The sequence below is a fragment of the Carcharhinus amblyrhynchos genome, chromosome 22, assembly GCF_965287045.1.
Source record: "Carcharhinus amblyrhynchos chromosome 22, sCarAmb.v2.hapA, whole genome shotgun sequence".
NCBI classification, from domain to species: Eukaryota; Metazoa; Chordata; class Chondrichthyes; order Carcharhiniformes; family Carcharhinidae; genus Carcharhinus; species Carcharhinus amblyrhynchos.
Window position 1 is genome coordinate 13,170,539 of NC_137345.1, and position 123,550 is coordinate 13,294,088.

Sequence of the window (123,550 nt, forward strand, 5' to 3'; positions counted from 1 at the left end):
GAGGGACAGTAAGTTGCTGTCCAGGTGGAACCACAAGATGAACATTTATGATTTTTCAGAGGACAACATAAGATCGCAGAATAGTTCCAGTCACTTAAGTTGTCAGTGCAAGCTCTATAAGAGCCATTTAGCTAGTCCCACTCTCCTGCCTTTTCCTCATAGGTCTGCAAATATTATTCTCTTCCAATAATTATCCAATTCTCTTTTGAAAGCCTCAATTAAATCTGCTTTCAACCACACTCACAGGCAGTGGATTGCAGATCATAACCGCTCGCTGTGTAAAAATAATTTTTGCTCATGTCACTGGGCCTTTTGTCGAGCCCCTTAAATTCGTGTCCTTTGATTCATGACTGCTCTGTCAACGGGAACAGTTTAATCTACCCTGTCTAGACCCCCTCTCGATTTCAAACACCAAGATGGTGGTGATGTACTCCTTGAACCGTTGATAGTAATTTAATACAACTCCCTATTGCTTCGAATTTATCTTCTTGTGCACTTTCTATTTCGCAGATGCTGGGAATCTAATAATAGCTGGGAGTCCACCATCATCACTGCTATGCTGTAACTTTCTATACTACAATCAAAACCACTGCACCGTAGTTGTATGCCAGCTGTGTCTTACAGAAACAGAAAGCGAATTGATGTACAGAATTAACTGGCTTAATCATAAATTACTTATGTGTATAAATGTTCAGAGTCTAATAAAATAAATTTATAACACATTCCTGCACTTTCAGTTATGTTGTCTTTCCTGCTTCCACAAATAGCTTCAAACTTAATGAAGAAAACATCATAATTGATTTAAACCAACTTGTGTTGAAAATTTAAACTATATAAATCTATGGCCTGCTGACACCTGTAATTCTTTAAAGATGTGCTAATACACCGGTATGTGCTGTGTTGGAAAACAAAGAAATGTCTTCAAAATTAGCTTTCCTGATGTTTTAGATCACCCAGTGAAAAACATTGGTTTTATGCATGTTTCCCAAACAGGCAAGGATAGAATCTCTTCAATGCAGGAGGCTGTTCGACTCATCGAGTCTGCACCGACAACAACCCCACCTAGGCCCTATTCCTGCAACCCCACATATTTACCCTGCTAATCCCTCTAACCAAGGCATCCCGGGACACTAATGGCAATTTAGCATGGCAAACACACCAAACTAGCACATCTTGGACTGGGAGGAAACCGGAGCACCTGGAAGAAACCCGCGCAGACAAGGGGAGAACATGCAAATCCACTCAGACAGTGACCCAAGCCAGGAATCAAACTCAGCTCTCTCAAGCTGTGAGGCATCAGTGCTAACCACTGTGCTGCCCAAAAAAAAGGAAGATTAGGTTTGCTCATCCTATGGGAGGAATAAAGTGCAATCCAGTGAAGAACAGTCCAGTCATGTGAACAATTAATATTTATTAATAAAACAAAAACACAGACTTTATTACAATACTTGAGTATATTGATGATTATACACAGTTTTACATGAAACTAACCCATAATCCTGAAACTATCTACATTAATTGAACCCAATCAATAACCAGTCTTAAATGATCCAGCAAAATCACTAGCACACACTGGTTTAAGGTGGCCACATCTGGGAAATGGTCTTCTGGCTCAGCAAAGGTGGAAAATGGCTACTTCTTTCAGGAGATCATGGACGAGATTCTCTGGCCTTGCAGCCATATGTTCCTCGACTGCGAGAGGCAGTGTGTCGCTGGTGGTTGGATTCTCTGGTCCCGCTGCTGTCAATGAGATCTCTCATTGATGGCACCCTATACCTTTGGAAAACCTGCGGCTAAGGGTGCACTAGGATGGCACAGTGGTTAGCACTGCTGCCTTACAGCTCCAGGGACCCGGGTTTAATCCCCGACCTGGGTCACTGTGCGAAGTTTGTATGTTTTCCCTGTCTCTACGTGGGTTTTCTCTGGGTGCTCCGGTTTCCTCCCACAATTTGAAAGACGTGCTAGTTAGGTATGTTGACCATGCTAAATTCTCTGTCAGTATACCCAAACAAACAGGCATCAGAGTGTAGTGACTAGGGGATTTTCATGTAACTTCATTGCACTGTTATTGTAAGCCTACTTGTGACACTAATAAATAAACTTTAAACTAAGAATCCTCCCAATGTGAACGGCCAGAGAATCCTGCCTTATATCTGCAATTGCCAAAGTTCTGACGTTAGTTGTGTCTCCCCATTTTTCCCTTAGTGTTCTACAGTTATACTTCGATGTTATCCATCCTGTGGTGTCAGCTTTTGACAAGTATGTGTAAATTTCTTTATCTTTGTGCTTTGAAGTTACCCCTTCTCTAGCTCCAGTCACATATGTAAACACGTGTTTTTCTACTGAATGGTTCATTCATCTCATCATTTCTCCAGATGTCTGTCTCTAATCAACTCCCTTTGTTTCTTTATCCATTGTTTCATTGTTTTTATTCCCCAATTCTTAACAAAGTATATCCATCTTTAAATAAGGTGACGCAAACTGAACACAGGTGCAGTCTCTCCAATGCTCAGTACAGTTGTAGCAAGCATGTGATCCTTTGATGTTCTATCCCCCCTTAAAATATAGACCAATATTCCATTGGTCATCCTCATGACTTTCTGCTAATTTTGTGTTTCATTAGGACACCCAAATCTCTTTGCACTACATTCTGTAGTCTTTCCGTTTCTGTTCTTTCTACCAAGTTTATTAGTGTCACAAGTAGGTGTACATTAACACTGCAACCAAGTGGATAACCACACATTTTTCATGTTGTACTTCATCTACTAAGTTTTCGCATGTTTACTTAATCTACCTTTCACCTTGCGCAGATTCCTACTTCTCGCAACTTACTTTCCTACCAATCTTTATATGGTCATAAAATTTGGCAACAATAAACTTGGCCCCTTCAGCCAAGTCGTTAAGGTGGGCGGAATCTAACGATAAACTGTCAGAATGTAGGCTTCAGCACAAAAACCAGCATGTAGCTCTCCAGCTGAGTTTTGTCTCCAGGTTCACAGCACAGAGAACCTGGGGGCATGGTGTAGACTGTCACTCAAGCAGGGCCTGTTACAGCTGGCAAAATACTGGCTCCATATACTTAAAGGGTGCCTTGATCTGAGCTGAAAAGAAATCCCTCACCCCACACAAGCATTGGGGCAATTCCTTAGCCCTGCATCCAGGTAGCCCTGCCCCACACATTTAAGGGGAACCCCCCCAAAGGGGCGCCCCAGTGGACCCACCCCCCTGGCACAGCCCACTCACAGTGCCCTCTTGAAAATACCACCCTGGCATTGTCTTAGAAGAGGCTACAATTTCCTTTGTGTCCTTAGTGGGGTTCCCTCGACTGCTTCCCAGTGTTAAATTCCTGTTGTAAACTCACCAAAGTGCCGTTTAGTGAAAGGGGTGGGTGGGGGAGGCAAAGATGTGGTGGGAAGCCCCTTATATGTAAATATATTACACTGTATTGAAATTATGTTCCTGCCCTCATGTTGTTGGAAAGGGACTTGGAAGATTCAAAAATGAAACCTACTGTTGAGATTTTGGTCCAGGGCTGCTACTTAGGCTGATGGTGGGCTTAAAATCACCCCCCATAGACGCCAATCCCTGGGGTACCTTCTAGTTAGTTTGCCAACTTGAAAACCACTGTTTTCTGTTTTGTGCTTACCAATTCACTACCCATGATAACACAATTTTTCTTTGTATATAGTCACTGGCACCCAGTGAGATTATTGCCCGTGTCAACTTCCATCCTTACTAGCTGTCCATCCACTAGTGGAGTGGTCCAGTATCTATAACACCAGCAATGGCTAGCACATTCAGTGATAACTTGTCCTCTGACTGTCACTTTGTTTCTCATAACCCTTTTCCGTACCATGGACACTTCTTTCATCGTTTTCATGCTGCTTTAGTTTGTTTTGGCTTATTATTTTTACTCACAGCAAGTTTTTTTCTTCCAGCAGGCACACTCTACGTGCCCTTTTATTCGAGTGCCATGTCCTTACACCAGCATTCCACAGGCAAACGTCCTTGCTTTGCACATCTGTGACCTGTACAAATCTCCAAGGTATCGATTCAGCTGACATTTTGTCTACTTGAGCACACAAACTCAGTTGCTGAGCTTCTTTTGCAGCCAACTCCATCGAGACAACAATTTCCAAGGCCTTTTTCAGAGTAAAGATTATTTCAGTTAGGAAATATTTCTGTATTCCTTCACTCCACAGACAAATCTGTCCCTAATTGTGTCATTCAGCACAGCATCAAAGTCTCAACATTCTGCAAGTCCTTAGAGCACAGCCATAAATTGCACAATTGACTCCCCTGCTTCTTGATTTCTTTTGTGAGATTTGAAGTGCTCTGCAATCATAGAATCATTGAAACCTATGGTGTAGGAGGCGGCCATTAGGCCCATCAAATTTGCACCAGCCAGGCCCTACCCCCATCCATTTACCCTAGCTAGTCTCCCTGATGCTAAGGGGCAATATAGCATAACAACTCACCTAACCTGCACATCTTCTGGACTGTGGGAGGAAACAGGAGCACCTGGTGAAAACCCACGCAGACACAGGGAGAATGTGCAAACTCATGACCCAAGCCTGGAATTGAACCTGCATCCCTGGCACTGTGAGGCAGCAGTGTTAACCACTGTGCCACCATACTATCCCAAAGGTTTCAGGGGAAAATGTGCTTGCAAAATGTCCACGATTTGTTCATAGGTTTTAGTGCCCGGTTACACTAAATCTCAGAGGGATTAAATGTCCCCCTTACATAAATATATTAACACACAGTGCTTAGTGCAGCTACCAAGAATCAATTTTAATACATAACTATTATATTTGCAGCTTTCCAATCTCCTGGGACCTTTACAAAGCCTAAGACATCTTGGCACATCACATCCAATGTATCCAACATCTCTGCAGCCACTTCTTTTCAGACCTGGAGAGGCAGGCCATCAGATCCAAAGGACTGGTCAACCTGTGGCCCCATTACTTTGCCTAATATTTAATTATTCAAAGTGCTCCCTGGTTTTCTTTTATTGGGGTACTTTTAATGCCTTACATAAGAACTAGGAGCAGGAGTAAGGAATTCAGCCTCTCAAGCCTGCTTTGCCACTCAACATGATCATGTCTTATCTCATCTCAGCCCACCCTGCCCGCCATCCCTCTATTAATTAAAAACCTACCTAACTCCTTAAATTTATTTAGTGTCTACTGCACTCTGAGGTAGAGAGTTCCACAGATTCATGAACCCTTTGAGTAGAGCAATGGGGGGGTGGGGGGGGCACAGTGGTTAGCACTGCTGCCTCACAGCACCAGGGACTGGGTTCAATTCCCATCTTGAGTCTCTGTCTAGGTGGAGTCCGCAAGTTCTCCCCATGTCTGCGTGGATTTTGTCCGTTTTGCTCTAATTTCCTCCCATAGTCTGAAAGACGTGCTGGTTAGGTGCATTGACCTAAATAGGCACCACAATGTGGCGACTAGGAGAATTTTACAGTAACTTCATTGCACTGTTAATGTAAGCCTTACTTGTGACTAATAAATAAACTTTAATTCCTCCTCATTTCTGTTTTAAATCTGTCATCCCTTAGCCTAAAATTATGGTTTCTCAATTTAGAATGTCCAAAGGGAAATATTTGTTCATCTACCCTGTCAATCCCCTTTAGCATCTTATATAGCTCAATTAGAGTTTCTCATTCTTCAAAACTCCAGCGAGTATAGGCCTAAACCATAAGTCCCTCATTCCTGGAATCATTTAATGGTTACTGAACCACCTCTAATGTGTTTACATCCTTACTCAAGTAAGGGGAACAAACTGATCTGGAGAACCGTGCACAGTCTTACCAATGCCCTGTACGGTTTTACACTCTATTCTATTAGCAACGAATGCCAAAATTCCATTTGCCTTCTACCAATGTAGGAAGCGAGATTCAACATGGTGCTTGTGTTCTGCCTGGTGATGGTTGCACAAAGAATGTATATCTACAGAAGCCAAGATGACAGGATGAGAGTATTCCGTTTTCCTCCTGTCCTCACTTGTCCAAATCAACATGGACACAGTAAGAAGTCTCACCACACCAGGTTAAAGTCCAACAGGTTTATTTGGTATCACGAGCTTTTGGAGGGCTGCTCCTTCATCAAGTAAGTGAAGGAGCACCGATAAAGGAGCAGCGCTCCAAAAGCTTGTGACACCAAATAAACCTGTTGGACTTGAACCTGGTACTGTGAGAATTCTTACTGTGCCCACCTAAGTCCAACGCTGGCATCTCCACATCATAAATCAACATGAGGGAAGAGAAGCATTCAATTTCTAATCTAGCGGGTTGGAGCATCAAATCTCTTGAAAGTAGGCTTCAATTTTAAATTTATTTGAGCTCTGGCTGTTTCCATAGTGAGGGCCACCAACTCTGCTGCTTTGTTTCAAACTGAACCATTATATTGGTTATTATGTCAAAGCTTATCTATTTCTTTTTCTGCATGATTATTTATTCCATGCAATAAAGAGAAAGATCCCAAGTCTAATTCCTAAATGACAATTGTGCATTAAATGAAGGCTAACGTATGAAGCTAGAAATAGGCTTTCACTAACATTTCATAAGAATTTAGGTAATGCAGCAGAAAGCTAGTGACATGTTGTGAAACCATAACCCCATTGTGGAGACAAGAGGAGACAATTGGAAAAGAATAAATTACTTAAAGAGAGTCACTGGATTACTGTTAAATTCTAAAGTTGTACTCTTTATTTTTCTTTATTAGGAACTTTTAACTTACAAAACAATAGATGTAGAAAGACAAAAGCTTAGAAAAATCATTTCTATTTTAAAAAAAATCAAATCACAGGATATGAAATCCAGATTGGTTGACATAGCAAGACAGTACAGGAATGGACCCTGATTCAATGTGCCATACTCTTTAATACCAAACCACATTAGCTAACACATGAACAAAGTGTCCTAATCTAACATTTAAAACCTGCTACTGAACATCCAACATAACAATACAATTCGCGAGCGGCTCCAGCCACACTCCTTGCTACCACATGCCTTCAATGAATTCATGGCACTAGCTATAAAAATTTAAAACAAAAACAAAAATAAAGGAAACATGCATGTGCTTCAAACAAAAAAAACACAATGGACCATTCTCGAGCCCCATTTACACAGGCAGTTTATAGCATATTGTACCTTTGTCAGCTAAATGAGGATTGAAACAGAACAATTTTTAAAACGTTAAAGCATTATTTTGTGATGTCACCCGAACCTTTTAACCCTGTCCTAACTTTATGCATACTTTAGAACTCTACTGCAATTTAATATTGCAGGGTAGGTTTTTGGTAATATATATTTATGGATTTTTTTAAAAAAAAGCACTTCTTCTGTGCAGTCCTGCACAAGTTTTAGAATTTACTGCACAACTTCACAGTGGTAACTTATTGTCTACAAAAGTCAGAGGGTCTCAAATTTCAGGAAAACGCTGGTAACCTACACTCTTCAACTCTTAGGAATGAAACTGGCCAGAGAATCCTTTTGGGAATGTGGGGAGAATCAATATCTCTAAGCTTTACATATGTATAATAGGGTGGGGTGGGGAAAACAATAGCCCGAGCTTTTATTTAACCATTATTGCATCCAGAGGAACAGATAGAGGGGCCATGTAAAGGATTTTTTAAGAAGTTATAATGGACAGCACTTTCATTATAGATGCACTTATTTGTTTTTGTTTCACTGAATAATAAAATTGTTTGCAGCTTTCAATGTGACAAGCAAACCTTGACAACAGGCTCTCAAACGGTTCCTTACAGTACTCGTCCAATTTCCATCTCCGAAGTCTAGATACAAGCCACTGCCTTCAACCTTGAACTACTACATTCAACAAGGCTACACTGCATTCTCTCCATCATACATACTTAGTTAAGGGTGACTATTGTGGAAAGGCAGATTGCTACTCCGCTGTCTTAAGAGCAAATTGAATTGAAAATCATTTATTTTAGCCGGTGAGATTTTCATTTAATACTCAAGGGGTAACTTTGCAATTGCATTACCCCAGTTCCCTCATCTCGGCACACTTGCCTGTGTAACTGGGGCTCTCCACATGCAGGGCAGTAAACCTTAGGAGGCAATTGAACAACTGCCTCCTTTCGGACCTGGTAACAATAGGCCTGAGTAAATTTTGTTTTTATAAAAACAAAAACATAAAAAAGAAACCGGACTTTTTTTTTTAAAAAAAACAATCTTCATCAATATATTACATTATGAAGTTCACAAAAATGTACACTAGTATATATGTGTTTTTATTTTCTTAAAATCTGCTGGTAAGAACAGTTTGTATTCACAGACACAACGAGCAGTCAGCACCACCACAGTATTGTGTTGTTTGAATCCAGAAGATGACAGTTCTTGTAATCAAGTATTAAGGTGACACTAGGGTTTTCACTATAAAGACTGTACCTTTTCCAGTCTAGTACCTGCTCACCTCAGCTGCCATACTTAAGAGTGCAAGTGCATGCGAGTAATGTACAGTCCTAGAAGAGAAATCACAACATATGACAACATAACATATATAAAAAAAACTTTTGTTACAGTTTCCTTTGTACCAATTATTTTAGTGTTCATGACAATTGAGACATTTAAATAAAACATTCAAAAAATATGAAACCATCTACAAGCAGGCTGCAATATACCGGGGGAAATAAAAAGACACATTCAGATCAATAAGCACAAGGGGCATAGCTAGCTTCTCCTACAGGCCAAGCTGAACAGCAAATAAATGGAACTGAAGATTTATTTGATATAAAATGGGCAATGTGAAACTGAAGTGTGTGTTTTGTAGACGTGTCAATTTTTACTGTCTAACTGTTATGAAGGTAGAACACGTCACCACTGCAAAGGGATTTGTAATCCGAGTGGATTTAATTGGTGAGCATCAGTGTACGACATTGGTTATACAGGCTTAGCAAAACACTGCGCAAAGGACCAGAGCTGCTGGGTCTTTTTAAACAACAGTCAGGGCCAAGGTAGAGGTTATATTCACAAGATTTTGTTTCCAATGGGAGAGAAGCAAACTTCCAATGCAAGTACTTGGAGATTGAATTGAAGGTGCAGCCATCAAGAACCGCATTCAGATAGACAAACCCCAAGTGGAAGAATTCTATATTCCTCAAGAGAGTCACGATAGAAGATCATTTCCTGAATAGGGAGTAATGCCAACTCGTTATCTGTAAACACTTATGGAATAACACTGGAGCAACATCGGAGAGGGCCCATATGTGTGTGTGTTCTTAATCAGAGGTAGGTGCGTGTCATTAGAAACATTATACAGTAACTTTAATTGAGAACAGAGGAAGAGGAAATGTTTTAGTTAAAGGAAAAAGCCCTAAACTTCCCCAGTCACCAGTTATACTTCTAAATTTATGTCAATTTGTATGCTTTGTAAATGAATAAGAATTTATAAAGCACACTGCTGACATCTTGTGACAGAAATTATAAATTACTCCTTGTGTCAATAAAGTGGACGGCTTCTCCAGCTTGCTATTTTGGATACAGTATTCCTGTTTATTGGAGCTTCACTATTTTTGCGAGGTTTCAACATTTTCCCCAAAAAGGTATTCTAAAATCTTATGCCTCAGAGCCAAGGAGCACAACAGTCTGGCTATTTCCTTGTACGCTGCCCTGTCATATAGGCAGCACTAGAGGAGTCAGGAATGAGAAAAGGTGGTTTAGTTCATCAAACTAATTTCTTTGGTACGTTAACTTGGCTCTCATGAATCCAATTGCATTTTGAAAAATATACTTTTTTTTGTTTCCGTTTCTTTGACAAATGATTCCCAAAATGTAATTATGCTTCTGTATGTGTTCTAGATTATTCCTGATTTCTCCTGACATTTCAAAGACATTTTTATCCTTCAAAAGTTTACCAATGATTTGAATTAAACCTACATAACGCAACTCGAGATTCAGAGTTAACGATTTTGGGATAATTCGGAATTTGAAACAGCAACATCTCATTCAAACCAGACTCTATATTTTTCAAAATTTCCTGATTTTAACCCTCCCCTCCAAGTCACGGGCTAAGATGGCAGGTGAGCACTGTTTGCACTATCTTCCTCCTTTATTCTGAAGTAGAAAGGTCTTCAAGAGAGTGGAGGCCTAATTTAAGTGGCAAACTTCCATCCCAATCTGGCACGCAGCATCTTGGCCAGGGGAAGGCAAGGTAAGCTATTTTCCCTATTCAAGAAGATTATGCTTCTGCCAACAGATGAAGGAATGCATCTCGAGGCTCCACCAGGGGGCCAGAGATACAGTAAGTAGTGCATATGGGAAGAAGGTGTTGCAAAGCATCATAGACAGATTAGAGGAATGGGCATCCTTAGCAGATGGAGTTCAACTTGAACAGCCAAGATTACCTGGGGACATTTTCTAGATGACTGTAGAAGCGCAAAGCGTTGTGCACTTTCAATTCCAAAATCATTTAAAAAACTAGTTCTAAAAATTAATCAGAACTTTAATGGAAGTTACAATTATTGTAGAGCCTTAGACTCCAGTTGAAGCACTGTATTTAATTTTGGGCATTTCACCTCATGATATATTGGATTTGGTGCAGGTTTACCAGAAAGATAACAGGGCTAAAAGATTACAATTATGAGGACAGGTTGCATAAACCTGGCTTGTGTTCACCTGAGTATAAAGTTTGATCTGCTTGAGTTAACACGCGAGAAAGATTTGAGATTTTAGACGTGGAGAAACCTTTTTCTCTGGAAATCAGGAGCAGCTTGCATTTGTATAGCACCTTTAAAGCAAAACGTCTTGGGATGCTTCACAGGAACATAGTCGAGCAAAGTTTGACTTCAAAGCAACATGGGGAAATATTAGGCCAGGTGACCAAAAGTTTAAGGAAAGCATTACAAAGGGTGACGCCCTGAGAGGTTTAGGAGAGGGAATTCCAGAGTTTAAGAATCTCACATGCTCAAGGCACAGCTGGCAATGGTGGGGCAAAGGAAAGCAGGGATACAGAAAGGATCATAACTGGAGGATTTGTTGTCATGCTAAGGAAAGTTAAAGAGGCAAGGCCAAGGAGGAATTTAAGGGGATATAATCTTAAAATTTGAATTAAGCCATTCAGGAAGCACTTACTCCATTCATATGGTAGAGAAAAACTGGAACTCTCCCTCCCTTAAGACTGTGGATGCTGGAAGCTTTCAATTCTTGAGATAGATTTTGTGTTGGGTAAGGTGTTGAGGGATTATGGACCAAAGGATGATAAAATAAGCTAAGTACAGATGAACCAGGTTTGAATTGAATGATATACCTCGAATCATAGAATCCTACAGTGCAGAAGAGGGCCATTTGGTCCATCGAGTCTGCACCAACCACAATCCCACCCAGGCCCCATTCCCACAAGCTCTCATAGTTACCCTACTAATCTCCCTGGCACTGGATTAATGTAGCATGGCCAAACAACCTAAACTGCACATCTTTGGACTGTGGGAGGAAACCAGAGCATTCAGAGGAAACCCACGCAGGCACAGGGAGAATGTGAAAACTCCACACAGTGACCTGAAGCTGGAATTGAACCCAGATCCCTGGCACTGTGAGACAGCAGTGCTAACCACCCCACAGGGCTGAATGGCCTACATCTGCTTCTAAGTTCCCCACAGCTGGGCTCAGCTTCGAATACTGACTCCTGTACCCCTAAAATTGCAAACTTTAACTTTTTCTTTTCTAGGTTTACCTTACGGGAAACTACTGCTGTGCGCATCAAATTAGAATCCGGGACATAAATTTCACCATTATATTTTCTGGACTCAAGTTTCCCCAAATCCTTTTGAAATAATGATCTGTATTTAATTCTACAATTTGGCTTTTAAGGATATTAAAACCAAATCTTGATTTACTTGTTAAAATGGAAATTCTTATCAATTTAGGTAAATCCTACAATAATACAGCGCTTGGTGGACAAGACCTGTAATCACTATTTAGACAATCGTTGGACAGGCTCAAATGAAATAAATGTCACTGTTATTCTGAAATCATGCACCTTAATTTGGCAGTAACATATTGAATCCACCCAGCCAGCTTTGAGCAGTTTTACTGGGAGACTTAATTGATGCAATATCTACACATTTCGCCCATCCAGAATTATTTGCTGAGTTAACGCAGCAACAACTGACTGAACCAAAACAGAAAACGCTGGAGAAACTCTGCAGGTCTGACAGCATGTGGAGCGAGAACAGAGCCAACGTTTCAAATCTGGATGGCCCTTGGTCAGAGCTGAATGCTGAGTTTCTTCAGCATTTTTGTTTTTGTTCCAGATTCCTGCATCTGCAGTATTTTACCTTTAACAGTTGAGTGAGGTAGTTACACTAGCCTAGGGAGGAGTTGGAGCATAAACCTGCTGGCAGGTTATACTGGTTAGTGTCCGAGTTATTTGTAACATGTAACCACTGCTGGATCTAGTTTACACCATTGCCAACTCTCCATAATCCTAACAGACCTGCAATAGTTACACATCACTATCTATTCAGGCTGGTGCTCACTTGGTTATCCCTCAAGAGTTGCTTCTATCGTGCTGAAGGCTGGCTTATGGCCAGGTATGGTGATGGGGAAATGGCTGCCCTGGAGTCAGTCATTCAGCCAACTGATGGATTATCCATCCTTTCTGAACTGTCACTATCTGCCAGGAAATAGTAGTCATGGAGTCACAGAATCCCTACAGTGCAGAAGGCAGCCATTTAGCCCATTGCTTCTGCACTAACCACAATCCCATCCAAGGCCCTATTCCCGTAACTCCACACATTTAGCCTGTTAATCCCCCTGACATTGGGGTCAATTTAGCATGGCCAATAACCTGCACCTCTTTGGAGTGTGGGAGGAAACTGAAGCACCTGGAGGAAACCCACGCAGACATGGGGAAAACGTGCAAACTCAGCACAGTGGCCTGAGGCCAGAATTGAACGCAGGTCCTTGGTGCTGTGAGTCAGCAGTGCTAACCACTGTGCCACCCCAAGATTGCTAAAGGAAACATTGTTCTGGGAATTAAGCTGATTCATGGCAGGACAGTATCAATTTCTCCCATGATTGAGATGCTTAGTTCTGGCTTACTTCAATCTGATCGTTATACTAAGATTTATAGGAGGAATCAGTGCCAATAGCTATTCTGTAAGCATTAGCAAATTGTGAGCACAATAAAATTGTCATTTTAACAGATCGTTCCTTTTCTACCCCATTACAGAATACAAAAGCAAGGCTATATCTCATCCAAGATTATCAAGTAATGATGGATTGACCTGTGAACCAAGAATTAATTTGACTGCTGGTTTTATAGCTTAAAGAAAAAGAGCCAATCCAGTTTTATATACTCGCTCTCATTCAAAAAGTTAATAAAACTGAAAACTATTCAACATTAGTGAACATTGCAAATAATCTCGGTCAACAGGAGTCAAACTTGTTCTTTTTTGAATGGAAACCCCTTTACTGAATCCCAGGTCTCTTTTTTTTATAAACACAGCTTCTAAAACTTCAAGAAAATTCGGACAATTTGAAACATGTCTAAAAAATGACAACGTGATATTTTCTTTTTTGCAAAAACTAGTTTGATAGCACAAGTCAAGCAAATATTTGTGCTTCAAACATAGAATATTTTCAAAAGATTTCTCAATACATCCCTGCCCTTTCCAGTTTGTTCTAAAGGAACTTGACTCACATCACTGTTGTCTTTCAACAAAAGGAAACATACAGCCATTTCTCTTTCCAGAGCATTACTGAATACATTAATACGTTTTAAAGGCAAACAAAGTGAAAAGATTTCAGTGTTGCTGCTGGGAATCAGAATTGGCAACTCAGTTTTAAATAAACAAAATTTATGACTTGGCTACAGGTTTTTCTTCCCTATCGCTCCCATGTGGAAAACCAGTACTTCATTTGCCTGCCTCCAAAATTATTCTACCATGAGGGTGGCTATTTTGTTACTCCATAGTTTGAATTTTAAAAAAAGTTTCAGCACCTTGACCGAGCAGTCACTGCTCACATGTTTACCTCAACAGTGAGTGCCAGCAGATTATTTGGCCACGGGAAATAATCAACCCATCCTCATTTGATAGGTACGCTTCCAGCCTGTGTAATTGGATGGTAATCAAGGGAGCCCTAGTTGATTAGCCCACTCCCAACTCAGGAGGTCAATTCCAGTGCCAACTGGGATCAGTTAACCTACTGATGGGCCAAACCTGGATTCTGAGAAAAGGTAATCAACCTGAAACGTAAACTTGTTTCCCTCTCAATAGAAGCTGCCTGAACTACTATGTTTTCTAGAACTTTTTATTTTTATATCAAACTTCTAGCATTCACAGTATTTTAAAGTTTATTTATTAATCACAAGTAGGCTTACATTAATGCTGCAATGAAGTTACTGTGAAAATCCCCTAGTTGCCACACTCCGGCGCCTGTTCGGGTAGACCCAGGGAGGATTTAACATGGCCAATCCACCTAATTAGCATGTCTTTTAGGTTGTGGGAGGAAACCCACGCAGACATGAGGAGAACGTGCAAACTCTGCACAGACAGTGACCCAAGCCGGGAATTGAACCTGGATCCCTGGTGCTGTGAGGCACCAGCGTTTTCCACCATGCCACCAATTTTGAAATGAAAATAGAAAAAAGATGCAGGAAATACCTCAGGTCAATGACCTTGCATCATAATAGGGAAGTATTTTGCTTTTGTTAATCTTGTTAATATGGCCAAAGGAATCTAAAATTTAACAGTTGCGATGGCAAGCCACAAATGGCAAAAATTTGAAGCCCTTGTTAAAATTGTAAAGAAACAAAATGGTATCCAAATAAATCAGCATGAAGCCAGACACAAACAACAGATTGTCTTGCTAATAAAATTGAGAGGAATTTTAAAATGGGTTAATTAAACCAGCACTGCATTGGAGAGGGAAGCACAAGCAAGACTTTTAGGTCAGAATTACACGGCAGAGGAAGATCTGGCAATTTATTTAGGTCAGCTTTGTGCTGGCGGAAGAATCATTGGTAGGTGAGTTGAGGATAGCTGGAGGGAATCCTATGGATGGATGTTTAGCACAGCACACTTAAAGAATGGCTGAAAACCGGTACCGTCCTAATACACCCTCCACTTCACTAGCAAAATAACTGGTAATTTAACACAACACAGTGATGTTATGCGCTTGCTAAAGATGTTTGTTTTGTATATTCATTTTTATTTCGTATGTGGCAAATATAAACTTTTGTTTGACCCTCTCTCCAATTTGTACTCTCTCTGTTGCATAAAAGTTTTTGCCCAAAATATATTAAAAAGATCATCAGACTGAAGCACCATTCTCAAGCTCAGCGTCACTGAACAAAATAAAACCTGATTTAAGTTATTTGAGCTGGTGTTTGAATATAAGTTGCCTTCTGGAGCTCTGTTTCAGGATTGCTTTTTCTCTCCAAAACAACTGGAGAGCAGACTGGACTCAAATAACACAACTGTCTGGTCGTGCAGTTTCTGAAAGCCTGGTGGGATAAAAGGAAACAACAACCTTCAACTAAACACGAGCTGTACCTGTAATATAATACGGATCAGGACTCGTTTACAGAAACCCATATAGCTCATATGCATCCAAATGAATTTTAGACACATGTTACAAAGATATGGACAGGCTAGCAAGCAGTACAACCAATATAAAAGTGGGGACCCAGCTCTCTTCCCGCTAACTTCACATCAATACATGTAAACTGGCTTTCTGCATAAACTCAAATGAGATGAGTCGGCAGCTGCTGAGTGCAATTTGTTACACAGAGTTCAAAACCAAAACTTCAGAAGACTGCAGAAGCATTTTCTGCACTGTATTTTATGGAGTTTATGCAAAGAATGTCATTAGTAAAGGCTTACTGCTCCGATATGGTTTAAATTGTGCTTTTTGATATTTCCAAGAGGGTGTTGAAAGGTCCTTGCGGTTTGCAAACTGCTAATAAATTGGCAGTTCATTATTAAATAGTATGCATAGAGGATCTGCAGTCGTCGTATCAGTGCACAGCTGTGGAAATTGCACAGTGCCTTGATGCTGTAACAAGCTGATGCGCACTGCTCCTCGCTGCTGTAGCAGTTAACCACCACACTAAGTATGAAATATCTTATTAAGTTTTTGAGTACCATTGTTTGTGTCAACTTATAATCAATACAAAAAAGGGACTGGGGGAGTGGAGTGATGTTGCAATAGCACCCTGAATTTTAAACCATAGGCAGAAAAGGTAGGAAATGAATTTAAACCTGTTTTTACAAACGTTACACTTTCCCCTTCCTACTCGAGGACATTTGCCAGTTCACAGTTCCACGTTGCTGGATGGAGAATGGCAAAAGTCAACAGAGTGGTCTGTTCCCGGAGGAAAGGGGAAAGTCAGCCAAAAGAGCGCTGTTCCACAGGGATAAGGTAGTCCACAGCCAAGTGATTCATGGGCATCAGACTGGCAGCTGAGTACTGAAAATAGGCTGAAATAAGAACAACAGTTTGAGAGCTGGATTTTGAACCTTACACAACATCTCACTTAGCGATGACAAATACAAAAAGATATTAAAAACACAATAACATCATACTTCAACTAGCTGTAGTCATCACCTGTAAGATGTATAGAACCAAACCGTAAAACCAAGACAAAACTATCAAACTAGTCCACAAGTGTTAAAGTCTGTGTGTAGCAGCAATTTGATAGCGGTTTGAAATCTCTAGCTGGCTTATTACTCCAGACTTGACAAAACCACAAAGGTTGATTTCCTCTTTCTCTCTCCTCCTTCTGAAGGATGTGAATTATGCTGCAGCATGGTTATCCAAGCACTGAGCATCCTGAGTTACCAGAACCTGCCTAAGGCGCGTGAGCACAATTTCCAGCAAGAGGGCAGCGATTGGGGCCATCACTAGCTGATTTACCCCCCTCCGCCCATCTAATCCAGGGGCACCATCACTACTACCACACTGGCGAAGGTTAGTTAACCCAGTGCAGTGCCAGGAACAGACACAGGAATTGCCTGATCCTTGCTACTTGATCCACTGTGGGCAACAGCCCTCGGGGCAGCCTTACTCCGAAGACTTGGTGAGCATTCAAATCCTTTAGCTGCAAGAAGGTCGAGCAGCAGAATGCTGTGTTTATTGCTTTGTTCTGAATGATCTTCTCTGAATTACTACAAAATTCTCAAAAGTAAAGCAAAACATATTGAACACGGAGGTCTCACAATTTGCAGAAACAAAAATCATACATTCTACGTACTCACACAAGATCATATTGAATAAAATTATTTTTATCCCACATTTATTTGAAATTGTTGCAAAAGTCGTAATTTACATTTCCAAAGCTGTCATTGTCATTGTTGCATGATCAGCTTACATATACACTGCCTACAGACAAGAAATTTTCTGAAAACACTAACAACTTCTACCCTTGTACAAAATCCAGCAGACAAAACTCCAGTAAGGAACAAGTTTGCAGCAAAAAGTGCATGAAGTCACTGTGGCTGCGTCATCTCCCAACACTCTTGTGTTCTGAATCTATCAGATACACAATGGAAGGATTTATCGGAAATTATCGTGAAAGGAACACCCTGTTGGGTTTATACAGTATCCGTAAATATTCACAGTGATGAGACTGGGTGGTGTGACAGTAATTCTTCACAGCACGAGTCCTTTCACTTAAAGAAAGCACAAAATCATAAAATGGGAGCAAAGGGATAAGGATTTCTCTTATGGGTTCCTTCATTCTTCCACAGCATTGGTGGCGAATCATAACTGGCACTGTGGAGCCTGGACTAATTGGTGTAGGTTCAGTGTGAGTGTGAAACAGCCCTGGGTCATCATGTGAAAATGCAGAATTAGTGAATCAGTTCAAGCATAGCTTGGTATAGCACCACGGGGAGTAAACATAACTGCACCCAGTACACAATGAAAACAGGTCAAATGTGTGTACCTATGTCAGTCATTGAATCGAGTGGCAAACAAAGGCACCTTCTGGGAGTTAAATGATGAAAATAACTGGCAGAAATCTCAAGATCAGCCGGCAACAAGAATGAGGACATAAACAGAATGGGTTTGCAATGGATATATTACCTGGGGGGAAAAAAACTTTTGCAACGATAGCGTCGAAACTGCACACCTCTACATCATCTGACCTGGGACAGTGGACACTTTGAAAACAACCATTTTAATTGACAAGTACGGAATTAAACCCTACCATACTATGCATAGGAAGGCTATATATGCTTCAGTAAACGAGCCCCAGGACATGTTTAGCCCACACGAGAACACAACAGTGTATATAATCAGCCCAAACGTGGCTCCCACTGGCTGACGCTGGGTAGTTTCAGCTGAATTCCAACAATGGTTTTTGCGTCCCATCTTAAGGGAAGGTCAGTCTCCTGTTTTTCTCTGTATTTCTGGTTGGCACCTGAGGTTCAGAATGCATTTCTGTGACAAACCCCACTCTGTTCTGCACCGTTCTTTGAGTGTAAAAGAGAATGTAGGCTTGGGTCTTGCACACTTCCTCCACACTGCACACATTTAGCTTAGAGTCATTACAGTGGACCCAAAATTCTGAAGAGGAAAAAGAAAGAATACAGCAGATTGTAAAATATGGTATTACTTATTTTTCAGTATATTTACCAATTAAATACCAATTAAATTATGTACATAAGTTGCACACCCCCCATTCTTTTTTCTCTGCTCCTCAGCTGAACGTGCTGTTTCTCCTTTGAATAACAGCAGTTTTGTGTTATTTCATTTAAGGAGCCAATCTTCAACTGCACACCTAAGGCAGGGTCAGTAGGCTATTGAGGGGCGGGCTGTTTTGGCCAAGTTCCCCACTAATTGGTGTGCTAAACAAGGTTCAATTACACTGCAATGTATGTCTGAGAAATTGACCAGAACCAGTGTGCCACCCTGGAATACTTTAAAATAGGAGGAGAGACAGGAAAGTGACACAAATTGCAGTTTCAGATTGTCTTGCATATTTCACAGTCATTTAAAACTTTTACTGCTCTCCTGGTTGAATCATTTTAAGTAAACACTCTTCACAAATGAGTCATACATTGCCAATTATTCTTCTTAAAATACAAAGGGCAACAAACAGGACAAACCTGATGTACAAAATTGCAATAATCAGGTTTTTTCCATTCTGAACCAGGAAACGAGCAAACTTGCTCGAATACGTGGCACGGCAAGTTAGCATTATTTGCAATTAAGAGGCAAAAAGCAACTCAGTTAGCAACACCCACAACTTCACTGCACACATGGGCAATCATTGTAATAATTAACAAAACACTGATAAGTTCTAATGTCCTTTTGTGCAGAGAAGGACTGTGTTCAATCTATAGCTTGAAAGACTACTGCCTATTCTGCAAGACAGCTAACAGTCATGGGAGGCAGTACTAAAGGTTTTTGATGATGGCCACCAACCCTCTGGTCACTCAAAGACTCAAAAGCGGTCATTCTTGTGTGAGCCAGGGCAATGAAGGGTTGTCAGGCTATTTGTTCTCAGAGGGCATCAAAGCCAAACAAGGTTCCATCGTCTTCTTTTACAAGTAGCGGATATGTCATCACTATGTGGAGTGAGATGCTTGGCTTAGTTTTATCACCTCTCGCCTGGGGACATTGACACCCACTATGATGTGGGGATGCCGGCATTGGACTGGGGCAAACACAGTAAGAAGTCTCACAACACCAGGTTAAAGTGCAACAGGTTTATTTGGTAGTAAACGCCACTAGCTTTTGGGGTTTGCTCGCCTGACAAAGGGGCAAACCCCAAAAGTTAGTGGCGTTTAAGAACATAAGAACATAAGAACATAAGAAATAGGAGCAGGAGTAGGCCATCTAGCCCTTCGAGCCTGCCCCGCCATTCAATAAGATCATGGCTGATCTGTCGTGGCTCAGTTCCACTTTCCCGCCCTCTCCCCATAACCCTTAATCCCCTCTCTTATCAAGAACCCATCAACCTGCTTCTTAAAAATATTTAGCGAGGCAGCCTCCACCACTTCAACGGGCAGAGAATTCCAGAGATTCACCACCCTTTGAGTGAAGAAGTTCCTCCTCAACTCCGTTCTAAACCGCCTCCCCTTTATCTTGAGGCTGTGCCCCCTAGTCCTACTGTCTTTTTTGAGCGGGAAGAGTCTCTCCACCTCTATCCTATCCATCCCATTCATCATCTTATACGTCTCAATGAGATCTCCCCTCATTCTTCTAAACTCTAACGAGTACAAGCCTAGTTTATTCAGCCTCTCCTCATAGCTCAATCCCCTCAACTCCGGTATCAGCCTAGTAAACCTCCTTTGCACTCCCTCCAGGGCCAAAATATCCTTGCGTAAGTACGGCGCCCAAAACTGCACACAGTACTCCAGCTGCGGCCTCACCAATGCCCTATACAGCTGCAGCAAGACCTCCCTACTTTTATATTCAATCCCCCTCGCTATGAAGGCCAGCATCCCATTCGCCTTCCTGACCACCTGCTGCACCTGCAAGCTGGGTTTTTGCGACTCATGCACAAGGACCCCGAGGTCCCTCTGCACCGTCGCCTGCTGCAGTTTTTCGCCACGTAAGTAATAGTCCTTCCTACCATTCTTCCTACCAAAGTGGACCACCTCACACTTGCCAACATTAAATTCCATTTGCCATTTCCTGGCCCATTCGCCCAGCCTATCTAGATCCTTCTGCAGACTCTCCACACCCTCCACACAATTTGCCTTTCCCCCAATCTTGGTGTCATCAGCAAATTTCGACACCCTGCACTCGGTTCCCTCCTCCAGATCATCTATATAAATGGTAAATAGCTGAGGCCCCAGCACCGACCCCTGGGGCACCCCACTAGTCACCAACCGCCAATCCGAATAGCACCCATTGACCCCCACTCTCTGCCTCCTATTTGACAACCAATCCTCTATCCACGCTAACACCCTACCCCCAACTCCATGTCCCCTGACCTTCTGCAATAACCTCTTGTGAGGTACCTTGTCAAACGCCTTCTGAAAATCCAGAAAGACCACATCCACCGGCTCTCCTCTATCCACTGCCCTAGACACATCCTCATAGAACTCCAGTAAATTTGTCAGACACGACTTCCCTTTAATGAAACCGTGTTGCGTCTGCCCTATCAAGCAATTCCCTTCAAGATGCCTCGCAATTTCCTCCTTAATGACGGATTCCAACATTTTACCTACCACAGACGTTAAACTAACCGGCCTATAATTCCCTGCCTTTTGCCTGGCACCCTTCTTAAACAACGGCGTAACATTAGCCGTTTTCCAATCTTCCGGCACTTCCCCGGAATCCAGCGACGTCTGGAAAATAACCACCAAGGCATCCACTATAACCTCCGCCATTTCTTTCAGAACCCTCGGATGCATTCCATCCGGTCCTGGGGACTTGTCCACAATCAGCCCCTCCAGTCTGTCGAGCACCACCTCTCTAGTAACAGTAATGTCATTAAGACCCTCCAGTCCTACCACCTTTCCATCGCTAACACCCGGCAAATTATTCACGTCCTCCTCCGTGAAGACAGAAACAAAAAAGTTATTCAATACCTTAGCCATATCCCCATCCCCTACCACTAGGTCCCCTTTCTCATCCTCTAAAGGACCAACGTTCACCCTAGCCAGCCTCTTCCTTTTTATATATTTATAAAAACTCTTGCTATCCTTTTTTATATTAAGCGCTAGCCCAGCTTCATAGCTTCTCCTACCCTCCTTTATCAACTTCTTTGTCAATCTTTGTTGACATTTAAACCTTTCCCAATCCTCTTCTCGCCCACTGCTCTTAGCTACTCTAAATTCCTCCGCTTTTAATTTAACACTTTCCTTCACCTCCTTTGTTATCCACGGCTTATTACCTCTCCTCCTACTGTCCTTTTTGACCATCGGAATAAATTTCTGCTGAGCACCAAGAAAGATCTCCTTAAAGATCCTCCACTGCTCCTCAGCAGACCTACCTTCCAACGTGCTCCCCCAGTCCACATTCGCCAATTCTTCTCTCATCCTACCATACTCCCCTCTATTCAAACAAAGGACGCGTGTCCGGGAACCCACTTTCTCCTCCTCCATCTGCAACAGAAACTCCACCATGCAATGATCACTCTCTCCAAGAGGATCCTTCACTACCAAGTAAACCTGTTGGACTTTAACCTGGTGTCGTGAGACTTCTTACTGTGTGTACCCACCATAGTAATCAATCCTGCTGACATCAGCTAACTCAGTACAAATTGAGAAACTTATATAGAAGCTTTCAGTTAGGAGGGAGGGAAGAGCATTTGCTCACTGTGACTCCAAACACCTAGAGATGGGAGTCTTTATGACCCTTTCTTACTTTTGCTTAGAGTAAAACTGACCTCCTTCTGTGTTGTAGCAGTATGCGGTATAGTGTCCTGAGCCAAATCCTTTTCCATGATGCATCACCACAGCTGAGAGGTCATAAATGAAGCTTTCCTTGCCAAGAGTGGAGGAAGAGTCCCTGCAGCAGTAAGGCTCCATGTTTAATACCTGGTCAAAGTTCACATGCACCCCTATCTTCTCACGATGGTTGCGGCCAGACCACCTAAAAACACAGTAGCTGCATCAAGAGGGAAATAAGGAACACGAGTACAGTACATCAATTCCCTGTAAAAAATGCTTACAATCTATACAAGATAACTAGATAAAAGTCAGCATTTTATTAGCTTAAATAAAACAGTTCATTATAATAACAAGGCAAAAGTTTCAACCTATATGGTGTGTGCTGGGCATGTTATTGCAGCCACAGTAGGGTTACAGACAGTACAACTGAACTCATCAGCCTGCAGTAGGAAAAGCTGCAACAAATACTAGAAAAAAAAAATCAAATCAGCCAAGATAATATTGCCTGATTGTGGTTCTGCGGTCCTGGTAGAAAGCGTGCATGTACAGTGAGGAAGAATAAGCCTGGACTGTGATGCATTCTATAGATGAATAGCTTGGTGATGCCCAGTGTTCAGCACCACGCTCACTGTCAAAGGGACACACACAAATAATGGATATTTGAACAAGGGACTGCAGAGTCGCCAACGCTCACGAAACATTCCCTCTAATTTTGTTCCGCTGTGCGGTTGTTCGCAGATTGCTGTGGAACTGTGCATACATACACACAACTTACAGGTTGGCCTGTTCATCCATGTGTTTCACACACTCAGTTGCTGCCCGACCACACTTCTTTGCAGCTAATGCAAACATACATTCTACACCCTCTCTTGCACACACTATCACTCTCTTGCTTTGAGGTCTACTCCACTGTCTACCTTCTCTGTGGCTCACTCTGGACACACACTCCACTCCCTCCCCTCACAGCCAGTACCCACTCGAAGTTTTGTTTGGAGATTATCTCTTGCCAGCACTCCGCTGTCGTTGCTTGTTTTGCCATGGATCCCCCACACAGGCTCCAGCAGACCCCCAGTTTGGGAACACCTGTTCTAGATATTTTTCCTATTTATATAGCACACATGATATAGGAAGGCATGTGAAGGTGCTAAACAAGGGCACTATCAATATATATTTGACACTGAGCCACTGAAGGAAATTCACAAGCAGATAACTGAAGTTTGATTAAAAGAGATGGGTTTTTACTAGTATCTTATAAGGAGAGAGAGGTGAAGAGGCTTAGTGAGGGAATTCCCGAGTTTGGGACAAAAGTACCTAAAAACACAGCTGGCAATGGAAGAGCAATTAAAAACAGCACTGCAAAAGGCCAGTATTGGATAGGTTTAAAGATCTAGAAAAAACATTGTAAAGGTGGAAAAGGCTAGGGCAGGGTTGTCCAACATTTGGCCTACAGGTCACAATTTAGCCCATCGTGCCTCCCTGTTCCCCTACAGAGTTCAAATTATAGGGCTTCTCCAATAAGGGGCCATTTCTCTCCCGTGTATGCTGCTGATCAATGCAGGAAAGAAATTCTGTGATTGGAAGACCAGTGACCACTGTGAAGGTGAGTGGCTTCAGTCAGCATGAGGCCTGAGCGCCTGCAGTAGTGGGGAATTTTCTGAGGTGGAAGACAGGGAATGCGAGTGGAGGAAGAGAACTCCACAGACTAACAACCATCTAAGCGAAAATAAATTCTTGTCTCTATCCTGAAAGGGAGACCTCCTATTTTTAAAAACTGCACCCCCTTGTACTAGCCTCCCTTCACGAGAGGAAAAATATTCCCAGTATCCACCTTTCAAATCCCCTCAGGATCTTGCACGTTTCAGTGGGATCACGTCCTATTCTCCTAAACGTCAATGGGCTAAGACCATTCTTTTGGATCATCAAATCAAAGTGAAGTCCCTTTTGTGGAAAATACAATGAAGAAAGACAAACCTGCATTTATTTAGAGTCTTTCACTACCTCAGCCAATGGAGTGTAGTTCACTGTTCTAAAAGAGAAAACATGGCATACAGCAACTCCCATAAGGTGATAGTGACAGATAACGATCAAGGAATAAGCAATGGCCACAGCACCAGAGATAACTTCCTGTTCTTCTCTGAAGTACTGCCAAGGCATTGCTTACTTCCACCCAAAATAGCAAACATTGGCACAGTGGTTAGCACTCTTGCCTCACAGCTCCAAGGACCCAGGTTTGATTCCCAGCTTGGATCACTGCCTGTGCAGAGTCTGCACACTCTCTCTGTGGTTTACTCCGGGTGCTCCGGTTTCCTCCCACAGTCCAAAAGACATGCTGGTTAGGTGCACTGCCCATGCTAAATTCTCCCTCGGTGTACCCAAACAGCCGCTGGAGCATGGCGACTTGGGAATTTTCACAGTAATTTCATTGCAGCATTAATGTAAACCTAGTTGTGGCATTAATTAGTAAATAAACAAACTTTAAACACTGTTTATCAAATCCAAAAAACAGCACTTTCGAAAGGACAATGCTACTTCCAGGTGATAATGGAGAACCAGGCTAAAATTCTGAGCTTATGTTTCTGGGCTGGTGACTGAATACACAACCTTCTGACTCAGAGATGAGTATGTTGTTCCTTAGTCACAGCTAACTCATGAATTAAGATTAAAAAGAACAACTAACAAAAATTGGCATCTGCCATAACTGTCAATGGACATTAAAACAATTCCTTGAAGCTGCAGCAAATTCATCCTACCTGAATCTTTTAAGGTGCAGACGGAGGACCTGAGGTAGTCTGTATATCATTAGCTGTTTTTGAGCTTCTGTCAGGACGAGGGGCTTTGGTGAGGATTTTCGTCGCTTACCTGAGAAATAATTAAGCAGGATTACATAGAACCCACAGCACAGAAACAGGCTATTTGGTCCAACCACCGTATGCTGGTGTTTATGCATCACACAAGCTTATCTCTATTTAATATCGCATTAATCAGACTTTCAGTTAAAAAAGATCAACAATTAGCCCTTTTAACGTGAGAAGCACAAGGACTACCAGAACAGCATGCAGGGCAAATGCAGATTTCCTCCAATCTACACCACTGTTCGATTTATGACAATGCTTTAGAAGTTTGCTCTAGGGTGGCACGGTCACACAGCGGTTAGCACTGCTGCTTCAAAGTTTTCATTTAGTGATCATGGTTGCTTTTCCAACAGGGTTGGGTGCAGACTGTCTGTCCACACACTGTGGAGGCACAGACAAGAGTAGAACCATTACACAGGTGCCATATCTCGCTAGAAATTCACCAGGGATGGAAGCAAAGATAGTGAGCGTCAACAAGGTGTTCAACTGAGAGGAAAGCTCATTTAATAGATCATTACTTACTGTTGCACTGGTCGCAAGCATAAATCCTCCCTTCCAAAGCCTCTGTTTCTGTAAACTTTGCCAGCATTTCCGTCAGCGTGCATTCTTTAAGCTGAGTAGCACCCTTCTGAAGACAATGATAACGCTCTGGAAACTCCAGCGAAAGATCCCAAAATGGTTCAATGGTGTTGGACTTGTAGTTGCACGTCAGACATGTGACCTGTAGAAAGGAATAATAAATGCAACAGAAAACCCACAATACCAAAAGGTAACTGATCCAACGAAATGTCTTGACATTTGAGTGAACAAGGCCATTCAGCCCACTTGTGCCAATTTTTTGCAACAGTAAATTTAATCCAACTATATCCCACTGCTTCAAATATTCATTCATTTCTTCCTAAAATAATGCAGTGGTCCACCTAGCAAAGACTTTTAATGTTCTTTCTAGACCTGAATGGCCAAAAAAACAACTAATTATGACCTAACCATTGCTTGGAACAATTTTGAACTATGGGCAGCATGGTGGCACAGTGGTTAGCAGTGCTACCTCTCAGCGCCAGGGAGCTGGGTTCGATTCCCGGCTTAGGTCACTGTCTGTGTGGAGTTTGCACATTCTCCCCGTGTCTGCATGGGTTTCCTCCAGGCGCCCCTGAATTCCCCCCACAGTTCAAAAGATTGCTGGTTAGCTGCACTAGCCGTGCTAAATTCTCCCTCAGTGTACCCGAACAGGTGTCGGTGTGGCGACTAGGGGATTTTCACAGTAACTTCATTGCCACTTAATGTAAGCTTACTTATGACTAATAATAAATAAACTCAAAAAAAAACTTATTTTAGCAATACTTCTTGCCTCAGTTTTAAAACTCAAAAATCTGTGCCATTTCTTTATAGCTTTATCTACTTGCATTCAGATGGTCAGGGAGTTATGTCCAACACACTTCACAAGGGAACAGAGAAAGGCAACTAGACAGCCCAGAAGGTATTAAGATAAGAGATAGAGCAGGTGATTGAAGGCGATCAGAGGTGGCGAGGCTTCAGGGTTTAGCAGTTTAGAAATCATTCCAGTTCTAAGCTAAGCTCTGTTACTGCCAATATGGTGGAAGAAAGAGGGAAGATGCACACAGGGCTTCCAGCAAATCAGAGGGTGCAAGCTGGTGGGTGGGACTGAAGAAGCTGGAGAGGCAAATGCAGCGAGACCATAACAACGTTTATAAACAAGAGGTGGTAATCCGAATTCAATGTAGTTGAGGGTTAGGAATCTAGTGCCAGACTTTGTATGAAACAGGATGCAGGTGGCAACGTTTACTGGAATAAGTCTAACTTGTCACTTGACAAAATAAATGTGCCCAAGGTCATCCATATACACATGGCTGTTAATCCCAATGTAAGAAGTTCCTCATTGGATTTTGGCTGTGGGCACTTATTCAAAATGCATATTTCAAAGATTTCATGACTGCTTGCAATAATACTATGGAAACATTTACTTTGTGTAAGTATGTCAGAGAAATGCAAAAACCTGGCCAAATTTATTCCAGCCCTTTGTATTTTTCATTGCCACAATATGAACTAGCTATACTGACTACATTTACAATACAAATAGCGTTCATAGAATCCCAACAGTGCAGAAGAAGCCATTTGGCCCATCAGATCTGCACCAACTCTCTGACAGGGTATCTTACCCAGGCTCTCTCCTTGCCCTATCTACATAACCCCATGCATTTACCATGGCTAATCTATCTAACCCACACACTTTGGGACACTAAGGGACAAGTTAGCAGAACTGAACCTGGATTACTGGAGCTGTGAGGCAATAATGATAGCCACTGTCCACCATACTGTCTCAACGTTGCCATGAAGGAAGCTTGTGCCACTTTGAGTTACAGGCAACTCAGGCCCCAAGTTGAGATTTAACCAACAATAGTAAGTGATGTAGTGGTTATGTCACTGGGTTAGTAAGAGAGCTAGCACTGTCAGAACACTGATTCAAATCCCATCAGGGCAGCTGATGAAATTTAAATTCAACTAATAAACTGGAATGTAAAGCTAGTCCCAGTAATGGTAAACGTGGAACTATTAGGTTGTTGTAAAATCCATCAGGTTCACTATTGCAATCTGTTGTCCTTACCTGGCTTACGTGTGACTCCAGACCCACAGTACTGTAGCTGACTCTTAACTGTCCTCTGAAATGGCTTAACAAGCCACCTCAGGATGGGCAACAAATGCTGTCCTTGCCAGTGACACCCAGATCCCAAGAATTAAAATAGTGCTAATGAAACTGATGATGTTGCAGTTTATTGTGCAAATGCAGAGTAAGAAATGAACACTGGGTAATCCGACGATAAGGTAATTCCACCCCCGCCTTTTTTGGTATCTTTTGGTACTTAAGACAATTCAAATTAAATCCAATCACTGTCCCCACATGAGGGGCAAACCAGATTTAAGCTGACAAAATAAGGCATTACATTCCATCTTCAAGCTGACAGGGTGAGGCATTGCAGTCCCTCCCAGGCTTGATCTAACGCTTCATCTGAGCCAAAAAGGCCAAGATGGCTTTAAAAATTGCATCGGGTAAAGCCTCGATTTAACCCTTCTTGATCTTTTACTTTATCCTAGCTTAGGGAAAGCAGAATCACAGGTGTCAACACAACAAATGCAAAAGGCTTAGCCTTGTCCTCTGACTGATCGCCGTTTTACCCCTGCCAGGAAAGTTGGGGACGTTACTTAAATTGAGACAATTGTCCATTATTTACCAATGTAACTTTATAATTAATTCCTCACCTTGGGACAGCTCAACTTGTCTGTTCAAAGCCCCTTCTAAGGTGCAAGATATCCAGATGGTTAATGGACTTCACGTGACATTTAAATGCAATCTTCCAATAAATGGCCAGATCTTTCCACGTCTAGAGCTGAATTCACTCCCCCCACCCCTTTCCACCATTAGGGAAACGTGTAAACTTGGGAGTCCTGTTCCAGGATGTGCAATAATAGCCTCAAGTGACTTGCCCTCCAGTTAAACTCTTCCTCCCCCGCCCACCACCATTGAGATTAGCAAAACATAATGAGTTCACGTTATGCTACTGAGGAGCAAGGTACAGGATAAGCACACACAAAATGATTTACAACCAAAAACTGTGCATATTAACAAATACATTCTGCAACATTTGTAAACGTCCAAATTAGTATACCCGCTTCTTCAGATTAACGACTACGAACCTACAAATTCAGGCAACTCAGTGGTATAAATGCTGTCACTGAAGATCTCCCTCGTACACAGATGGTTAACTCAAGTATCCATTAGCTTAGAATATGAATGTTATCAGGCCACCCATCTCTGTAACGTCCTCAAGCCATACAATGCTCTGAGATCTCCGCACTGCTCCAGCTCTGGCCTCTTGCACATTCCTGGTTTTAATCACTACTTTGGGGGCTGTGCCTTCAGTCGCTGGGGTCATAAGCTCTGGATTCCCATCCTAAACTTCTGAATTTTTTTAAGTCACACTTCAAAACCCTAGCTTTGAGCTAAATTTTGACTGCCTACTCCCAACATTTCATGTGGGCTCACTGTCAACTTCTGTTTGGTAATGGTCCTATGACAACTATAAGTATAGTGTTACAACACCCATAGTTAAGAAAGCCCACCAACGCCTCTACTTTCTCAGAAGATTAAAGAATTCAGCATGTCCACTACAACACTCACCAACTTTTAGAGACGCACCATTAACAGCATTCTTTCAGATTGTATCACGGCTTAGTAAGGCTCCTGCTCGGCCCAAGATGGAAAGTAACTACAAAGAGTTGTGAATGTAGCCCAATCCATCATGCAAACCAGCCTCCCATCCATTGACTGTCTACACTTCTCGCTGCTTTGGAAAAGCAGCCAGCATAATTAAGGACTCTGCGCACGCCAGATATACTCTCTTCCACCTTCTTCCATCAGGAAAAAGATACGTAAGTCTGAGGTCATATACCAACTGACTTAAGAATAGCTTCTTCCCTGCTGCCATCAGACTTTTGAATGGACCTACCTTGCACTGAGTTGATCTTTCTCTACACCTCCACAATGATTGTAACACTACATTCTGCACTCTCTTCTTTCCTTCTCTATGAATGGTATGTCTAGTCTGTATAGCATGAAAGAAACAATACTTTTCACTATATACGAATACAGTGCTACAGGTACTTGATGGTTTGAGCTATAAGGAGAGGCTGGATAGATTGGGACTTCTTTCTCTGGTGCGTAGAAGGCTGAGGGGTGATCTTGTAGAAGCCTATAAAATAATGAGGGGCTAGATCAGCTAGACAATCAATATCTTTTCTCAAAGGTAGAGGAGTCTAAAAGTAGAAGGCAAAGGTTTACGGTGAGAGGTATAAAAATGTCCAGAGAGGCAATTTTTTCACAAAGAACGGTGAGTGTCTGGAACAAGCTGTCAGAGGTAATAGAAGAGGTGGCTACAATTTTGTGTTTTAAAAAGCAATTAGACAGTTATATGGGTAAAATGGGTATAGAGGGATAGGGACCAAATGCGGGCAATTGGGACTACCTTAGGGGTTTAAAAAGAGGGTGACATGGATAAGTTGGGCCGAAGGGCCTGTTTCCATGCTGTAAACCTTATGACTCTATGTGACAATAATAAATCAAATCAAAGTGAAGAACTTTGGGAATTTTTAAACAATGTTAAAGGTGCTACATAAATACACGTGTTGTTATACCACAGCAGTAAAAAGACGACCTCGAGTCCAACCTCAATGTCTACAACTATGCAAATCCCCAAAATGGCACTGAATAATGATAGCAGAGGTAGAAAATCTGTTTTGTTTCCCTCAGGAGTGCTGTGGCCAGTTGTACCACTGTGCTCCACTGGCTGGGATCAACTAACTCTGGAAACAAGGAAGCAATGTGGCTCAGCTGTACATCCGCACTCGGTCACCAATGTAATGAAGCTGTGCTTTACATTAGTGTAAAATAGCTCTAAGCATCACTACAACTGAGACTGCCCTAACATCAAATTCTGCACTGATCTACCAGAACGCTGGCTTTCTGGACTAAACTACTTCATCAGTTAAAAAACAACACCTGTTTATGCCTGGCTGATTTGTGTGCTTGACTGCAAGTGCATGAAGCCCAGGTTTGATTAAGCAGCTTAACTGCACTCTCCCACCACCAGTGCCAGCAATGTATCAACAAGTGCAACATAATGACTGCGTCCACAGGAGCGGCCAGGCAGGTTCACACATTAATCTTTCCCTTTGATTGGGAAATATGTCACCATCCTTTATTTAAAGTAAAGCCTCTGGATTTTCTCGCCACACCTGACAGTTCTACAGTTGCTGGTTATCTTCCAGTACCGCGAATCCAACTTCAGCCATTCCTCACAGAAGATATTAACTGTTGGAAGTTGGAGGGTGACTCTGAAACAGCAATGTCAACTTTTATTTGATATTGATCCAGCAAAGCACCTTGGGACTTTTTACAATGTTACAGGTGCTATGTTAATGCACATTTCCATTGTTGTTACACTAGAAACATAGATAGGAGGCTGCTATTTGGCCTTCAGGCCTGCTCCACCATTCACTGTGATCATGGCAGATCGTCCAACTCAATAGCCTAATCCTGCTTTCTCCCAATAACTTTTGTTCCCATTCTCCCACAAATTCTATATCTAGCCATCTCTTGAACACATTCAATGTTTTGGCATCAACTACTTCCCGTGGAAATGAATTCCGCAGAAGGAGGAAAAACAATTCCAACCCCTCTATAGGCGCCCAATTCTCAAAAGTGGCACTGAATACAGCCAAGAGGTGGCAATCTGGGGAGTTTTTTCTTGGGAGCACTGTGGCGTACTGTACCACTTAATTCTGTCACCTTGCAAACAATGATCACTGGACAGTGATTATAATTATGAGCAGAGACCATAATTAATTTTCCCCTTCATCAAGTACAAAGAGAGAAAAAAAAACCAAGGACAACTGCATCCTCTATAAGTCAATCTAAACTACTAGCTAATTCAGCACAGACTAGGAACGTCTATGACTCAGTAACATGCTACCTTTATCAACTCAACCACCGAGGAAGCTACATTTCACTGCCTGGATGAGATGGGGGGGGAAAAAAAAAACACTCTGCTACTATGCAATACTGCATATAATTTAAATGACACACCGCAGCCCCAGATCATCTTGCCTGGGGATCGTGGCAGGGTGGAGCGAGGGATTTAATCCAACCTCTTCAAGCTTGACTCAACATGCACAAAATTTTCCCAGATCACCACCACATGTTTGAAAGTGAGGAGGAAAGCAGAGAAGAAACATTTCTCAAAAAGCTGTTTACAGGAGAAATGTGACAGTTAAAGAGAAACCGAAAACCGAAGAGCAGTGTGTGCTGTTACTATCATACAAGGAACAATAAGGCTGCGTAGAGCAATGACAGAATTAGTTGTTACATGTTTGAAAAGGAGCAGGATTCACAAATCTTCAAAAGTGGGAGAATAAGGTGATTAGGCTTTGAAAATCTTATTCGTAGGATCGCGAAATGGGAAAATAAAGGGTCACACAGAAGTCTATACAAATAATTTATATATTTAGAGTTGGAATATTGTGTGCAGTTTTGGGATTTTACATTAGCAGGAATGCAGAAAGAAAGTCATTAAGATATAAGGGATGAGAAGAAACTAGAAAAATTGGGACACTTTTTGCCATAAGAAAAAAGCTGGAGATAAAATTATGTGGGGCTTTAAGAAGGTAAACTGGGGAAGAGTATTTCCCTTACTTGATAAGCTAATAACTAGATGGCATTAATTTAAGATCACCGAGAAAAAGCAAAAAGCAAGGTAGAAGACTTTTTTTAAAATTCAGAGGATTGATGGGTTGGAGAACTAAAAAAAAGTCAACCAAACCTATTTTGTTAAATCAAAAATTCACATTCTTATTTGAACTTTTCTATAGCTATGCAATATCCAGGCTAGTGAAAGTGTTCCTTTCATTCCCCAAGTTTGTCTACTTCTCCAGGCATGCTGATCAATATTCCCTCAAGTTTCCCCACGCTTTGCATGACTTATTTCTTGCATTGCACGGCCCCTTTAAGATTGTTGTGAAAGCACCTATCTTAAAGGGACCGCAGCACATGTACAGCGTATTTTTTCACTGCACAGCACATCCCCGATTTGCTGAGCAGCGATGGAGAACACTGGTGATGATACGGTGAACATTTGCAAATGGTAAACTTTTGAGCTGTCATTTCAGTCCCAAGACTGCCAGCTCCCTCCAACAGCAATTCAACCAGTTGCATTGCCTCACCCATTCCCTGTAGCTCAGCAAACACTCTCTTTTCGGCTGCTTATCCAGTTCCAATTTGAAGGCCACATTTGAATCTGCCTCCACCACATTTCCAGGCACTGCATTTCAGATGCTAATCACTCACAGCATAAAAATATCGGATTTTTTTTTGCTAATCATCTTCAATTTGTGCCCTCTGGTTCTTGACACTTCTGCCAATGGGAAGAGTTTCTCTCTGTCAACTCTGTCCTGATCCCTCTAATCTCTAATTTACCCTAGTAAATTAAGTCCCTCGTCCCTGGAAGCACTTCTAAAGTCTTGTCATTCTTCCCAAAGTGCAGCGTCCAGAATTAGGCACAACAATCCAACGCAGACGAACCAGTAGTTCATCACAACTTTGAAGGCTCTTGCGAAAGGTCAGAGACATGAAACATTAACTATTTCTCTCTCCACAGATGATGCCAGACCTGCTGAATATTTTTGATTTGATTTGTCACATTTATTAGCACACAATGAAAAGTATTGTTTCTTCCAGTATATTTCCAGTATTTTCTGCTTTTGTTTCATAATAACCTCCTTTCTTTTCTATTTATAAAGCACAGAATCCCATTTAACAAGTTTCTCACACTGGCAAGTCCCCTTTCAGTGATTTATGCATACGCAACCGCTACTCATGCGCTTCTTTTAGTATGGTAACATTTATTTCATATTGCCTCGCCTCACTCTTCCTACCAAAATGCTTTACTTTACACTTCTTTGCACTAAATTTCATTAGGAATTCTTCACGTAAATATTCATTTGATACGAGTAGAAGGGAGTTACATGGTAGAACTCCAATGAACTTAAAGGTACAATAAAGATGTGTGGGTTAGGTGGATTGACTGCGCTACATTGCCCCTTAATGTTAGGACTAGCTGGGGTTGTGGTGATGGGGTCTGGGTGGGACTGTGGTTAGTGTAGACTCAATGGGCTGAATAGTCTCCTTCTCCACTGTGGGATTCAATGATTCTTGCAATGTTTGCCAGTTGATGGCTTGCTTAATGTAGCTACTAAAACCCTGAAGATATAAAGGTTTTCAAGTTACAACCGTGATAGATTGGAGATGAAAAGCTTTTATTTGCAAAGCTAACTTTTATAATTTGATGCAGAGTAAGAGATGTTGGCCCACTTTAAAATTTTAGATGTAAAGAAATGTGATGGAATCTGAGAGAGACTGAGACCTGTAGAGGATTTAACTGGAAAACCACAGATGAAACACTGGGCATTGTAACAGACAACACAACTTTCAATATTGCACAAGTTTTAGGGGAAAGGTTTTGGATGTTAATTGTTAAATCCGAAAAAGGTTTCGTATGTTAATTGTTAATTCCAATGTTAATTCGGAAATTAATTGGGTTGTGACTGGAGCATAGATAAAGAGACTCAGAAAGCAAAACAAAGAGACTTTTATTGATGAAGGAAGGGTGATGGTTGAACTCGGACTTATAGTTCCAGAATACAGAGATAATTTTCAAAAGGAAACGGGATTGCAACGAGAAAAAGGGAAAATACAATTGCAGGGCTATGGGGAAAGAGCAAAGGAGTGGAACTAATTGGATACCTCTATTAAACTAGAAAGAATGCAGAAAAGATATACTAGGATGCGACCAGGACTTGACGGTTTGAATTATAAGGAGAGGCTGGATACATTAGGAGTTTTCTCCCTGGAATGTAGGAGGCTTAGGGGTGATCTTATAAAGGTCTATAAAATAATGAGAAGGTAGACAGTCAACATCTTTCCCCAAAGGTAGGAGAGTCTAAAACTAGTTTAAGGTGAGCGGGGAGAGATACAAAAGGATCCAGAGGGGTATTTTTTTCACACAGAGGTTGGTAAATGTCTGAAATGAGCTGCCAGAGGTAGCAGTAGAGGCGGGTACAATTTGGTCTTTAAAAAAGCATTTAGACAGTTACATGGATAAGTTGGGTATAGAGGGACGTGGGCCAAATGCAGGCAATTGGGACTAGCTTAATGGTTAAAAAAAAAACTAGCCCAAGGGCCTGTTTCCATGCTTTACACCTCTATAACTATATGCTTATAATGTTTCACTCCATGAATAAACATAAGCTGAGTGAAGATGAGCTCAGATTTGATCCTTCACTAACTGGTTATCAGGAGTTTAATATTGGATAGGAAGAAATCGTGGAAGTGTCCATAAGATCATAAGATATAGGAGCAGTTTCAGCCCTTTGAGTCTGCTCCACCATTCAAATCATGGCTGATAAGTTTCTCAACCCCTTTCTCCTGTCTTTTCCCCGTAACCTTTGATCCCTTTACCAATCATGAACCTATCTATCCCTGTCTTAAATACGGTCAAGGACCTGGCCTGCACAGCCTTCTATGGCAATGAATTCCACAAATTCACACCCTCTGGCAGAAGAAATTCTTCCTCATCTCGGTTCTAAAGGATTGTCCTTTTATTCTGAGGCTGTGCACTCGGATTCTAGTCTCGCTTACTAATGAAAACATCTTCCCCATGTCCACTCTACGCAGGCCTTATAGTATTCTGCAAGATTTAATGAGATTCCCCCCTCATCCTTCTAAACCCCATCAAGTATGGACCGAGAATCTTCAAACACTCCTCATACATCAAGCTTTTCACTCCTGAGACCATTCTCATGAACCTCCTTGGGATGATCTCCAAGGCCAGCACATCCTTCCTTAGATATGGAGTCCAAAATTGTTCACAATACTTCAAATGTGGTCTGACCAGAGCCTTATAAAGCCTCAGCAGTACATCCCTGCACTTGTATTCTAGTCCTCTTGAAATGAGTGCTAACTTTGCAGTTGCCTTCCTAACTACCAACTCAACCTGCAAGTTAACCTTAAGAGAATCCTGAATTAGGGCTCCCAAATCCCTTTGCGCTTCCAATTTCTGAATTTTCTCCACATTTAGAAGACAGTCTACACCTCTATTCTTCCTACCAATGTGCATAACTTCACACTTTCCAACATTGTATTCCATCTGCCACTTCTTTTCCCACTGTCCTAACCTCTCCAAGTCCTTCTGCAGTCTCCCCATCTCCTCAATATTACCTGTCCCTCCATCTATCTTTGCATCATCTGCAAACTTAGCCACAATGCCCTTAGTTCCTTCATCTAGATCACTGATGTAAAAAGTGAAAAATTGTGGTCCCAACACTGATCCCTGCGGAACTACACTAGTCACTGGCTGCCATCATGAAAAAGATCCTTTTATCTCTAGTGTCTATCCATGCTAGTAGATTGCCTCTAACACCTTGCTCAGCAGCCTCCTGTGCAGCACCTTGTCAAAGGCCTTCTGGAAATCCAAGCAGTTAACATCCATCCACTGGCTCTCCCTGCTTGTTACTTCCTCAAAGAATTCTAACAGATTTGTCAGATATAACCTCCCCTTGATGAAACCATGCTGACTTCATCCTATTTTACCATGCATTTCCAAGTATTCCAAAATCTCATGCTTAATAATGGATTCTAAAATCTTACCAACAATCAAAGTTAGGCTAATCAGCCTGTAACTTACCACCTTTTGCCTTCCTCCCTCCATAAACAGAGATGTTACATTAGCAATTTTCCAGTCCTCTGGGACTCTCCCTGACTCCAGTGCTTAGTGAAAGTTCACCACTAATGCCCCCACTATCTCTTCAGCTATCTCCTTCAGAACTCTGGATCTAGTCCATCCGGTCCAGGTGATTTATCCACCTTCAGATCTTTCCGTTTCCCTAGCATCTTCTTCTTAGTAATGACCACCATACTCACCTTTGCCCCTTGATTCTCCTGAATTACTGAAATGTTACTGGTGTCTTCCACTGTGAACTACCAGTTCAGCTCCTCTGCCATTCCTTCATTTCTCATTGCTACTTCTCAGCATCATCATTTTCCAGCAGTCGAATGTCCACTCTTGTCTAAAAAACTCTTGCAATTTTTTTTAATATTACTCGCTAGCTTAGAATCATAGAATTCATATAGTGCAGGAGGAGGCCAATTGGTCCAACGAATCTTCACCGACCACAATACCACCCAGCCCCTATCCCCATGTATTTACCCTGCTAGTCCCCCTGACATTAAGGAGCAATTTACTTCGTCCAATCAGTCTAACCCACACATCTTTGGAGTGTGGGAGGAAACCGGAGCACCCCAAGGAAACCCACGCAGACTCAGGGAGAATGTGCAAACTCCACACAGACAGTGACCCAAGCTGGGAATTGAACCAGGGTCACCACCGTGCTTACCTTCATATTTCATCTTCTTCCCCCTATTTCTTTTGAGTTGTCTTTAAAGGCTTCCCACTAATCTTCACCAGATGAGACAGACAGTACAAATGAAGTAGTAAGACTTTTAGCCATTTTGAGCCTGTTCACCCTTCAGTTATTTCATGTCAATCTGTATTTTAACTCAATCAACTCACTTTGGTTCCATGACTCTTAATACCCTTGCTTAATAAAAATCTACCAATCTCAGTTTTGAACTTTTCAATTGAATCCCCAGCATCAATAGAATTCTAAACTTCTGCTGTAATTCATCCTCTAGAATTCTGGACTTGCACAGTAATGTGTGTGAAGTACTTCCTGAAGCTGCCTCATAACGGCAAGCACAAATGTTAAAGTTCTGGACTGTGCACAAGAGGTAGTAGGTTCTCACTATCAATTCCTTTAACCATCATTAAATACCTCAATTAGATTAGCCCTTGTTATCCTATACTCAGGAGAATACGATCTAGTCTATGCCACCCATCCTTGTAATGTAACCTGCTCAAGTCCCGAAGGAAGTCTGTGTGGAGCTTCTGAGCAGCGATCTAATGGGGCACAGGTGCAGTCTGGATGAAGAGAATCTGCTGAAGGGTTGAAAGTTTCAGGATAGTTTTGGGTGCTGAACCTTCAAAAACCAGATTTAAAATTTTCTAAATATGAACAAAAATCTTATATGCTTAATATGGTTGCAGTTTCAACTATATGATCCCATATATTGGCAAAATAATTCACTTTATTTGGGGGGGCGTCTGTTTCGCTGTTGAAATTAATTACAGAAAACGTTTTGCAGAAAGGCAACATGGTTCGGCCATACTTTCTGCAGAGTACTGACATGAAGCTTCAATCAGAATATTGTTACTCTGCCCTTCATATTTTGTTACACCCTACCCAACTAAGTCCAATCTGCAAGGCTGTAATTAAATTGGTTGCAAATCTAAAATCCTGGTTCCACCACTAACTGTCCCCCTATATTGTAATCTAATTTGCCACCAAGAATAGCTATACTGGGTTTATGAAAAGGACAGGCGATAAGTCCAAGCAGACGTCAAGTTCCCCTTGTGTCTGCATGGGTTTCCTCCGTATGCTCTGGTTTCCTCCCGCACTCCAAAGATGTGGAAGATAGGTTGATTGGCCATGTTAAATTGCCCCCAGGGGATTAGCAGGGTAAATACATGGGGTTACGGGGAGAGTCTGGGTTGGACTGCCATCGGTGCAGGCTAGATGGGCTGAGTGGCCTCCTCCTGCACTGTAGGGATGCTACGATTTTATGATTCAAAGAGCTGGCACATATAGTGCGATTGGCTGAACAGCCTTCTCCTGGGCTGCAATAATTCATAATTCAGACATTGCCCAGCTTCCTTTAGTTTTTTAACATCCATTTGATTTTAATTTCCCAATAAATTCACCATTTTGATGGTGTTAATGGGAAGCAAGGTATTCAATGATACACTGCCACTCGTTGTTCTTGAGGTGGCCACTAGGAGGAACATGAGAGTTGCTTAGGACAACATGCTCAATAAATCAGCTCAGTTTTTCTCGGAGGATTTAAGTTCAAAACGTGGTTTACAAGGTCATTACATTTCTGACTGCCCAGTGTGGACATAATGTGGCACGAACACAGTATCTTAAAAATGTGGCATTCCCTTCTCCCTGTACCTATGGGATATGTTGTTTGTTGATGTTATTTCTATTGCTTTGTACAAATAAAGAATGCTTTCTACAATGACCACACCAATTTCCTCTGGTTATATGACACTGAACTTAGAACAGAAGGTCCTTGGGAGTGTGTCAATATTTAATGGAGGAGCCAACACAGGAAAATTTGAAAAAAATACCATGAGAGGAAAGTTTTGTGCAATGGGGGAGCCATTTGCACCCTGCTGAATTTTCAAATCCAATACTGCTCACATTTTCACATAACTTATACTGACAAATTTCAAAGCAAATTAAGCGTATACAATTCTCCACTCCGCTATCCTTGCTTGGGTGCTTTACGACAGGCAGCATCTGCAGCCCAGATGGAACGTGGTCCCGGGTCTCCACCAATGCTACTGACTCAGCTTTTAGGAAGTGCAAAGGGAGCCTAAGGAAGGGGGCCATGATCCAAGTTTCCCTATCTGGGGAGAGTGTCTGGCTTTCTTTTCTCAACTGCTGTTGTGACCTTCTGTTGCAAATGCGGCTATGTAAGGATTGGACCGGGCTCAGCTCTGCTGCTCCGCAGACACCCATGAGAGGCCACTCCCTTGGCTGGCACACAAAAAGAGGGGTTCCTAACCAGCATCTAACCCACCTTGCGGCATACACTCTTGCACCCTGAGCAGTAGCACAGCAACAAAATCAAACAACCTGGAGCTGCATAAATGGCCCTCGGTGTCACTTTTTATTCAATTACGTGCTTTGTTCTTTTTAAGTCTCAATGAAATTCCAAATTAAGATGCAGCTATTAGGAGGGGCGACAGCCTAGTCGTATTATCGCTAGGCCATTAATGCAGCAGCTCAGCTAACGTTTTGGGGATCTGGATTTGAATCCCACCACGGCAGATGGTGGGATTTAAATTCAATGTAAAAAAATCTGGAATTAAGAATCTACTGATGACCATGAAACCATTGTCGATTGTCGGAAAAACCCATCTGGTTCACTAATATCCTTCAGGAAAGGAAATCTGCCATCCTTACCTGGTCGGGTCTAGCCTACATGTGACTCCAGACTCACAGTAATATGGTTGACTCTCAAATGCCCTCTGAAATGGAGTGCAGTTAGGAATGGGCAATAAATGTGGCCCAGCCAGCGATGCCCACATCCCATACAAAAAAAAGGAATTTTAAAAAATCTGGATCTTGATTCAATGAAATTCATATTTGATTATTTCTCACAATTCAATTGATTTACTGCCTGTCACTTAAGCTGATATTTTCTTGGAAATTTATCGACTAAAGGAAAAATTTGCTCATCTTTATCCACTAGGATGGGCAATCTTGATTTGATTTGATTTATTATTATCACATATTAACATACAGTGAAAAGTAATGTTTCTTGCGCACAATGCAGACAAAAAAGGAAATGAGAGTGCAGAATGTAGTATTACAGTCGTAGCTAGGGTATAGAAAAAGATCTATTGATGGGTAGGATTTTACTGTTCTCATCACAGGTCCAAATAAACAACAAGTAAGTTAGCCAGCAACTACACCCAAATATCTTTTAAACCTTTATAACTCCAGTAACTTAGGTTTCTCCCGACTGGTGGGTGCTGTAACATTATACCTTTGATGTAAATATGGAAACCCAGTTAAACAACAGGAAACCTCATTATATTGCAGAACTTATTCCAGCGGAAGCAATTTCAAAATCTGAAGGGCTCCCTCTGTTCCAGATTCATGCTGCTTATAGATAGTAGCAACACTGATGACACTGGCAGCAACATCAGAACTGTGCCACTGCAGGAACGGTGTGGGGTACAGCTGTTCAACAGTCAGGAATGTAATTGTTGCAACTCCTGATTGGTCCACCCTTGTTCCCATACCTTGCCCCTGGGGGTGGTGGTGACAGGGGAGGGACGAGGGGGACAGGAATGAAACCACCTGCTGAGGCGGAGCTGTGTCTCTTTGGAGTCATAGGTGCCATCTTATTCACAGGACAGGGCTGCTTCTGGAAGCTGTTAACATAAATAAGGTATGAAAAGCCCGAAGTGTACAATGGCTTGACCTGAATCATCATACTTACACATGTTCAGATTTAATACTACTGGGATTTCACTTTGCTCGCTGCCCTACTGTCTGCTGACCTAAAGGTATTCTAGCTGATACCATGGGAATTTAGAAGAGCAGCTGGATGGAGCTATTATAAAAGTAAGCACAACAAGGCAAACAAAATGCAGAAAAGCAATTTGACCGCAAGCAAGCCTGCCTGCCTGCCCGGAAGGGTGGGTGGGTGGGTGGGTGGGGGGAATATATTTCAACAACATGGGTGCATACCCCCCATAGAATGTTCTGTAAATACCTCAACAGCCTATTCAAGAACCACTTTCAGTGGAAGCAGTCTACATTATAACATGGCTGCTCCAAGATTATAAATTTACCCCCTCTGAAGTAAAGGGGAGCTTGGGTGGTGGTGTGAGCAAGAGTAGAACTATGCACAGTTACTCAAAAACTGGGAACTTGATGTGGATCCTCCTGGCGTTCTACAAATAAAACATGCTGGAACACAAGCCGTGTAAAACTTGCAAGGCTTTCACTGAACTCATAACATATCATTAGTTCAACCAATTTCTGAGCTATATATCATATCCGACAGATCATTATTCAGCCTCCACTTGTGTGAAAAGGGCTCTCCCCCTTCAGTGGTGTGCTTGACTACAGTGACAACATAAACAGGAGGAGGGGGAGGAGGAGGAGGAGATAACATAGAACGTAACCCAAATGGAATCGCAAAGAAAAAACCACCAGGAACTCCACTCCAGATTTTTACCCAGTCTGCAGTGCCAGTAAGCGTGTGGGTGCATGGTGGGAGGGAAAAAAACAAGGTTGGGCTCTGATGCTTTCCAGAGTCAAATAGCTTGCCAAGGCTCATTATCAAGACACATATGTTAGGAATGGTCACTTGGGCACAGTAAACAGATGGTTACGGGCATCCAGGGAATTGTACTGCAGTCACAAACAGCACCTTCAGGACAGCAGCAAGATTATAATTAAAAAGTTAAAACCCAAGGTTAGAACTTAGATGTAGTCTCGATAGTATTGCTGAAAAGCTAATCACTAACAAATGCTAGCATGTTGGAAACGGAAAGGGGATCAAGTTCTCAGTTACAAAGCACCCTTTTCAGCTTTCATTAAAAATAAAATGAAAAATGGCAATGGCAAAAGGACACAGCTTTAACTTTTGCATTAAGCACAGCCAACTTTACTGCTACGTCTCACGCATTTGATAACTGATAGAAAACTGCTGTCACTGGCTACGAAGTGGAAAGTATTCCATTCAGCAGCATTGTCATCTTTCATCTTGACAAGATCAGATCAAGAATAAAGAATTAAATTAAAATAAGACTGCACACACTATCGTTTTCCTTTACCTGACTGAGCAGCTGCCCGTGAAAGATGGTATTCACCACCTTGAGAACCTGCTTGGTGAGCTTCCTTTGAGAAAAAGGAATAAGGATCCTGTGCTTCGTGCCTTCCGATTCCAGCTCCTGCTGCACTTTGTCCAGTAATTCACACAGAAATTCCTGAGCATCTTGCTGACCATATCCCCTGAACGCCGGGATCAAGCTCCATACAGAGTGCAACATAGCAAACGGGGATACCAAAGCCCACTTCCCAGACCACATTACTCGAAAGAGTGTGTGAAGTTCATGGCAAAGAGAGATGTGCTTTGAGCTAGGCTCCTTGGGTTGAATAAGTTCCAGGTTCCTGGCCATAGAAGCACCTCCATTCAAACCAGCTGGCATACTGTATCTCCCTGAAGTTCCCACATGATCATTTCTTCCCGCTAAGCAAGATGCAGGACCAATCCCCAGCGTGACCTTGTTAGACAATCTCGTTTTCCCGTTTGTGGTCCTTGCCAACAGTTCTTCAGTCTCACAGAGATCAAGGGTTAAGAAACACTCTCTGAACTTTTGCAAGTGACTGAGTACTTGCAGGATGGAGTTCATGTAGCAGGTATTACCAAGGTTTCTCAGGCCTGTAACACCAGGTGTTACCACTGGTTTGCGCTTGGCAGCATAATACCGCTTCATTTTGTTCCTTTGTCGTTTTGAGGTAGGGGCAGTTTGTAGCACCTTTTTTCCAGTTGGTTTTCTGCACTTTCTCGAGATATGGTCCTCCTTTCGAATTTGAAATAAAATCCTTGCACTTTTCCTTGGTGGAGTGTTGGCAAGTTCTTCCATGAACTTGCGCTTTAGCTCCTGCCGGCGCTTCCTCGCTTCCTCTTTTCGTCTATCCATTTCCTCCTGTAGTCGCTTCTCTTCCAATCTACGCTTACCGCTGGTTGTTTGTTCAAACCAAATGCGCATTGCCTTTGTAAGCAAAGACTGGCGTCTGTGCCAAAGAGCAGTGAACATCTGCTCTGTGCTGTGAGTCTGCCCTTTTTTGTTCTTCTGAAACGAACAAGGAGATTCCCCGCAAGCCATTGACCGCAATGCCCTGCCATTGCGTGCCATCGGACTGTACTTTTGGTTCTTTATTGCACTTAAAGTGCTTCTCAACAGTTTTAAATCCCCCGTAGCATTGTCATTCAACACATAGTCATCACAAAGATAACAAAAGACATAAAGTTCATTGACCTCCATCGCCAAAGGATGCCTAGTTTCCTCAAAGTGTTTGAGTGCATGCTCCTCAATGTAGCGGCCACAAGCCACATGGGAGCATTTAAGACAGGCCCAAACAGACTCGGTGGTGTTACAGTCCATGCAATGCCACTTCTGGGGATTCAATATAGAGTGATTTTGGGCGAGTCGCAGGCGCCCTACATGCTTACACCTATCCATGGCTTTAAAAGCTCTCAGAAATATTCTGGTTGTAGTATCCTTGACCTGCTGTAATGCTTTAACCTGCAGGAGAAAGACAAAAAAAACTTCAGCCACTGAAACTTTTATAACAAGCTGTAAGAACATCAAATGGGAAAATCTTCACTGAAGCACTGTAAATGCCCCAAATCTAATGCATCACCTTTACCAAACACACTACTGTTCATTAAAGTGAACAGCTGACAAATAATTTCTTTAGCAGGTTCGAGCCACCAAATCACGAGTGGCGCTACAAGAGGCCTACACTGCCCTCGCGTCTAGTTAATAAAGGGTTACAAGCTTTTAACAAAGGATCGCAACATTCTCAGAGGACAACTGCATTAATTCTGAATCAAGACATTAAGTTTGACGTTGGTTAACCCGTAAAGATACAGGACATGAAAATAAGGTATGCAAAAGATAAATAAGCATTTAATTTTTTTTATAGTAATGGGGAGGAGATGGGGTAAATATGATGAACTGCTACATTACTCAAATAAATTCAACTGAGCGAGGCCAATTTTCTGGCCTTCCCCCACACCACAGCTAGGGAAAGAAATCATGGCAAATATTGTGAAAGAGTCATTACCATACATAGTTACGTGCAGTGAAAGAAGACAAATGAAAAGACTTGAAGGCAAGGCTTCTTTGCTGGAAAAATAGTGAGATTTAAAAGGGACACTGTCTAGTTTAAATGGAAGGATATATAGGCAAATAGAACTATACACCATAAGTAGAAAACATTTAAACAATGGAAGGAATAGGTTAAAATCAAGCTTATTCCAGTAAGGGAAAATGGAAATTCATCAAAGGGTGGGGTATTACAGACAACCAGGGAAATCAGAGATACTTTGAAATCAGAGAAACATTTATCTTACAGGGTAAGTTGAAAAAAAGAAAAACTAGGAAGAAATAAAAAATAGCAACAAAGAATTATGAAGATACATTCCTAATGAGAGGATAGTCATGATTTTGTATAGTAGTGAAAAGGAATAGAGATTAAGGGAAGAACAGATATACAAAATGTGTACTTAGCCTCATTTTTACAAATGAGGTGGATATTAGGATTATAGAAACACCATAGAAGGAAGAAAGTTCATAGCACAAAAGGCAGCCAGTAGGCATACCGTCTGTGCTGGATCATTACTAGTTAAATCAATAATCAATTCCACTTCCTCTACAATTACCCTGGAATCTTGCATTTTTATCTATTTCAAATATTTATCCACTTTACCCTCAAACAATGGTCTCTGACTCAACCACTCCATGTGGAAAAGCATTCCATGCTCACGCAACCCTTTTAGTAAAGAAATTTCTCATTCACTCTCCTCGATTGTTTAATGACTGTTTTCTATTCAGCATACTAAAACCCTTCATAACTTTAAAAATCAGTTGTAAACACTCTCTTTACGTTCTCCAGTAAAGATTAGTCCCGATACTTCATGTGTCCCCTCCCCCACCGCCCCCGACCTCCCATCCCACAAGTATGAGGCTCTCTCATCCCTGCATCCCCTGCCAAATCCACACTATACAGCCTCTCGGATTTCAATGTCCTTTCTATAATGAGGCACCCAAAGCCACGCACAATAATCTAACAATGGCCTCATCAATGCTTTGCACTAGAGGCGGCTGCGGAGCCATTAAGAAAGGTTATTGTTTAACCAAAAGGGAAGTCATTATTCAAGGAACTGGTACAAAAGATGTTACTCAAACTTAAGTTAGATAAATCACTGGGACGTGTTTGTTTACAATCGAAGATCCTGATGAAATGCAGAGACGCTGATAATGATTTCCCGCAATCTTGCGCTAGAGGTTTGGCCAATGGAAAACATGACATTGTTTAAAAAATGGAAACATGGTAAAACAGAAAATTAAAAAAAAACAGACAAGGGTTTCCAATGTAGACTGAAATTACTAAACACCTGAAGAAACCCAGATTAATACGGATTTCCAAAGACAATGAAGCTCAACTATCATCACAAGATTTTTCATAAAATAACAAGGGGAGAAAGGAAACTCAAGCGCATTAGTTTACGTGGTACTGGGACATGAAATTACAGCAGAGAGCTTAAAAACCCTGACTGGCACTAAGATTGCAATTGCACTTTATAGGCCTGAAAGAACGGCTAACATGGGAAATGTTACGCTGAATGATTCAGTAAGGGGATGCACCAGATAATAGGGAGCTCCATACCCATGAAGAGATAGAGGAGCATATTAATGGCAAATTTAAAACATACGCAACAATAATAGCGTGATAATGTTAGGAGACTTTATCCTAATATAGGCTGGAAAAAATAGTGTTAAAGGAATGGAACAGTGTGATACGCATACTGAAGTTAATTCAGTTCAGCAAGGGAGGAAGCAGTGCTGGATCAAGTTCTGGAAAATGGATTAAGGAAAATGGATTGTGTTATACAAGGAGATCAGCAAACTAATAAGTGATCGTAACAACACTTGGTTTCTTGCAGTTATAGAAAGAGGCAAGATAACATCAATAATAAAAATACTCAGCTAGAGAGGGTTAATTTTTAGGAAGTGATTCATTCATGGAATGTGGACATCATTGGCTAGACCAGCATTTATTAACATTCTTAGTTGTCCTCGAGAAGGTGCTGGTACACTGCTTTCGTGAACTGCTGCAGTCCATGAAGCGTGGGCAGATCCACAGTGTTGTTAGCAAGGGAGTGTCTGGATTTTTCACCCAGCAACAGTGAAGGAACAGCCATATGTTTCCAAATCAGGATAGTGAATGACTTGGAGGGAACTTCCATGTGGTGGTGTCCATATCTGCTGCCCTTGCCTTTCTAGATAGTAGTGGCCATTGCTTTGAAAGGAGACGTCTAAGGAGCCTTGGTGAGTTCTTGCATCTTGTAGATGGCACACACTGCTGGCAGTGTGTGTCAGTGGCTGAAGGGAGTGAATGCTTGTGGACAAAGCTGTCTGCTTTGCACTAGTGTTGAACTTCTTGAGGGTTTTTGGAGCTACACTCACTCAGACAAGGGGAGAGTATTCCATCATATTGCTGATTTGTGCTTTGTAAATGGTGGTCAGGCTTTGGGTAGTCAGGAATAAGTTACTCACTTCAGCAGTCCTAGCCTCTGATAGCTACAGTGAATGTCAGGTGAATGACGAAGGAGCAGCGCTTCAAAAGCTAGTGGTGTTTGCTACCAAATAAACCTGTTGGACTTTAATCTGGTGTTGTGAGACTTCTTACCGTGTTCCCACCATCACATATGCTGATCTTCAGCCAATTCTAGAACATAAATATTTAGATTATATATTCTAGAATATAGATAATATTTTAGTATATAAATTCACAGTAGTATTGCCGCAATATTGTCAGGGCCCATAGCCTTTGCAGTATCCAAGTGCCTTCAGCCATTTCTTGATATCACGTGGAGTGAATTGAATTGGCTGAAGATTAGCATCTATGATGCTGGGAACATCCAGGAGGAGGCCACAATGGATCATCCACTTGGCACTTCTGGCTGACAACTGTAACAAATGCTTCAGCCTTATCTTTTGCACTAATGTACTGGGTTCCTCCATCACTGAGAATGGGATATTTGTGGAGCCTCCTCCTCCTCAGTGAGTTGTTTATAGTCCAACACCATTCATAGCTGGATGTAGCAGGATTGCAAAGCTTAGATCTCATCAGTTGGTTGTGGAATTGTTTAACTCTATCACTTGCTGCTTATGTTGTCTGGCAAGCAAGTAATCCTGTGTTGTAGCTTAAAGTTGACACTTCATTTTTAAGTATGCCTGATGCTTCTCTTGGCATGCCCTCCTGCAGTTGTCATTGATCCCCTAGCTTGGTGGTAATGGTAGGGTGGGGATATACCAGGCCATGAGGTTACAGATTGTGGTTGCATACAGATCTGCTGCTGATGGCCCACAGTGCTTCATGGTCATCCAGTTGCTAGATCTGTTTGAAAACGATATCATTTAGCACAGCGGTGATGCGACATAACACACTGGATGGTATCCTCAATGTGAAGACAGGACTTTGTCTCCACAAGGATTATGCTGTGGTTACTCCAACTAATACTGTCACAGACAGATGGATCTGTAGCAGGCAGGTTAATGAGGATGAGGTCAAGGATGTTTTTCCCTGTTGTTGGTTCCCAAACCACCTTCCAGTCTAGCAATTATGTCCTTTAGGACTTGACCAGCTCGCGCAGTGGCTTGCCATTCTTGGCGATGGACATTGAAGTTCCCCCAAAGTACATTCTATGCCCTTGCCAACTTCAGTGCTTCCTCTACATAGTGTTCAACATGGAGAAATGCTGATTCATCAGCTGCAAGAGGACAGTATATGGTAATCATCAGCAGGAGCTTTCCTTGCCCATGCCTGACCTGATGACTTAATGGGGTTCGGAATTGATTCTGAGGGCTCCCAGAGCAATGGCCCACTGTACATCACTATGCTGCCATGTCTGCTGGGTCTGGCCTGCCTGCCTGTGGGACAGGACGTATTTAGGAATGGTGATGTCTGAGACATTGTCTGTAAGGTATGATTCCATGAGTATAACTGCATCTGGCTGTTGCTTGAGGCCTTAGCCCACAGATCTTAATAAGGAGGATCTTGAGGGTCAACAATGCTGAGTTTGCCATTGTTGTCTCCAGTACCTAGATGGATGCCGGCTAGGTTGTCCGCTTTCATTCCTTTGAGGCATTTAGAAATTTGATACAACCGAGACCATGTTAGAGGGCATTTAAAAGTTAGCCATATTGCTGTGGGTCTTGAATCACATATAGGCTACACAAGGTAAGCTCTATAGATTTTCCTTCTCTCATGAACCAGATGGAGATTTTTTTTTTTAAACAACAATCGACAACGGTTTCATGGTTATCATTAGACTTTTAATTCTAGATTTTTATTCAATTCAAATTCTGCCTGCTGTGGTGAGATTCAGACTCTCATCTCCAAAGCATTTCTCTGGGTCTATGGATTATTAGTCCAGCAACAATACCATGACAGATTTAAGAAAGGATTCAGCACAAGTAGATTGGATAAAGCAGCAAAGTTTATTTATTAGTCACAAGCAGGCTTACATTAACACTACAGTGAAGTTACTGTAAAAATCCCACACTCTGGTGCTTGTTCAGATACACTGAGGGACAATTTAGCATAGCCTATCCACCTAACCAGCACATCTTTGGACTGTGGGGGGGAAACTGGAGCACCCAGAGAAAACCAACACAGACACTGGGAGAATGTGCAAACTCCACACAGTGACCCAAGGCAGGAATCAAACCTGAATCCTTGGCACTGTGAGGCAGCAGTACTAATCACTGTGCCACCATGCTGAGCAATGGAAGGCATTCAGGGAAGAAAAGATTTTGGACACAAAGTGAACATATTTGCTGAAATTGTCTGGCCTCCGAGCTGTGGGAGATGGCGCTTTGTTTGTTAGCAGCAGGATTCTCTGGTCTCGCCACCGTCATTGGAAAGTGCCATTGACGTCAGCACATGCTGGTAGAAAACCCATGGGTGGGGATGCACTGCCAGCAGGACCGGAGAATCCCACTAGAGCGAACAACCGGTAATGGTAATCCTGCCATTATTTTCAAGGAAAAGGATAGAATACCAAAAACTAATGGATCCTGGGTGAGAAGAGAAGTAGAAGTTAAAACAGAAAAAAGTTTGAGATAAATGTCAGCAGGAAGACTCAGTTAATAGGCAGGAAGCTAATGGAAAGTACAGAAAATAGAAAAGTTATACGCAGACAACAATAAATTGAAGCCCAAAACTTTAAAGGTTAAAACTGTATAAACACAGAAAGCATATCCGATTAGCTGTTAACGTTTCAGGTCAGTGACCTTCCAGCAAAATAGTCCTGATGAAAAGTTGTTGACTTAAAACATGAATAGTTTCCCTCCATACATGCTGTCTGGCCTTAGTATTTTCAGTGTTTTCTGTTTTTATTTCTGATTTCCAACATTGGCAATATTTTGCTTTTAGCTACAATGAAGGGTAACAATGCTGTCTCACGGTGCCAGGGACCCAAGTCACTTGTCTGTGTGGAGCTTGCACATGCTCCCTGTGTCTGCGTGGGTTTCCTCTGTGCACTCCAAAGATATGTGGGTTAGGCTGATCGAACATGCAAAGTTGACCATTAGTGTCAGGTGGATTAGCAGGGTAAATACGTGGGCTTACAGGAATAGGACCTGGTGGGATTGTTAGCAGTGAAGGTTTGATGGTTCAAAGGGCCTCCTTCTGCACTATAGGGATTCTATGAATCTTCTATGAATTTGGGCCTATTAAAGACAAAAAGAAAAATCTTCATGTACAGACAGAGGACATGGCTAACGTGATAAGTGAGGACTTTATGTCTGTCTTCACAAAGGAAGAGAACGATGTGGAAGTTACACTAAAAGTAGCCAGGGACATTCTGGATAGGGTAGTAATGGAAAGAGAAGATGCACAAAAACAGATTAGAATTACTCAAAAAGGGTGGCAAGTTATCTGATTTGGATGGAATGCATCTCAGTCATTGAAAGAAGCAAAGGTGAAAATGGCAGAGCAGTGGTCACAATTTTTCCATCCTCAATGGATGCAAGAGTAATCACAGTAAGAAGTCTCACAACACTAGGTTTAAGTCCAACCAGTTTATTTGATAGTAATCCCACAAGCTTTCAGAAGCGGTGTTCCTTCCTTTCGGAAACACCATTTCCGAAAGCTTGTGGGATTACTATCAAATAAACTGGTTGGACTTAAGCCTGGTGTTGTGAGACTTCTTACTGTGATTATCCCAGTCCAACGCCAGCACCTCTACATCACTGCAGGAGTAATGCCAGAGGACTGGAGGGCTGGTGATACTACTCACCTTCCAAAAAAAGGGGAGAGGGGTAAACCAGAAATTTACAGGCCTGGTAGCAGGGAAGGTATTAGAAATCACTATCAGAAATAAAATAAACTTTAATTTGAAAAGCTAACAGTTAATCAAAGAGAGCTAACATGGATCTTGTATTTGACTAATTTGATTCAATTCGTCAATGAGCTAATAGAGAAGGTTGAATAAGGTATACAGCCAGCTGCTGTATATATGGACTATTAGAAACCGTTTGACAAAGTGCCACACTGATGACTTATTAAGGGAAAGTGACAACATGAATACAAAATTGCTTCAGTGACAGAAAGCAAAAAGATTGATAAGATGGTTGAAAAGTCAAATAGATTAGTTGGGTTTATAAACAGAGGAACAGAATAAAACAGAGATAACACATTAGAACTTTATAAGTCAGCTGCAGCATTGCGGAGACTCTGGGCACCGGACTTCAGGGAAGATGTACAGGCCTCAGAAAGGACACGGGGAAGGTTTATGGGTGAGGGCCTTCAGTTATATGGAATGATTGAAAAGCAGTGGCACTGCTGCCTCACAACACCAGGGACCCAAGTTCGATTCCCACTTGGGTCACTGTCTATGTGGAGTTTGCACATTCTCCTCTGTCTGTGTGGGTTTCCTCTGGGTGCTCTGGTTTTCCCCCACAGTCTGAAAGCTATGTCGGTTAGGCGCATTCGCCATGCTAAATTCTCCCTCGGTGTACCAGAACAGGTGCCAGAGTATGGCAACCAGGGGATTTTCACAGTAACTTCATTTGCAGTGTTAAAGTAAGCCTACTTGTGACAATAATAAATAAACTTTAAACTGTCCTCCTTGAAACAAGGGTTATTGAATAAAGATGGAGAGGTTTTGATAGACAGGTAGACAAGGCATTATTCCCACCAGCAAGTGGGTCAATAAGTAAGAGTCAAAGATTCTAAACTGGCAAAGATCTTGGAGGGAGAGAAGGAAAAATCATTTCATCCCATTGTTGTGATCTGGAACATTGTATGTGAAAAGGTGGTGGAAGCTGATTCAATAAATAATTTTGGAAGGGAGTGGGACAGCTGCTTGAGGATAAGGAAGTTACATGGTTATGAACAAAAGATGGGGACATGGCACTCGGCACAATTGCTCATTCAAAAACCTAGTACAGGTTTGATGGGCTAAATAGTCTATTTCCTTAGCTTTACGATATGATGAGGAGATGCTGGCATTGGACTGGGGTAGAGATAGTAAGAAGTCTCACAACACCAGGTTAAAGTCCAACAGATTTATTTGGTAGCACAAGCTTTCGGAGCGCTGCCCTTTCATCAGGTGAATGAAGGGGCAGAGCTCCAAAAGTTTGTGGTAACAAATAAACCTGTTGGACTTTAACCTGGTGTGTGAGACTTCTTACCGAGCTTTATGATACTCAGCACCTAACCATGGTATATCTCACTTAAAGAATACTCAATCTCAATACAGACCACCTCTGATGAATTGTGTGAGGAAGCTTTAGTTGTGGAGACAAGAGGGGCCTAATTTTATTCCTGAGACAAGAGGGTCCCAGATTTGATTCCTGGAATCATCTAGCCAACTGCAATTGGAAACAGTCTCCGCAAACAGGTTACAGAATGGAAAACTCAACCAGGACGCAAACTGATGGTTCCCACACAGAGACCACTGCTGGAAAGCACACAACTGGAAAGAAATATACTGGGCAGGCTAGTCAATTAAATTCCCTTCAACTATGCCAACATCTACTGCCTAGGTTCACGAAAGACCGATTACTTGACAGAGATATTAAGGGATGGCTAGCAGTGTCAAACAAGAGTCAGTGACTTCTGGAGGAGGATGGTGAGAAAATTTGAAAACAAAAGTAGAACGATTAAGCAACGGGACAAGACAAACACCGAAAATCTCCATCCTCACTCGGCTGGGATTCTCAGGTGCCACTGGAAGTGAATAGAGTTTTGGCTGGAACACTAAATTCTCCATTCTCACTTGCAGCGGGATGGGCACGGATGAGATCAGAGAATTCTGCCCTTAAATACTTTTTTCCACTGGATACATTACAATTGGCACAAGCATTTTTTTTTAAAAGAACAATTAATGGGTATTAACTGCAAATAGCATTTCTGATCTTTGGAAGGATTATCCCAGATAATATTCCTGAACATGGGAAAGGGGAAAATAATTAATGCTCAGGTTCCTGACTGAACACATTATCATGCAGAAAGTATCTTTACTTACTTAGACATTCTTAAATCTTCTTCCAACAACAGAGTGGTCACAGTATGAAGAAATACCATCTCAGCAAGCAATAGTCACAGCACTGTACCTCTACGATACGTTGCTCGGAACTGTCAGGATACCATATTACAGGCAGTCAACCTTACAGCTCTGAAACATTAGAAAAAAATACCTTTTAATGCCAGTACAATTAAGATCATGTCCCTTAACACTTACCATATTCAAGGATTTTATTTAGTGAATGAATCTGGCAATATATTGAGATATTTTAAGAGAGCAAAGCCTTCTGCAGCAAAACAGAATATTAATATTTAGACAATGCTATTTCTGTAAGCATCACTAACTGGTATCATCTGCATTCTATTTGTTACTTCCCTTTCTATCCCAAGAGGTATATGCACAGCTGTGGAGGATTGCCTTTTTATCATTTTAATATGCAGATACCCCAAGACTACCCACGAAAATGGCTGTCAAAATTCATTTGATTGAATTTTGATGTAAAACTCTCGTGTGAAAATGGTCACAGGAACTGCAAAAACTGTAAGTATCCAAATAAAAAAAATATCAAATTTTCTAATGATATGCCAGCCTGAGGGCCTAATTGTACCAAGTGGTCAGCTACTATAACCAGCAGATTTCACCAACACCCAATGATATGTAGTGATTTACAACATCTGTGTCTACATGCTGGAATTACAGAACAAGGTTTTTGATGCAACTTCATGGCATTTAAAATGTCACAATATCATATGAGCCAGAGAACACAAAACCTAAGCAGGATGTTCATATTAATGCATGGGTTAACATCCTCATTTATTTATTCACTCCGCTGTATAATGTACACTGCATCTGCCATACCTTGTCTTTCTTGAATACATGTTAAGTGTACAGTTAACCCTTGCAACATGCAGTGGAAGGGAGCCTGAGGAGGGCAGAGCAAGCAAGCCATGCATTACAGTGAGGGGCACACGAGATTGACATTCCCTTTCATCCCAGCGAACAGCATGGTGGAAACAGTAGGGGAATATTTCTAAACACATTGGGGCAGCAGGAAAAGAATGAAGACAGTGGCCAGAGGAAGCTTTTCAAGTCACAACAAGGGAGAAGGGACTCAGCAGGTTAACTTACGGGGGGAGGGGGGTGGCTGCAGGAGAGGAGCAGAGGACAGGAACGAGAAGCAGTTTCAAGCTGTCTCACAGTTGGGCAGAGACAGAAAATCTCCCAACATTCTTTTTACTTAAAAGATGTATAAACGGTGAAATAATTTCACAATTAAAGTATTTCTCCTCCACCCTGTCAAGAGACTGCAGAGGCTAGGGATGGACTGTTGTTCAAAATCATGCATTCAGACTTAGGCCTCTGCCATTGATCAATGACAGACAGAGATGAATGGAAGTTCCAATTGGCTGATTTGATCAACATGCACAAAGGACGCACATTGAGAAAGTGTGAGGGAGCTTTAACAGAATTAACATGAATCACAGACACGTCATTTGTTGCAGGATTTTTTTCCCCCGAAGCGTTTCAACCACAATTATAAGCATGCTACAAAAAGAATTAGATTGAAGTCGCTTAAAAATAGAAGAAAAACAACTCCACAAATTGCTGCAGGAATCATTAAATACAGAGAATCGGGGCATGAATGTAATGTGTGTTCTGGCAGTTGCGGGGGGGGGGGGGGTGCGGTGGCGCGGGGGATCCCTGCATCATGACAGCTCTACTGCTCCAAAACCTAACACTAATTCTCTGGAATAATTGGTTTCAAAAACTGCACTCCATATTCATCAATGCTCTCAAGTTGTAGTGGTGCAGTCTTCAAGTGCCAATAGATTTTAACATTTTTGTTAAAGCAAAAACCAATGCAAGAGGGATATCTCAAAACCCTGATCTGGAAAGACTGGCATTTTCCCTTTCCACTAACACACAAGCTTACCGCAGTTCAATTATATCTTTACATTGGCAGAGGTCTGGCACTTAGGTTAAGTCAACCCATCTCAAAGTACTCTGTTCCAAAAGGAAAAAGGAGTTAGATTTGTCACAAATGCTAACTGAATGTACATAAGCAGATTCTGATCCAAGCTAAAACTCCAAAAGAGCATTTTCACTTTTTCTCATTAGGGACAGCAAAATACCTATCTTTCTTCATTCACCAACAAACATCATTCATATGATCCTTATTCTCAGCATGCAAACCTTACTAACTTGAGTTACACAAGTCCAGGCTACCTCTTTAACCACTGGGTTGAGAACTCTCAATACCTTTTTTAAAAAAACAATTAAATTTTAATTAGAACTCTGTGGCTAACTGGTCACAAATCACAAATGGAACACGTTTACAGAATTTCCTTTGCACGCACACTAGTCTCCCTTTCCCTTTGCAAGGCACTAGCTCTTCCTGTATGCTTCCATAAGAACCAGCAGTCTTCTGGTGCATTGCCCAAATACAGGTTTAAGCAGCAAGTGTTGATATGCTGTTTGTGGACGAAAGCTAAGCTCTGGCTGTATCTCTTCCAAGTTCAGAGACAGGGAGTTACGTTGCAACATGCCGTATAGCCCGCTAATAAAGAATACTGTGATACTGGGTACACAGACCATACAGTTCCAAGTCTGATTGCCACCTACATGGTGCATTTACTCACTTTCACCCTTCATTGAAATCACCATCTCTTCCTCAGGCTACTACAGGCAACTAGTCTCCTCCAGTACCACATTCACTATTTTCTGAATGTTGCAAGCATCACCAGGCCATTAGTTCATTAAATGGAGAGCGAAAGAGAGGGCTCACCCTGTCCTGTTGGACAAGAACACAAACATTTTCAACAGGGTCGTGCGGGAACTCTGCTAAATTTTCTTTGATTGAATCAAGGGCTCTAAAGCCAATGTAAGCACCTCTCATCAGCACAGAATAGGGACTGAACATGAAATTTTTTGGGTTGGATGGTTCCTAGGCAGATGTTAAGATTAGACAGGTCTTCTGCCGATCCCCAGCTTTGCAAAGAAAGAGATGATTTGCATTTGTGAAGTACTATTCAGAACCTCAGGCTGTCCGAGAAGAATTTTTGAAGTCAGTGGCAGGAAGTACTTTACATAATCTCAGCTAGATTACATAAAATGAGATATATATAGTTCCAGTAATCAGGTTTCAGTGATGTTAGCTGAGGGACAAATCCTGACCAGGAGAAAACTCTGGTCGATTTTTAATAGTGCCACGTGATCTTTTACAACCAAATGAGGGCAGTTGAGACATTGGCAACATCTGAAAAACTGCACATTTGACAGTGCAGCACCCTTGCAGTACTCAAGCATCAGCCTAGATTATATGCTCAAATCCCAGAGTGAAGCTTGAACTCACAACCTTCTAACACCAGGAGAAAGTGCTATAAGCGAGCAAAGCTGTCACGTTGTAGTCTAGGACTGCTAGTATTTTAACTGGGGTTGGTACTGGCAGCTCTATACAGCTGCTTTAAATATTTTACCTCAGATTCCAGAAGGCTACCATCAATGAGACAATCCCGAGTGTTTATTAAACCCAGCTGCCTCATGCTGGCAGCCTTCATAAACTAACGTAGAACTGAGCTACAAACGCTCAGGAAGAACAATTTTGACATTGGAATAACGGGGACATGTTTTTTCTGGACACCAGAAGCTGGATCGTGGATGCCAGATTTCTGGAATCAAAAATCAAACAGCACGAAAACAGCTCAAGAATACAAAGCAGAATTAGGCAGTTCCATGCACATTCTCATGAACGGAAGATTTCAGACAGTATTTAGTGGGTTAAAGATTTGGATGAAAAGATTTCCTTTTAAAGCAACTTTAATATTGAAGAAAATGTTGCCCGCTTTTCAAGCAATAACCTATTTACCACATTTCACCATAACAGGCCAACTTTCCACTGCTAATGTCACCCTCTAAAAGGTTGCTGGTAATTGGCATGCAAGCGAAGTCAGAAAACTCAATGGAAGAGACTATAAGCTATGCCACCACATTTTACACTTCCACTGTATCCTTAATGCATTCCAACCAACTCCCTTTAAAATGGGATATGGGTAAATGAAAGACAGATTGGGATAGAAGATCAAAAGCGTGATCAAATAAGACAAGTGTTATAAACGGTCTTCTTACATTTGCAGAGAAATTCAAGGAGGGAATTCCAAAGTGCCTTTTGGATGGTTTCTAAGACAGGAGGGGTTTATAGAAATAGTGAGGAGCAACAAACAACTTAAACACAAAAAGGTAAGAACTTTAAATACAGAACACTGAGCAACCAGGACGACATGTAGGTGAGCTAGGACTGGAATAAATGGGTGAGGATAGGATACAGGCAGCAGAATTTTAGAAGGAGAAAACTAGGAGGCGGACTAAGCAGGCATTCCAAAGTATTGCAAGTATTTACAGTACAGAAACAAGCTTTTTGGCCATGCCCGTGCTTATGTTCCACACAAGACTCCTCTCCATTCCCAGGGGATCTTTTGTGTGAAAATGAAGGCAGATGAGGATTTGGAACAGTCAGATTTGAAGATGACAAGGGTTTCAGCAGCAGATGGGCTGAGATAGAGGCATAGTTAGCTACCAATATGGAGATGGGAGTAAGCAGTTTTTGTGATGGAGAGGATAGCGGTTACAAGCTCAAATTGGAGTAAAATAGAAACTAAGGCTAGGAATAGAAAACCCCATTACTCATTGCCCACCTTCTGCAATTTTTAATAAGCTTACAATCAGCAGGAAAAGGTGAAAAACTGAACCTTTTGCAATATGCAAATGCATCATGTGGTACAACACAGCACCAGACATGAATGGTCCCAGGCCAAGACCTCTCTATGCTCAGTTAGTCGATCACAGCTAGACAGACAACACAGCACTATCAGCCTCAATTCTGATGGACACAACAAAGGACGATTCCTGATTTCTATGCAAGGACTCCTATTGGAAAATACTCATGTGCTGAACATGCACAGACATAAATAATAGGATTGGGCTGATCTGTGATTTTATTCATGGTTGAATAGTCCATAATGTACACACATGAAGAATGATGTCTTTGACAAAGGACCCACAAGGTTTCCAGCACCCATATTATCATATCCGCAGTGGATTTCATTATTTTCAGGAAGGATGTAATGTGGGGAGTCTGGTTTTTTTGTGGGGGTTGGAGGTGGAAAGGTGGAGAATGCGAGAAGCAAACGCAAGAGCTACAGCCTTGCCCCATTTATATTGCTATGAAGTTGGTAGCGTCCCAAGTGGCAGAAAGAACAGACATGTTGTCATTACAAGAGCATCCTCCCTCTCCATCCTGGATTCACCTGCTGAGTGTAAAGAAACTCAACTGGTGTGAAACCAGTATTAATATCCCAGCAGCCTAGGTATCACCATGGTAACAGGGATACTGTATTTGCAACAATAAAAAGCTCCTTTCTCTCCCATGCTCAAGGGTTATGCGTGCATTCTAAGCACCACTCAGGAGGTACCACACTGTGTTTGTAGTTTAAACAGGATAAATTTGGATCTCATCGTTATTGGCACCTGCAGCCGAAGAACCAACCTTCGACCACAGCAAACAGCTGAATCTACTAGACATAAACCCCAACACCAAAATGCTCTACCTGTTATAATTCAGCTTTAATGGTGCTTTATTGCTGTTCAGCCAAAAGAATAATCTTAGACTGAGGAAAGATTTTGTGAGATCAGTCGCAACAGAAGAACCCAGCTGGGGCTCCGACGGCTGATTACTACTCGGAGACCTGCACTAAAAACACATGCAGATGCTGGGTGAAGACAAGGTCAGGCTTCATTATGAGGCTCTCATATTCAGATATTATCCTTTTTCCTCTACTGAGCCCTGGTGTGACTGCATCAGATGCTACGATGGCCATGAAGATCACAAAGTCCCCCAGGTTTCATCCCTTATTTGTGCTGAAGTAGCTGATCCCAGCCACTGGGTTGCTAAAATTGGCCTCAACACTCCTGAACTAGGGAAAGTGAAAATATGAATAAAATCACTTACGGTTCCATGTTTTCCACCATCCAATAACCTATAATGGAAATTGTGTTAGGGATGTGATGGGAGTTCCAATCAGACTAACCAAATACTTTGCTGGTACACATGCTAAGACTCATACATAATGACAACTTAATGAAATACTAAAGGCAACCAAGGAGTGAAGAGCATCATCTATCAAAAAGTAGATAGTTCAGCCTTTTGAGCCTGCTGTCATTCAATATGATTGTGGTTCATCCATCCTCAATTCTATTTTTCCACACTATCTCTATTCCCTTGGTATCAAAAAAGCTATCATTTTCTGTTGTGAATGTGTCCACATCTCTCTGGGATAGGAACTTCCAAAGATCATAACCCCAAGTGTGAAGAAGTTTATCTTCAATCTCAATCTTAAACAGGCTACAAGATGAAGGCATGTAAAATCGTCAGCACCAACGCACCCTTCTCTTATGTGCTCAATGCATTATATGCTCATTTTGAGCAAGAGGTCAGCGAGAGCAAGCCCTCCATCTGTATCCGAGGTCATCATTGCAGATGTCAGAGCAGCATTCTTGAAGGTCAACCCATGGAAAGCGACTGGCCTGGATGGGGTACCCATGCGAGCACTCAGATCCTGTGCGGATCAGCTGGCAGGGGTATTCGCAGATATCTTCAACCTCACTTTACAACAATCTGGGGTCCCTATCTGATCTGCTTCAAGAAGACAACCATCATCCCGATGCCAAAGAAAAGCCATACAGCATGCTTTAATGACTGTCGTCTGGTGGCTCTGACATCCATCATTATGAAGTGCTTCGAAAGGTTAGTCATGGCACGAATCATTTCCAGCCTGCCAAATTGCTTAGATCCACTAGAGTTCGCATACTACCACAAGAAGTCCACCGCAGACAACAGGTCCCTGGCCCTGGACTCAATCCTGGAACACCTACGTATCGACTACAGTCAGCCTTCAAAGCCATTATTCCTACGAAACTTATCTCCAAACTCCGTGGCATGGGGCTCTGTTCCTCCCTTTGCGACTGGATCCTGAACTTCTTAAGCCACAGACCACAATCAGTAAGGATAGGCAACAACATTTCCGCCACGATCATCCTCAACACTGGTGCCCCACATGGTGTGTCCTCAGCCTCTTACTATACTCCTTATACACCCATGACTGTGTGGCCAAATTCCCCTCCAACCCGATTTTCAAGATTGCTGATGACACCACCATAGTGGTCGGATCTCAAACAACTACGAGATGGAAAAAGAAAGAAAATCTGGTGAACTGGTGCAATGACAATAATCTCTCCCTCAATATCAACAAAACAAAGGAGATACTCAGACTTCAGGAAGCATAGTGGAGGACATTTCCCTGTCTACATCAATAGAAACAAAGTAGAAGTGGTTGAAAGCTTCAAGTTTTTAGGAGTCCAGATCACCAACCACCTGTCCTGGTCCCCCATGCTGTCACTATAGTTACAAAAGCTCACCAACGCCTCTATTTTCTCAGAAGACTAAGGCATGCCTGTTATGATTCTCACCAACTTTTACAGATGCAACATATCAGAGTTTGGGTATGGCTCCTGCTCTGTCCAAGACCTCAAAAAATTACAATGAATCATGAATGAAGCCCAGTCCATTACTCAAATCAGCCTCCCATCCACTGACAATGTCTACACTTCCTTCTACCTCAGAAAAGCAGCCAGCATAATTAAGGACCCCATGCACCCTGAACATATTCTCTTCCACTTTCTTCCGTTGGTAAAAAGATACAAAAGTCTGTGGGCATGCATCAACCGACTCAAAAACAGCTTCTTCCCTGCTGCCATCAGACTTTCAAATGGACCTACCTCGCATTAATTTGATCTTTCTCTATATCTAGTTATGACCGCAACACTACATTCTGCACTCTCTCATTTATTTCCCAATGTACAGTATGCTTTGTCTGTACAGCATGTAAGAAACAATACTTTTCACTGTTTACTAATCTATGTGACAATAATAAATCTAATTAAATGCTGGTTGCTTAGTCTGAGACCAAGTCCTAGGCTCCCCAGTCAGGGGAAAATTATCCTAGTTTCTATAATATAGAACTCCTTCGGATTCCATCACCTCTCATTCTCAATTCCAGTGAACACAGATCCAGTCTACTAAATGTCTCTTCATAGTCACAATCCACCACCCCCAGAATCAATCTAATGAACCTTTGTTACTGCACTCCTGTAAAGCTATATACCCTTCCTTTGGTCAGGAGAACAGAACTCTAGGTTATGGTCTCACCAAGGTCTCTCACAATTGTTGTAAGACTTCTTCATTCTTAAACCTCAAATCTTTCGTAATAAAGATTAATTTAGCACTTGTTTTCCTAATTGCTTTCCGTGTCAGCAGGTTAATTTCCTGTAATTTATACACAGGAACAACCAGAATTTTCTAATACTAACCTATCCCAATTTCCCTCAAAACCCTCTGGAGAGTCAGTGCCTGCACCCTCTCCCTTCCTTCTCCCCTACATAATCTATGAATGGTATGCTTTGCTATATAACACGCAAGAAATAATACTTTTCACCAACACATGTAACAATAATTAATGAAATCAAACAAATTGCTTTTAATGAAAAAACTCAGAACATTTAAAAAGATATCAAGTTCTTTCTATGGAAGCTGAGCTAGATATTCATTCAAACAGGCCATTGGGAACCAGAGTGAGCATTCGGTGCTTAGACACACCTTTGAAGAATGGCAATTTGAAGATTGACAAGAATGGTAGCATGGTGACAGTGGTTAGCACTGCTGCTTCACAGCACCAGGGACCCAGGTTCAATTCCTGGCTTAGGCCATTGTCTGTGCTGAGTCTGCAGGTTATCCCCGTGCCTGCATGGATTTCCTCCAGGTGCTCCGGTTTCCTTCCTCAGTCCAAAAGACATGCTGGTTAGGTGCACTGGTCATGCTAAATTCTCCCTCAACGTACCTGATCAGGCACTGGAGTATCGCAACTAGGGGATTTTCATAGTAACTTAATTGCAGTGTTAATGTAAGTCTACTTACACCTCTAATAAATAAATTTAAACTTTATTTGAGTGAATGTGGAAAGGCAATTCCCTGTCATGAGTTGCACACTGCAGGAGAGAAAATGTAAGCAAGCAAAATTGGAAAAGAAACAAACAGATATTTAACAATACGATGAGCTACATTAATGGAAAATTAAACTCTTCTATTAAAAGCAGATATAATTCTCAGTGCAGGTTGACACACTGGGCTTAATATTGTATTTTAATAAAGTGAAGCCCACTGTTATTAATAAGCAGAGATTCACAAAGCTAGGAAAATTGGCAAGATATAATTAGTGAACTAATCCCATTCTTACTTCCTCCTCTCAATCTGCTGCTTGCTAAAATGGTCACAAATTATGCTGACATGTTCAGGCTGATATGAGATATAGATATACCACTCTGAACTGTCCAAAACTAGCCCCAGTACAGATCTAATTAGACCCAGCTTGCACCTTACTTGCACTTTATTTATTACAAAACTTCTTCAAGGAATAATCCCAAGAACGATGCAGTGGGGCAAATTCCTCAGCTCAATACCCACTGGGGTAATAAACAAATCAAATGCCAAGCTTATGCTTGTACAGTTGTTTGAAATTCTCGATTTAACACTTCGGTTCTGGCCTCTGGTCCTTCCCAATGGTGTAAACAAGCCAGCAGACAGGAAGCTATAGTTTATTTAGCCTGTTAGAAAGCATGATAGGGACAATGGGGTGCTGAACACTACAGCCAGAGAGGAGGATAAAAAAAAGAACACCTCTACATACAGGAAATCACTTCTTTCAGTGGGGAAATTAAGCTATAGTTTTGATAGCCTATTAAAGTCCCAGCTTTGGCTCAGAGATAAAGATTCAGAAAAGGAAAGGGAAATACTAGCTCGTTCTCTTAAAATACTCCAAACATTCACTTATTTAAAATCTGGTGGTATATCTATAATTGCATTTCCCCATCACATTTCCCAAAATGGAGAACTTAAGAGCAGAATTTGTCTAAAAATGGCATGTCTTTGAAACTTCTTTTTAAAAACTGGTGACTCTAAAGAGACAGTAAAGCATGTCAAGAAGAAAGATACTCGAACATGGATTACGAAAAGCCTGCGTCTTTTTTAGCCCAAAATAAGGGTTACACGAGGAAAATTCTAGCAAAAATTACTTGATGACAAACAGAAATGTGCAGCAAGCATACATTTTGACATTACTCAGAGTTTGGTGAGAAGGCTGGTCTCTCTCGTTCTATTTTGTAAAATACAGCATTACTGCCTCTCAATGGAAAATACGCACTGACGTCACCCATTCACAAAGAGCACCACCATGTATTGCCAAAGACTTCTGCTTATGCTGCAAAACACCAAGTTCCACACACAAACATTTCTCTAGAATATAGCCAGTGATCACATATTAACAAGTCTTGCTACAGTATATGCATCACCAAGCAAAACTGTGCAATCTGATAGTGTTCCGCAAATGGCAGCAATCTGTGGAATCTGGCACTGACCCATTTGACTGGCATGCTTGCCTGACAGAATTAAATCCCTAGCTTTTAAGACAGTGCCCTCACTGGGGACATTTTGCCATGCCTCAGCCAGATTATGACAGCACTCAGCTTTTCTCTAAACACTCGAGTGGAGAAGGGAGAGGAAGAGATCTAGCAGACCAAGTCTCTCAGAAACACAGTTCCTGCCCATTGATCACACAACCACCACAGGGAAATCTGAAGACCAGAAACTTTCCAGTCTCCCAATGGGGGCATTCCATTGCTTTTTTTTAAATAATGATCTGATACCCTGTGCAGAGTTAAGTGACCTGAACTGAGACAGCAACAACAATTAGCACATGGCCTCTAGAGTCAGGGAGGGGGAAACATCAGCCATTTAAAGATACAGCCATGTGATGCCCGCTATAGTTTAACAGCCTCTTGAAACTCACCAAACAAGGTTTACAGATGAGGATGGGCTATTTGGGCAATTCAATAGCGCTGACTCTGGACTCCAGCACAAGTTAGCACTCTCAGGAGCTAAGGGAAAGGACGGTGACAGTTTTTTAAAAAAATAATAATTTGGGCACTTTGGAGGGAACACCTGTGGTGACTGCCTGGAAATTCTGAGTGGAACCTTTAAACAACACGGGAAAACACATCTTCAACTTAAAAGTACATATACCAGAAATCCTTATTTAGACAATGGTCAGAATTCTCACCTGCCTGACTTGGAACACAGTAGGGAGAACTGTGAGTAACAATCTAATATTCTCGAACCTTGCAAAGAAATCCGTGAGCTTGAATGCCATTTCAGAAAGGATTTGCAAGACAAGATTCACACAAGGGTAAACAAACAGCAGAGAATTACCAAGCAATTTTAACTGTAAATGGAGAAAGAAAGTCAGCACCATAGGTGAAGCAGGTAATCCAACACCACAAGGAGAATAAAAAGACAGAGCAGCCCAGGGAAAGAGAACAGCATTCAGTTAAGGTCACAAAGGTGATTCTTACTGAACTGAAACTACGAACAGCATTTAATGTTCTCAGGCAGCCTGTAACTTCCGACTAAACACATTATTCATGTCTCCCTCCCTGGAACTTGCTATCTAAATACATCTTAATGTGCTTGACAAAACCTAGAGTTGGACAGCATCGAGGTCATTGCGTTTTTGCCCAGAGATGGGCTATATGCAGTTAAAATAGCGTTCCCTTGGGGAAAGAAAAGACAATGAAATATACAGGAAAGCCAGAAACATGACACTTTGCCAAATCCTTAAAAAAAGATATGCCTAAGATATACCAAATTTTCAATACATAAATTATATTAATACCAGCAAGCTTCAGACCAAAATTTTTTTTCAAAGCAAACATTTACAGGTGCAGCACACCAATCTAATAAAGATGCAGTTCCTGTGTAAAGCCACTTATGACATTAGACATGCAACGCAGCTAGAGGGAAGATGTGAATACTGATCAACAGCAGAGCTTGCATGGAAGATGGATTATCTACTAAACCTCCACACTAATCAGAATTAAGAGGCAGCATTTTATCAGGGTAAACTGACCTAGTGTTGAAGTGCTGTAACCCAAGAGATGTGAGCATAGCTGAATGTTTAAAAAGATTTAAAGATATGTTTTTATTACATATACTGCTCAGGTAGAGTTCATCTGCAAAAGTATTTATACTGTAAATGTATGTGTTAAGACAATATATCAACAATAGAGGCCACGGAACCAAAAAAAAGGCTGATTTCATATCATTACAGTTAACACCAATGTATAACAAAGCGAATGTTGTCCATGCACCAATGTACAGGCAGAATTACAAACCCAGAGAGACACTCTACAGCTTGCTCCTAACACAGTAATCAACTGTATATTCAGAGAAAATTAGGGTCAACAGAAGGACAAGAATTTCCAAAAGTTCATGCAACTAAAAATACAGCAACAAGACCGTCTCTCACACTGTGGCAGGGGAATACAAACATATTCACAATGTGTTTTCTCTCAGAAACATGACACCAACCAATACATTCCATACACCATATAGGCTCCTTTCTGCAGGGCCAGCCATTAGAAACTTTTACTTTAATAATCGCGATTTTACGACATAAAGGCAAGAATTACATTTGTATAGCAACTTTCACAAACTCAAGCTGCCCTCAAAGCGCTTTGCAGTCGGTAAAGTGCCAGGAAATATTATGATAGATTAGAAAGAAGTGCCAGTAATGAAAGAACTGGGCGATAAATCAGTTCAAAATATTAGCACCAAAGACCAACATCACAGCTTTTCTTCTGTGAAATAGCATTATGCCATAGCAGCTAAATGATTAATGATTAGCAGTAGGAACCCTGTAGATGTGTATTCAGCAATACCTGCTGGAAGTGTGTATGTGATTGCATATGTCATGAGCGGGGCATCAGAGTCAGTCAGTGCGCACAATTGAAAAATGATATGATTTTAAAGATTTTAAAGTTTATTAGTGTCACAAGTAGGCTTATCTTAACACAGCAATGAAGTTACTGTGAAAATCCCCTCGTCACCACAGTCCAGTGCCTGATCGGGTACACAGAGAGAGTTTAACACGGTCAATGCACCTAAACAGCACGTCTTTCGGACTGTGGGAGAAAACCAGAACATCTGCAGGAAACCCACGCAGATGCAGGCAGAATGCGTAGACTTCATACAGACAGTGACCCAAGCCAGGAATTGAACCCAGGGCCCTGGCACTGAGAGACAGCAGTGCTAACCAATGTGCCGCCCAATGGACAGCTTTGACAAGATGCACTCTGTTTAGCAACATTCAAGTTTCAAGGTCCCATCGTTGCACAGCGATGGCCATGCTGGTTGAAGTATTAAAGAGCGCTGAGCACCCAGTGAACCATTCAACAAGCTCTCAGGAGGGATAAAACCAATTTGATGCATCTGAACCAGGAGGAAAGAGAGGGATACAGGATCGAAAAAGTGCAAAGAAATTGCTGCACAGAAACAGACCATTCAGCCCAACTGGTCCGCACAAACAAATTGCCAGATCATTTCTGATTAATGTTATGAAATAAAATACACACACATAAACAGCAGTGCTGCAAGACAAAAATCAAAGAGTAAATGGGAAGATGTAAATAACTGGACATATTAGTCCAGACAGCTGGATTATAGAGATAAGTGGTGTGTAGAAACTTTGCAAAAATCAGTCGTGCAATAAATTCCCCCGTGGTTTAGCAAATCCAAGGTCTGCACTGATTTCAAACGATGCAAACACAGGGAAATTTAACGCAGTAATTTTTGGAGTTACAACCCTCAGAGAAATGGGTGAAATATTACCCAGGGCTATCACCTCTGGAGTATGCCCACGTGCAAACCAGTTGCAGGAAAAAAACCAGCTCCCAACACTTGGGGAATTGAACGAGAATTTGCAGAGCTGTCAGCATCTACGAACTGTGTCCCAGTGCAATTCGCTGTCTTTAAGATAAAAGGTAAAGAGAAAAAGACGCTCACATTCATTCTGTTTTAATCTTAACATGCTGAATGCCAAAACTTGTCAAATTCCTTGGTCTATAAACTTTATCTGAACTCTGCGCTACAATTTATATTGTATCACTGTCAAACGTCAGAAGTATGTAAACAGTTTTCCAACGCTTGAAAATATATAAACATGCCCTGAGTCAGTGTCAGTTTTCAACGTAGCTTCACAATAAGTACTGTATGTCATTTTCCTAACTTATGGCAGGTATAATTTTTGAAACGTAAGTAAACCATGAAGAGGAAGGCAAAGGACATGAGACAGGGGAAATGGACAAGGAAGATCGATCCCAAAACTTTCAAGCATTACTTGAAATAGAATACATGAATAATCTTGACAATTTTCTCCCCTTCCCTCAATGTTGACAAATGGAGTGTGACACTAGCGAGACTGGTTACCTCCTGTATCTTGCAGCAGTGATACAAACAGATATTCAATGGTCCAAATTATAGGGATGAGGGAGGCAGATCACAGCTAAATCTCATCCATACATTTCCAAGCCGGGTTCCCAGAATAGTGATGTTGGGGGAGGGGAGGGTGTGGATTGAGGCCAATTTTGGTAGCATTATTGCCACCTTGGTTGACAACAGTAGTGTAAAAACCATTACATGTTCCTGCTAAAGAAAAGTGTGTCCATTTTGTAAAAGTGTATATATATTTGTGTGCAAGTTGACAGTTTAACTGTTGCATTATTTCCTAGCACTGAACTGCAAATTATTTCTTGATAATCCACAACAGTGGGGTCACAAATCCTAATGGCTGCACTCATTTAACAACAATGAAGAGCACACTAACAGTTTCTGTACCACAGAGACTAACATCTAACCATCAAGAAGGAACAAATTCAGAACAGATATCTGAAATATAAACAGAAAATTCTTGATCAGCAGTATCGGAAAGGATAAATCCTTTGCTAACTGGTTTGCCGTGGTTTTTGGGCATATTCAATTCTTATTTCAGATTTTAAGCTTTTGCAGATTTTTCGCATCCTTTGATCTCAATTAGGTATCTGGAAGTGATTTCAAGGTTAAAATCTAATTTTAAAGGCCCACGTGACTGTTATAAACCACTCGATCTTTGCTCTTGAGATTTCAGATATCAACAGAGTGCTTCAGGTAGATAACAGCCGTGTAATCATTTCCAAATATCCACCATTTTTCCTAAGAAAATACATTTCTGAATAGATACTTTGTTCACCAACTATTTGGCTGCCCTAAAGTCTTGATTTTGCTCCATAGCATTATTGTTGATTCCTGTTGCCAGGGCAAATACACCAATCAATTTTGTTTGGGAAAAACACACAAACACCTACTAAACATTATCTGATAACACATTAAAGTCCATTGTTAAGTATACAACAGCAATGAACTCCGTCCATGGTTACAAATTAAGGGCATTTCCTCATGATGCACCCCAAACAATAAGAATAATCCCACTTCATTTACAGCATAGAGCTGCTTTTGCAAGTGGCTGACTACACTCATTTTGGGGTTCTTGCTTCATCTGTATAGCAAGATGGTTTCAACAAGAGCAGTGAGAGAAGCTGCTTAATAAACACAGCCGGTGCCCACCTCGACTTTCGGAAAACTTGCCGATGCTCTCGATTTTGTGCAATGTCACACATCTTGAACCCTTTCCTTTTACTGGCCAGTCTTGTGTCATTGTATAGAAAAACCAAAGAGCTGTTGAGTGCTTCGAATATCATTCCAACCGTTGGCTTAACAGACTTGTAATTCAGCAGGTTACCACTTACTCAGTCAGAGAAAAAAGATAATGAGCACACTGTGTTTCATGTACCAAAAAAAACAAACTAGGTCTCATTTAAATCATTTCCTAAAATTGTACCGTCAGTGAAAAAATGTAAACCAAATCACATGCTGATTAAGCCATACAATTTTAACTTGGACTAGTGTGTTCCACATCTCAGCAATCCTGCAAAGAAGTTTTACACACCAGGGAGTTCAGGATTTTCTTTTACTCATTCCTCGAGAACTAAATCTCCTGATAAGAAAAAGCTGTTCTGGTTATAAACAAGTGTGATTGTTTTTTTCTCTTTTCCCCCAGCTGCAGCACACCCCCCAGTGATCTAAGGTGACCTTGCACCCTTTTGTCCTGTGGACTGCCCCATTAATCAGCCATTTAACGATGGATAGTCACACAACAAAAGCCCCAGAATGTGTTAATAGCCTATTCATGAAAGGTGAGAATAAGCTGACGTGCCATCTTACTTCAATAGCACATATGGTTCCGACTACAAGATTTTCCTAATGTGTCGCCTGTCAGCTACCCAAACAATTCAAAAATAATAATTAGTGCATTGGATTTTGTATGCTAGTCAATTTGGAGAACTTTTTTTTAAAATGTGCAAGTAACTACTATATAATACTCCCTCAGGAGGCATCATCATCTGTAACTATGGCAAATAGCAGGTTTAGCATACTCCTAATCCTGCAAATTTCGGCTGCCTCTTAGCCAGAAATGATACTCATCACGTCACTCAGTATACCACTCGCTGCCACTGTTTCCTCAGCCTGCCCAGATTCAAAATGGCAACCCAGGCAGGATAATGCATTCACTTCATTTGCGCTTAAGAATATTTTGCATTCCATCGATGATCAAGTCACATCAATCCTTTAAGATGAAAAAGGGGCACTGGAAAACACTGATGCGCATCAAGTTAAATGGTAGATACCCCAACCAAAATTACTCTCAAGCTAAAGTGACAATGTCTGGGTGATTCAAGTTTGCTCAGACATATATTAGCATCACTGATCTCTGACAGGCTGCAGCTGAAAATGGAATGTTTTGTTCCACAATGTCTACGCATCAATATGCAGCAAACGCAGAGAGTGCCAGAGTACACGGCGTGTCACTCCTAGTCGCAAAGACACAGTAGTCCTGCAGCTCCACAAATTGGCAAAGGCTGGAAGATTTTTCTTAGAAAAATTTAGTTTACTACTTCCACTGCCTGCCATCAGACTGTCCTAAACACAAAACTAAACAGGGTCAGACATCCAAACTTAGAACAATTACACAATGGTAGGAATCACTCCCTGTGGCTTTGCTTAAGGAAAAACAAAAGGCATAAGGGTTGACAGGGTATTTCTCAGCTTTTACCTCTACTTATTTGCCATTCTTTGTACAAAAATATTGACACAAATAACTCAGAACTGTATAGATTGAAGACAGAGAAATCTAGCTAATCGCACTCAAAAGAAATTAGCAATTTCAAAAAAAAGGGTGCTCGCATCAAAATTTCAAACCCAGAAGCAAGGAGAGAGGAATTCACCTCAGGATTGATTTCCTTAGGGATACCGCCCCCCCCCCGCCCCCCCAACCTTACCTTCTGATGTTACAACTGAGCTGATCTCTACTATTGCAGAGTAACCAACATTTACACTGGAGATTTTAACCTGGTATAAGTTTTCAAGCCTCTAATGCAAACCCTCGGATTAGCCTATGCCAATGTAAAACTAGCATAAAAACTGATCTCTTTGAAGCTTGTTTCTTTACCCTGAGCAGGGAAGCAGCTGCATAAATGGCTTACTGATACAAATCACTGTTTTCCTGATTTTCCCTCTACCATGCAGGGATTTAAATGCTGCTGCCATTTTTAAGCTAGCATTACTACCCTCCTTTGTGCTACAGGGTAAGCAGGGTGTATCAGTTTATTCTGGGTGATACCTTAAGAAATTTGGAAAAAACGGAGCAGCTGCTGATTCCAGTATAAACAAGAATATATGTAAAAAGAAATGCACTTGTGTGTAAGCCAGTTTTTTTAAAAAAAATCTCGTCCCAGAAGAAGAAAATGACTAACTTTAGCAATTCAACAGCAGAGGTAAAAGAACGGACATGAAAGCTGAATATCCGAAATAACAACAGACAGCACGGGGAATAATAGGAAGCATGAGGAGGACGGGGGGGGCGGCGGGGAGAGGAGTGCAAAAGAGAACGAATGAATACCATAGTTTCAGATGGGATCCTTCAGCCTGTACGCATCTCCATTATTTTCAACGTAATTCAATTTCTGAGACAACGCATCGTACTTTTGGAATGTGCGCTTTTCTCTGCTCGGGTGTCACTTTTTTTGTGCACCTGAAAGCAAACAACTAAAAAAAATACTTCTGTGTTTTAAAAATGAGCACTCCTGGACCATGGCTCAATCTTCAAGTATTGCCTGAAAAACACAACCCCATCCACAAGTTTATTTTCCAGACCTACCTCCAATTCCCAGCACCCCGTCCTGCTATTTCACTGAAAGCAGAAAACAGCAGGGGGATGGGAGGTGAGACTGGCAGGAGGTGGGGGAGAGGGGCGGGGGACGGGGGAGGACAGAGGCCAAAAAAAAGCTAATCAGACGAAATGTTGCATTTTAGCTTCTATCTCAGTACTGCGGTAAAGAGGCAGGCCTCAACTGGAAGGGCAAGCATCGTGCGATTTTTCTTTCAATTTGCTTTTCTTTTACAAACAAAGAAAAAGATACTTCACGATGAGGTTACACCCTGACATCCCTTCAAATCTGCAATTAACAGTCATGTCAAACTCTCATTTGCATCCAGTGACAATCACCATTTTTTGTGAAAAACACTTCTTTCTCTCTCTGTGGTTCTCGCTGTGTAATAACTCCAGCCTATTCATGCCACAAGTAAGCTAATTAAGTTGTTGCTGATTGCTTGAATTATTGCAGAAAGTATACTGTACATTCCCATTCTATTTCCTTTCCCATATATTCTCCTGGGGTACAGTTCCACAAGTACATATAGACCGCTGACGTTTTATCCAAAACTCATCATTCTTCACACACAAGTTTGAACACAGAATGCCACCAAGCTATTCAACTATGGATGACATCACAGCCAAAACAACCCTTTGTCCAAACACCACTACTTTCCAACAGGAATCACACACGCACACACACACACACACAAGCGCACACAGCTCAGAGAAGCTGGGATCAACTATAACACCCACACTATAATTTTCTGGCACTGCGTCATGCCAAAATTCTACCAATTCAATGTACTGATGTGTCATAAGATTTAAAAATTTATAAGGTAAATTTGAACAAAATATTAACTGTTTAGCTCTTTCAGAGCTTCCTAAAGGAACCAATAAACCAGGAAACTTGCTGCCTTTCCGATCAGCTTGGTCTGACAGCAACACTATGCTCAATGCAGAAGATTGTGGGGTTCAAGCTTCATTCCAGAAGCATGATAATTCATTGTCACACTGAGTGCAGTATCGAGGGACTGTTGCATTGTTAGAAGTGCCATATTTCAGGTGAAATGCATGTTCATTATGCATAAAGGATCCCATGGTACTCCCCTTGCCAACATTTCTATCCTCAACTTAAAAAAAAGATTAGTTATTTATCTCATTGCTGTGAGCACACTGGCTGCCACATTTGCCTAGATCTGTGATTACATTTCAGGAACAATTCACTGACAGCAAAGTACTTTGACACATCCTGCGGTCATGAATGGCACTATATAAATGACAGCGCTTCCTGCTGCTGCTTATAAAGAATACATCACCTGTTAATTTCATGTTCATCTCTCCCACCACAACACATTTTTAGTATGAAGATATCAATTAAGTCCTGAGACAGCTAATACAGAGCATTATTCTTCCTTCACGTTTCTACTACCTTCAACATAACTGACCATTCTTCCCACTTTCATTACAACTCATCAGTGATGGACTCTAAGGCATTACCCTCCTTAACCTCATTCCTGCCCATCCAGTTACCCCCACTGTATCCATCCTGGGCACCTATCTACTTCTTCCCAAAATGTTGCCCCTTGACAACTGCATCTCTAACTTAGGGTCCCAGCTTCTTTATCCACATGGATGAAAGAAATTCAACCCCATCTGTCTATGTTTTGCCCTCAATTCCATCAGTATCATGCTGTTCAATTGCTTGATTGGCATCAAATATTTATGAGGTTAGTCATGGCACAAATCAACTCTCGCCTGCCAGACTGCCTGGATCTACGACAGTCCGCCTACTGCTGCAACAGAACACAGCAGAGGCCATCTCCCTGGCCCTACACTCAACCCTGGAACAACTAGATAAGAAAGACACCCATGACAGACTCCTATTCATAAACTATAGCTCAGCCTTTAACATTATTATTCCTACAAGACTCATCTCCAAACTTCGTGGCCTGGGGCTCGGCTCTTCCCTCTGCAACTGGATCCTAGACTTCCAAACCCACAGTCTGCAGTCAGTAAGGATAGGCAACAACACCACTTCCATGATCATCAACACCGGTGCCCCATAAGGCTGTGTCCTCAGCCCATTACTACACTCCTTATACACCTATGACTGAATGGCCAAATTCCCTTCCAACCCGCTTTTCAAGTTTGCTGATGACACCACCATAGTGGGTCAGATTTCAACGAATAGACACTGTACAGGAAAGAGACAGAGAATCTGGTGCAATGACAATTTGTCTCTTGATGTCAACAAAACAGAAGATAATCATCGACTTCAGGAAGCACAGTGGAGGACATGCTCTCTCTACATTAATGGGGATGAAGTAGAAATGGTCTAGGTGTCCAGATTACCAACAACCTGTCCTGGTTCCCCATGCGGATGCAATAGTTAAGAAAGCCCACCAACACCTCTACTTTCTCAGGAGGCTAAGGAAATTTGCCATGTTTACTACAACTCTCACCAACTTCTACAGATACACTGTAGAAAGCATTTTTTCTGGTTGGACCACAGTTTGGTATGGCTCCTGCTCTGTCCAAGACTGGAAGAAACTATGAAGGGTCATGAATGAAGCCCAGTCCATTGATCAAACTAGCCTCCCATCCAAAGAAACTGTCTCTACTTCCTGCTGCCTCAGTAAAGCAGCCAGCATAACCAAGGACCCCATGCACCCCGGACATACTCTATCCCATCTTCTTCCATTGGGAAAAAGATATAAAAATGAGATCACGGAGCAAACGAATCAAAAACAGCTTCTTCCCTGCTGCCATCAGACTTTTGACTGGATCTACCTTATACTAACTTGTTCTTTCTCTAGCTATAACTGTAACACTACATTCTCCATTATCTCCTATCCTTCTCTATGTATAGTACACTTTGTCTGTATAATGTGCAGGAAACAATACTTTTCCCTACATACCAAAACATGTGACAATAATAAATCAAATCAATGAACCAAAACTTTTCATCAGCTCCAACATCAGCAAGGTCACAGCTGCTGTTTTTGTCTTAAGAATATTCACACCTCAGCTATTGTGTTGACCTCCATCTCAGATGTCCACTCAAGTGTGCATTTGACAGAATGAAGTTTCAAATCACTTACCTGGTCCATCACCAAGACTGTTCACTTCCCACCTCTCGACAGTACCGGGCCTCAAATCCTCACCCACGCCTTCAGGTTGATTTTTCCAGTACTACCCTTACCAGCCATCTCAACTCTGCTTTAAACCAATGTGTCCACAATTCTGCACCCCACTGATCTTTGTCTGGATCTATGAGACATTATATTGAAGTAAATTATTGTCAACTTCATACTGCTCTCCTTACTAAGTGCTCCCTTAAAATGAATTAGCATATTGCTCATAAAGGACCAAGGCAGAGTAGGTATTGAGAGGAACTGCTTCGAGGAAGGGTCGAGAACGTGAGAACACATTTAAAGCAATTAGCGAAAGGACCAAAGGTGACATGAGGGAAAACTTTGTTGCACAGCATGAGGTTCGGATCTGGAATGCACTGCCTATAAGAGCGCTGGAGGAAGATTCAATCATAACTCTCAAAAAAGAGTTTGATAAGCACTTGAAGGAAAACACGTATACAGCTGGTATTGGGACCAGCTTAAACTGTTCTTGCAGAGAGTCGGCATGGGCTCAAGAGCTGAACGGCCTCCTTCTCTTCTGTAATCATTCTATGCAAACATATATAAATGAAGCAAATATCATCTTAAGAGGTGAAAGCCACTGCCAAATCAGCTAGAAATGAACAAGTTACTGCTGGATACAAAGTGCAAAACAAAATCATTTTCTTTTATACTTTGCCCCAATCCTGATCCAAAGAGCTGCAAAAGGTAAATGTATTATCCAGTGTGATTGAGAACAAAATATGATAGCCCTATATATTCCAGGTCTATGCTGAATTAGGTGATCTTAGCAGAGGTAGGAGAGACTGTTGAAACATAGAAAATAGAAGCAGAAGTATGCCATTGAATCTTACTGTGCAGAAAGAGGCCATTTGGTCCATCGAATCTGCAACGACAGCAATCCGACCCAGGCCCTATTCCTGTAACCCGACACATTTACCCTACAAGTCCCCTTGACACTAGGGTGAATTTAACATGGTCAATCAGCCTAACCCACACATTTTTGGATGCAGGAGGAAACTTGAGAACATAGAGGAAACCCACACAGACACGGGGAAAATGTGCAAATTCCACACAGACAGTGACCCAAGCCAGGAATCAAACCTGCACCCTGGCCCTGAGAGGCAGCAGTGCTAACCACTGTGCCACCATACTGCCTACAGCTAATCAAATTCAATATCCTGATCCTGCCTTCCTCCCACATATCCCTTTAGTCCTCAGAGCTATATCTAATTTCTTCTTGAAATCACACAATGTTTTAGCCTCAACTGCTTTCTGTGATAGTGAAGTCCACAGGTTCACCACCTTCTGGATGAAGAAGTTTCTCCTCACTTCAGTGCTAAAAGGTTTTCCCCTTATCTGCAAACTATGACTCCTAGTTCTGGACTCCTTCTACAACTCGGCCAGCTATTATTGGGGTTGAAGATGCCAAAGTTAACAACAGTAAGCATTTTCCACAGGCACTGTAGTCATTGTCCAATGACCCCAGCTGGGAAACGCACAGGTAGGCATCAGACATTTGGCTGAGATGCCCCTGGATTTGATTGGCCTGCAAACACTCACTTTCAAGAACGCACACTTAGCTGAGGTTTCAAAAAACTGCTCAGAGAATTGAATTGCATCACAGCGTGAGTCAAAGCTTTGATAAAAGAGGAAAGAGAGACACAAGAACGTTCAAACTACAAGAGTTTTCAGTTTCGTAATATGGGTCTGCTTAATCATTGCAATTCCTCTGGCTCATTTTGCACTACATTCATTGAGTCAGTACTTATGCTCCACGTGCACATTTACCTGATAAGATCCCACATTTTAGCAATTCATTGCAGGTTGAATTAAGTGGCACAATGTGCAATTTATTCCAATGTGCAGTTGACCCCTTAGTTGAAGGGTCAATTTTGAGGGGATACAAGTTAAAAGTGAGGGGTGGGAGGTTTAGGGGGAATTTGAGGAAAAACCTTTTTACTCAGAGGGTGGTGACGATCTGGAATGCGCCGCCTGGGAGACTGCTGGAGGCGGGGTGCATCACATCTTTTAAAAAGTGCCTGGATGAGTACTTGGCACGCCATAACATTCAAGGCTATGGGCCAAGTGGGATTAGGTGGGCAGGTCAGGGCATTTCATGCGTCAGTACCGATTCAATGGGCCAAAGGGCCTCTTCTGCACCGTAGTATTCTGTAGTTCTGTGATTATTCCAACCAAGAGTAAAAACACCAGAACACTCACGCTGTGCATCCATTGTTACAGAAGAACTTGCTGAAGAATGGACATCAAAACAAAAATAATATCCTATAATTACAGAAAAACCTATCAGTGTGTTTAGTACATTAGAGAAATATTTAGGAACAAACATTTTGCTGCAATTTAAAGAGGCACCTGCCACTTGAAAGACAAAGTACATTATGTCTCTCTATCTGCAGAATGTATATCACAAAAATCAGAGTATAGGACATTAGGTTTGATCCTGTTTTTAAAAAATTATTTGATGTATGGTGCTACAAAAAGGCCAGACACCCAAACAGAAAGTATTACGGGGTTCATCAGGTCTGATTCCTATCTAGTGAGCCTTGCTGAAATACTGTGTGTGCGCATGCGTGTTTAAAGTGGTGGGCTGCGGAGTTGGGGAATTGGACTCAACAACAACACTTTTCTTTGGTAGTACTGACTGCATATGGTCACACCCGACGATTGACCACTTGTGTAAGGTATCAGCAACTACAGAGTTAAGTATGGACCAGCACTGGCCCACTGGGAGGTGGAGAACAAAAGAGAAAATAAAATCAGCTGGAATGTTTCACAGCAATCCTGTGCCATAATATCTTACTGCAGTAATATGTCAGGCCAGTGAGCATAGGACAGTAGTCTTCACCCAATCTCAGCTGAAACAGTCAAATAAGGTTGGTTTATCTGTAGGAAAGGAAAAAGTCAAAAGGCTTCTATTTCTAAAGTGTCTTTAACATAGAAAAATTCTCTAAGTGTTTTACAGGGATGTAGTCAGACAAGGATTGACAGCATGTTAAAGGGGATATTTGTACAGTAGTTATACTTCGAAAGTACTTATCCTGGGATGTCCTGCGGTCATGGAAGGAGCTACATAGAAGGCAAATTCTTTGTTTATTAGGAGTGGCAACCAAACATTTGTTGAGAGATGGGTTTTAAGGAGGATCTTAAATGAAATGAAGGTGGAAAGATTTATGTTGAGAATTCTGGAATGTGGCACCAGGTTGAGGTAGGCATGGCCGTCATTGTTGGGAGGGAAGGAAGGAACGAACATACGAAAAGCCAAAAGTGAGGGGAGCAGAGATTTTGTGGGAGCTGGGTGTTCTGGGGACACTAGCTGCAAAAACTAGAGAAAGTTACAAATCTAGAATGCAAAACATCACCAATATTTAAGGTTGAGAATCTTAAAATCGAGATTTTAGGGAACTAGAATTCAACATAAGTAACAAGTACAGAAATAATTGGTGAACAGGACCCAATATATGTACTTAATTGTCTCAAAATATTTTGCATACAATGAATTAATTATGTTGACGTGCACAGTAGGAAAACACATCAACCACTTTTCACGGTAAGGATATGAAAGATCAGTAAATAATTTTTTTAGTGCCACTAGCTGAGGAAAGAATATTGGCCAGATCACTGGAAGAATTCTCTTCTTTACGAGTGGCAGGGGATCTTTAATCATCTGAAACACTGCAGCGGATGAGATTTTAGTTTAGCATCTCATCTGAAGGACAGAGCCTCTTATTATAGCAGTCATGCACCAAGATATCAGCTGATACTGTGCACTCAGGTCAGACTGGTCTAGAATCACAAACTTCTGACTTGGAGGTGAGTGTGTTACCACCAAGCTTTCACACATGCCCTGTCAGCCTGAAACTGGCAACAGTCAAGCCTGGCAGTGGACTACCAATGATCATTGAAAGGTTTCTTTCACCTCTGACAGTTAAGTTTTTTCCTTTTACGGCTCTTCTGTTGGAGCGATTGGCTTCCTGCTGGCATAAAGTTTGACAGGCACCAAGATGTTCCAGAACCTCACCACAAAGTGCCTCATTATTTACACATGAACGTCGATATTGAGCGTCTGTAGGCTGTTTGAATAGTAGAGTAGTTTTTTTTAAGTTTATTTATTAGTGTCACAAGTAGGCTTACATTAACACTACAATGAAGTTAGTGTTGAAAATACCCTAGTCGCCATACTCTGGGTACACTGAGGGAGAATTTAGCTTGGCCGACCAGCATGCCTTTTGGACTGTGGGAGGAGACCGGAGCACCTGGAGCAAACTCATGCAGATAAGGGGAGAATGCGCAGACTCTACACAGACAGTGATCTAAACCAGGAATTGAACTCAGGTCCCTGGCGCTGTGAGGCAGCAGTGTTAACCACTCTGCCACTGTGCCACCCCAGTAGAGGACAGGCAAGGCTAAGAAAAGGCAAGTCAATTACAGTTAAACACAATCCTGCCCAGACCTCATATCTGTGTTCAAGCACTTTTAAATGTCACTGTTACTGTTGAGTAATGTGCCAAAATGATCTGCTTTTCTTTGTACTTGACTGGCACCTTAATGTTAATACCCGATTATGTACAACTTAAAATTTTCAGGAAAAAAAAGCATGATTTAAATTTTAATTTAAATCAAAGTTCAGGATTAAGGCATTCAGATTTTAAGTCACAGGCCAAAAGGAATTGCTGGAGTGACTAGGAATCGAGTGGTTTTTCCCTACCTAACCCTGGGATGGAGACTAATTGCTGTATTCCTACCATTATATTCAGCCAACTTAGCACTGATCTAACCAGGGATCAGTTGCTCACTGAGCTGAGGCACGTATTGAAATGTGCATAAAACACAGAATCCTAACAAGAGTTTACTGGGACATATGTAACGTTTTCATATGCTACTAACTGGTGCAGCCAAAGAAAATAAATTCAAGACGAGGAAAATGTTTTGTTAATTTAAAAAAAGAATCAGCTGCGTAGGAAGTTATAGAATTCCTAGACTTCTGATGTACCAGTAGCAACTTCAGAGCAAGGTTATCTTTACATGTGCAAAAAGAGCAGAAGATAGCAGGACCTAAGAGTTAGTGTTGAGCAAAAAGAATGCAGAATTACAGGCAATATGAAGAAATACATTTGAACTGATATCTTGCAATCAGATAAAACATCTTGGACTTTTTCATAGAATCCCTACAGTGCAGAAAGAGGCCATTCGGCCCACCAAGTCTGCACCGACAATCCTAGCCGACAATCCTACCCAGGCCCTATCCCCATAACCCTCTAACCTACACATCCCGTGACACTAAGGGACAATTTAACATAGCCAATGCACCTAACCTACACATTTTTGGAATGAACACAAATATACACATTATGAAAGGGGAATTTGCCTCTGGATATTGACAATTCAGAAAATGCACAATATAATATATTTCATGACACCATGATGTGCAGTCTGTGCACACACAGGTCTTTTACTCTTTGCATCAACTACGTATCAAAATTACTTCAGGACTACTTGGAAAACTTGCACTTCTTTGACAGAATGTACCAGTTGTTTATAAACACCACGGAAGTAGTCTGGAAAACTGCTGAAATAAAAAATGTCGTTTAATATAACAATATATGGGGTCCAATTACACCAGGGCTGACCTCCAGACTTGAAATCGCAAACTGATCTCCAAACCCGAGATTGTAAGCACCTGCTTTCATCAGAAGAGAGTACACGCCCCCCCCTCCAAAACAAAAAGTCGAAAATCTCACAGGTCCACACTTCCAGAAGACAAAAATCCACAACTGTCAACCATAGCAGATAAAAGTTACACAGGGATGACACAATCGCACCCTCCAACGCTCAGAGATAATGCAGTGGAGATAGTGTGTGTGGATATAATCCACGACTTTACACATCAGGTACTCCTTTGAACACTGTTGAGCCTACTAATGATATTTCTACCAACACACAGACACGTTTCTCAAAAAAAATCCTTCTGATCTGATGTGCATAGATAAGAATCACACTCAGGACTTTAAAAAGTGTATTAAAAAAAACACAAGCTCGCCTTCTAGCCCACGCTGTGTGACAACGGCAGCAGCAACACAAAAACTAACCATGAAACACACACGGCGAAGGAGTTACAGTGACTCTCACTCCATAGAACCAAGACTTTTTTTTAATCTAATCCACCTCAACTGGGATTCGGCCCAGCAACGAACACCCCGACAGAGACAGAGAGACGCTTCTGCTTACATTCATGACACAGAAGGATGCAGCATAAAAATCAAGATTTTCTACTGGACAAAGTTAGTCACCAGAAATGTATGCCTTGCTTATTGATAATAGCAAGAGGATTAATGACGTTCCCCCCAGCATCATAATCACCGACATGTCATCAAACTGTTTTTAAAAATTTAATCATGTGGCATCCACGAGAGAGTGAGAGAAATAAAAAGATAAATCACACCTTGGGACTGGTAAAAAGGAGAAAGAAGGGGGAGGAGAGGATGAGGAATTGGACATTTTACGTGTAGAGGGGGGAGGAAAAAATCTTTGAGGTACTTGTGGAGAGAAAGAAAAATCCCAGGGGAGGAGAGAAAGAGAAAGAGAGAGAGAGAAATGAATAGATACATCACTCCCTAGGACTGGTTAAAAAAAAGAGGGGGAGGCGAGGATGAGTTAAGATATTTATACGTAGAAAGGGAGGAAAAAAATCTGTGAGGTACTTGTGGAGAGGAAGAAAGAAAATCCCAGGAGAGGAGAGAGAAATGAAAAGAAAGATAAATCACACCGTCGGACTGGTTAAAAAAGAGGGGGAGGAGAGGAGGAGTTAGATATTTATATATAGAAGGGGAGGAAAAAATCTTTGAGAGGTACTTGTGGAGAGAAAGAAAGAAAATCCCAGGAGGAGAAAGAGTGAGAGAAATGAAAAGAAAGATAAATCACATCCTCGGACTGGTTAAAAACAGAGGGGGAGTCGAGGATGAGGAGTTAGATATTTATATATAGAAGGGGAGGAAAAAACCTTTCAGAGGTACTTGTGGAGAGAGGGAAAGAAAGAAAATCCCGAGAGAGAGAGAGGGAGAGAAAAGGATTTCCCAACGTGCTGGGATGTTCCAAACACTTGTTATGAAGATAAAGGTTTGGAGCAGTCAGTCAGACAGACAGATTTTGTTAAAGAGGAAGGAAGGAAGGAGGGGGAAGGAGGAGGGGGGGACAGAAGAAAAGGAAGGAAGAACTCTTCCCCCTCCCCCTCAAAAAAATAAAAGTTCAGCCAATTTTTTTTTAAAGTGTGTGTTTGAAGAGAGGGAGGCAAAAATGAAAAGTACAGAGGGGGAGGGCAGGGTGTTTCTTTTCCATTTGTTCCTTTTTGGAAAATAAAAAAAAGATAAATAAATAATGAGAGAGACAAGGGGGAGGAGGAGAGGGATTTAATGTGTTGTTATTGTTGTTGTGGAGACCTCGAGTCCAACACTGACTCGCGGCCTGCGCCACCTCCTCTACTACAGCAATATTTATATTTTCATTATTCATTTGTATGTGTGTGAGTGGATTTTTTTGAGGGGGGTATTTTTTTTCTGGTTGTTTTTTTTTGGCGGTGTGGTGGAGGTGGACAGGAGAGGGGGGGGGGTACGAGGCAAAGAGGAATTGAGAATAAATAAACCACTCACCGCCAAAACGCCGCCGGCGGCCGCCGTCGAGCTCCTCCGCCGACATCTGGGTGCCCCCGGCCGCGATCACAAGTGGGAAGAGCGGGAGGGAGCGCCGCCCGGGCAGAGCCGGCACCCTGGGCGCGTTTTTTTTTAACCTCCAAAATAAGATTTGAAAAGGCTCATAAAGAACAATAGAGCGCTTGGACAGGAAGTCACTGGGTGGCGCCATTGCTGCTGTGACGCCGCGGGGTCAGGGGGCGGGGCCTGGGGGAGGGGGTGGGGCCTACGGAGGAATGGGCGGGGCCGGTGAGCGAGGGGGCGGGGTCAGTGGGCAGGGAGGTGGGGCAAGTGGGGAGTAGGTGTGGCCTCCACACCCCAAAGTTCCAATCCAGCAACCCCCCTAACATTCCAGTCCCTCCCCTCCCCCCCCCCCCCAACGCGCAACACATTCCAATCCGGACTCCCCCATCCCAACCTATTCCAATCCGGACCCCCCCACCCCAACCTGTTCCAATCCAGATCCCCTCACCACATATTCCAATCTGGACCCCTTACCCCAATACATTCCAATCCAGACCCCCCCAACCCCACACATTCCAATCCAGACCCCTCCACCCCAACATGTTCCAATCCAGATACCCCCACCCCCACACGTTCCAATCCAACCCCCCCACCCCAACACATTCCAATACAGATACCCCCACCCCCCCAAAAACATCGCAATCCGCATCTCCCACCCCCACACATTCCACTCCCGACCCCCTTGCATTCTAATCCAGACCCTGCCCCAACACATTCCAATCCAGACCCCCGCACACCCACACGTTCCAATCCAGCTCCCCACATTCAAAGCCAGCCTCCCCATTCCAATCCCGAACTCCCCAACCATTTCAATCCACAACCTCTTCCCCTCATTCCAATTCACACACCCCCACCTTCTGCAAAACACACACAAATACATTGGCCTCGCTCCATGTGGCTTTAGCCCACGGCTGACCCACCTCTTGCCCACTCTCCCCATGCTATGCATCGTATTCAAACCCCCTTCCATGCCTTGACCCACTCTTCTCATTCTGTGCTGCGCGCCGTATTCGAACCCCCTTTCCCAGCTTGAGCCCTCCCTCCCTCCCTCCCCTCTCATTCCGTGCCATGTGTCGCATTGAAACCCCCTTGCCCAGCTTGCCCACCCCACCTCCCATTTTCATTCCATGCCGTACTCAAGCTGCTTTCCCCAGTTTGATTCTCCTCCATCCCCTCACACACTCATTCCATACTACACACTGGATTTGAACCTCTTTCCCTGACTTGACCACCAACTCACTCTGTTCCATGCCCCATGTTCAAGTCTTTTTCCCTGAGGCTTGCCCACCAGCCCCCCATCCCCTCACCCACTCAGTCTATGCCATGCATTGCATTTAATCGCCTTTCTCCAGGACTTGACCCCCAACCTTGGCCACCCCCCCAACCCTCCACTGGTACAGCACACCATATTCAAGCCCGTTTTCCCGGCTTGACATCCTCAGACTCCTCTCACCCACTCACTCAGTGCCATGCACCATGTTCAAGTACCTTTCCTAGAAGTTAAACCCCCCCCCCCATCAAACCAAACCCACCTCCCACCACACTCCATGCTATGCCCACCATGGGCACATTCAGGTGCCATTCCTGTGCCAAGCTTTGAGCACCCTACCTATCAAACAAAAATCAAGATTCAACACCGTCTTGCAGTGCCAAGCCTGTGCTGAAATGCTAACAATGGGTGCTCTCTCCCACAAGAGCTTAAATGTTTGATTTTAATAGACAAGGGCATCAAGGGTTATGGGACAGGGAGTGCAGAACTGGTGAAGGTTGGCAGAAAGGAAACCTTGATTTGATTTATTATTGTCACATGTATTGGTATACGGTGAAAAGTTTTGTTTCTTGCGTGTTATATAGCCAAAGCATACTGTTCATAGAGCAGGAAACGGTAGAATGCAGAATGTAGTGTTACAATCATAGCTAGGGCGTAGAGAAAGATCAACTTAATGCAAGGTAAGTCCATTCAAAAGTCTGACAGCAGCAGGGAAGAAGCTGTTCTTTGAGTCGGTTGATACGTGACCTCAGAATTTTGTATCTTTTTCCCAAAGGAAGAAGGTAGAAGAAAGAATGCTTGGGTTGTGTGGGGTCCTTAATTATGCTGGCTACTTTGCCGAGGCAGCGGGAAGTGTAGACAGAGTCAATGGATGGGAGGCTGGCTTGTTTTACGGATTGGTCTATATTCATGACCCTTTGTAGTTCCTTGCAGTCTTGGGCAGAGCAGAAGCCATACCAAGTTGTGATATAATCTGGAAGGATGCTTTCTGCGGTGCATCTGTAAAAGTTGGTTAGAATCGTAGCGGACATGCCAAACTTCCTTAGTCTTCTGAGAAAGTAGAGGCATCGGTGAGCTTTCTTAACTATAGTGTCGGCATGGGGGACCAGGACAGGTTGTTGGTGATCTGGACACCTAAAAACTTGAAGCTCTCAACCTTTTCTACTTTGTCCTCATTGGCGTAGACAGGGGCATCTTCTCCTTTACGCTTCCTGAAGTCGATGACAATCTCCTTCGTTTTGTTGACGTTGAAAAAAAATTATTGTTTCTGTGAAGTTGAGGCGTAATCAGATCAACGTGATCTTATCCCCTTCTTGTCCCTTAGTGAGGTGTGGATGGTTGGGTTAATGTGATATTTAGCAAGGAAGTTATACTGTTTTGGACCCAGCTAGAGCATTCCTTCCTGTTCTGGGAGCTACACTTTAGGAAGGATGTGAAGGCGTTAGAGAGGGTTCAGAAACGATTCAAAAGAATGATTCCAGGGATGAGGAACTTCCGTTACATGGATAGATTGGAGAAGTCGAGACTGTTTTCTCCTGGAGTAGGTTGAGAGGAGATTTGATGGAGAGATTCAATGTCACTGGATCTACACATGAAGGAATTGTTTCCATTGGTGGAAGGATGAAGAAAGGTGATGAACTGGAAAAAGAAGTCACAATAACAAGTTATTAAATTCTGGAATACACTGCTCAAGGGTGTAGTGTGGAGGGAGGGTCAATTGAGACTTTGCAAAAGGAATTAAATCATTATCCCAAATGGAAAAAATTGCAGTGCTACCAGGAAAAGGTAGGTGAGTGGACTAGCTGAATTACTCCTTTGGAGAGCTAACACAGACATAACAGGCTGAATGGTCTCCTTCATGCTGTAACTTTTATTGTTGAATCATGGAGCAAGCTCAAGGGGCCAAGTGGCCCACTCCTGTTGCCATTTCTTGTGTGTAAACCCATCTGCCTGCTCAGATGGAGGTAAAAACTCCATGATGCTATTTTAAAGAAGAGTAGTTGTCCTGGCTGATTATAATACCACAATCGACATCACAAAATCAGATTATCTGGTCATTGCCACATTGCTGATTGTGGGAGCTTGCTGTGTGCATACTGTATTGAATCCCTGTATTTCTTACAACAGCGACTACACTTCATTGTCTGGAAAATGTTTGGAGCCATCCGGTTGTCCTTAAAAAGTGTATATAAATGCAAGTCTTTCTCTCTTTTGGATTTTCTTTTGTTATGCCAGCCTTCTCGGCATTTTGGCTGGGATCGGGTGTGATATCGACATGCTGTGCTTGGTTGAAGTCATTAGGTTACATTTTAGCTTCATTTGAAGCAATTTTTAAAAGCAGCATCTCGGCCTTTTGGCTAAGATGCAAATAAGATCAAGCCTTGGAGGAGGAGCTATGCCTACTCCAATCAGCTTGGACCATGGAGATCAAGCCCAAGACAGGAGGTGAAAGCCCTGTCTTGTCAGCTTGGATCGGGAATGTCTCAACTTGTTCAGACTCTGAATTGGACTTGATTTGATTGAATTGGAATAAAAACAAAAAAAAAATTGCTATGCCAACCTTATAGATGGGGCAATCATAGAACCCTACAGTGCAGAAAGAGGCCCTTTGGCCCATCAAGTCTGCACCGAACACAATCCCACCCAGGCCCTACCCCCATATCCCTACATATTATACCCACTAATCCCTCTAACCTACACATCCCTGGATACTAAGGGGCAATTTCTTAGCGTGGCCAATCAACCAAACCTGCACATCTTTGGACTGTGGGAGGAAACCGGAGCACCCAGAGGAAACCCACGCAGACACGAGGAGAATGTGCAAACTCTACACAGACAGTGACCTGAGCTGGGAATTGAAGCCAGGACCCTAGAGCTGTGAAGCAGCAGTGCTAACCACTGTGCTATCGTGCCGCCCTACAATCGGGCAATCGACTGTATAGAAGGGGGGAGCATAAGCATAAGTGGTGATTTGAATCAGTTTTCTAGATATCATGGGAAACTGGTTGGGAGTCTGGCACCCAGGCGGAGGAGCGCATAATCTAAAATGTTGAGCTTTTCAGGTTAAGCAGTGATTTGATCACCGTCTTCAGGATACCAAAGGGAATTGATAAGGGTAGATTGAGAGTTCAAGGCAAAATACTGCAGATGCAAAAGTCTAAAACAAAAACGGAAAATGCTGGAGAAGCTCAACAGGTCTGGCAGCATCAGAGAGAGGAGAGAGTCAATATTTTGAGTCAGGATCAATCCAGCACAGCACTATTCCAAAGTGCAGAGGGCTTATCACTGGTGTCCTGGCCACAACTTATACTTCAATCAACACCATAAAATCTGCTCATTACCCATCTTGCTGTTTGTGGTCACATTTCAAAAAGTACAGTATTTTGTTAGCTGTAAATTGCTTTTGAGACATCTCTGGTAGTCATGAAAAGCAACATGTAAATGCAAGTCTTTCTTTGCCACACGATTTTCATCTTCAAATATTTCTCCATTCTATTTCTACCTCCTTTTCATACAATGCGTTCAGGATCATCCAGAATCATAGATTGCGTTCTGGATCACCAGAAATCATTGCATTTTGTTTTTCCTTGTGCCACCTCTGGTTGATTTACAGAAGGAAACAGGGGAAAAATGTTGCTTGACTGGGTCAGGTAGTTGGAGATTACAAAACCTTCAAGATGACGACCAAATATGGTTAGCACCTTTTAATCCATAATAAAATGCCATTTTGCAATAAAATCATAAGGAGGCAGATTTGCCGCACTGTCACCCAACAAAAAAAGTGGCCCCTTATGAAGAGGGGCAAAATTAATAAAAATTCAGAATCATAATGCACAGGAAGTTTATAAAAATGAAATACTATCACGTATATCCAGTACACATTCCAGTCACACAAACATAGAAAATAGAAGCAGGAGTAGGCCATTCAGCCCTTCAAGATGCTCCACCATTCATTTTGATGATGGCTGATCATCAAATCCAATACTCTGATCCCGCCTTTCCCCCCATGTTTCTTAATCCCTTTAGCCCCAAAAGCTACATCTAATTTCTTCCTGAAGTCACATGTTTTGATCTCAAATACTTTCTGTGGTAAAGAATTCCACAAATTCACCACCCTCTGGCTGAAGAAATTTCTCCTCACCTCTATGCTGCTGAACGTCCTTTTCATATTTTGGGGATGGGATATAGGGGACAAACAACCAGCTTTCTTTTGCGCTAGCTAATAAACACAGCTCCAGAGAAAACAGGGAAAATGTCATCTCTGTTTAAAAGCTTGTGTTGAACTTCTTACTTCAGTGGGGCGACACGATAACACAGTGGTTAGCACTGCTGCCTCGCAGTGCCAGGTACCCAGGTTTGATTCCTGGTTTGGGTCACTGTCTGTGTGGAGTTTGCACATTCTCCCTGTCTCTGCGTGGATTTCCTCTGCGTGGATTTCCTCTGCGTGCTCTGATTTTTCCTCTCACAGTCCAAAAATGTGTGGGTTAGGTGGATTGGCCGTGACAAATTGTCACTTAATGTCAGGAGGACTAGCTAGGGTAAATGTATGGGGATAGGGCCTGGGTGGGATTGTGGTCGGTGCTGATCCAATGGCTGAATGAATTCTATGATCTATGCTAAAGAACCAAAAATCATTTTCATAATACACTGAAATCTCTCCAGTTTAGAAATCTATTGTTCAGAAATATGTTGTCCAGAAAGCTGATGAGCAGACCCGAGCAACTCACAGCGTTGTTTTATTTCAGCACCCTGGGAGCAAGTAAATCAAATTTTATCGCAGCTTCATCATGTTTTATCATTGTTTTATGCTTTAGGTATTTATAATCGGTGAAGTTTTCCAGTTCATACGTTTGTGGCAACGCAGAAAATTCCAGAATCCAGAAATGACTTGATTCCAAACATTCTGGTCTGGTGAGGTTACAGTGTAGTACATTTTACATCCTGGGAATGTTAGTTATCTTTGACGTACAATCAGAGTCACTGCTTCATGGTTGAAGGTAGAAAACAATTGTGCACAAGTCTCAAAGATAGCAACAAGATAATAGAGTACTGAGGGTGGCACAGTGGCTAGTACTGCTGTCTCAAAGTAGCAGGGACCCGGGTTCAATTCTGGCCTCGGTGGAAGAGAAGAGATACAAAAGTGTCCAGAGGGGCAATCTTTTCACACAGAGGGTGGTCAGTGTCTGGAACAAGCTGCCAGAGGTAGTAGTAGACGCGGATACAATTTTGTCTTTTAAAAAGCAGTTACATGGTTAAGATACCCATCTTAGAACGATATGGGCCAAATGAAGGCAATTGGAATGAGCTTCAGGGTTTAAAAAAAGCATGGACAAGTTGGGCCAAAGGGCTTGTTTCTGTGCTGTAAACCTCTATGACTCTATAACTCTGGTAGTCTCATAACACCAGGTTAAATTCCAACAGATTTATTTGGTAGCATTGAGCTTTTGGAGCTCTGCCCCTTCACCAGGTGATGAAGGAGCAGTGCTCCGAAAGCCTGTGCTACAAATAAACCTGTTGGATTTTAACCTGTTGTGAGATTTTTTACTGTGCCCACCCCAGTCCAACGCAGGCATCATGTATGACTCTATGTACTGATGCTAATTTTGATCATGACTACCACACAACTAAGAGCAGCAGTTGCAACATGATTTGGCAATTGATTCTTTTCCAGGTCTGTACACTCAACTAACAGGCTGCACATTTACCAATGAAGCCACTGGCAGAATAGACTTTGCAGTGTTTGTGGTCATAAACTCCACACAACAATAAAGTTGCTTTCTGTAGTGGCTACAGTGCAGTCAAGAGCTTTAAAGACTTTATGGCATTTAGAAAGAGCTTCAAAACATACTTGGCCCGGCAGGTGTAATAGGAAAATAAACGTGTGCAATGCAAATCTCATCTGAAAAATATGATCCACTTTGATGTATGTAACTTGTAAAAATAAATACTTCCACATGTTCAGCCCGACTTACTCCCCTCTGTTGACAGATCTGTCAGTCTTAGAACAAGAAAATGGGAAATAATGTGACAATTGGCAATAATTTAAAGAAATTACCAGATTAAAGTGAAATAAATCAGGTTTTAAATATGTCAACCTGTGTTATTTGAAAACCAAACTGTGAGGAATCCACTGACATTACAATTGTGAACTGACCACAGAAGCAGCAATTTTTAACATATTGTTAAAACTAATTTTCTCCACTCATCAGTCACTGATTTTTGGAGTGATTCTCAAGAACCTGGCGTAAGATTAAAGATATTTTTACAGCTGGTAACTCCACAGGCTGTCTTGTCAGCTGCACAAGGCACTTATTGCAGAAAAAGCAGAGACTTAGCTTGCTACCACCTAATGGTAGCAGGAGGTGGTTCTACTGGTTTCTATTGGTGGTTGTCAACATCATTAGCAGCAAAAAACAGATTGCCATTGTTTTAATTCGTTAGTTACTCAGTAAAGGTGCAACACGCGTGAATAGCCTGTGCTGTATGATTGTATACCAGATATTGCAAATAAATTAAAGGCAAAATACTGTGGATGCTGGAAATCTGCAGTAAGAACAGAAAACACTGGAAAAACTCAGATCTGGCTGCATCTATGGAGTGGGAAATGGAGTTAATGGGTGAAAATTCTCCCCCCAAAAAAACTAAGTGTCATAATGGTTCGAAAGCTAGAGAAACCTACGCTGGGAGACATAATTGGAGGCGATGTAGTGGGCTTTCTTCTGGGCGCCACATCCTCTGCACATCTCTGGAATTTTAACATTTGAAAGTCCCGCTGAAAAAAGCAGCAGGATTTACTCCAGTTTTTACGTGAATTTAGCACTTCAAATTTTTTTTGGGAGAATTCCACCCCATCTGTTCATTCACGACAGCAATACTAAAATTCAGAGTGAGTAAAATAGAGTATCACGTATCTCTAATTCCACAGAGTGCAATCTTTTACTGTTGATGAAGAAACAAATTGAACGAGCCACTTTTATTAGTCCTTGTTCTAAAACGTTATTCAGATATTCATTCTTGTAATGCATCAGTTGAGCAGTAAGCAATGTATATAGATAGAATACTTGGATTGTGAACAGAGATCCTGAGATGATGGGAAATTGAGGTTTAATCGAGTCCTTTCCCCAGTCAATCCGAGTCAGCTATTCGCAGCCTGGGCAGTGAATGGAACATCATAATCATTCTTAGCAGTTTTCCACCAGGGAGAAAGGGGCAAACATAAATTATCCCAGTCTTGATTACTATCTGGTAATCCGTGCTGGAAAATACATGGTGTGTGACACCGGACGAGGGGATAGCCTATTTCCAATAACCTCCTCTATTTGTTGGTAAGGTGCCATTGTTGTCTTGTTGTGCTCGTGAATCATCTTGGGACCTTGTACAATAAAAGATGAAATAGAAAATGCAGATTATCTGTGCAGCTTAGGGGTGATGCCCTCCACTGCCGAATATCCATGACAACATTCCATCTAGGTTGTCTTTTGACATAGGACAGTCAGTTTGGAGTTTTGACTTCTCCCCGTGTCTACATGAGTTTCCTCTGGGTGCTCCGGTTTCCTCCCACAGCCCAAAGATGTGCAGGTTAGGTAACTGGCCATGCAAAATTGCCCCTTAGTGTCAGGGGGACTAGCTAGTGTAAATACATGCGGTTATGGGGATAGAGCCTGGGTGGGATTGTGGTCAGTGAAGACTTGATGGGCTGAATGGTCTCCTGTAGGTGTCTATGTTTCTAAGGACTTAGGAGCAGAAATCCCCTAGTTCTAGTCACTGCCAAAGTGGAAACGTCCTCCTGGTTTCTATCCTAATTTGTCCATTCAGGATCTTACATGCCTTCACATCTCATTCTCCTAAACTTCAGTGGGTATAGAATCATAGAATCCTACAGTGCAGAAGGCGGCAATTTGGCCCATCGAGCCTGCACTGACAACAATCCCACCTAGGTCCTATCCCCTAATCCCACATATTTCTTCTCCTAATCCTCCGAAACTAAGGGCCAATTTAACTTGGCCAATCAACCTAACCCACCCAACCTGTTCCACCTTTCTTTGTAAAATAAGCCCTTCATCCCAGGAATAAGTCACGTGAACTTTTTCTGAACTGCTTCTAATGCAATTATATTATTTCTACGCTAGCTGTGACTGTAGTACCACATTCTGCATCCTCTGAGTGGTATGCTTTGTCTGTATAGTGAGCAAGAAACAATACTTTTCACTGTATACTAATGTGACAATAATAAATCAAATTAAAAAATCAAGTAAGAGAACCAAAACTGTACTCCAGATGTGGTCTTAACATGGTTCTGTACTGTTACAGTAAAACTTTTGTAGTTTTGCATTCCATTCCCTTGCAATGGGCTGCATGGTTAGCACTGTTGCTTCATAATGCCAGGGACCTGCGTTCGATTCCTGGCTTGGGTCAGTGTGTGTGCAGCCGGAAGAAACACCCGCAGACATGGGGAGAACATGTAAATTCCACCCAGACAGTGATCCAAGCCAAGAATCGAACCCAGGTCCATGGTGCTATGAGGCAGCAGTGCTAACCACCGCCCTGATCAGCCATGATGAACGCATGGGGTTACGGGGATAGAACAGAGGAGTGGGCATAGGCAGAGTGCTCTTTTGGCAAGGGAGGGTGCGGTGTAGACACAATGGGCCAAATGGCTTCCTTCTGCACTGTACTTCAGTGTCATCGGCAAATTTAGCTTCCACACATTTGCTCCCTTCATCCAAGTCATTAATATACCTTGTAAATAGTTGATGATCCAGCACTGACCCCTGTGGATCACTAGTTACAGTTTGCTGACCTAATTTATCCCTGCACTGAAGAATGTCACTATGTTACTGGAGGGTTGGAAATATTCTTCTGGAGCCCAAAAATATATAAGAATATAATACAATTCATGAGAACAGGAGTGAAAGCTGAAAGGGGGCAAAAAAATGATACTGAACCACCATGGACCAGTTTAAAATTTCAGATGCGCACCTTTCATTCGGAACGGTTTGCTCCACATATTCTAAACAATCTGAACATTTTCAGCATTCTATTTTTAGGACCAAACTTCCAGCATCCTTGCAGGGTTTTTTTTCCCCCCACAGACCAGTTATTCAGCCAGTCTTATTTGTTCAGTTAAATACATCCGACCATTACTGCTCAGCAGGCCACGTGAAAGACAATATCACTTTATAAATCCAACTATTCTGCTCCAGCAATCCTCAGCGCAAAAAAAAATCTGCAAATCTTTCGATTAGACACACAGTAAATATAATGCTTTTGAAAGGACTTCAGAACACCAACACCTCTCCAGATTGACATAGTTAGAAAGTCACTTCAAGGTTTGCTCTTGTTGTTTATGGCATTATCTCAACCTCGGGCAGTAATGGGTGAACCCCATCAATTATCTTTTCCACAAGCAGATAAAAAACGATTAAACTGCTACACGGAAAGACAACATGCTATATAACACAGTCTAGGATGGCTCTGAACATGGGAGTATGTGGAATTGAATTGAGTTTTGGAATTAAGGTATATAAAAACTCTGTGCAGTTTCCATCAGATTTCTGCTCTTTGCCCATTGGACCTGTATTTCCCCACTCTTTTTGTACAAAATTGCAGGGAGTGGGCCTAAGATGCACTCTCAGAGAGTCAATGCAGACCCGAAGGGCCAAATGGCCTCCGTCTGTACTGTAGGGATTCTATGGTTTGGGAAATAAATCGTATTCACTGAAATTATCATTCAACAAGCAAAAGATGCCAACTTGCGAAATTTTTAAAATCATTTTTAAACGGCTAAGGAAATTCAGCCTGTCCGCTACAACTCTCACCAAATTTTACAGATGCAACATAGAAAGTATCCTTTCCGGATGTGTCACAGCTTGGGATGGCTTCTGCTCTGCCCAAGACCACAAAAAATTAGAAAGGGTTGCGAACGTCACCCAGTTCATCATGCGAACCAGCCCCCCACCCGTTGACCCTGTCTACACTTCCCGCTGCCTCAGAAAAGCAGCCAGTATAATAAAGGACCCCAGACATTCTCTCGTCCACCTTCTACCGTCGGGAAAAGGATGCAAAAGTCTGAGACCACATACCAACCGACGCAAGAACTGCTTCTTCCCTGCTGCCATCAGACTTTTGAGTGGACCTACCTTATATTAAGCTGATCTTTCTCTACATCTTACTTATGAGAGTAACACTATATTCTGCACCCTCTCCTTTCCTTCGCCCTCTATGTAGTCTTTGAACGGCATGTTTTGTCTGCATAGCGTGCAGGAAACAATACTTCTCACTCTAGACCAATACATGTGACAGTAATAAATCAAACAAAAGCATTTTCATTAGACTGCTTCAACTGTAGATGCAAACATAGAAGTTTTCAAATATTCAACAGTCAAAATTCGGAAGCGCACACAGCACCAACAATTCATCATATCACACAAGGGACCATTCATGTATAAATCTGCTGAGGAAACCTTGGCAGACTGTTTGGACACAGGGACCCTTGCAGTTAGATCTTGCCCCTCTCCTGGAGGCCACAAGAATGTTCTCCAGTGAGAATCGACCGACTGATAAAAAATGGGAATGCCCAGTTGTATTTTGTTTTAAAACTCCTTCCAGTTTGGCAGCACTGGGGTTAAACGTACCAATGCCGTTGATTCAGTTTAGATTTTGAACAGGCCAAGCTTCGAGTGACTGATCTGCTAAAGTGCATTTACAAATTAAACCATCATAACGCTTACAAAGACCAATGCAACCTTTCAGCGCTAATCTAAAGCAAAGCAATTTATTTTCATTGAGCTTGTTATCAGTGCAGTTGCACAGGAAGACATTAAAGATTATTTTATCAAAACAGAAAACACTTGGGCAGGCATCATTTGTGAAGAGAGAAACAGACAGAGAGAGAGAAATATTTCAGTTTGATGACCCTACATCAGAATGTTATTCTCTTCACAGATGCTGCCTCATCTGCAGAGAATGTCCAGCATTTTCAGTATTGGATTTCCAGCATTGCTTTTGTTTAAGGGTTATGTTGTTGTCAGGAGCAAGAGACCTTTTCACTCTTTGCATCTTCCTCAGCTGCTTACGGCTTCCACACCACAGCCAGGCAGACAGTCTGAATTAGCCAATCGCTCGCAAGACTTTCAAGTTGGCCACTGGACGTGTATTAGAACAGATAGGGCTGTTCACTCCCTTTCACATCTTCCCCGTGTCCTTGAGAACAGCTGGCTTCCACTCCTTCACAGTGGCACGGCATGAAACTGTGAAAACCGGGTGCAAACACAAGTCAGCAGACTTCATCACATCAGACTGTGCCCGTTTTTTTTAATAGAACAATCCTGTTACACAAGGGAAGAAGAGCAAGCAAAGATGGGAAGGGGCCGGGTGAGGAGCGATTTAAAATAAAGGGCAGAAAAACTCCACAGGTCACTTTAGAACAACGACACCCAGATGTTGAGCAGCCAGCTCTATCGGCAGAGATGAAAAGCAACAAACTACTTTTCTTTAGGCCATATTCTATTGTTTTTAAACAGAAAGTATTGTGCAAGATCTTTGCAGCACCTTAACCGATTCCAAACACAGTCCATATTGAACGTTCAATCTCGTAAGAACGAGGATTGGATTTTTGAAAAGATGAAAATCATATCAAGTATGAAGTCCACACGTCTTAACACAACTATCTCATTCCGGACCCCGGGACCTGCTGTTTCCGAATTTTGTTGAACAGTTCCATATATTGAATAGCTGTGTCTGTTGGTGTGTAAACCCCGTCATGTTTTGTTGAGAATACAGAAGGAATCCCAGGTGTATGGCTCCCCATGAAACTCTGCATGAATTCCATCATGAGGTTCCAGCAGTCATTGGACACAATGCAAGGGCAGTACTCCACCTAGAATTATGAAAAAAAACACTATTTACTCTTTTACAAAGGCCCTATTTAACTGCAACTTAATATCTACCGTATGCACCCTTGATCTTGGTCAGGGTCTTCAGCAGGATGGGCCAAGCAGAGAACCAATGAATAATAAATACATCAGTGAGGCCGCGTCAAACTAACAGATCAGAAACGAATGAATTTCTTTGCCTCCACCACCCAATCGCATTGTAATTTTCTTGATAATGTTGTAATTACAACAACAAAAATCAATCGATCTTTCACATCCGCTCTCCTCCTCCACCACTGGGATTTCTGGCTATTATGTAGCATCTGTGTATGTGCATCATGCTGCTGTTTCTCATTGTGGCTGCAATACCAAGCCCAACTTTAAAAAAAAAACCAAAGCAAAACTTCACAAGTCAGGCAGAATCATTCATACGACCGGCCCATTTGATTTTTGGGCCCTATCAAGTGTCACTCAAAATAAAGCGAATTCCAAAAATTAGAAGTAATCTTAACAAGAGCCAAATAGGACTGCATCAGTACAATGCAATCTTTGCCGGTTGCAGGAAGCTGCTTCCCCATTTGCCGCAAGGAGCAATTCATCTTTCCTCATCAATGGTGGCATCAACATAGATCACGCTTTCAGCCACGTGTGTCATGGACAGATAACAGAATAAAGTTCCATGGGAGAGGCACCGAGGGGGCACCCCTATGGAGTATTTCAGCAAGTAAAGGCTTTGTGAAGTCAGTTGGAAGCAATCACTATTTACTTGAAACTGCATGAGGACACAGTGGTTAGCACTGCTGCCTCGCAGCGGCAGGGACCCGGGTTCAATCCCAGCCTCGAGTGACCGTTTTGCACGTTCTCCCCGTGTCTGCATGGGATTCCTTTGGGTGCTCCGGTTTCCTCCCACAGTCCAAAGCCGTGCGGGTTAGGTGGGTTGGCCAAGCTAAATTGCCCATTAGTGTCAGGGGGACTGGCAAGGGTAAATATGTAGGGTTACGGGGATAGGGCCTGGGTGACATTGTGGTCAGCACACTTAATGGGCCAAATGGCCTCCTTCTGCTTCTATGATTGACTTTATGATTTGTTCCTTTCAAATTCTTCACTCAGAAAACACATTAATTGACCAAAAAACTCTCAAAATTATTTATTGCTGCTTTTTTTTGTTTAACCCCTGAATTCAGGATAAAATATCTTGTATTTGCGGTTGTTCAGATATGACAAAATGCTGCTGCTTATACCTTAACTCGCACCAAGTCCCATTCCCCTTTAGTCGCTGATCTACAATGGTTTCCAGTCAAGTTAAATCTTGATTTTAAGATACTGATCCTTGTTTTTAAATCCCTCCATGGCCTCGGCCCCTGCCTACCTATGTAACTTCCTCCTGCCCCACAACTCTCCAAATGATCTGGAATCCTCCAATTCTGGCCACTTATGCATCCCCAATTTTAATTGCTCAGCCATGGTTTCACCTGCCTGGACCCCAAGCTCTGGGGTATCCTCCTTAAATCTCTTCAACCCCTGTCTTTAAGAAGTCACAACACCATGTTCGATGGAATCACAAGCTTTCGGAGTGCTGCTCTTTCATCACGCGAAGGGGCAGCGTTCCGAAAGCTCGTGATTCCAAATAAACCTGCCATTGTGAGACTTCTTACTGTGCCCACCCTAGTTCATTACCAGCCTCTCCACATCCTGTCTTTAAGACACTCCTTAAAACTTCCCTCTTTGACCAAGTTTTTGATCATTTGACACAAGATCTATCCCTATATTTACCTGAGCTTGTCCCGACACAAAAGGTCAATTTAATGCGGCCAATCTACCTAACCCGCACATCTTTGGGTCTGCTCAGGTTCCCTCTGGAGCAGAATTTGCAAGGTCAAAGTTAGGGGGGAAAACTACAAATCGTTTAGCATTTGTTTTCACATCACAACTGTCATTATTGTCAGCCCACTGAACATGGAGAAACAAAATGGACATTGTAAGAGAGCAATGGGAGCAGTTTTGTTCCTTATGACCACAGAAGTGTAAACTTAAAATAAATATTTTGATATGGGGCGGCATCGTGGTTAGCTCTTCTGTCTCTCAGTATCAGGGACTCGAGTTCAATTCCAGCCTGGGGTCACTGTCTGTGTGGAGTTTGCACGTTCTCTCCCATATTCGCATGAGTTTCTTTTGGGCGCTCCAACTTCATCCCAGAGTACAAAGATGTGAGGGTTAGGTTGATTGGCCATGCTAAATTGCCCTTAGTGTCAGGGGGATTCGCAGTGCAAATGCATGGTGTTCTGGGGATAGGGCCTGGGTGGGATTGTTGTCGATACAGGCTTCATGGACCGAATGGCCTCCTTCTGCACTGTAGGGATTCTGTGATTCTAAACAATCCTGCAGAAACAATGCCAGAGTAATATAAAGGAGTAGAGAGCAAGAATCTACAGCTGAAATCAAGACCGAATACTGAACTTACCTCAACCGATATGCCACGTACGTTGGGGCCCATTGTGACTGTCCCGACCTTAATCAGGAAGTCGGCATACTGGTAGCGAGGTCCACGGCTCTCGATCTTGCTGCTTTTTGCATTCTGGAAAAACCCCTTCAGTTTGATCATGAGCGTGTCAAAGTTTGAGTCTGCCACCAAATAGGGGCCGTTCTCGAAGAGGGCAAAGCAGCTGAGGGGATATTCCGTGTTGTGCATAACGTACATGAACTTTGCCGCCTGGCCTGATGGGAAGTAGGATAGATATCATTAGAATTAATGAGCACCAAAGCCAAGAAGGTGATTCGAGCCCTTCTTATACTTCCAAGAGGTCACGCTCAGTTCAGGCTGGGTGCTGCAGCTGTCTGCCAAAGATGCAGTAAATTACTCAACCAACACACACAGACACAGCATTTTGAGTTCTTACTTCTGTCAGCAGGAGAGTTACATCACTTATTGAGTCGCTTCCTCTTTTGAAAGCGCTCACTGATTCAAACCAACTTAAAATTCCACAGGCATTGATCACCTGCTGGGATATCATCCTAGCAGCCATTCCTCCTGTGAGTAACGAGATAGTAAGAGCTGGATATCAGGACAACCATTTTCACAATTCCATCCTCGTTCCACACCCACGCTTCCCAAAGGCAGCACGGTAGCACAGTGGTTAGCACTGCTGCCTCACAGCGCTAGGAATCCGGGTTCAATTCTGGTCTTGGGTCACTGTCTGTGTGGAGTATGCACGTTCTTCCTGTGTCTGCTTGGGTTTCCCCCAGGTGCTCCGGTTTCCTCTCAGTCCAGGCTAGGTTGATTGGCCATGCTAAATTGACCCTCAGCATCTTGAGGATTAGCAGGGTAAATGTGTGGGGTTACAGGGATAGGGCCTAGGTGAGATTGTTGTTGGTGCAGAGTCAATGGGCCGAATGGCCTCCGGCTGCACTGTAGGGATTCTACGAAGTCAACAGATACTGAACAAAAATCAGAATTCCAGCTTATTTCCCCTTCCCTAGCTCAGGAACATCAAAGTCTAACATATATTCTGTGATCTCTCGCTGAGGTTCACTTTCATAAAATAAGTGCAAGAGACTCCTTTGGACTGGAAACACTGATGCATGACAAAATCGTACAATGGGCAGGCTTGCAAAATATAGTCATAGCTTTTTTCAGATCTAACGCACGTTAAGTTGTTTTTCAAATGTTTTTATTTAAAGTACACTGTTCATTTCTGGGCACTGCACCCTCAGGGGGGATATATTGGCCTCAGGAAGCAGGGCAGCACACAGGGAAATCTTTTCTCGACCCAGATGCTGACATTGTATGAATCGCCTGAAGTCTTGCAATCTAAGACTGAGACTGCACGTGTCAACATCAATGGGAATATCATTCAAAGACCAAGTTCTGCTGCATTCCTGAGGAGGCAAGCCCAAGACATTAGAAGCATGAAGAACAGCTCAATGTTTCAACTAGCTCAGTCTTTCATGGTCGCATTGAACCTCTGACCTTATTAGAACAATCTTAGGGACACCAACGTGATGGTTGTGAACATAAGTGGGTTTATCCTACAAGTCATCCTATGAGCGGCAGAGCCAGCAGGTATTATAGAATCCTGGAGTGCATGAGGAGGCCATTCAGCCCACTGAGTCTGCACTGACCATAATCCCACCCAGGCCCTACCCCATAATCCCATTCATTTACTGTAGCAGTCCCCGGACACTAAAGGAGAATTTAGATGACCAATCCACCTAACCAGCACATCTTTGGATCACGGGAGGAAACCGGTGCACCTGGAGGAAACCCACACAGACACGGGGAGAATGTGCAAAGTCCACAAAACTAATTATATGCAGAATGGCATGTGTTGTAAGTAATCGTAGTGAGGTAGGCCAGTGAGAAATGCACAAAACTTAAGTGGAACAATCATTCCTTCCAAAGGTGGTGTTCTGTTCAGCTCCTTCCAATTTATCTGATTTTCTGATCATAAAAAGAGCAAAAGAAAAATGATACAGGTAAATTAGATCATGGCTGATTTGCATCTTAACTTCATGTACGCACCTTGCTTTTATAACCCACGATACATTTGCCAGACAAACCTCTACCATAATTTTTCAATTGGTTACCCACCCAATGTCACACTCCTGTTTTGGAGATGTCTGTGTGTGTGTATTCATGTGCAAATGCCATGTGAATGGCGTGCGTGTACGTGGAGTGCACGGGTGTGGGGATTGGGGGAGGGAGGTGAGGAGGGAGAGAGAGAAAGAGAGAGAGAGAGAAGAGTTCTAGATTTCCACTACTTGTGTGAAGATGTACTTGCTGACACCACCCTGAATGTTTTCGCTCTAATATTTAGGCAATGCCTCTTAATTCTGAAATTCTCCCATCAGAGAAAATGGTTTCTCTCTTTATGTTCATCAACTCCTTTAATCATTTTAGGCACTTCAAATAGATCATCCTTTAATCTTCTACACTTAAGTTTGCAAGTCTAGTCTGTGCAATCTGTTCCCGTAATGTAACCCTTTTAGCTCCAGCATCATTCTAACATAAGAACATAAGAAATAGGAGCAGGAGTAGGCCATCTGGCCCTTCGAGCCTGCCCCGCCATTCAATAAGATCATGGCTGATCTGTCGTGGCTCAGTTCCACTTTCCCGCCCTCTCCCCATAACCCTTAATCCCCTCTCTTATCAAAAACCCATCAACCCGCTTCTTAAAAATATTTAGCGAGGCAGCCTCCACCACTTCAACGGGCAGAGAATTCCAGAGATTCACCACCCTTTGAGTGAAGAAGTTCCTCCTCAACTCCGTTCTGAACTGCCCCCCCTTTATCTTGAGGCTGTGCCCCCTAGTCCTACTGTCTTTTTTGAGCGGGAAGAGTCTTTCCACCTCTATCCTATCCATCCCATTCATCATCTTATACGTCTCAATGAGATCTCCCCTCATTCTTCTAAACTCTAACGAGTACAAGCCTAGTTTATTCAGCCACTCCTCATAGCTCAACCCCCTCAACTCCGGTATCAGCCTAGTAAATCTGGTGAATCATAGAAGAAATTTATAGACCTCGAATAGCCATCTAGCCTAATACTACTTTCCAGTCCCTTGCTTTGCAGGTTATATCACGCTAATACTGTCTGTCTTTTATCTGCCCTCGTTCTGAGGGTTGACCGCACTATGAATAATCTTCCTCCACTGGCCACCTTGCCTGTCACATAGAGAGGCCAGTCTATGTTTCGATATTATCTGTTTGTGCCATCTCAAGTCTTCCTGGTGCATGTTTTTCAGGTATTTTTGCCTCATATTGCCTCGTCTTCCAAACATTCCCCTCCTGTTTGCATCACTTATCCAAATATGTGAGCTTCCTTGATATCACCGCCTCTACCACGCTCCTCTTTACACCAGCTTTCTCAAGCATTCACTTTCTGTCCACTTAACCACCCACGACACACATAATATCCATCTCAGTCTTTCCATTTTAATTCTCTTATCCAGGCCTCATAACTCTTCTTGGTCCAAATTTCATAGAATAACATAGAAGCCCTACTGTGCAAAATGAGGCCATTCAGCCCAATGAATCTGCACTGACTCTAAGAGTGCTTTGCCCAAACTTTCTCCCCAGAACCCCACACATTCACCACGAGCAATCCAGCTAACCTGCACATCTTTGGACTGTGGGAGGAAATCCATGCAGGCATGGGGAGAAGGTGCAAACTCCTCACAATCACCCATGGCTGGAATTGAACCCGGGTCCCTGGCAGTGTGAGGCAGCAGTGCTAACCACTGTGCCATCCTGTCACATGTGGCCACACAAGGATTTTCAGAAGGCAAATTTTCATTATAATCGAGATGCTGTGGCTACTCCAAGCACTTGATTAAGTGAGCTCACAAACCCGTGACCTATGTTAAGCCTAGCCCGAATTTCTTTGCCACTCTCTGTATTGTCCGTGCATGAGTAACTCAACAAAATGGAAGGATTGAGCTGAACTCCATTAATCAGATCGCCAGCACCATCAAAGTTTCAAATATTGATTTAAATATTGGTTTCTGTCTCTAACATCCTTTCAGCCAGTAAGTAATCTCCAAATCTCCTCAGCCCTCTGCGCTGCACTCCTTCCAAAGCCTAAAATACCCTTCCGAGGCTGTGGTACCCAAAACCGAAACACAGTACTTTAAATGAAAACAAAGTGTTGGAAATACTCTGTAGGTCTGGCAACATCTGTGGAGTGAGAAACAAAGTTAAAGTTTTGAGTTGAATATGACTTTTCTTCAGAATAGTACCTTAAAATGGGGATTTAACCAAAACTTTATATTACGGTAATTTCTATTTTTTCTTATATTCATTCATGGGACACAGGCGTCACTGGCTGGCCATCATTTATTGCCCATCCCTAGTTGTCCTTGGAGGGCAGTTGAGAGTGAACCACATTGCCGTGGCTCTGGAGTCACACATAAGCCAGACCAGGTAAGGGCGGCAGATTTCCTCCCCTAAAGGACATTAGTGAACCAGATGGGTTTTTCTGACAATGGTTTCACGGTCATCAGTAGATTCTTAACTCCAGATATGTTTTATTGAATTCAAATTCCACCATCTGCCGTGGTAGGATCTGACCCCAGAACATTAGCTGAGTTTCTGGATTAATGGTTTAGCGATAATACCACTGGGCCATCACCTCCCCTTTACTTCACTGTACTCTAACTCCTGGAGATAAAGACCAACACTCTGTTAAGCTTTCTTAATTATTTTTGATTGCCAGGGCAATGGAGATCGACTGTTCTGGCACAAAGCAAAGGATTGAGATCTTGTTTCATTTATAAGAGCAAATTTCAAGTTCCTGGGTCCGGAACATGGGTGTAAAAGAAATCAAAATTCAACGGTTGGGTTTTATAGGGAGATAATAAAATTCTCAGTTTACCATAATGTCAGATTGGATCAACTGAATGCTGCAAGATGTACAGTTGGCGATTTTAACCAGCTTGGCACAATCTTTCTTTCCTCTATTGCAGTATTATCGGGTTCTGGTTGTGGGAGATATTATTTATTTATCTGTTAAGGCCACGCTGGAGGTTGAAAGCAGAGAGTTGGGGGTGGGGGGAGGGGGGTGCGCGGGGAGGAGATAGGCTTCAGCTGCTGGAGAAAACAAGCTCAAGATGTTTGTGATTAAGAACTAATCTTCTGCTGATAACTCACCCCATACCACCTCACCCTCTCACAGCAGCTAACCAACTGCCTGGAGGTCATTCATTGCTGACCGTAAGGTCACGACTGAAACTTCAGCAGCCTAAGGACAAAAAGACATGATGTGTAGCCTACCATATCCAACCGTTTAGCAGTCAAATTTATTTTTATTCATTCGTGGGCATCACTGGCTGAGCCAGTATTTATCACCCAGCTCCGAGCCAGAATTCATCACCCAAACCTAGGAGATTTTGCTGTCTGCGCCAGTAGGGGAAATGAGAGTGAGAAATGGGATAGGGATGGCATAGGGAACAAAGGCGGGCATGGGAAATGGTATGTGAGCAATTAAAGGAGCGGAAAAGGTATGGCATGAGAGGGATAGCATGGCAGGATGCAACAGCATAGGATGCCTGGAATGAAGAGCTTGTTATATGATGAACGGCTGAGGACTGTGGGTCTGTACTTGTTGGGGCTTAGAAGGATAAGGGGAGATCTTATTGAAACTTACAAGATACTGCGAGGTCTGGATAGAGTGAATGTGGACAGTATGTTTCCACTAGTAGGAGAAACTAGAACCAGAGGGCACAACCTCAGGCTAAAGGGATGATCCTATAAAACAGAGAAGAGGAAGAATTTCTTCTGCCAGAGAGCAGTGAATCTGTGGAACTCTTTGCCGCAAAAGGCTGTGGAGGCCAGGTCATTGAGTGTCTCTAAGACAGAGTTAGATGGGTTCTTAATTAATAAGGAGATCAGGGTTATTGGCAAAAGGTAGGAGAATGGGGATGAGAAAAATATCAGCCGTGATTGAGCGGCAGAGCAGACTTGATATCGAATGTCCCAATTCTGCCCCAATGTCTTATGGTCTTATGGGTTGGGCATTTGAAGGAGCATTGTTGCAATGAAGATACTAATTTCACTCCCAACGGTTTGCAGATTTCTGCCAGTTGTGACTAGTCATCTCTTTATATTTTAAATTTTATAGAATCTCTACAGTGCAGGAGGACATTCAGCCCATCGAGTCTGCACTGACCACAATCCACCCAGGCTCTACCCCCGTAACCACCCTGCTAATCCCCCTGATTCTAGGGGCAATTTAGCATAGCCAATTCACCTAACCTGTACATCTTTGGATTGTGGGAGGAAACTGGAGCACCCAGAGGAAACCCAGACAGACACGGGGAGAACGTGCAAACTCCACAGAAACAGTGATCCAAGGCCAGGTCCTTGGCACTCTGAGGCAGCAGTGCTAAACATTGCCACCATGAATTTCTGAAGGAACAGTCACAAACTGTTATGCGACAAAGAGTGGTGGGCCCCCAGCCTTTGCAATCGTTACCTGGGATGGTCACGGTTGGTCCCGCATGGTAGGTTTCACAGTCCACGCAAAACGTCCCCTGTTTAACAGCCCCCAACAGCTCCAGTTTTTTGGTGATCATCTCCACTGTTTGCTGGACGCTTTTCCCCTCAGCTGTCGAAATCTGGGAAACACTGGAAAAGAGAATGAATGGATTAGAAAAACTTAGCACACACGCAGGTGCAACATTTAGCAGTGGGGCGGACTGGGGGTAAATTTCGTATTTGCATTCCATCTCTCCCCGCCACTCCTGCAGGTGATGCTCTGTTTGGGATACAGATGAGTCGTCTTTTGGTAAGCAGCCCAAAGAAACATTTCTGCCCCACTCCCCCCAATACCCCTCACCACAAGTTGGCAGGCTATTCAACAACATATGGCATCACAGGCTAGTCTGATCAGTTCAGACTAGATCAGATCAGTGCAGGGGCGGCACGATGGCACAGTGGTTAGTGCTGCTGCCTCACAGCACCAGGGACCCAGGTTTGATTCCCGGCTTGTGTCACTGTCTGTGCAGAGCCTGCATGTTCTCCCCGTGTCTGCGTGGGTTTCCTCTGAATGCTCCTGTTTCCTCAATCCGAAAAATGTGCTGGTTAGGAGCATTGGCCATGCTAAATTCTTCCTCAGTGTACCAAATAGGCGCCAGTTTGTAGTGACTAGGGGATTTTCATATAACTTCATTGCAGTGTTAATGTAAGCCTACTTGCGACACTAATAAATAAACTTGACACAATTGAGCATCACATTTTCTTGATAGGCTCAATGCTGACCGTATCGATTCGCTGATGTATAGAGTCAGACAAATCCTACTAAAAAACAACTAATTCGAATTCTGCAATTACTCACTGCTTAATTCCTTTCAAAGAGGCTCTGCTATCCATACAGACCTAGCACAGCCATTCAAATAAAAAGTACTCAGACTTCCAGCTAGCCAAGTCAGACACCACAAGCAACTGAAACACAAACTTTCTACTTATGGCCCACACCTTTCATCTCTATTCATATAAAGGTCAGGAAATGTTAAAGGCCAATAATTAACCAACATTCGTCTACACTAAACCACATCCATTGTTCACTGCCAAAGCTATTAACTAAAGTTAGAGGTCACGACCGGCCAAATAGAGGGAGACACAATTGTCTGGAGTTATCAAGATGTTGTACTCCAGATTTGGTTTGATTTATCATTGTCACATGTATTAATATACAACGAAAAGTATTGTTTCTTGCACACTAGACAGACAAAACATACTACTCAGAGAAGGAAATGAGAGAGTGCAGAATGTAGTGTTACAGTCATAGCTAGGGTGTAGAGAATCAGGTGAAGGGGCAGCACTACAAAAGCTTGTGCTACTTAACAAACCTGGTGTTGAGAGACTTCTTACTATGTATATGTTTTGTCTGTATAGCGCACAAGAAACAATCCTTTTTGCTGCATACTAATACGTGTGACAATAATAAACCAAATCAAAAATCAGCTTTCACACGCACAGCGACAAAAACAATCGAAAATGTGCCACGTTGGGGAGACGTCTGCTGTAAGTTGCTGACGTCTCTGTCGGGAATGAGGGGAGAGCAAATACGTAGGTCTTCACATCCAGACGACTGCCTGCACATCTCCCAACAGCAAGCCCGTTCTACTAATCCCGATAGAACCTACAATTCTTGACTGCAGCAGTCAGTCCTTCCTGAGATGCTTCCCAGAAGACCCCACCCTACAGGTCCACCCCAAGTATCGCTCACTCTTAGAACACCAGATGATGAGCTACACTGACCTGGAGATGATTTTTGAAACATTAGCTGATTTTGTACTCCAATCCGCCTCGCTTTTCCTTGGCCGAGGTAAAATGACAGTCTTTTTTTAAACATTCCCCTTGGGAATGTTAACAAGGTTGAATATACAATCAATTCCTGGTAATCCAATGGTGGTGTTTTATTGCTTCACTGTGGTTGCTAGGCCCCTCAGACATCATTAGGACAACATTACGTCATGTGGGATCAGAATGACACACAGGCTGAGCAGGCTGCCTTCCCAGGAGGTTGAAGGGGTTACTCAGAGTCATAGAGCAATACAGCATGGAAACAGGCCCTTCGGCCCAACCATGCCATCCATGGTACCTGTCCCAAGTGCCTGCATCTGGCTCATGGTTTTTTTAAGTTCATTAGTGTCACAAGCAGGCTTACGTTAACACTGCAATTAAGTTACTGCGAAAATCCCATAGTCGCTACATTCAGGTGCCTGTTCAGGTACACTGAGAGAGTATTTAGCATGGCCAATCATCTAACGAGCATGTCTTTTGGACGGCGGGAGGAAACCCATGCAGACACAGGGAGAACGTGCAGATTCCGCAATGACCCAAGCCAGGAATCGAACCCGGCACCCTGACGCTGTGAGGCAGCAGTGCTAACCCACTGTGCCAGCCCCTCTAATCCTTTCCCATCCATGAACTTATCCAAGTGCTTTTTAAGTGTTACTATTGTACCTGTCCCAACCACTTTCTCTGGCAGCTCCCTCCATATACGCACCACCTTCAGGTCCCTTTTAAATCTTTCCCCTCTCACCTTAACCCATGTCCTCTAGTTTTCAATTCCCCTTCCCTGGGGGAAAGGAAACTGAGTGAAAAGTCTGACGACACCAGTTTTAAATCCATTGTGCATGTTCATCCTATCTATGCCCCTTATGATTTGATACATCTGAATTAGGTCACCCCTCATTCTCCTACTTTCCAAGGAATAATGTCCTAGCCTGGCCAACCTCTACCTATAACTCAGGCCCCACTAGTCCTGGCAACATCCTCGTAAATCAGAGACTGACAGCTCTGGTGCTGTCAGCGCAAACATTCTATTTCACAATTTGTCATGGTGGAATTTGAATGCATGAGCATTGGGGTTTCGAGCCCAGAACTGTTACAATGCTTATTGAGCCTTGGCGCCAATTCGGAATCAGATTCTTGCACAGTGCAGGGGTACCTGACACTGGCCCTTTACAGCCCACCTTTAGATGCATGTCTCTCTCTCCGCACTGCACATCAGCAGCAACCATCATCATTTCAACCTACGGGTCAGTATTTGAGCAGAAAAATCACCAGATTAGTGGTTGTTGGTACAAACCAGATCTGTTGGAAGGCAGGAAATTAGAACTGTCTGATCCAATCAGATCAATTAGGGCAGAGGAATAGAATCTGACAGAACCAATCAGATCGGTCCGAGGGTGAAACTGGAACCAGCCTGACTCAGATTCTGGTCTCTCACTTCAAGCACTTGAGGTCAAAAATTCTGTACTTAAGAAATAAGAGGAGGTCATTTGCTTCACAAGCCTGCTCTATTCAACAAGATCACAGCTCTCATCTTCTAGCTCAGATACAACTTCTGGCACTATCCCCATTGTTAAGGACCAAGTCAGAAATTCCAAGGGATATTATGAAGTCAGACCCCCAATATTTTTTTTTGGGATTAGTGTGAGGATAAGGTGTTTCAGGTGTGATTCTATTAACACACTAGGAAGATTTTACCAAATCAAACTTTATTTTAACAAGACAGTTTAAATGTAACAAATGAAGTGCTTAACTTTTACTACTTGAAATATATATACATGACAGCACGGTAGCACAGTGGTTAGCACTGCTGCTTCACAGCTCCAGGTACCTGGGTTCAATTCTCGGCTTGGGTCACTGTCTGTGTGGAGTTTGCACATTCTCCTCATGTCTGCGTGGGTTTCCTCTGGGTGCTCTGGTTTCCTCCCACAGTCCAAAGGTATGCGGGTTAGGTTGATTGGCCATGCTAAAATTTCTCCTTAGTGTCCTGAGATGTATAGGTTAGAGGGATTAGCAAGTAAATGTGTAGGGATATGGGGGGCAGAATCTGGGTGGGACTGTGGTTGGTGAAGACTCGATGGGCCAGATGGACTTTTTCTGCACAGTAGGGATTTTATGATTCTATGACAAGATACAATTCTTAACTAGTAACCTATCATTATTAGTTCCAATTCAAGCAATATTCCTCACAGACTTAAACTCCTCTTCAAAATCAATTAACAAACAACATGGGCTTACATGCATTTTTACTTGTTAACATCCTACAGCCTTTGCACACCTTGGAGAGAGATAGAAAGAGATACCTGTCTTCTAACGCTCAAACAACAGACTCGAGAGAGAGAGAAAAAAAAACACCTCTTGCTTCTTTCAGGGTCGAGCAGAAACCAAACTGTTTTTTCCTGTATGCTTAGCTCCGCCCATTCATACAACACTGTTTCTTGCCAAGCAACCTAATTGAATATTACTCTGAAACCTTAGTGGGGAAAAAGAAACAAAAAAATGAACAAAAATGCATTAACTCTGATTAAAACAAACACCCCATTATTTAGGATCAATTATCCTCCTGCATTCTCAGCACAGAGCTGCCTGGTTTGCAGGCATATAGGCACCAGGTAAACCAGAAGTTCAAACATACCCCTCACAAAAAACACAAAATAGATTTTTTTTTTAAAGGCACAGTGTCATCACACCATAGGCCTCAGTCCCCTCAGTGTCCAAGAATCTGTCCATCTGCGTCTTGCATATGACTGACAAAGAGCAGCTGTCTGGGGGACAGAATCCATTGGGTGAAGCAACATTTCCTCATCTCAGGCCTAAATGGTCAAACCCTTAGACTGAGACTGTGATCCTTAGCTGCAGAGACCCAGCCAGGGGAAATAACCCCCAGGCATCTATCCTGCCAGATCCTTTTAGAATTTGATATGCTTCACAATGAGATTACTTTTCATTATTCACAGCTCCAGGAAACATAGGTTTAATCTGCTCCATCTCTCCTCATAAGAGTATCCCACTCATCCCTGGAACTTTTATGGCACATCTTCCAAAGCAAGTACATTCTTCCTTCCTTAGGCAAGATAACCAAAACAATATACAGTAACGTGGGTGCGGATCTCACTCGTGTCCCACACAACTGCACAACACTCCGAGTGTTCTGTAATAAAGACGCATTTGCTTTCCTAACTGTTTACTGCCTCCACATGTCGACTTCCTGTGGTTTGTGCACAAAGGTACCCAGGTCACTCTGAATACCAACATTCCCCAGTCCCTTGTCATTTAAAACAAATTCTGCTTTCTAATTTTTCCTACCAAAGTGGAGAACGTTACATTTCTCCACATTATACTCCAGCTGTTTCCTTCCTGTGCACCCATTTTGTGGTTAACTTCTTTTCTAGCCTTTTTATCTTCTCATTTCGGAAAAATCCAAATGCATTAAATCCACTGGCTCCCTCTCATCCGGCCGAACTGGTCATATAGAATCCCCACAGTGCAGAAGGGGATCATTCGGCCTATTCCATGGACAATGCACTTAACCTGCACATCTTTGGGCTGCGGGAGGAACCGCAGCACCTGAAGGAAACCTGCACAGACACGGGGGGAATGGTCAATGTCGTGAGGCGTTTGCACAAAGCCGAGAATTGAACACGGGTCCCTGGTGCTTTGAGGCAGTAGTGCCGAATCATAAATACAGACAACAACAGTATTAGGGGACCTAATACTGAGCCCTGCAGAACTCCACTGGAAACTACCTTTCAGTAGCAAAAATGCTCATCAACAAGTACTCTGCTTCCTGCCACTAAGCTGATTTTGTATCCAAATTATTACATTCCACAGAGAATCCCAGTAGGCTTTTACATTTTTAATCACTCTGTCATGTGGTCAAAAGCCTTGCTAAAATTCATATAATCACCCACGACTGGAATCCAACCCGAGTCCCTGGCGCTGTGAAGCAGCAGTAACAAGTCTCACAACACCTTACTGTGTTTACCCCAGTCCAACGCTGGCATCTCTCCATCTGTGAAGCAGCAGCAGCACTAACCACTGTGCCACCTTGAAAAACTTCAGATTTGTCAACCGTCACTTCCCTTTTATATATCATCTTAATCATATTCTGATTTTCTAACTCCCTGTTAGCATGCCTCCAAGAATAAGTTCTAGCATTTTCTCTACTACAGACATCCGGTCAACGGGCTCTGTTTTCTCTCTCCCTCAGTTTTCCTCCTTCCAATTCATTTTTTTTTATTTATTAGTGTCACAAGCCGGCTTACATTAACACTGCAGTGAAGTTACTGTGAAAATCCCCTAGTCGCCACACTCACACAGTCGCCTGTTAGGGTACATTGAGGGCCAATGCACCTAACCAGCATGTCTTTCAGACTGTGGGAGGAAACCAGAGCACGTGGAGGAAACCCATGCAGACATGGGGAGAACATGCAGATTCCGCACAGATAGTGAACCAAGCTGGGAACTGAATCTGGGTCCCTAGTGCTGAGAGGCAGCAGTGCCGTGTCGCCCCACTGTGGCTCAGTGGTTAGCACCGCTGCTAAGGAATGGCCCCCTCATTGGGGGGGGGGGGGGGGGGGGCACATTCTTTAAACTAGAAAATCCTGGAAACATTTGCGAAATGAGTGGATGGTTTTGAACAGCCATGCTGTATTTAGTCCCAAAGAAATTTACAGGTAATAGCAACTGACTGAAACTCAGGTTGCAAATCCTTTCCTTTTCCCCAAGAAGGGGCTTAGGGGCTGGTCGAGATGGCGACCTCCTCGTGAACCTGTTCCTGGGCCTGGCGAGGCGCGCCATTTACAGGTCCAGGTAGCGGGCGAACGAGGGGGCTGCCCATCCTGACTGTCTGCCCCTCTACTGCGGCTATGTTCACGGCCAGGTGTCCCTGGAGAGGGAGCGTGCAGTGTCCATGGGCGCAGTTGATGCTTTCTGCGCCCGTTGGGCACCGCAGGGGCTGAGGTGCATTATTGACCCTAATAATCACATTTTAATTTGATGTTTTGGAGTTTCCTTTGTACTTTGACCTTGTTTGGGCTGTGCCCCTTCCTTTTGGGGGGGAGGGGGCTGCCGCTTTTATTTTATCCTGATTTAACTTGAGTTTGTTTATTTGGTTTGACCTTAAAAGAGGCCAAAAAGTGACCTTCTGTGGCTGGGCCATTAGCTCGATACGGCCACGTCACCAAGAAGCCAAATATTCCTGGGAAGGAATGCCTTGAACTGGTTTTATTCAAATACTCCGGACATCATGCTCGCAAAATAAAATGAGAAGTAAACCAAGGATTGGTGCTCGAATGATCCAAAAGCATGCAGATGGAGATTACAATGTTTAGCATTGCACTTCTGTGCCTAGCATGAGGAGTGACGCAGACTGGCGACAAGTTGTAGCAGCCTCTTCTGGTTCTGTAATTTTGAAAGCTACCAAGGTTTGTTTTGTACCGTCAGAATGAGAGATCAGTTAGTGTGCAATAACCATGATAAAGGGCGGAATTTTTCTGTCCCGCCTGCCACGAGAATCATAGCAGGCGAGGTGAGAGGTGGGAGCAACCATGTAAAGATCTGCTAACATTGGGTGATCTTGGAGCAAGCATGGCTCAAAAATCCTGTCCCTAGAGTCTGAACCATCGCAACACTGGCACTCACCGGAGGCAAAAAAAATTAGTACGAGAAAGCATGTGCAACTTCAACACGGGGAGCTGTCAGATCCAGTCCCTGGGGCACACTGTCAAAGTCTTTTGGCGGAATGCTTCATTGCCACAACTTTCAAACAAAGACACAGCTCGACTGGTGGTGAGAAGAGCCCCCCCCTACAGATCCTCCCTGCTTGTATAGAGCCTCACCCCCCCTCTGCACACTACCCTGGAGGTGGCTACGCTGGGGAAGAGACTGTTGCCCACCTCTTCCTGGCATTTGCCTTTGCATAGCAGGTCTAGAGAGAGAGAGGTGCAGCACTTTGTTTGTTGAGGTTCATTCCAAGGAGCTCTGGGTAAATGCGAGAGGATGTTTCTCCTCATGGGAGAGTCTAGGACCAGAGGGCTAATCTCAAAATAAATTTAAGACACAGGTGAGGAGGAATTCCTTCTCTCAGAAGGTTAAGAGTCTTTGGAGCTCCTTGTCACAGAGAGCTATACAGCAGAGTCACTGTGTATATTTAAGGCTGAGAGAGATAGATTTTTGACCAGTAAGGGAATCAAGGGTTATGGGGAAAGGGAAGGAAGGTGGATGTGAAGAATGTCGGATCAGCCAAGATCCTACTGAACGGTACAGCAGCCTTGAGGGGCCATATAGTCTACTCCTGTTCCTATTTCTTATGGTCTTCACTAGACCATATGAAGGAAAATTATCAAACTATGACCCTGATCCACATAAAGCGTTATTAGATCAGATGACCAAAAGCTTGGTCAAAGGAATGGGTTTTATGGTGTGTCTTAAGAGGAGGAAAGCAAGATGAAGAGGTATAGGGAGGGCATTCCAGAGCTTAGGGCTGAGGCAACTGAAGGCACAGCCATCAATGGTGGGATGATTCAAATCAGGGATGTCCATGAGGCCAGAATTAGTGGATCACAGAAATCTCCAAGGGCGATGGGGCTGGAAGAGATTACAGAGATAGGGACAATTGAGGCCACGGAGGGAACTGAAAACAAGGATTAGAATCAAGATGATTCCTGATCGACAGCCGATATATATGTCAGGGAACACAGAGTTGATCGGCGAGTGGGAGTAGTTGTGAGTTAAGATATGGGCAGCAGAATTTTGAATGACCTCAAGTTCAGGGAGGAGCGAATGGGGGGTTCTGGGGATAGGGCCTGGGTAGGATTGTGGTCGATTAAGACTTGATGGGCCGAATGGCCTCCTACTGGAGTGTGTTGGAACAGTCAAGTTTAGAAGTAATGAAAGAATGAATGAACTAAATTAAAGTATACGTTTTCAAAGATTAACTCCGAAAATCTCTGACCTCGCCCAAGGTTGGGATTCTTAAAGTTTATTTATTAGTCACAAGTGGATGACTTAACTATCAGTCAAACAGCTAATTTTGCTATTGCCATTATTTTTACGATCAGTAATTGAAAGCGCTTAAACAAAAAATGAACACGGCTTGCAATTTATTTTTACGCTGTACTGATATTTCTCCAGGGTTCCTTGCAGCAGTCTTGGAAAATTAGTCTTTATTTCCTAGAGGTTTTAAACTTGTCCTAAAGCTTTGACAAGACAACACTAACACCAAGGCACACTGGGTTTTAAGGATCTGCTGGTTTTAACTGTAATGAAGTTACTGTGAAATTGCCCTAGTCACCGCACTCTGGCACCTGTTCGGGTCAATGCACCTAACCAGCATGTCTTTCAGAATGTGGGAAGAAACCGGAGCACCCGGAGGAAACCCATGCAGACTAAGGAGAATGTGCAAACTCCATACACACAATGACCCAGGCCAGGAATTGGACCTGGATCCCTGGTGTTGTGAAGCAGCAGTGCTAACCACTATGCTGCCCCGGTCCTGCTGCAGTGAATGGAATTTTGACAGAGTGCCAAATTCTCGCTGGCAGTGGGGCAGGGAGAAAGGAGGTCGGAGGGAGGATCCCACCCTGAACAGCAACAAGCAGAGTTTGTGACCATGAGTTCACAACCCAGTATTTGATTGTGACATTTTTACTTTCCAAGCGACTGACACCGGTGTTCCTCCCAAAGCTTTGGAAATGAATAAAGTCGTTAAAACCAGCAGATCCTTAATCCCCGATGTGTCTTGGCATTAGTGTTGTCTTGTCAAAGCTTTAGAACAGGTTTAAAACCTCCAGGAAATAAAGACTAATTTTCCAAAACGGTTGCAAGGAACCCTGGAGAAATATCAGCGCAGCATAAAAATAAATTGCAAGCCGTGTTCATTTTTTTTGTTTAAGCACTTTCAATTATTGATCGTAAAAATAATGGCAATAGCAAAATTAGCTGTTTGACTGATAGCTAAGAATCACCCAATTGAGTAACAGTGTTTACTTTACATTTGGCATGGGCAGCACGGTGGCACAGCGGTTAGCACTGCAGCCTCACAGCACCAAGGATCTAGGTTCGATTCCAGCTCGGGTGACTGTGTGGAGTTTTCATATTCTCCCATTTCTGCCTGGATTTCCTCTGGGTGCTCTGGTTTCCTCCCAAAGTCCAATGGTGTGGTCATATGATGAAACCTAAAAGGATTACGTTTAACCAGAGTTGGCAACCCACTTGGGTCCATAACAGGGGCAAATGCAATAACTTTACCTTGGGAGTGCTATGCTGGTCAGGCATGGTTTGTGAACTTCAAATTTTTGCTTTACGTGGTTAGGATTTGCGATAAAAGGAAGCAGATCCAGTGATACAATGCTTTGTGAACATTCAATCATTCAACAATCACTTCCGGGTTAAAAGGCTGATTTACAAAATGCTCCACAATTCTGAAAAGTACACAAAATACGCTTTTTCTTTAGAGCTTACCTCCCAACTCTGCCAGAAGTCGTGCTATCGTCATCTTTAAGCAGTTGCTGCGATCAACTGCACTTCAGGTTATACAAGATTCAAACATTTGGCATACATACAGTTAAAGCTTGCTGCACACTCAGCACAAGTCTTTGGGTCTAATCTTTAAATCAGGGTTTCTGAACCCAATGCATCCAATCCTTCCGCGATCTAATTCCACGCTGCAAGTATATCACTCACGTGATACTATTTTGGAATGTAAAGTTAAATTTATTTATTATCACAAGTAGGCTATAATTAACATTGCAATGAAGCTACTGTGAAAATCCCCTACTCGCCAAACTCTGGTGCCTGTTCGGGTACACTGAGGGAGAGTTTAGCATGGCCACGCACCTAACCAGCACGCCTTTGGACTGTAGGAGGAAACTAGAGCACCCAGAGGAAATCCACACAAACATGCAGACAGTGACCCAAGCCGGGAATTGAACTCAGGTCCCTGACGCCAAATGAAACTTGAAGCTCTCGACCATTTCTACTTCATCACCGTTAATCCCCAACGGACCCACCTTATATTAAGTTGACCTTTCTGTATCCCCTATCTGTGACCGTAACACTACATTCTGCATTCTCTCCTTCTCTATGGATGGTGGATGTAAATGTGTCGAAGCAGTCCAGAGAACTACAGAACCAGCTTCCCCTTCACTCTGTTTTCACTTTCCGCTGCCTCGGGAAAGCGGCCAGCATAATCAAGGACCCCACGCACCTCGGACATGTGCTCTTCCACCTTCTTCCACTGGGGAAAAGATACTAAACGCTGAGAACACGTACCAACTGACTCAAGTACAGCTTCTTCCCCGCTGCTATCAGACTTTTGAATGGTCCCATCACATATTCAGCTGATCGTTCTCTACACCCACTCTGTAACTGCACCACTATATTCTCTATCCAATCCATTCCTTCTCCCTTGTGTACTCTATGAACGGTATGCTTTGCCTGTACCACGTGCAAGAAACAATACTTTTCACTGTGTACTAATACGTGTGACAATAATAAATCAAATCAAGATGCAGGGGTTCTGTTTGGTCTATGAAACACAAATTTGTCATTTTAAATTGTTCTGGAGCCATAGGTTACTGAATGCACTTGTTTTCAAATCTGGATATGGGTGGCTGGTAGACTGAGGAGTTGCTGCCAAGACTCCATCAACATCAAGGCTGGAGTCTCAGCCTGCTTTCTACATATGGAATAAAGAGAGTTCATAAAGAAGGTTCCTCTCACCAGGTAACGCCCATCCTCTCAGCTCTGGCACTTCCTCCAACTCTGCAATCCTTTAGCACCCTCCTGAGTCACTTCCTGCTGCACAAGACAAGATCAAAATGTTTCCTTTCCTTCCCCCTCCCTCCTCACAGCACCAAAGCTACTGCGTCCTCCTCTTCCCCACGGTTGTCTCTACAAAGAAGGTCTCGCACTCTGAAAGAGGGATCTGCAAGCTGGCCTGGAGAGACTCTCCCACAAGTGCTCCCCTCCTGGCCAGGAGAACCTCTCCTGGATGCCACAGGAATCAGAGAATCAGGGCCACTTAACCTGGCATTAACATTCCTGATCCCACGAGCCAAAGCTGGCTGCAAATCTACTTTCAAGGCAAACTCAATCACATTCACAACCCAGGGTTTGTGAGTGAAGAGTCCATTTAAAACAAATGTAAGAACAAATTTAACAAATTGTAGCTAGAAGGTTGCCATCTACAGTATGTCTTCCTACATTACACCTGTGAGCACATTTCAGAAGTAGTTCACCCACTTAGTATAGCTTAGAGCACTTTTGCAAAGTGCTGTCTAATTGCAAGTCTTTTTTCTTTCTTTCTATGTATTCCACACCAAATCAAGAACCCAGGTGGTGCCAGTGAGCATATTGTGTAAGCTCACGTCTGCAAGCAAGTAATCCAGGAAAAAAAACATAGATTGGATAATATAGAGTTCAATTTTGAGTACTATAATAATAATACTCCACTAAATCTCATGAAAATCAACAGATCCTTCAAATTATTATACAGGAAGATTTACAACTGTTGACACACTTAAAGTGTCAAAAGTGATTTTTTTTAAATGGAGAATTAGTTCATCCATGTTGGCACAGTGGTTAACAATGCTGCCTCATAGCTCCAGGGAATCGGGTTCAATTCCAGCCTTGGGTGAATGTGTGGAGATTGCACGTTGTCTGTGTGGGTTTCCCCCAGGCGCTCTGATTTCCTCTCACAGTCTAAAGGTGTGTAGATTAAGTGGATTGGCCATAGTAAATTGCCCCTTAGCGTCCCAAAATTGTGAGTTAGATGTAGTAACCATGGTAAATGTATAGGGGTTACAGGGATAGGGCAGTGGGAAGGGCCTGAGTAAGATAATCCATCAGAGAGTCAGTATTGACTTGATGGGCTGAATGGCCTCTTTTGCACTATAGGGATACTATTCTAGCTCCTTTTGCCCTGGAAAGTGGTAAATGGCTGAAACTTTCTACAAACAACAATTAATTTTTCATTTAATTCAGGATTTTTAAAGCAAAGCTCTGCATTAGTAAAATGATGTTATTAAATTGTAAATAAATATTAATCCAATTTACCACATTCAAAATCACAAATGAACATATTAAACATGAATACGGCTTCCATGAAATGCTTTTTGTAAAACTCTTCAAATAAAATTGAGTGTGGAGATCGATGGAAAAGTTAAAAGAGTAGTGGGACAGAAAGCTCAGTAAAAAAATTATTTTTGCTATTTTCACCAGAGCCCCCTTAAAAAACCCAAATTATAGGTAGAGAAGATAAGCCTATTTGCCTCAACATGGTCAAAGTGCAAACCAGCTGCCCTTTGCCACATCAAAGGCATATTCTTCCAATATCATAAAGAAGATGACGTTCAAATACCTGCCACAGTTGCACAGTGTTAGCATTGCTGCCTCACAGTGTCAGGGCCCCGCGTTCAATTCCTGGCTTGGGTCACTGCCTGTGTGAAGTCTGCACAGCCTGCCCATGCCTGTGTGGGTTTCATCTGGGTGCTCCAGTTTCCTCCCACTGTCCAAAAGACATGCTGGTGCATTGGCCATGCTAAATTCTCCCTCAGTGCATCTGAAAAGGTGCTGAAATGTGGCGACTTGGGGAATTTCAGAGTAACTTCACTGCAGTGTTAATGTAAGCCTACATGTGACACTAATAAAAAATTAACAAAAATAATGGTGAAAAACTACAAGATATCTATTTATCTTCCCCCTCCGTTTTCAACCATGATTGATATTTTTCCAAAGTGACATTAACCTAACTCAGCAGAAAAGTCTTAACTTACTGATTATTCATTCATCAAGGTCTTTTTGTTAGCTAGTAGGTCCTTCAATCTCATTACTGGCCTGAAATATATGCTGGTTTTTATTAAAAACATACATAATGCTCTTTTTTTCCCTAGAAACTGCTCCAGATTTATATTATCCTATGGGGAAAAATGTTAATTCTTGTAGGAGGGGTGTGCAACACAGCAAAAGCAGATAGTAATTTTCCACCTTGGAAAAGCACTGAAGCAAATAAAAACTGTCATTCATAGTAAAATCAGAGGCATTAATTTGAATGAAACAGAGCCCCTAGGTTTTGTTCCATTGGTAAAAAAGGGGACTTCCTTCTTAAAAGTAGTCATTTGTGTGGATCATAGAATTCCTACATTGCAGAAGAAGGCCATTTGCCCCATCATGTCAGAAATGACTCTCCGACAGAGTATTTCACCCAGGCCCTATATCTGTAACTTCACATATTTACCCTGTTAATCTGCCTAGTCTACACATCTTGGGACAATAATGGACAACCTAACCTGCACATTTTTGGACTGTGGGAGGAAACTGATGCACAAGTCAAATCTAGTCTGGACCAGCCAAAGACTGGCACCAAATTGGAAATGAACAGAACTGAAAACATCAGCCAAGGTAAGCCCATCTACAAGCAGTTTTTTTTTGACAAACAGTCACCTAATATAATTATATATCCCCAATTATTGTTATCAATCACTGCTGCTCCACACAAAGGACACAGGCTACCTTACAACAGTTGAAACTTCAGCATACCTGCTATGCAATAACAGACTACCAATTCCAGTTGCAAGTTATCTCAAACACTTTGTATGTTGACATCTTAGCAAAATTGAGGTGCACGGTACTTATTCTTGACTACACATATTCACAGAACACAAAATGGTGCATAATGCCACAATGTGTTCCCTACACCTTTACAGTCACAACATCATCCCTGCTTACAGGACAAGGTGGCACAATACAGATTGGAGCAGACTGGTGCCAGCTGTTGCTTATCCCAAGGGCTGTTTGCCCTGGTGAATGAATAATAAGTCACTGGTCTGATGCAACTGTACACCACAGATTGATTGATGTTGAAGAATAGCGCTCTGTGCTCATCAGAAAGAGCAGAAGGCATAGAGGTCAAAGGTAATTGTAACTTTGAGAGCACTCATCCTGTTCCAGAGTTTTCAGCAGGTTATATCATTAGAATAAATAGCATATTATGGCCACCACGGTAAACCTTAGCTTGAGATGTCAAGCCTTTTCTGACGATCCCATTTGGGTCTTTAAACACATGTCTGTGTAGAATAGCAAATGGTTCACGAACCTCCCCGATGGTCCCTTCTCGAATCTCCAGGAGCAGAGGAATGTAGAGGAAGTTGCAGTCAACTTCACCACCTTGGTTGCACTAATGGAACTGCTACTTCCAAGAAGAAAATACTTCCTGAGAAACCAGGTCTTTCCTGACCTTCAGCAGACATGTTACTAAGCCTTTGTCATTCAAATCACAGGATCATCTGGCACAGAAGAAACCTGTCTGGCCTAGTATGCCCTGCTAATTTCCCCCTTCAACTAATTGACTTACATGGAATTGCATTGTATTACCTAATTCCTATTTCAAAGTTACCATTGAATCTGCTTCCATCACTCTTTCAGGCAGTGTGTTTCAGATCATAAACTCATCACCTAAAAATAATTATTTTCACCTCCCACCTGGAGGTCTCCCACCGGGGAGGAGCAGTGGTGCAGTGGTTAGTACTGCCTCACAGCATCAGTGACCCGGGCTTGATCCCAGCTTTGGGTGACTATCTCTGTGCAGTTTGCATATTCTCCCCTTGTCTGCATGGGTTTGCTCTGGGTGCTCCAGTTTCCTCTGACATTCCAAAGATGTGTAGGTTAGGTGGATTGGCCTTGCTAAATTGCCCCTTACTGTCCCAAGTAGGCTTAGTAGGTTAGGGGAATTAAAGGGGTAAATACGTAGGGATATGGGGATAGGGTCAGCCTTGATAAGATGTTCTGTTGGTGCAAATTTGATGGGCTGAATGGCCTCTAAATGCACTGTAGGGATTCTATGATATGAAAGAAGAGTGGAAGTTTTGAAATTTGGTACCCATGGATCTGATGGCTCATGTGAGCTTGGAGATGGCGTTGGGAGAGTAAGCTTTTGTGCAGGCCTGTCGGGTTTTAGATGTGATGTGGGTATGCCGGCGTTGGACTGGCGTAAACACAGTGAAAAGTCTGACAACACCAGGTTTTAGTCCAACCTATTTATTTGATAATATACTCACAAGCTTTCGGGGTTAGCCCCTTCGTCAGGTGAATGGAGAGTTCTGGCCTCAGACAGAGCATATAAAGCACAGACAGTTTAGAGATTAGTAATTATATATTATCAAATAAATTAGATTAGTAATTGTATATTATCAAATAAATAGGTTGGACTTAAACCTGGTGTTGTCAGACTTTTCACTGGGTTTTAGATGAACACAGTAAGAAGTCTCACAACACCAGGTTAAAGTCCAACCAGTTTATTTGATAGTAAACCCACAAGCTTTTGAGGTTTTGGATGAGTTTTTGGATGAGTCAAGGCTTGGGGGGGTGGGGTGTTCAAAGCTGGGGTGTCAACTAAGCCCATTAGAGAATCGCGCATTGAGATAATGCGTACAGATTAAGATTGTGAATTAAGGAAATTGACAAAAGAAGCAGAGATGAGGTGAGGGACTTCATAGAATCATAGTACCCTAAAGTGCAGGAAGAGGCCCTCAGCCCATCGAGTCTGCACCAAACACAATCCCACCCAGGCCCCTATTCCCATATCCCTACATATTTTACTCACTAATCCCTCTAATCTACACATTTTAGGACACTGATGGGCAATTTTTTAGCATGGCCAATCAACCTAATCCGCACATCTTTAGACTGTAGGAGGAAACTGGAGTACCTGGAGAAAACCCATGCAGACATGAGGAGAATGTGCAAACTCCACACAGACAGTGACCCGAGCTGGGAATCAAGCCCAGGTCCCTGGAGCTGTGACGCAGCAGTGCTAACCACTGTACTACCGCGGCGCCCCATTCATTTTATGCAACAATAACAACAACTATTTGTATTTATATGGCACCTTTAATGATATGAAACATCCCAAAATGTTTCACAGGGATGTTATAATAGATCCACAAGAATCGTTCCAGGGATAAGGAACTTCAGTTTGAAGATAGATGCAGAAGATGGACAGTTTTCCTTGGAAGAAAGCAGGCTAAGAAGAGATTTGATAGATATGTTCAAAATCATGAGGTATGTGGAGTAGGTAGGCAGAACTTGTTCCTGCTTGAGAGAGGAGTGAGAATGAGAGGGCAGAGATTTGAAGTAATTGGCAAAAGTGGCTTGAAGAAATTTTTTTCACACAGCAAGTGATTAGGGGTCTGGTAATGCAGTGCGTGAGAGTGTGGTGGAGGCAGGTTCAGTCGAGGCATTTAAAAGGGAATTAGGCTGTTATCTGAAAATGAATCTCCACAAAACACAAGAGCACGGAAATGCAGAGGAAGTTGCAGTCAATTTCACCACCTTGGCCGCATTAATGAAATTGCTATTTCCAAGAATACTTCCTGAGAAACGAGGTCTTTCCTGGTTACAGGGTTACAGGGAGAAGGGTGAGCATCTGCACCAGGTCAGTTGTTCACTCAGAAAGCGGGTGCAGACATAATGGGTCAAATGGCTTCCTTCTGCTCTGTAACAATTTTGTGACTGTGTGGAAACAAAGCATAGCACCAAGCCCCAGGTAATATGAGGACAGATGATCAAAAAGCTTGGTCAAAGGTTTTAAGGAGAGTTTAAAAAGAGATAGAGACATTGTGAATGTAGCCCAATCCATCAGGCAAAGCAACCTCCCATTCATTGACTCTGTCAGCACTTCCCGCTGTCTAGGCAAAGCAGCCAGCATAACTAAGGACCCCACACACCCTGGACTTACTCTCTTCCACCCTCTTCCATCAGGAAAAAGATACAAAAGTATGAGGTCACATACCAACCAACTCAATTACAGCTTCTTTCTTGCTGTCATCACACTTTCGAATGGATATTAGCTGATCTTTCTCTACACCCTAGTTATGAGTGTAACACTATATTCTGCACTCTCTCCTTTCCTTCTCCCTTATGTACTCTATGAACCGTTTGTTTTTGTTTGTATAGTGTGCAAGAAATAATATTTTTCACCGTATCCCAATACATGTGACAATATTGAATCAAATCAAAGACTAAATGGACAGCATGGTGGCACAGTGGTTAGCACTGCTGCCTCACAGCACAAGGGACCTGGGTTTGATTCCCAGCTTGGGTCATTGTCTGTGTGGAGTCTGCACATTCTCCCTGTGTCTGGGTGGGTTTCCTCCAGGTGCTCTGGTTTCCTCCCACAATCCAAAAGACATACTGGTTAGGTACATTGGCCATGCTAAGTTCTCCGTCAGTATATCTGAACAGGCACCAGAGTGTAGTGACTAGGGGATTTTCACAGCAACTTCATTGCAGTGTTAATGTAAGCCTACCTGCGACAGTAATAAATAAACTTTAAAATAGATGAGCTCTTCCAAAGATTCCTTTGGACTCATGGTGAACAATCACTGAAACAACTACATGATGACATCAATAAGTTCCATCCACCATCAGACTTGCCATGGACTACTCTCCGGAATCGGCTGCATTCTTGGACACACGCATCTCCATCAAGGACGGTCACCTCAGCACCTCACTGTACCGCAAGCCCACGGATAAGTCCCGATGCTCCACTTCTCCACCTTCCATCCTAAACACGTTAAAGAAGTTATCCCCTACGGACAAGCCCTCCATATACACAGGATCTGCTCAGATAAGAAGGATTGCAATAGACATCCCCAGATGGCTGAAAGATGCCCTCATAAGAACAGGATATGGCACTCAACTCTTTGATCAACAGTTCTGATGCGCCACAGCAAAAAACCACATCGACCTCCTCAGAAGACAAACACGGCACAAGGCGGATAGAGTACCTTTGTCGTCCAGTACTTTCCTGGAGCGGAGAAGCTGCAACATCTTCCCCGGAGCCTCCAACATGTCATTGATGAAGACGAACATCTCACCAAGGCCATTCCTACACCCCCGCTTCTTGCCTTCAAACAACTGCATAACCTCAAACAGACCATTGTCCGCAGCAAACTACCAACCTTCAGGAGAACAGTGACCACGACACCACACCCTGCCGCAGCAACCTCTGCAAGATGTGCTGGATCATCGACACAAATGCCATCATCTCACACGAGAATACTATCCACCAGGTACACGGTACGCACACTTGCAACTCAGCCAAAGTTGTCTACCTGATACGCTGCAGAGAAGGATGCCCGAGACATGGTATTTTGGGAACCATATAGATGCTACGACAACAGATGAATGAACACTGCTCAACAATCACCAGGCAAGAATATTCTCTTCCTGTGGGGGAACACTTCAGCGGTCACTGGCATTCGGCCTCTGATCTTCGGGTAAGCATTCTTCAAGGCAGCCTTCATGACATACAACGCAGAGTGCTGAGCAGAGACTGATAGCCAAGTTCCGCGCACACGAGGACGGCCTCAACCGGGATCTTGCGTTCATGTCACACTATCTGTAACCCCCCATGACTTGCTTGGGCTTGCAAAATCTCAGTAACTGTCCTGGCTGGAGACAATACACATCTCTTTAATCTGTGCTTAACCCTCTCCCCACTCACATTGTCTTGATTACCTGCAAGGACTCGCATTCCAACCATTATTTTGTAAATTGAGTTTGTGTCTTGATATGCCCTGTTTGTGAACAGAACTCCCACTGACCTGATGAAGGGGCAGCGCTCCAAAAGTTTATGGCTTGTGCTACCAAACAAACCTGTTGGACTTTAACCTGGTTTTGTGAGACTTCTTACTGTGTTTATCCCAGTCCAACGCCAACTTCTCCACAT

General features: G+C 42.6%; 2 protein-coding genes across 4 annotated transcripts; both read right to left on the reverse strand.

The window, feature by feature from the left end:
• Positions 1–6,713: 6,713 nt before the first annotated feature.
• Positions 6,714–82,036, reverse strand: LOC145356915 (ubiquitin carboxyl-terminal hydrolase 49-like). Of its 3 annotated transcripts, none has more exons than XM_080209916.1 (7): positions 81,820–82,036; positions 52,777–52,926; positions 42,281–43,756; positions 25,701–25,899; positions 25,077–25,185; positions 22,323–22,528; positions 6,714–18,544 (listed from the first exon to the last, which is right to left on the reverse strand). In XM_080209916.1, the coding sequence occupies exons 3-7, from the start codon at positions 43,691–43,693 to the stop codon at positions 18,351–18,353; spliced, it is 2,121 nt and encodes a 706-aa protein (XP_080066042.1). In that variant the 5' UTR covers positions 43,694–43,756; positions 52,777–52,926; positions 81,820–82,036; the 3' UTR covers positions 6,714–18,350. The 3 variants fall into 3 exon arrangements, with proteins under 3 accessions (XP_080066042.1, XP_080066040.1, XP_080066041.1); XM_080209914.1 differs by having other exon boundaries at positions 22,323–22,543; XM_080209915.1 differs by lacking the exon at positions 81,820–82,036 and adding an exon at positions 80,402–80,488 and having other exon boundaries at positions 22,323–22,543.
• An 11,876-nt stretch (positions 82,037–93,912) lies between these two features.
• med20 (mediator complex subunit 20) lies at positions 93,913–115,697 on the reverse strand. Its single transcript, XM_080210052.1, has 4 exons — positions 115,543–115,697; positions 103,994–104,145; positions 97,487–97,740; positions 93,913–95,030 (listed from the first exon to the last, which is right to left on the reverse strand). Exons 1-4 carry the CDS (start codon positions 115,554–115,556, stop codon positions 94,818–94,820), a joined length of 633 nt encoding a protein of 210 aa, XP_080066178.1. The 5' UTR covers positions 115,557–115,697; the 3' UTR covers positions 93,913–94,817.
• Between the last annotated feature and the right edge of the window lie 7,853 nt (positions 115,698–123,550).

What these genes read in the sequence shown, in the direction of transcription:
- med20 (XM_080210052.1), bottom strand. An exon ending in ACCAACCGTGACCATCCCAG is followed by an intron (nt 97,741 to 103,993) that starts GTAACGATTGCA and finishes ACTTCCCATCAG; the next exon opens with GCCAGGCGGCAAAGTTCATG. An exon ending in TACGTGGCATATCGGTTGAG is followed by an intron (nt 95,031 to 97,486) that starts GTAAGTTCAGTA and finishes TCATAATTCTAG; the next exon opens with GTGGAGTACTGCCCTTGCAT.
- LOC145356915 (XM_080209914.1), bottom strand. Translation starts at nt 43,693, where the DNA reads ATGGATAGGTGTAAGCATGTAGGGCGCCTGCGACTCGCCCAAAATCAC. An exon ending in ACGGGCAGCTGCTCAGTCAG is followed by an intron (nt 25,900 to 42,280) that starts GTAAAGGAAAAC and finishes TCCTTTCTACAG; the next exon opens with GTCACATGTCTGACGTGCAA. An exon ending in TGCTTGCGACCAGTGCAACA is followed by an intron (nt 25,186 to 25,700) that starts GTAAGTAATGAT and finishes ATTATTTCTCAG; the next exon opens with GTAAGCGACGAAAATCCTCA.